We start from the raw sequence: 144,179 nt of genomic DNA on the forward strand, positions 1-144,179 counted from the left end.
AGAGCTAGTTTAAAAAAGATAGAGAGGGGCTTGAGTAAAATAAGTATAGGGTGACCATTTCAATGGAACGTCGTATAAAGGGCTATATTAAAAGGTTTTTTGATTTTTGATCACCGTAGCATTATTTTTTTGTAACCCTTCCGAACGTGAAATATTTGTGTTTATTTACATTTAACCTTTTATTAATTGTTTGTAAGACTTTAACTCATGTATCTTTATTTAAGTCGCGATTAAAATACATTAAGTTATTTTTGAAATCGGGAATTTTTTAATTGTGAAGATACCCCATGATTTGTTCTTTAACACAATGTGGATAGTGGATTTTGCATGATGGTTTAATTGATGTTCTGACAAAAAGACGGGTACGTCTCAAAACCGGTAGAAAAGTTGATAAGTGGTTATACACAAATATTTAATAATATTAACCAAACTTTTATTTCTTATTATTGGTTTTACTTTTTTTTATAAGAATTAATTATATTTAGTAAAAAAAATATACAAATATTAGTAAAACATAAAAATTTAATGGTTGATTTTCATAAAAACAATAGATTTTCAAGTTTCTTATATTGTCCATTGTTCAAATAAGTTAAAAAAAATTTTTTTCTTCCAAATTTAAGATAAACGATTTCAGATGGTACATTATTGAAAACTCAATGTTTGTATTAATGCTTTATACTTACGAAGATTACATTTCTATATGTAAGTAACTTCTCTCAAGTCGAGGTGAAGATAGAGTGAAGATACGTTTCAGTCATGTAATTATAGCAATATATGAATACAATACAGTCATTAGATTAGTTCTACTCGGGTTGGAATGGTGAATGGATGCACTTACCCTCTTCAGGCGCCATGCCTGTGACGTCATCATTGCACTTAAGCAAATGCAACTATCGGCGGTTATTTAATACAATTGAAATACATTTATCTCTTAAACAACTCATTGAAAATACAAAGATGGTTGTTAAAATAAGCCCGTTTTTTTTCAAATGTAGAGAAAAAGAGAATACAATAAAAAAATAATACAAAAAATCAGTTAATAATGAATTTTATTCATTATTTTACAACAAATTGGTCAATAATTCACCGCATCTTCATAGTAGACTGCGCAAATATCACGAGCAGTGTTCCCTCAATTGTACTCAAACGAAGGAGGTGTCAAAAATGCTAACTTTCGTCTACTTGACATTCCATTTTAAAGGCTTGTCATCTGATAAAATAATAAATTATATTGACAGGTGCCGTGGCGCAGTTGGTAAGACGGCCAACTGTGAAACTGGCGTCGCGGGTTCGATTCCCGCCAGTTGCAAGAAAGAAATCCAAGAAAGGTTTTTTTCTCAATTGGTCTGGGTGTTGTGGTGTATTTTTCATTACCTCCTTCCATATCCCCTCTAGCCCACCTGCTGACAATCATCGAAGTAGATGCTTAGCGGGTTATTAAAAAAAATAATATATATATAAATATATATATGAATATATATAAATACATGTAACGTAAAAGCAAACACAATATCATGCGGAGCAGAAAATTTTGTTTTTAAATCGAAATTATCGATTTTAGCAGAAAATTTCTAATTTTCGTGATAAATCGCGCGGGGCGCCTGCGCGCGGGCATTTGGCCGGCGGCGTTGCGTCCGCGCTGTAAACGCAAACATTGCACTGTGGCCATGCAGATACAAAATAAACTGCTCAATGTAACTGATTAAGAAAACAATAATTCTCTAGTATTTTTTAAAAGTCTCTAGGTTCTTATAATAAGGGATAGAAAATGGGCATAGGAAAGGCGTCAATTAAAATAACAAGTTATTATTATTTGCTTGAGTCGGGTAGTAGAGGGTGGGGGGGAGAAGATCGGTTGAAATGATCTGGGCCACCCTTACAAGTGGGATGTGGGTCAGGTAATGTTTACATTTGTGAGCTGGGCCGCGATTGCGAACGGCTATCTTCATCGGTATATACTGAGACGGTATTTATTTATCGAAACAAACAGTCGACAATGATATTATATTAACATTGAAAAAAATACAGTTTAAAGACAGACCAGCAAAGTTTCTAAATAATAATCATACATATTATTTAATTGTGTTACAACAAAAGGGTGTGTTTATGTGTATTTGTATGAGAGTAAGTGTAGATGAGTGTCTATACTTACTGTAAACTAATTTTTATTATTTGTTTTTATTAATAATCTGCTAAAACGTTAAAACGTATAAGTATATGTAAATGTTTATTTTTTTTTGTTTAAATTATTTACAAGTAAAATATTTACAATTTGCTTTTTAAATCAATTACTTTTCTTATATCCATATATATTTTTTTAAACTATGTAAAGTTTCACTTTTTATTTTGCATAGCAGTATGCTTTTTATTGTTACTACATGTATACAAAAAAGCGTTGTTTATCTTTAAAATTTTTACTTACTATGTTTGTACTTACCTGTATATTTTTTGTAAATGCCCCTTGGGCGTATGGTAAAATTAAATAAATAAATAAATGTGGATTAGTGCAGGAGAAAATGTTCAGGTGTGTAAGTGTGAGCATCATTAAATAGTTAGTGGGATCGTATCGTAGCCAGAAATCAGGAGTCTTAATTTATTTTAAAATAAATTAAGGGGCATGTTAAATATATCAATAGATGAAAAAAAAGCATTAAAGTTAGAGCAAGAACGATAGAGAAAAGAGTGTTGTGCATAGTTAGTGCTACAGACTGGCAGATGGAACAAACACTTATTTCTTGTCACGCAAAAAGGGACATTGAGATTAATTTTGGAGAGTAGATTAAAAGAGTCTCCTTCATTATTTAATAATTTATGTAAATATCATAATTCAGATACAGTGCGTCCATTTTCAAGGGTAAAAAATCCATTTTGTATGTATGTGCAAAAGTGTATATATTTGTATAAAAATTTCAAATATCTTTGTCGGTAATCGGTAATTGAACATGTTTAGAAAAAAAATTGTAAAGATATTTTATTTTTAATGCAGAAAACTTAATTTCACTTTGTAGATAAAATTGAAGATAAATTTTAACTCCCCATCAGAATACGTACCCTGGTGTCAATGTCCTTATCAGATAGCATGTAAATCGATGTATATAACGATAAGTGTCGATACGTTATGTTTTGAAAATATATTTAAGTATTTATAAAGATTAACATATTACAACAGAAATGAAGAACGAAATATGGAACTCTAGGGCTTATCTACCACTCTACCCACTGCGTATCATTCACCATTCTTCTTTTCATTTGTTGTGTCCTCTTGTTTTCTTCATTTGTAAAAAAAAAACAGACCATCACACCGATACTTCTGACTTTAAACATTTAAAAAAATATTTATTTTATTTAAATCATACAATTTTTTTGTACTCCTAGGAGTTCCAACAAACTAATTTGGGACAGAATAATATTGACATAAAGGTATGGTCATAATACTCATATCGTAACAAGTAATAATATTTACACATAAAACTGAAATAAGATAGCTAGAAAGTATAAAATACAAAAAAATTAAAACAATTCGTAATAAAAATTAACATAAAACATTTAAGATTTTTGTAAGAAAGAAATATCTGAGGAAAAAGGAGAACTTATCGTACCTCCTCAAATAGTATTTTTTTAAATAAATATAGAATTTTTTTGGAGTTTTATAGGACTCCGGTAGCCTGTTGTACTCGCTACAAGCAAGGTACTGCAGAGACCTTAGACCATACCTTGTCGTGCGTGATCCAGGTACGTGAATGTTTTGACTCTGTCGCGTATTATACTGATGGACGTCTCGACTAAAGGTATAACCAATATTAGTGAAAGTCTTTATTTACACCTTTAAGCGCCGTTTTTGCAATCTCATAATACGGTATGACCAAAAATGGGAGAATGTCAGTAAGTTTGTAAATGTCTTTGACATGCGTTTCCATTGGTATACCGTATACGTTTCTTATAGCTCTATTTTGTATTACTTGTATTTTTTATACACACTTTTTTTTGGCAAATCATGTATACCAAATGAGAGTGTATCATTGAAAAGTACACTGTACGGCGTAGTGAGATCGGAAGAACTCCCCTAAACCTATGCATTATACCCACATCATACCAGTGATTGAAGAGATTTTAGATTTAACATAATCAAAGTGGTGAATCCACGAGAGCTGTGAATCAATGTAGATTCCCAAATATTTTGTCACGTCAGACTTTTCAAGATAATCATTTACAAAAGTCCATCTTCAAGTGTTTGTTGGATTTGGTCATGCCATGTCTTTCTCAGTCTTCGTTTATTTCTGCATTCATCAACATTCGCATTGTAAATATTTTTAGCCGTTCTTTCGTCGTCCATTCGCTTTACGTGTCTAAACCAACGAAGAGCTCCTTTCTTGATTTTGTCGATAATGCTTACCCCCGCCTTGCATAATGTACGAATCTCAACATTTGTGAATCTATCGTGCATAGTTTTACCCCACTTTTGCCCGAGAGATCGCATTTCGGCCGCCTTCTTTCATCCCTGTTGTTCCTACTTCGCTCCCATACATCACGGTTGGAACCAGGAATCGATTGTGAACGGCTAATTTTGCGTCTTGCGACAAACATTTATTTGCCAAGGTTGATTTATGTGCATCGCTCACTGTGGTACCGGCACTCACCCTCCTTTCAATATCATTCTCAGTCATTCCACCTCTAGTAAACATATTTTATAGATAGACAAATTCCTCTACCTGTTTTAGTATAACCCCATTCACAGTGATTTCATATTTAGTCATTCTTTAATTTCTTTCAAAAACCATCATATTATATTTATCAAAATGTATCAGCAAATCGCTTACCTTGCATATATCGTAGACCTTTGTTACCAAGGATTGCAGTTTTCTTTGGTTATTAGCAAGAAACACGGCATCTTCAGCATACAAAAGAAAATTGACAGTTAAATCAGTCATTAACTAACTTCCAATATGTAAATCAGAACAAAAAAAATCTCCCCAATTGAATGATTACGCAACTTAAATATCACTTTAATACACAATATCAACATTAATCTGTCTACATTCATTGGTGAGAACGTTCCTATGTTTGAGTTCGTCTCACGCCAACTTCACTCTACAAAGTTGATGGTCCAAATACCACTACAGATCATCCTCACACATCTCAGATCTTGTCACTTCTGACGTCATTCCAAACTTCTTAAAATAATTTATAGTGGCTTATTTTCCATTCAATGGAGTAGTTTTTTTCCTAATAGCTAAGAATTATAAACGTATTATTATAATGAAAAGCCGATTATTTACATTTAAATCATTTTATAATAAATGAATTCAGAAAAATGTAGTAAAAGAATAGTTTTTTTCTTAATACCTGATAATTACCTGATAATCCTTTGCCAAGAAAAGTAGCATAGATGATTGGCCTCGAGAGGGAAGACTACACTTACGGAGAAATGTAGTCAATGTTAAAAATATCAAGTCTACAAAAACGGAGAAATAACATTGACTCCATATTTATGTTTAATTTTTACTGAATGGCTTAATTGATGTACCATCGTTGCTGGAACAAGTGGCATTCAATGTTCCGATCCGCCGGTTGCGAAATAATAATGTGCTGTTCCTTGATCAACACAGCACAAACTATGGCTTGCATGCACCAATGTTCCGATTGTGTCGTATTGTAAACTCGGGACAAAATTTGGACTTTTTGGTGTAGGTCTTTATAGATTTAAAAATTAACTAAGATGGACCGGATATTGTCTTAAGGTAGTCATTTTCATTTTTTTATCTAAGTTTTAATTTTATTAAGTTTTATTTTATTTTATTAGTGCCTGTATTTATTATAAGAAATTTTATTGACCATCGTAAGAACGGACTACATAAGTCCGTCAAATAAATAAATAATCATTTACTTATTTTTATTATAAAACGCCTATTATTTAAATTAATAACTATTTAAAATGAAATAATTCGTAAAAATGGGAATAAGATAACATTAAGTTGACAATTGGAAAATCTCTCTGTTTTGAATTCAAGGACCTCAGATTGTTCGTTTAGAATTATTTTTAAACTAATCTCCCATTTATTTTTCTTTGAATATTATTTTATTTCATTAGTTATCATTATTTTTATTATATTTGAGATGGCTTACTGCCTTTTAACGTACACAATAAAATACCTACGGCATTGGTACACGTTATGACAACATTTAAATAAAACAGATTTCATTAAAAATTATCATCATCATTCCTTTCCCGCATCTAATGGTGCACAGGGCACTGCATTGGTACACCAATTGCAACGTATCTTGATAGTTTTTTTGATACATTAATATTTCTTATTAACCGTGTCAGGAGTCGAACCTGAGACCTCTCGCACGGCAGGCAGACGCGCTGACCGTTACACCACGAGGCCGATATATATATTTTTTTACACATTATATAAACCAAATACAACTGGTGAAAAAAATTTAAACGGAAAAAAAAATAAAGATAAGATCAGTCTAAAGCTTCAGGTACCAGTCCAGGGAGAGTGAAATATTACAGTTTAAAAACCATAGAAATAAATGCGTTACGGCCCTGCCAGGATTTAAATTCGGTACCTCATGAATGGTAGTTGAACGCGTTAAACACTACACAACGAGGTGAACTTATATCCACTGTATTCTCATTTTCAATATTTTCACCTGAGAGCAGTCATCGAGTTAACAGTCGTCCAGATTCCATTTCACACACGTAACTTTATTCTTCATCTGCCTAGACGCGGAGCGCACGGTGACGTCTTATTACTGGGTTATTTCGTAAAAATGTTGCATGTAATGTAAACATTTTACATTTATATTTGAATCAGTTCATCTAGTTATGCTGTAAAACGAGCGCGAGTTCCGCCGCCTCTGCACTCGGCATTATGCAACAGACGTCTCTCTTGACCAGTCAGATACACCTTATGTTAGTACTGGCGAGTTGGTTGGCGAACAGCGTCGCGACGGACGCACTACGCCGCGACGCTTTCTCCCACACGCCTCGCACTTCCGGCACCACGGTACCGCGGCACCGCGGCACGTGACCGCTTGCGGCGGAATAGAACCTAAAAGTTACAGTGACATATCTAGTGACTGATTCAAGTGAATGTTGATTTCAAATCCATGATTTTTGTGTTTGAAGTTTGGTTTTGAATTGTGATTTGTGTAAAGTTTTAATTATATTTACTTCTGTGTTTTTCGCAAGGTTATTTTTTTAAGTTATTCTCGAATTTTTTTGAATTATTCGTTAGTCCAATACGAATCTTATTTTTTTTTCTAAATAAAACGTATTTCGCTTAGTTCCAAAAATATGTAAAAATAAACCACTTAATTTTTTTTTTTTAAATAAACCTCGGCATACATCATTTTCTAACTAGAGCGCGTAATTTTTATTTATAAACATTAGTTTAAGTTTATTATTTGAAAATACTAAATAAAGCAACGTTTCATTGAAAAAAAATCAATTGAATAAAGTTGTTACATATAAATCGCTAAACAATTCAAAATAAACGAAAACCAACCTAAAAGATTTTATAGTATATACAGATAAATAACTTTACTTGTATAGCAAACGATGTCCTACCTTATGGAAAATTTTATTTTACTTTAGTTACTATATAGTTTATCTCGAGCAAACTCATTTTAAAATAAAATAAATAAGGAGATATACAATTGGGTTACTTCAAGGAGTTTTTATTTACCACTCCATTTTAACTGTACCATGAAAATATAAGGAATATAATAAACCAGAAATCACGTTTGCAGATCACTTTTAACATATTTTTACTATGTATATTATCATCATTCTACGTACGCTCCCTAGTTGGAGCATATGGTGCCCACAAATAGCCTCCCAAGTCAGTTTGGCGTCCCGTAGTTCTGAGATGAATTGCCGACAAACAGCTAGCAGCGGACGTCCAAGATGTCAAAAATCTGATGCCTTGCAAAGTAAGCAAACGTGGTTAAGGCTCCTAGGAGGCATCCGCAGTATATGGCTCAGCCAACCGTATCGCCTCCGCTTGATTACAGTTGTCACCGGAGTTTGCTGCGTCCGTTCTTCAATAACTTAATTCCTTACAAAGTCGATCCACCGCATACCCAAGATTCTTTTGAGACAGTATTTTGCTGTTTTGGGCCCCAGTGAGGTGCCACGATTAGCATCCATAGACAATAATAGGTATTATGCAGGCGTTATAAAGGCTGCATTTGGTTTTGCTGAGTAAATATTCAATCTCTGGACAGCCTTCATACTGTTAAATGTGTTACCTGCTACTCTTAGTTGCACTAATTTTTTTTTTAAGCTGGTATTTTCTGTAACATATTTACGCAGGTATTTGAAACTTTTAACCCTTTCGAAGATTTGTTTTGACAGAGTCAGGGAATTTTGAGCATCAAGACACTAAGTGTAACACAATACGTGGGTTTTTATGATATTGATTTTAAAACATTTGTATACAGAAAACACATGAATAATTTAATTGTGGCCACGTAGAACGGCAATTATTATGCAAACAAATAATTCGCGTTATGATACCTTGGTTATCGAGAACTCATAGACCAAAGGTTCAAATTCCACTCTACCACAACTCGATTTTCATTTTTACAGTACAAATTATTAACGACTTTTAGGAAATAGTCTGAAAATTTAAATATTTGATTAAATAATAAGAACTAAAGTATTTTTCTATATAAAAAAAACAAATACTTCTTAAAACGTAAATTCGCAATAGTTTCTTTTGTGAAATATGCAGTTTCATTAAAATTTGAGCTTTGTCGAAAAGTTTTTGTCAAACTGCCTTTAAAAAAAACAATTACGTATACCCTACTACGTGTAAACAATTCAATTGCTGGTCGTTCATTTTTAAACATTTTTGTTTGAACGGATTTAATACTCGTATATTCAATTATGATCATTTTCTTGGTATCAAATAATTCAAATTACAGAAAAACCTCGTACAAACAGTCTGACGGAATCTCCTCTTTTAATTGCATGACCAGAATTGTGCCAAAGACTCTTTAAAAAAATTGTCTAATGTCCAGTACCTTCATAAATTGAAACAATGTGGGTATGTGTATATTTACATATATGAGGGTAGTACTTGCAAACCCGGCAAAATCTAAAATCTAAAAAAAGTGAGATATTAATTGAAACTCATTCAGAATACAATTTTTTACAATAATTATAACATTGTCAGTTAAAAATATGGCTTTATTTGTAAGCATTTGACTTTTAAATTATCGGGTTTGTTGCAAACATGGCAACCTCTACTTGAGTATTGTAAAGTTGGAATGTCTGAAATTTAATTTATTATTTTACTATCGTTTCTTCAGATAATCATACTTATGTCATCATTGCTTACGTATAAAATATTTACTGATTATAATTAAAAAAATAAGTTTAAACAAAAAAGTTGAAGTTAAGTATTGTATCAGTTTTTAGTGATTTGCTTAAAATAAAGAAAGATAGATTTTGCCGGGTTTGCAAATAGTACCCTCATATGTATGTATATATGCATGTATATGTGTGTTTTTACGTGTGTATGTATGTGTGTATGTGTATGAATGTTTATGTGCACACGTGTGTGTGTATATGTATATGGAGATATATAAATAAATAAACATATATATTAGTCTACCTTAGCACGGAACTTCCGACTAGGCATTACTTTATAGTATTTATAATAAAAAAATAATTAAAAATTATAAAAAATAAAAATAAGGGAAAGTGGGGAGACATTGAAACATTACTGTTAGTATTGATTTAAAAACATAATTTACAAATTAAACATTTAGTGCTACCGAAACCTCAACGAAAGTAAACAATTAAATAAATTCATATTTCATTACGTCAACTAATTAAAAGTAGTTAAGATAGTTGATTGCTGTGCAAATACTAAATAGTATGGCATATACAACACGCATTGTCTGACGACTGTAGTCCACGCGTGTTGCGTAATATACTTCTGATTTAGATTACACCCGACTATAATTAGATTATGTTGTCTTAACATAAGATAAAATATCAATTGTTCGTTTGACAACGGTCAATGCAACTAAAATAATACACTACTAAAACAAAGCTAAGCGATATATATTTCTGTATTTTTTATTATTTACACGTAAATTTAATGAACGTATTTATTAAGTATAGAGACACAGCTTAAAGTAACAACCAGTTGTAGTTTTGTGAACTTTCCCCCTAGAGAGTGATTAATTTAAATATTTTTGTTTGTATTTTAAGATAGCGGATAAATGACAGCAGTAATAGAAAACGATGGAAAAATAGTTAAGAATGATAGTGGAATTTAAACGAGATGAAAGGAATATTTTGAGGCGGTGTAGAAAACGCACACAGGAAATAAAGCCAGTGTACCACCTTCTCAAGTAAACATAAATGCAGATGACGATGCGAAAGAGATAAGTATGGAAGAAATTAAAAATGCTGCTAAGTATATGAAGAATGGGAAAGCGCAAGGTTATGATAACATTGCCACAGAATTTATAAAGGCGGGTGGAGAAATAATTTGTGTATGGCGACATAAGCCTTTTAACCTACGTTTAGAGGAGGAATACACTCCCCGTGATTGGAGGAGAGCTGTTGTTATGCCTCTATACAAGAAAAAAAGCTCTAGGGTGGATTGCGGAAACTATAGACCTTTCAGCCTTTTGACCGCTGTTGGTAAGATATGTGGCAAAATACTGATTGTGAGAGTAAGAAAAGTGACTAAATATAGAGTGCGGGATGTCCAAAGTGGATTTGCAAATGAAAGAGGATGTATCGATCAAATGTTTGCTCTGCAAAGTATGCGCATTAGTCGATCTGCAAAAGACATTTGATAGATTTGATAGAGAGAAATTATGGAAGGTTTTATCGGAGTATGGAGTGAGTATGGCGTTCTATTCTTTCTACCTACCCCAACGGAGAAACAGCGTTATGATTTTTGTTATTGTTGTGTATTTTTATTTTTTTAATGCGGCGACATTTTGCTTCATACAATGGGCACGCTGATGATTACACGTCAAGTTGTGCATCAAACCGCTTCAAAAACGGAAATAATATTCAGGAATTTAGTCAATCCATCCTAATTATGTGTTTTGGGTAATGCTGAAAGTCACAATAATGTTCTAAATGAAAATCATCGGGTTTAATTTCACGTGCTCATATTTTTTGACGTTAAATCATCACTGTGGCCATATATGAAGCAAAAGTAAGTCGCATGAAAAAAAAAAATATCCTCAAATCAACCACTCTCTAGACGTCTAGAGGATAGAGAAGATTCATAATTGCACCCCAGAGCAGCGATTGCATTAGAAAGCCAAAAACGTCATATCTTCACCATGACGGTATAGTTGAAGATAAATTCTCCCGAACGATTACGAGGATATACTACCGATTTCTCAAATTAATTTTGATTACCTCTTCATGTTTTGGGTAGGTACATCGATATGTAACAAGGGGAAGCGTACGCCACGGTACACATATCTACACATTTAAGTACGACGTACCTTCATTATGATATCATCGTTAAAGATAAATTCTCGAGAACGATTACGAAGATACACTTTCGACTTCCCATCTTCAAGTTTGGAGGTAAATATATCGGTATGAAAAGACGCACGAAGGGTCTAGTACCTCACGGTTCACATATCTACCCATTTAATGTGTCGAAATTTTTGTTTTTTTTTTAAATAAGTAAATTTTGAAGTCGAATTAAACTCTGACACAAATGTCAGTTTTAGAAAACGAACGGGAAGATGCTCGGATTATGTGGCTATAGTATGTCCTATTTATATGTAAGAGTTTTTAGCCGGATAAACGTTGTCACTATAAAAAAAATACAAATATCATTTTTTTTTTCAAACTAATAAACCGCTAAGCCTCTATTTTGAGGCTTGTCCGCAGGTGGGATAGAGGGGATATGGAAGGAGGTAATAAAAAATTCACCACAACACCCAGACCAATTGAGAAAAAAAAAATCTTGGATTTTTTTCTTGCAACTGACGGGAATCGAACCCGCGACGCCAGTTTCACAGTTGGCCGTCTAACCAACTTAACTAAATAACAACGACATCTGAATATTGTCTTTCTTAATGTACGTATCAAGACGTTAACAAAACCGGCTTTGTAATAGCTCGGTTGATACTCGTAAATACAGACGATCGTTAAGCATACCGTCTTGGTAATTGTTAAAAGTCATATTAAAATAATGTTCAAGCGAGAATTTTTGGCTTGAATTCGATTTATTGGAGTTGAAGATCGCTTTGAAGTGGCCTTTTAAAAATATAAATGAGAACTCTATTAATTTTTAACTAAGTAAGGAACGCGAACTAAATTTTCGCTGTCATTCATTGTTTGGATTCAATCATGTTGTAATGTCGAGATGACAAGTCGGTAGAACATACCGAGGTAGATAGAGAATGTACAGAAGTTAAATATTCCGTCTCGGTATATACTGACGAATATAACCTTTGTAATGGCGGCCCAGAGTGGCAATAACAAACGATATAATAATCGGTTAACATCGAGACGGATTGAATTGAATCGATATTGGTCAATATTAAAATGTGTATATTTGTATGAAAGTTGGAAGTATTTTTATCAGTAACCTATAATTGAACATAATAAATTTAATTTTTTGTTTTATTTTATTTCATTGGAAAGCCATTAGACTCATTATTATCAATTTGAATATATAAGATACAATTATATTATGAATACATATCATAAAGTCCAATTAGAGGCTTCCACATAATATTGTTATTGTAAATGTTGTAACATAAAAATTATAAATAACGTAAAATAACTAATCATACAAAACTTATAATAATACTGAAAATGTAAATGTAATACATATAATTAAAATATATCTACCTTTGAATATTGGTCACACAGTTGCACATAATAATATATAATACAACTAGAGTTGACCATACTGTGTACATTTAATTGTGTGCCGACATATAGAACTGCACATAACCTGATTTAAGGCGCGACATCATAACTTGATTTTTTTGGAAATTTCATTTTTAAAGGAAGTTAAAGATATGTTATTAATATCAATACAATTTAATTTCTGATTACACATATTGCAGATTCTATTTACTAATAAATTTTGAAAATATTAAGTGGAACATTTAGAAATTTTAAATAGAGATTGGTTTCTGGTCTGCGTTGCTGGGATTCTAAAATAAATAAGTGATAGAATCTTAAAGCGATTTATCATGTCATTTAAAGTTTTATACATAAAATGGCGTCAAACATATTCCCGCGAGTTTGAAGAGTTCGGAGTTTAGGTAAGTTTGTAGATTCGTCTGAACCTGTATTCGGAGTCAACCGTCAAAAATTGCAATACCATATAAATCTTGATTGCATAGATTCAATTCAGTAAATGTATTGAGGGCTCCAAGCGGGAGATGCGAATTCTAATTGAATTCGAACATATGTAAAGTAAAAGATTTAAAAGTGCGCGCATGATAGAATTTTCTCCCTATACGAAAGAGGAAACCTAACATTTGGTATGATTTTTTCACAATTGAATTGACATGTGCCTCAAACGTTAACTTATAGTCAAGAACAACCCCGAGATCCCGCATTTCATTAACTTTAGTAAGTGCTTGATAGTCAAGGCGATAATTATACATGATTTTATAGTTGTTCCTTGAAAATGTGAGCACAGAGCATTTTTTAATATTCAATTTTAGTAAGTTTTGTTTACGATATAGATTTAATCTATCAAGATTTTCTTAGAGTTTATAGTTTTATATTTTCATGTCAGCAGCAAAAAGTAAAGAATCAGCAAATTTAAAGCACTTACCAATGTCATTGATAAAAATCATAAATAGTTATTGCCCCAAGTGCGACCCCTGTGAAACGCCTGAGGATAGGTTTAATGTAATGTAATTATCAAAATAAAACATTTACTTAAATACACGATTAAAAAAATAAAATTTAAAAATTTAAAAGTAAAATAAAAATGGCATAATCTCATTTACATAATCACATTGTTTTAATTGACAAACTCAATAAAGAAGTGTTGTATTGGTGTGTACATATAAGGCGAATGGACAGCGAAAGAAAGGCTAAAAAGATTTACGATGCTAATGTTGATGGACGCAGAAAAGGGGAAGATCGAAAAAGATATAGCATGTCTAAATTCAACAAATACTCAAAGAGGAACCCATTATACTTCGGAATGATCGTCGTGCTAGCATGACAAAGTGTATAAATGTAAAGGAAGTGAGGTCTGTATGCAAAGGTCGGAATAATCGTCGTGCACGCATGAAATGATGTATGAATGGAGAGAAAACAGGTAGTGGTTAAAGCGCTTGGCTAACACACGGAAGGTTCCGGGTGAGAACACAAAAAATAAATGTGATTTTTTCTCAAGCCTGGGTTTTCTGTACTATAAATCACCACTTTAATTGGGCCTCCTGGCCTGTTATGGTGCAAATAAAAAAATACAGAGTGGCGTGGGTGGCGTTCTATCTTCTCTGCCTAACTCCACGGGAAAACGGCGTGATGTTTCTTATACATCAAAATTTGTAATTGAAATAAATTTAATGTGCCACATAGCCGCAACGAAAAATTGAAAACGAGATCATTGGTCTACTTTCATTTCTATACAAGTTTTCTGATAACTCCATTTACATTTTAGTAAATTACTAACTATAATACATAAAATATTATTCAACGGTTATTTCAATTCTGTTTTTTCTCGAATCTTAATCGTTAGAGCTCTAAAAATAAGCGTTCTCGAGAAATGTCATTTTACTTCTCGGATGTGCCAAAATAGATATTTCTAATGGAGAACTATTTTTAAAATGAGTTATGAGAATGGATGTTAATTTTTTTGTTCGTGAAGAACATAGGATATTTAACATACGACTAATCGCGAATGAGTGACATTTATGGCTATATAAATAGTCAAGACGAAGATTCTCAATCGGACGAAAGAATACGGACCAAAAGATTATATCGTTACAGATTCTATGCATTTTACCAAACATGTGCAAATGAGGAAATTCGGCGGTTATGAAATTTGTTTTATTTAAATTTTTGAAACGTAAATTTTATGTATTGTATTACCAGCGCTATGATTTCAAAAGTTTTGTAATATTGAAATTACTCCGCGTGCGACGTCACAAGTTCTCCTCGGTGAGTTCTGCTGATCGGTGAATTGGCTTCTCGTAAACAGGACATCTATCACAACATTCATTATCATTGGTTGGTTCGGAAGAACTACTGACGTCTTTCAAAGTAGTTCGTTTTTATAAATATCATTAAAATTATTTTTTTCGTACGTTTTCAAGACACTTCGCTGTACATTTTTTTTAAATAAATTTTCCGTAGCACTGTACTTCCTTAGTATTCCTCGGACCGCGCTTCTTCTACATTCATACATCTTTTCATGCCCCACGCCGATTATTACTTCTCTTAACATGTCAATTTTGTAGTCAAGTATTTGTTATATTTGATCGTGCCATGCCTTCTCGGTCTTCCTCGTTTCCTGCATCCACCGACACTCATATCGCAGATTCTTTAAGCCGTTCTTTCGCTGTCCATTTGCTCTACATGTCCAAACCAACGCAACACTTTTATGTTTATTTTGTACATTACGGTGGGCACCAGAACTCCACTGTGAACTGCTAGTTTTGCCTCCTGCGACAAACATTTGTTTACCAAGGTAGATTTCAGAGCAACGTTCACCCTATTCCCGGCACTCACCCTTCTTTCGATATTTCTCTCTCCGTCTTTCTGTCCCTAGTAAACACACTTCCTGCAAATATAATTTTATGCTTTAAGGTCCTTAGTAAAATCAGTTCAGAAAGGGCATTTGCCTATATGAGAACCAATTGAAATTTTAGACATTTTGATATTGCTGGCTTACCAAATTTTTCATTTAATTAGCCTTTTCTTAGAAAAAACTAATTTTGTGATGGTTTTTTGTGCCGTTCTGTCGCATTAATATATATATATAAATGTATTTGTTATTTTACCATTTATATATTACTTTTTTGCATTAAAAATAATGTTTCCTCACTAGGGTGTCCCGTACCGAGGGAGACAATTTATACAATTTTGAAATATGCCTTCTTAAACATATAAATATAATGCAAACACATAAAATGTACAAACAAAAATAGTATACTTGTTTGACCTGATCCACTCTTGAATCCATGGGCATCCAACCACCATAATCCATTTTTAAATAGCAAATTTAAAATGTCAGAATAAAATTATTGTCCTTATGAACAATGGAAGGGGGTTGTACACTTTAATGGAAAAGTTGACCAATCCTTTTTGACCAAAAAATGTGTTTATTTTCGGTTGCTTTTGCAGCATCAGGGTGTAATACCTAGTGACTCAAGTAAATGTTTTTGGTGTCATGAGAGGTATTAAATAATTTTTGTATGCATACATAAGTAAAACTTTTACTTGTATTTGTTTTGTTGTCATGACATCAAGTTTTTCGTATATGTCGAGGGAGCTTGTTCTGACAGGGACTTTAAGGATAATTTTTATTAAAGCTTTTTGTGCGAAGATTAGATGTTAGAGTAACGTGTTATTTGCACATTCGCAAACTGACAGACATACTCCGTAATTGCAGGAGACTGCTGCGAAATATTGCATATATTTAGAAACTATTAAGCGTGTTGTTCAGATGCCTTTTGAGATATTTGTATGTTTTATTTTTGCTATTATTTAATTATGTACGTGCTTCCACTTTCCATTATGTTGTATCCCAACTCAACACAGGACCTTTGGCCTCATAGAGTTTGGGATACGTTATTACTGTATTTTTTTGTAATATGTGTGTATTTTTTAATAAATAATATATATATATATTTTTAAAGAAATTCTTCTAAGCTGTACTGTTTAAAATTCGAAAATCTATTTTTTGAGTTTATTCTTAATATGTTCGATTTAATTTTTGCATTTAATTTTTTTATCCATGTAAGTACCGAAATATTTCAACATATCTGCTCTGTCTAACGACATACAATTGCATTAAATATTTTGAATTTGATTATTGCAATTGTAATTACGAGCTTCCTTGAGACAGAAGTACAGTATTGTCAGCAAACTTACCATAGAGCCCTTTACTGATAAATTGTAAAGATCATCATATAGATAAGGAACAATACAAGTCCAAGGAGGCTCCCTTGAGGGACACCAAATGAAAAATTAGTTCGATTGCTAGATTTATTATAAACTTTTACTTCTTGTTTTAAATGCAATTTTTGCCTGAATAAAAAATTAACAGTTATTTCAACAAAATTAGAGATCCTCGGAAGAAATATAGATGTGCAGGATTTAGGGTGTGGTAGTGATCTTGCCGCAGTTGGTTATGGATAGAAGAAATTAGGTTGTAGTTCCGAGGTGTATTTTATTTCATGTTGAATAATTTTTTTATTTTTTTATTTATTTATTTTATTTATTTGGATAACCAACAGCTATATTATATCATATTTATATAACAAAACAAATAACAAATAAGCCAATTACAGGTTTTCACAAGTAGCATCACAGTAAGTTAAAAAAGATTCTCGAACATAAAATGAATAGTAATTAAATGTAAATTTAAAAGAAAAGAAAAAAATACTACGAGTTATTTTGAAAGCAAACGCCGCACGTTATTAAGATTATTTTCAAATAAATCTATGTTAAATGATTTATTTAGTACATTAAAATTATTAAAAGTTCGCCATAAATATGAATTTTGCCTATAATTAGATGAAACAAGAGGTATGTGAAGAAGAGGGTTATTTCTTAAAACTTTGGAAGGAACATTGATAGAAAGTTTGCAAAGTAGTTCAGGACAGTCAATTGAACCAGAGGCAATTTTAAGTAAATAAACTATATCCGCTATTTCACGACGTTTTTGCAGAGGCAGTAGATGATGTTTTTTACATATATGAATATACTGGTCAGATTTAAACTCAAGTTTCAACCGGAAACACATGAACTTTACGATTTTTTTTTGAATATTTTCAATGCGTGATATCTGCACATTGTACATAGGATTCCATATTTGTGATGCATATTCTAAGTTGCTTCGCACTAATGTACAGTAAAGGATTTTAAGTGTCTTTGCCATAGTGAACGACGTAGAGCTACGCATAAGAAAGCCAAGCGCACGCGATGACTTTTTTATGATGCTGTCAACATGGGCGTCAAAAAGTAATTTACTATCATGGAAGACACCTAGATCCTTTACACATAATGAGCGTTGGAGGTTTTGACCCTTAAGCACATAGTTAGTACGTAAAAATTTTACTTTGCGACTAAATGTAATAACTGAACACTTAGAAGGATTAAGGTCCAAGCAGTTGGAGTTGCAGTAACCCTCTAGACGGTCGAGATCTGACTGCAGATCAAAGACGTCGGCTGGGGTCTTGATTGTTGCAAAAATTTTCATGTCGTCAGCAAAACAAAGCAAACGCGAAGAGGAAGCATTTATCAATGTCGTTAACAAAAATTATGAAGAGCAAAGGTCCCAGAAGAGACCCTTGAGGCACCCCGCTGGGGACCCGTACCCAACTAGAAATAAAATTATTAACCACTACCGCTTGCGACCTGTTGTCTATATAAGATGAAAACCATCTGAAGAGGTCACCTCTAATACCGATTTTAGTTAATTTTTTTAATAGTAATTTGTGATCGATTCGGTCGAAGCATTTACTGTAATCGGTGTAAATAACGTCTACCTGATGACCACCGTCCATTGAATCAGTAAGGTAATCATTAAGTAAGATTAAATTTGAAACGGTAGATCTCCTTTTTAGAAAGCCATGTTGAGATGGACTCAGTGAGTTTTTAATGGCGGAATATAGTTGGTTATAGATTATTCTTTCAAATACTTTAGACACTATACACAGTTTAGAAATTGGTCTATAATTGGCAATATCGGTTTTAGGCCCTTTCTTGTGGACTGGTGTTATAAAAGCGGATTTCCAAATATGTGGGATTGTGCATTCTTTGAGAGATCTTTTGAATAGCAAAGTGATTGGTACACATATAGTACTAGCAGAATTTATGAGAAAACATGCGGGAAGGTGATCAGGTCCAGCTGATTTTGATGTATCTAGCTTTAAGAGTAGATTTTTTACATAGTCTATGGTAATCACTATGGAATTAATATCTGAGGTATACACATGAGACGAGGTAGATGAGGGATTAGTGGAATTTCTCGATTGGATACTAGCTGGATTTAGAAAAGTGGAGTGAAAATATTCAGAAAATGCGTTGCAAATTTCAATACCATAATACATGACACTTTATTGTGGAACGCGAGTGTCACGGCGATAAAGAATTAAACTGGCTGAACTTGAACTGCATGCTGGAACTGAGTGACTGCGTTAAGCTGACTTGTTGGGCTGACTGACCGGGCTGGCTAAGCGTGACCACGCCCTATGGTATCTTTATAGGCCATGTTCCTTTGTTCTTTATATCTCCATGGTAGGACCGATGTTAATGTTCTGCAGGACGTTGCTCTCGTTGTTATGTGCAATATTGTTAGACTTGCAGATTGCGTTCTATTGGATTCAATATAAAATGAAGACTCGCTTCATCGGTCGTCGATCTATATTTCAGGTGAAATCGTTGCACATCTGTGTGTCCCCCAGATGTCTTGATATTTACAGTGCATATTATCTGTCATGTGATGCATTATTATATTATGTACCTGACAAAAATATTTAACTTATTTTTTATTACATTCGATATGACATATGGCGGTTAATTTTCCGAATCTTTGTAATACAGTTCTGAATTTCATTTATACATTATCTCGTATGACTTTTTATTTCTTTCTCAAAATTTTTTTCCATTTTTTGATATTTGTTTATGACTTTTAACTCGTTTTTTAAACATTGAACAAAAATACAAATTATTTGAAGTTCTCAAATATTTGAATGGGTGTTTGGGAAGCTGCGATCAAAGAGATATAGGAAGCTTTATACACGCGGGCATTTTAGTAAATCTCTCAAGCCAATCGTTATAAAAACGATGAAATTTTATACTGTTTATTAAGAATAATATTTGTACGTAAGCAAGCTTTAAAATTTTATAAAAATAAATTTTGCCTATCCAAATGTTTTTTTTTCAATATGTTTGTAAATAAACAGATACTCATGAAAAATAGTTTTACGGGATCTTAAAAACTGAAAAAAGTATTTTATTCACAATATTTTGAGTTTGTCCAAATTTTTTAGACAAGGACTGGATTTAACCGCCCTTGAGAGTTAATCATGTTGACATATATTTAATTTATTTGATACACACACTACACAATTGTATTAAACCATTTCTTTTTAATGTTTCTATATTTTAGAATATTCCGTGTTAAATCGGGACTCTTCTATACTAAAATCGATACATTTATAAATATTATGACACATCAATATTTAAAATACTTAATAAAAATTTATACATATCAATATATATAATACAAATAAGTTATTTAATAATATGTATGTAGCAAAGTTAAGATCATGTATCTCAAATGTTAATTTATTTATTTAATAATTATGTTTTTCAATTTAGTATTTAAATATAAAATAAATAAAAAATAGCAATAAACATTAAAATAAAATATTAAAACTAGTACATTTTTATAGTATATGGTACAATATATAATTTAATAAACACATTTATAAATTATTTTATGTTTCGATCAGCATTAGTAAAAATATATATTTACAAATTATTAAGCATCACTATTAAGTTTATCGAATGATAACATACATATATACATAGAAGGATTATAAACATAGAAGGATGATATACATAGAAAGATGATATACATATATAATATTGCAACAGAAATAGAGAACGTTTTAAAGAGGGGAATAGGAGTCTAGGCATTTAAAGGGCCTGTCATTGGCTGGTTTAAGTGGCCACTTTATACATTGTGTAATATTCACAATTCTGTCTATGTTTGATTATTAAGTTTCCTTCAATTCTTCCGCCTGTTAAAATTTTGATGATAATGAGTCGAAATCTTTATTGATGCCGGTGAGATTTATCTGACTGAATTATGTGGACTATTTTATAATTAAAACATCTAAACAAACTAAAAATATTATCATAAAACAAACTGGATCAAGAAGATGTTGAAAAATATTTTCAAGCGTTACCGAGAAGTATGAGTATGAAGGTGATAAATTGTTAACCGCAAAGGGGAAATAATTCTAGGTGTCTAAGAACGTAATCAACCGAGGCCCAAAGGGCCGATTAACTAAAGCCCGTAGAGCCGATGAAACGAGACACGAAGGGCCGATTACATGAATCCAAAAAGGCCGAATTTTCAGTTTTCTGCTAGTACTTAAATAAATATTGATGATAGTCAAAATAAATCACCAGTGTTATTGTAAATATCGAGATCCGAAACATACTCGTAGATAAAGAATTTCAGTAAAACTAATGTAAATATTTCAGTTGAATTTCAATGATATTGAAGCCCACGCAGCCTCCACCGAGCGTGACTATTAAGGGAAGGATAGGTTTCATTTTTCAAATGGCTTTGAGGGTTTTTGAGGCGGAATAAACTTAATATCCGGTGGCGGGACCTTCCACTGAATTTCAGCGCTACAAAAACAACCCCCGGCTGGGGCGCCCATAAACTTGCCGTTTAAAACCAGAGACCTTAAAGCATTAACACACAATTATTTGAAAGAAAACAGAGTAAAAGAATATTTTAACCAGTCTGTTGCTCCGCGGTAGTGTATCGGAATCACGGATGAGAGGCCCAAGGTTTGAAACCCGCTCTACTAAAGCACGATTTATAATATATTCTACTTGTAAACAAGGAAAATAGACAAAAATAATTGGATAAATCTTTTTTTGAACAAATGCGTACTAATAAAACACTTCTTTTGTCATAATATAATACCTTAAGAGCACTTAAACAATTTATGAAACAGAATAAATTAACAGATTAATAAATTAATTATAATTTCGTATAAAATTGTAAGATTCTATATAATTCCTTAGAATATGTCTATGTACTTATCATTTTCTCAAACTTCATGGTTTGAGAAGGTAGAAAAAATTGCCTTAAGGCAATATGCTCACTTTTATATGCATAAATACCGTATATGTAAATAAAGTGTTAAAATAAATAAATAAATATAAGCTGAACTGAAAACAAGGAAACACGTAAATTGTTAAATAATTGTGAAAACTAGTGGTTTTACCCAATTTAGTCAATTTTGATTAATATTTTGTTCGCCTGCAATAAATAAATAAATATTTATTAATAATAAATAGATCCAGTTAGTTGTTAATAATCCTGTAAATGCTCAGAGTATTAATACGCCAAGCTATAGAGGAGCCCAAACGTAGGAAAACCATTATATGACTATTAGATCTTAAGTTAGCTACAGTTTGCAGCAAAACAATTGGCCGGACTCAGGTCAAAAATTGCCAAATGAATATCAATTTGCATTGTAAATACTTTTAAATATGTACTTGTGTATTTATTACTGCAGGGTTATTTCAATTTGTTTTTCCGTAATTCGCCTATATTTATTTTATGAAACTGAAAATACATGTGTGTGTTTATTTATTTTATTCACAATATACTTATGTTACATTTATTGAGACATAAATCCCAACTCCACGAAACCAAAGTCCTGTGTTGAGTTTGTTTGTTTGTCTGTCACATCTCCGAAACGGCGAGTCGAGCGGCCCGAAATCTAGACATGTCATTTTAGATGCGATTTCAAGGTTAACGTTGCAATTTTCAAGTAAAATTTGAATCGACTTCTACTCGATAAAGATTTGAACTTTATATGGATGCCTAGTGCGGCCCCGACATATTGTTCGTAATCAGTTGTCTTTATCAACAGTTAACATACTTCCAAATGAAAGAGATGAGAAAAAACATTATCTGAAGTAAATATGTTGATATAAGGAAAGTTTTTTAGCAAAATAATACACGTGTCAGGACAATAAATGCTAAAAATCAATGTTACTCATGGGAAAATACTCGAAATCAATTACCTGTGAAAACTGACTCCTTTAACACCTTTGACGCTCCTACTGCTGCAACCAAACATACTGCCACCACCATAGTCGGTTTTTATTTATTATAACGTAAATATCCAAATTATTTTCAAACAAAGCCAAACACAGCGACAAAAGCATCCGATAGAAGCGTTATGCCTATGTTGTCAAACAAAACAATATGGCCGCCAATTTGTTGCTAACCAACATCGCTTGCGTTCTATGAAACATCTCTTTGACTCTTTTAAAAATATTTCAAATGTACTGTATTAACTATTATTTTCAGTAGAAACATCGCCCTATATTCTGGGTAATACGTTTTGTATTATTCAATATATTATAAACAAATAATTTTTTAATTTTCCAATACCACACTATGAAAATATTTTAATGAGTTCATTGCAAAAACTCTACCCTTCTCCTCCAGTTATATAATCTTAAAGTGCAGACGATTCAATTAACTTTTATATAAATATATTGTGTTCTTAAATATCATATATTGTGTTGTATAACATTATTTTATTGCCCTCTTTTGTATTAACGATATGGCTTTCTTTTGTTCAGTCTCTTCATACAAATTGTGATTGGCTAAACCTGTATATTGAACAAATTAATAAATTATGAAAGGAAAAAATTGTGTTCCAAAACTGATCGGTAAAGAGAACAAAAATTCAATTTAAAATATGGTCTATGTTTACCATATTATATTTTATACAGTAGTATTTCTTACAAAATATTTTTTTTTACATCGAAAAAATATGGTTATAAAAAATTACCGCAACACTACAAAACTTGTATGATATTTAAATTGAGAAAAAGTTAATACTGATATTAACATTGTAAATGTATTTTTGGGGTTCATGTGAATATTGAGAAACTCTGCAAGAAAACATAATACGAAGGTTCTAGAATTAAAACATCTGTGTGTATAAAATAATAAACAATGTTAATGTTTTGAGATTCCTCAGTATGTTTACGACTTTCTAATAATTCTAAACTTCGCGAGGAAATTGCGGTCATATATACATCTGTGTGGGAAGTTGACACACACATACACAATTGGAATATTTTGTTATTAAATTCAAATTAATGTAAAGGCGATAAAATTGTAACAGTTAACACATTTCTACAATAAATTCAAGAAATAATGATGAGTTTTCAATAATAGATGTCACTAGTCACTTTTATGCTTCTATTCTCCTTAGTAAACGAGCAAGCGTGGAATGTAATATTCAGACCTAGCATATTAAGAGAATAAAAAAATGTAACTACCTATTGACCGAGTAATAAATGTTATTGAGCGTGTAAAGTGATCATTTAACCCAGCTGATGACAAATAATTATCTCTGTAAATGCCTGGACTATAATATTCTCAAAAGTTGTTTACTTTAGCTATTTAAGTCTTATTTTACTAAATGAATAAATAAAGTAAGTGGAAATAAATCATTGTAGAGTAATATTTGGCATGTACACTCCATGCTTGATAGGCCAGGTGCAATTCCTGGTAGGATCGATGTGAAATATTTGTTTTGAATGTGGTTCTACATGTAAAAAATGATTTTCGGATTTCAAAATGCTGTGACGTAGTCACTAGACGCAGATAGGGAAATGGTGTAACCTGTATTGGTGATCAATCACACATTAAATATTTAAAATGCAAATATCTACAAAGCATTAACACCTCGTGCGTACGTTATAAATTTTTGCAGCCAACCGGCTGGGTGGTGAAGTTAGGGCGAGTTTTGTAGCTTTAACGAAAAAATTCCGCCTTAAAAATGGCTTAACCATAAATTTATGACATCTGTTTATCCCCATTTTTTATGTATTAAACACCTATATATTTTCTTTGGTTAAGCTATTAACGTCACGGATATTTACGTCATATTTTATACCAGAATCGGTTTTTAATCGTGCATAAACATAATGGTTAAAGAATACTTTAATAATTTTGAAGATACTTGTTACACATATTTATTTATTTTGCACAAGATTGACAAATATTTTAACGAATATGGAGAAGTAAATGTCAAAGTCTAAGGATTTCTATTGTTTTCTACATATTATTTGTTGGTTGAGGTGATTACTTTATTATTTTTTTGTTTAATAATTACCTTGTTAGTGATATATATTAATATGTTTTACAAACCATCAAAACACTCCACTGCTCTCTAGTTTGTTCTATTTAGAATATGGTTCTGGAATGAGCCTTTATTCTACAGAACTCATATCAACCATATTGAATTTTTCCATCACCATTTTTCAAAAAAATTGGCTTAGTTGCTCGGATTGCAAAGGGGTAATTATTTCTATATTGAAATAAAGCAATTTCAATCTGTCTTCATTAGAGAAACGTAGAACGGAGATAGACCTTATACGCATTGATGAAATGCTTAATGCGATGTCCCATCTCTGTTGCAATCAATATTTTTACGTATTCCCAACAGTGTCACCAAAAGTAAAAAAATAGTTATATTTTAAAAAGCTTATACGAGCACTTTTAATTTGTATGCCCAAATATCCACAATGAATAGATTAGTTCATGCGTCGCATAACCTAGAGTTCTTTGCGATAGATTTTCCAGCTTTTCATAGATTTCTCCGTCACTAATACAGTGTAACGACTTTTTACTGTTACTGTTTTTACTTATTTGTTTTTGCTTCATATATTTAGGTATATTCTGTTTGTTCAGTTTTGTACACATATTTTTCTTCGTTGTAAATATCTTAAGCCATAAATGTTGTAAATAATATTAAATAACTGGTACAAAATAATACAATAAAATGGTTTATATAAATTTGGTAGTAAAAAAAAATCGTTGGTTAAAAACAGAAAATGAGAAAAATATGGCCAAAATAGCTATCATCTTGAAATAATAAAAAGCAATTAATAAACCGATAGCAGCCAAATAAACTATCGTATATTGAAAACATCAACTTTTCAGGCGAGCTGATTAAATATGTTTTGTACTAGGTGTACTTAGGTAGTTACAATAAATTCTAAAGTTATAAATTTGAATTTTGGATAATACTTATAAAAAAAATTGTATTTTCGAATTCCATTTGAAAATTATGTATGCAATCAACACTTTTTGAGATTTTAGTTTTACATTTTTTTACGAAGAACCCATATCGGTTCAAAGGCCGTATTAGTATTTACCGTTTTTTACTTGTAATCGGCATTTATTAAAATAACCGTATGTATAACTTATAATATATTGATTTGTTTTTTAAACGAACTAAATGATCGTATGTGTTACATGTCATATTTTTTTTAATGAAAAAACAACGTACGTACTTGTTTTATAATAACAATTAATGTCGTATTGATCTACGTGTCGAGAACTTAAATTAAGATTTTTTTGTATCACACCATTTTTACTTCTTGAATACTTATTTCTGGACGATCTATTCATTTTTAACGCTATAACATTTGTATGTGTGTAAAGCAAACGAAACCCGTTCACATGACAACGTGCGTTCTGACGGCGTAATAAATTGTAACTGATACATAAGATAGGCGGCGCTATGTTCACTTACATTCAACACAGTCGTTTGTGGACACAATTGCCATAGTTAACGGTGCATGTTCGCAAAACATACGATTTTTATACGAAAAAAATCTTCGTTTTTAGATATATTAAAAATTTAAATAAAAGGATTCAAAGCTATTGTAATTATCTACAGGTTACTATTTTTTTTTAAATATATTTTGTGGGATACAATAGTATACGTAACTGCAATTCATATGTAGGTATTGACGCGATTTTCTGATAAAGCAATACAAACAAAAAGTCCTAGTCTAGTCTTATTTTCGTAAACCGGGGATTCTAGTGTTGTACTATAATTTTAGATAAATGCAATTTCGACAAACATCAAAATAATATTTGTCATAGCAGTTAATCACCGATGTAAATGGATTACACACAAGTTCAAAATAACGCGAAGACATCGCATAAGTCTTTGTGAGATGTGCCAAAATACTTGGCACAATTCTGCTATAACACTAAACGTATACGTAGATATACTTCGAAGCAAACTATATATAATTCACGTATTTACTAGTATTGGGGAGTCTAGACGTACTGAAGACACACACAACTATACACCTATATTTTAACCATTTCTATAAATATTCATAACTCAATGAAATTTTAAATTATCAACACGTGCATATTTAAATAGACTGAATTTTAAATAAATTGATATGGCCCACAGCTGTTAAAATAAATGAATTCGGAGATTTAAACCCTTTATTATTTTTTCAAAATTTAAGATTGAGATGTCATTTGATGAAAGACATTTCGAATAATTAATTGCTCCCAGAATACCTTCGAAATTTTATCTAATATTTTAATCAGAGAAAAGATATTTATGTCTGTTGAAATATTTGAATTAGTCTTGTCATTTTTTGATACTAAAAATACTCACTTATGTATAAATAGTATGAATGGCCTGTTTGTTTTTATTTAAATTAAATAAAATCAACGTTCTAAGTATTAGGGTCCGACTTTTAAAACTAGAGTAGGTACCAACGTGTATTTTAAATCAAAAACATAATTATATTTAACATGTTGCAGCAGAGATAGAGAACATTTTATAAAAGGAAATATGGAAGTCAAGGCATTTGCAGGCCCTATGGCATCAAATGCTCTCTCAGCAGAAGTGAGAGGCTATGAAAGTGAAGTGATGTTTCGGAAAAAATTTAAAACCCACTTGTTCCCTAAATCCTTTGAATAAATCCGTAGCATGTCATAACAAAATAAATTGTTTTAATTAAATTACAAAAATAAAAGCTTCAATTACAATTATATAAATAATCACTTTGTAAAGCGCCCTTGAGGTATAATATTGCGAGAAGGCGCTATGTAAGTTTTATATAATAATAATCATTAATCAGTTATTCGTAAAAACATATATGAATTATTTCGTAATGTGCGCTAAAAGTGTATCACAAAAAGGTACTCTTATATCCCGATTACCACAATACAAATTACGTTTATTTTATAAAATACGTAAATGTTATTTTGGGTAAGCAGATACTTTAGCCACTAAATAATATGTTGGGAGTTTTAATGATAAAGCGGTGAATTCTCATTTCAATTTTCGCAATAATTATTTAGCGTACAATGGAAAAGCCGAAATAAAACCGTAGAACATAATTCGCTAATTTGCATTCAAAAAGCGCGAACGTGAATGAAAGCTCTCCTTTGTTCGTGGAATATCATTTTATAAAAAAACCTTTTTGTACGTTTACCAAAATAATAGCCCGAAGTACGAATTTGATGCGTTTCCGCGGTGAATAAAACATTCAAATAGGTTAATTAAAAAAAAAAATTCTAAACAACAAATCGAGAAATTATTCAGTTCAGTACCAAAAAAATCCAAAAAAGTAAAGAGAGAGACCAGATACCATTGCAGGAGTCTGCTGCGAGATATTGCATATATTTATATATGGTACTATTTAGCGTGTTATCCAGACGTTTCTTGAAATTTAGGTTGATGTATTTTTTTTTTTTGTATTTTTTAGTAACATGCACGCTTACACTTTCTATTTTGTTGTATCCCAACTCAACACAGGGCTCTTGGTCTCATAGAGTTAGGGATACGTTATTATTTTTTTGTAATATGTGAAGGTGAATGGGTCATTCACATCGTGGTTTAACATTTCTAAAGGAGTCAAACAGGGATGTGTAATGTCACTATGGTTCTTCAACACATACATCGATAACTGTATGAAAGAACCGAAAGATTTAAAAATGGAAGCAAAAATGAGTAGTATAACTGTTAACTGTCTTCTGTATGCGGATGATGCCGTGCTTCTTGCTAGCAGCAAAGGAGACCTGCAATTCTTGGTAACAAAAGTCTACAATGTATGCAAGAAAAGCGATTTACTTATGAATGTTGATAAATCGAAAGTGATCGTTTTTGAAAGGGATGCAAATATAACTCAATGTGAGATCAGTGTGAATTAAGATATTCTGAATCAGGTAAAAGAATTTGTGATGGAAAGACCGAGAAAGATATTGAAAGGAAGGTGAGTGCTGGGAACAGGGTGAACGGTGCACTGAAATCTTCTTTGGAAAGCAAACGTTTATCGCAGGAGGCTAAACTAGCAGTTCACAACGGAGTTCTAGTGCCAACTCTAATGTGTAGGAGCGAAGTATGGAATTGGAAAAAATGATGATAAAAGTAGGTTAAATGCTATCAAAATGCGATCCCTTGGGTGAATGTGTAGCAAAACGATGTATGATAGGTGCACAAATGTCGAGATCCGTGAACTGTGTAAGGCTAAGATATGCATTATCGACAGAATCAAGAAAGAGGTGCTGCGCTGGTTTGGACATGTAGAGAGAATGGACAACGACAGAACGGCTAAAAGGATCTACGATGCGAATGTAGATGGATGCAGAAAACGAGGAAGGCCGAGGCGGCTTCCGTGGTGTAGTGGTCAAGACGCTTGACTCACGCACGGAAGGTTCCGGGTTCGATTCCGGCGAAAACACAAAAAAAAAATTGTGATTTTTCTCAAGCCTGGTTATTCAGTAATGTAATTCACCGCTGTAATTGGGCCTCCTCGCCTGTTGTGGTGCAAAAAAAAAAATTAAAAAAGACATGGCACGAGCAAGTCCATCAAATTCTTGAAGATGGAGTTGTCAAAAGTAGGAATAGTCGGCGTGCGTGCAAGAGAAGATGTATGGATGTAGAGGAAGCGAGGTCTGTATGCCAAGATAGCGTGATATGGCGTTCTATCCTCTCTGCCTACCCCTACGGGGAAACGGCGTGATGTTTTGTTTGTTTGTTGTTGTCTTTATATTTATAAACAAATAAAGCATGGTATTATTATGATCTGTTTACAAAAGAGTGAAGAAGGTAAAAAATATACAAATTAGCAAAATTAAAATAAAAGAACACGTATTGGGCACTGTCTGTTCTAATAAGATATTAAATGCAAATAATCTAATGCAAACCAATTTTTTTTTATTGAACACCTGAAAGACAGTTTATTTAATGAAAAAAATCAGATAGCTAAAACGTAAAACACATCTTATTAAGTCACCTGAAATTATAGAAAAAAAAAATGAAAATTCAAAAACAAAACTAGTTACTAAAAACTATTACAAAACTATTTATTTTATGAAGAAAATATGGTTATTACATTTTTTTTATAAGAAAATTAAAGCTAGGACAAAAAAAAATACTACCTCAAGACTGAATCTGGTATATTATAGTGATTGTTTAAATCTAGAAAGACTTACACAAAAAAAGTCAAAATCTTGTCTCGAGTTTTCAATGCGACACAATCGGGACATTGGTGCATGCGAGCCATAGTTTGTGCTGATCGAAGAATATTATATTATAATTAAAATATGGACAATGTCAGACTACGGTACACAAACCTGACTTAAGAGGAAGCACAGTGTTAGGAGGCTCTTTGTGGACACCAGATGCTCCAACTGGGGAGCGGACTTGATGATGCTGATGTAGCTATCTAGTCGAAAAAACTCTTTCAGGGGTGATATTCCAAACGCTCTCGCGGTCGTAAAAACACATTTATCTCGCGGCTTTTGTATGTAAATACACGAGATAAAAGTGTTTTCTGCGTTTGCGAGAACGGTTCAGAATAGCACCGCAGGGGTTTTTGTTTCACGATAAAATATTCTTGAAAAGTTTAGTTAACAAAAAATATGTATCATAAAAACTTTTACCTAAAGAAAATATTATATAAAATGCGTAAAAATACTTCATGTGGTTGGTAAATTGATTGTTTTCAAGAATAAAAATTTGAAACAAGATATTTTAAAATCTGATTTTCATTTACCACAACAAATTAGTATTGAAATTTATTGAAATGAAATTCAAACCATTAGTTTTTTCATCTTCTAAATGTATTTTATCCGCCAAAGAATTCCCGAGAGAATTAATGCTAAACAATCAGAAAAATACAAAAAAGTATACATACAAAAATTCTTACTATTTAATTAACAGAGAGTTTTAAAACCTAAAATAAATAAGCAATGCTGAATATTTATTACACGTTAATTTAACCATTTGTCGAGATTTACATATTTCGCACAAAGCAAAATGATAAATTACAGTAAACTAATTGAGAATTTCATGGAAATTAAAAACAGGATTCAAATCATTGTAGTATTCACAAATGGAAGATATTTAAATTTGTTACAACAGAGAGGGAAAACATTTTTGAGATGGGAATATGGGAGTCTAGGAATTTAACAATGTTTCGAGTATGTCCAAATGTTTGCCGACTGGCTAGATTTTCTGGTTCGGCCGGATGAATCTCACCCACATGATAAAGTTTTCACCACTTTTACTTCACAAAAGTCAACAGATGGAAGAGTTGAGGAAATGTAGATGTTCAAACATAGGCAGAATAGTGAATGTTACACAATGTGTAAAGTGATCACTTAAATCAGCTAATGACAGGTCATCAAGTCTTGTAAATGCCTAGACTCCCATATTCCCATCTCAAAAATGTTTTCCCTCTCCTTTGCGACAAATTTAAAAATAAACAACTTCTTAGGGAGAAAATTCAGCCAGTCTGCAAGCATTTGGACATACTCAAAACATGGTAGATATTTAAATTATTTGTCTTTTAATTGACATAAACGAAGAAAAAAACAAGTCACTAACGACCAGTTGTAGTTGCACCAAAAAATATAACTAAAATAATAATTATGTATCTATGGACACCAAGTGGTGCATAGGACACTGCATTAGTATTCCAAATGCAGTGTATTTCAGTGCGGTGTTATTACTAATAGATGGATGAATACAGTTTTTTGGAAATAAAACCAGAATACTCGACGAGTGTTTTTGTTTAGATGGCAACTTCTCAGTAGCAAATCTTAACAGTAGTAGTTGACGCATTCGCCTACTATGTTTAAGATCCTGGGTTCGGTTTCTAGCAAAAAAACATGGTATATTGATTTTACAAGTGGTTCTACACTGCAATATTTCACTGTTCCTGGACTGGCATCTGAAGCGCAAGACTGATCACCATATATTCTATTTAAAAAACTTTAACTAGATACGCTTTTTTAGGAGTTTTTATCAGTTTCCTATGCACCACTGGGTGCACATAGGGAAATTATGATGATGAAGGGCCAGTTGTATAAAACCAAAATAAGTTAAAAAAATTATTGTATGCCAAGTGGTGCATTTCACGGAAAAAGTAAATTAAATCGAGCTTTAAATAATTATAACAATAAATACTTGTAGTATAAGTTGACAACCACTGGGATCAGCGATCGCAAACATGCGATGACTTTGATATTACATAGAGTCTTGTTCATTTTATGTCATGCGTGACGTCTTCTAGTGATTTCAGTATCCGCAATTATTATCTACTACTCGTAACAACCCATTTTCCTATTTTGACAAAAAAAAAAAAAAAAAATTTGAACTTTAACGACTAGATGTTTTGTGGTGCAGCTGAACTTAATTGATTGGACTTCTGTGTAGGTACTTTAACAGGCTTATTAAGGAAAGGAATATAAAAATCCAGACGTTTGTAGGGTTATGAGCCCTCATCCATTGTTTATTATGAATCTCTACTTTCCCTTATGATTATATTACCTTTATTGAGATGACTGATGTATAAAATATTTGTTTTTCATTAGCAGTTAATATGCTTTTAACTAAAATAAATGAATTGAAATTAAGTAGACGTTAAAGGAAAATATATTAAATGCTTGAATAATGTATAAAAAATTGTAGATTCAAAGAATTGACATAACTTCAGTACCGATTTCAAGATGTGATAATCGTAAAAGTTCGTGAGTGGTCGTGAATAAATAGATATGTGGAGGTTTCTTGTCACGCAACCATAGGATACTACTTCTACCATGTGATGGGAATCCCATGAGATGTTAAGCTGGTTTGTATGTATACATTTAACATTACCCCATAAAAAAAATTATAGAAAATTTGTTCATGTAATATCTCAATAACTCACTTTGAACCCAGAAACTATGTCTAGAAATATCATCCGTTTTTTTAAAGCATGATAAAACTTTGAATTATTGGCTTAGAATATGTTTGTTTTGAAAAGGATGTTCAAAAAAATTATGTCCTTTGCGATTAACAGTTGCGTGAAGTAGCTGGCAGTAAATTGAGGACATTGAGCTTAAAAAAGAGACTGCGGGCCGTAATCGGCTAACTTCGACTTTGTAGAGCGTCGTCTCTATCGCACGGGTCCGATATGTGTATAAATGTAAATGACAAAGACGATGCTCTACGAAACTGAAGTTAGCCAATTAGGCAAGCAGTCTCTTTTTTAAGTCCGATGTCCTTGATTTACTGCCGTCTACCATGGCGTATTTCCAAATTCAGGCGGTATTTTCTAAATAGTGGTTGTTGTATTGACTTGCAATATCTCAAGCGTTATTGTCCAAGGATTGTTTTCATAATTCGTGGATTTAGCGTATTTCTGTTAGAAAAAAAATATTCAATGATATTAAAACACATGATCGTTGAGGTCAATTAACAGGATCATTTCTGAAATGTTGTCGCCAAACTTTTTTGATTGATCAGACACTGATTTTGAAAAGAAACTGCCACAATTCGAAAGCGTGGTTCGAGTGCAAGGCATTCCATTCTCAAGACTGATCAACCAATTTTCGAAGTAATAGGCCATCAAAATACGCTGGGTTTTTTATGCACCAGGAGGTGTGTATAAAGGTATGATGATGATGGTAATTATTTTTATGTTTATGCCTAAAAGTCAAATACCGTAAATCACAGTAACGCAAAAGAACACTTTATTATCAATCACTTATTTGTTAAAATTCGTATTGATTTAATTTTTGCGTTATCTTACCCCACAATGTTTAAAATATATTTAAATTATACAAAAAAAAATTGCCAAATCCTTTCAATAATAATTCACATTTGTTTTTTTATTTTCCCCTGTGCAAACGGCAAAAATTACAATTCATCGCTTTACAGTTAACTAATCTTTGAAACGTTGGTCAGATCGCACGTGTGTTTCTTGTTATTTGGTCGCTTATTTCCAGCAATAACCACAGACATCCAGATTTCATGCATTTGATTTTATTTGCATTCCCCTTCCCAGCTCCTTGCCATACCTCCACTTCACCACCACTAATGGATTGCTTGACTTAAAATTAGCGATATCAACGTGTAGCGGCGGGAAGAGCGCGATGCTATGTAGAATCCTTTCGCAAAAGTATTTTATGAAAAAATCTATGAATTTTGCAGAAAACTCAAAATATTATGAAATAATTTTATAAACACTACTATGACAATCACAATGACATTTTTAAAATTCGTATTTAAATAATTTTTGCTGGGGTATTCCTGATACCTCGCTCAGGAACATCCGGATTTTTTCTCGCTTAAGTTCAGAAAGTGTACCTTATATTTATTTTCATTTCGTGAATTTCACTTTTCGTAAAGACACATATCATTTTGAAAAAAAAAAACGTCTCAACAGAGTCGAAGGAACTATTAGGGAATATGGATATCTTGCCATCGTAGGGCTTATGACCTGACATTGGCTGGTTTATGACATTGAACATTGCGCACTGTGTGTTTTAACACTCATCAATTTGCCTAATGTTTCTGATTTCTAAATCCACATACATTTTCAGAAGTTGTTTATCTATATACATACGTAAAGCAGACGTCTTTTCACACTATTAGATGCTTTTTCTTAGGTGACATCTGTTTTCATTTTGATCGGCCTCAATAATTTATTGGTTTTTTTATCAACTGCTTCCCTGTCGATCAAATGGATCATAAATCTCTTGCTAGTAAATAATTTAACAAATGTTTATTATTCTATAATAAAACTGGTAATATTTACAAATTGATTCGGCAATATTTTGCTGAGAAAATAAACATTTACACACATTTTAAACCACCCCGACTATCGTAAAACATATTTACTGTAAATTTAACATTCTACGGGTATTTATAGAAAATAAACAATGCCACATGTGATTCACCACTAGTATTTTGGGTTAATATCTTGTTTGAGATATAAAGATAAATAAATAAAACCTTATCATAACACTTCGGTACATTAATCGGCATATTTAAAAAGGGAAAAATCGGACCCAAGCATATTCAATTTTAAACGAAATGCAGATACTTTATAAGTCATATATCGTGAGCATACAACAAAAACTGACCAAGTCAGAATAGGTGTTTTTAAAAATTAAGGATACTTTAGATTTTAAGTTTATTTTTCTTTATATAAATATCACAATGCACTAGCAGTGTATTATGTAAATATGTAAGTGTCTTAATTATGTCAATATTTCCTGTAGTAGATGTTCTTAGACAGACTAGATCAATACACAATTTTTATTTTTGTAAATTTTTTTTTAAATATTTCTTGACTGGATTTCCTTCCGGGGAGTTATAAATATTTAAATTTGTTGCAGCAGAGGGAAAACATTTTTGAGGAAGGAATATGGAAGTCTGGGCATTTATTTATTTATATATTTATTTTTTTGGTTAGTAAATGATGAAATATAATCAATTCGTAATGAAAAAAAAAATTATTATTGTTATCAAAAACATTTTTCACTTTGTGGTATGACTATAAATTTGTATAAACCATAAATAATCAATTAAATTTAACTTCGAGTCCTTTTTTAAAACTATTCCCGTTATGATTTATTTTATCTTCTTTCTGTCTCTTTCTTTCAATTCTCTGTCTCTTTCATACAATATTTTATTATATAAATAGCAACGCGTGTAATTAAAAGTTAGTTAAATTCCTGACGATGAGGTAGTAACCTCGAAACCGGTCGAAGTGTAGTTTAAAAAAAAATTGAGTGGTTTATACAAATTTATAAACAAATAAGTGTAAAAAAAAATGCTTGCTTGTATGAGTGAATCCGAAGAAAGACTTGTAGTCTTTAAAACGGATTCGGGTATGTCGTGGATGCTTTCAATGTTGACTTATGTGAAGAAAAAGTCGTCAGCTCTATTAAATTTTAATGTTAAATGCTTAGTTGGGAGGAAATTCTTAAAGTTAAGGTTGTTGATGATGATGATACCCATTTTACTAATTTTGATCTTGGATTTGTTTCACGGAATCAACCATATTTAGTTTACTCTAATACAATTGTCTTACCAAACATCATTTTACATAAAATATTGCATTTTAATTCCGTCATTCTTTATCCGCTAGTAACATGCTCAATGAGGAAGTTCAGTGGTTTTTATTTGTCAATAGACTATAATCAATTTTTAAAAATTGTATCGTATTACCAGCAATATGAGTATTATTTTTTTAAGTTTTGTATTTCTTGAATTACTCCCCATGTGACGTCAGAGGTTTTCTTCCGCTTAATCTCGGTCAGTTCTGCCGATTGGTCCGTTCACGGTAAATAAACGACATATTTTTCACAGCTCTCTTATCATTGGTTAGTGACGTCGTTCAAATTATTTTTACTAAAATATTTTTGATTTTTATGAAGATCTATGAAATACTGTCTAGTAAAAAATAATTTTTGCTAATTTTTAAATTTGTAATTTTGAATTACCGCGAAAACGGTCATTCCATTGGCCACGCCCCTAATACGTCACGATTCATGATGATTAATTCCTGGCCATTTAAATTTGTTTAGAACAATATCCCGAATCTTGACGTTACAACAACCAAGGCGAAACACGTATCGTTTTTTATTGCAACGTATTTTTATTAAATTTACTTTTAACATTAATGTATGAAAACATTTTTCCACAATATCCATATTGATTTTGAATATACAATTAAATATTTTAAATTCATTTCATATATTTTTATGGGTATTCGTGGTATTAATATTTCCCTATTATGACAGAAAACGTTTTGGATGGGAAAACGTGTAACTGACAAATACAGGGTTATTTAGCCACGTACAGGGCTTGTGGTTCATTACTGACTCTTTTAAATAATCACTTTTGTCATCATCAATACCTTTCCACACCAAATGTTGCATAAGGCACCGGATAAATACACCAACTGCAGCTTATCTTAATAATTTTTTCTACTCCAAAGCAAAATGATCAGTCTAAAATATCCATATTGTTTTTTTTTTTTAAAGCAATAACCCGCTAAGCCTTTATTTTGAGGCTTGTCAGCAGGTGGGATAGAAGAAATATGAAAGAAGGTAATGAAAAATACACCACAACGCCCAGACCAATCGAGAAAAAAATCTTTCTTTAAATTTTTTTCTAGCAACTGGCGGGAATCGAACCCGCGACGCCAGTTTCACGGTTGGCCGTCTAACCAACTGCGCCACGGCGCCTGTCTGTATTGAAAATACAATTAATTATTCTTAATCCATTTGATATATTTTTAGTGGTGTTTGTAGTATGTGATATTTCCCTATTTTTACCGCGCACAAGAAAACATTTTTTGTATCCAATTTACCGTACGACCGAAATTCCTCATACCATAAAGATGTGTATGATAAAATGATTCTTCATAAAAATTCACTACGTTACATTTAAAAAGTGCTACATATATTTTTACTACATCCCTTCTATGAAAACCATTTTCTTTTTCTAAATATGTCTTTTTTATTTCAGAATGACGACATAGCAGACCAGACAGAGCGGCTGGGGGGAGAAATGGCAGCCGTCAACTCTGTAAGTTAAAATTCATTTACTCACCTACCCGTTTAAACATTCCAACTTAAACAACCTGCATACTGACTCAACCAACACTCCTCTTTTTTCTCATCTCTTCCCTTTTTGAATTTTTATTTTTTCATTTTATTCAGGAAACATACAGTACAATTACAAAATATGTATACCGCCAGAGACACAATATTTCAATTTCGTTGATGTATAAATCTGTAAACGAATTATCAGTTAGGGATCTACTTTGGAACAACTTAATCACTCCGAGTAAAAACGCAAGTTGGTACACGATAACAACACCAGGTTTACTAGTAAGGAAGGGCTAGCTGTTCCTAGATATTGCAATAAATATGGCAAGAGGACATTGCAATACAGTATACCTAAAATATTTAACATGTTACGAAACAATATTAAAAATGCTGAGTTAAATACAGGAGTGAGACGTATGCTCAAATTATGGTTAATCGAAAAATGTTATTGTATTAGTAATAGTTTTTAATTTTTAATAATGTAATAAAATATTTGTTTTTTCAAGTAAAATCATTATTATCAATGTAGGTTAAATATGAATAATAGAAGCAATTTATAAGAACCTGCTGACGCGTTGTATGTGTACAACTAAGCTGGACTTTAATTAAAGACTATTTGGTAAATATTTTTGAAAAATAAATAAAAAAATATAAAAAATACATAGTTTTAGACTCTACAAAATTTTACTTTATTCTAATGGACTGGCGAAGTTTCTATATTATTTATTTCCGTGTTGTCCAGATGCCCTTTGAAATATATGTATTTAATTATGAACGTTCTTCCACTTTCCATTCTGTTGTGTCCCAACTCAACTCAGGGCCCTTGGCCTCATGGAGTTTAGGATACGTCATTATTATATTTTTTGTATGTATTTGTATGAATAAACAAAAAAACATAAATAGTACATGCATAAGGTTGAAAAACGCTGATATAACGCATTTGAAAAAAAATGGAATGGGATTTTGGTTGAAATAAGCTATTTTTTAATGGTCCACCATATAAACATAATAATTATTTGTATAACCTAATCCTCACCTTGAATATTTTAAACTTTCTTTCAAATTTTATAGTCCTTCGCAAGAATACGCTTTTGGAAGCGTATTCTAGCGTATTTTATTTATTTATTTGAAGGAAACTGCAGCCATCACAATAATATTTCAAAATAATAGGCCAATTGTAGTTTTTTATGTTCCATTAGTTAAAATAATGTAAAAAATATGTTGGGCCACTTCATATCACTCCCCTTGTTAAAAAATATAAAAAGTTTTTGAAAACTTATTTTTCTTTTCTTCTTTAGACTTGTTCTCTCCACTGCTGGATAAAGCCCTCTTCCCAACGTCTCCACTCCTTCCTATCACCCGCTTTTACCATTGCATCCGTACTCTATAAGTCCCATCTTTTTGTGACGTTCGAACTCTTCTTTTGCTGCCCATGGTCTCCACTTTAATATTCTGGGTGTCCATCTGCTATCGTTTTGCCTCGCCGAGTGTCTTGCCCGCTGCCATTTTAATTTTGCCGCACGATCCGTGATATCTACGACTCCAGTTCGGCTCCTTATTACGCCATTTCTTATTCTGTCTCTTAGACATACATCGAGCATCTGTCTTTCCGTGAATCATTGCGCGTATTATAGTTTCAGGCAACTTTTCTGTATAACAGATTGCTTGTCGTTAACTACGGTTTTAAAACATCTTATCGCAAACACATTTACAGGTATACGTGGTAAAAAAGATGTATAAAATATTATCATTAACAGAACTGAAACGATATTTTGTTAAATGTATGTAATCCGTTGGGGTTTATAAAATAAACTTTAAAATAAAAAAAGTCTCGACAAATTTATTTTAAAACAAGAGAAAATGAATATCATAATGTGAAAGTACATCAATAAATTATATATAGTGTGTTGAAACAAGTAAGATTTAATTTTAATTATTGCATGAAATGTAGACTCCAGCATTTTCCTAGTGGTTGTTTTGAGTATTTTTTTTTTAATAAAGAAACAATTTTATTTACAAGCTTTCGGTAAATCTCTTTGTCCCTATTTGAATAAAGGTTTATTGAGATAAGACCAATAAAATAACATAATATGAATACTGGCATAGATACGTTTTAGTAGGTTTAAGCTATCATTTTAAAACAAAAAATATGTGTTTGGGTTCTTTTTGTATCCCAAAAAATCAAGAAATTTCGATTAGTTAGTATTTTCTAAACCTTCGAAATCGTATGATTGATGCAATATTTGTGAAGAAATATGGCCGGGCCTGTAATTTCCCCCGAGATTCCAAATTTATTAACTTGTGTTTGTAATGTGTATTGGTTAGGGGTTGGAGGGAATATCCCTATATTATAACTTGAAAAATATTTTTCCTTTTTTGATAGATTGGATTTATTTGAGAATTGATGTAAAACTTTCGAAAGCGTATTTTTAGATTCATGAAGGCATACAAAAGCGAATCAACTTTATGTAAAAAATAATACATGTTCTCACAAACAGATAAATAACTATAGGGAACGTACAGCTAACCACCGCATACCTCACACCGTATCTGATTGCTTAAGTCTCTTTGGCGGTGTCCAGAAAACAAAAAAATTAACTGAATATATATATATTCTACCCGTAACTTAAATCGTTTTATTTTTGCTGAAATGTTTTTTCGGGATTGTAGTTCCATGGTCGTGTTGCGGACTCACATATTAGAGTCTTAGGTTTATTCCGAAGCGTTATCGTTCAAAAATATTTGAGATGTTTTGGAATGACTCGAGTGCTCGAAATTAATGAGCACTTTCAATTTTGTAACACCAGAAAATCAACCCTGAGTAGCGCTTGTTAACGTCACTAAACGGAAACATTCTCGTTTTTAATTTCTTCATAAATGTCTTATAAAACAATTTGATTTATTTAGATTGTTACTTTTTATTTAGGTGGATAATACGCCGGGTATTTACGAATGTGCGTCTAGGACTAGAAAACCTATTGCCTTGTAAAGGTAAGCGTGGTTAAGGCTGAGAGACGAATACGCAGTATGTGGCTAATTAGATAGAATTAATAAGAACTAATTGACCGAATAGATGCTGCTAGTTCAGATCTGGGACTCTCAATAAATATAAGCAAAACTAAGCTTATGATCCTTATTACGCAACTTAGAAAAAGTCTACAATTTCATTTATCTAGGTTCTCTCATCAGCTATATCGGTGGGTGTGAAGATGAAATACGGCGACGTGTTGGTATTGCCAAAAGTGCTATGAGTCGGCTGGTGAAGATCTGAAAGAATCGCAAAATAACCATTAACACCAAAAAGAGAATGGTGAAGGCCTTGGTTTTCTCAGTGTTCATGTACGGTGTGGAGTGTTGGGCATTTAAAGAATCTGGAAAAAAAAATCGAAGCTTTCGAAATGTGGTGTTGGCGGCGAATGCTGCGGATTCCGTGGACAGCCAGACGTACGAATGCATCTATTCTCCTGGAACTGGACATAGAAGAAAAACTAATATCTATGTACGAGAAAAGAATCCTGAAGTTTTTTGGGCATATTTCCAGGGAAAACTCTGATGATTTGGAGAAAACTCTTCTCCTTGGAAGTGTCAAAAGGGCAAGGTCGCGTGGACGTCAACCGACAAGATGGAGCGGCACAGTCACTGAATTATCAGAATCATCACTGATTAATGCCTATAGAAGAGCACAAAACCGTTCCAGATGGAGGGAGACTGTCCACAGACAAGCCATGCCTGGAGTCAGGCATAACCACCATCCTCAGACATGAGGCACGGATTGAAGAAAGGTTCAGCTAAACTAATCGCCTTCGCTTGGTGACAGTCACAACCAACATTTTGATAGTTGACCGTGAATTGTTTATTTAGCGCATGCAGATGTAAATAGTACAGAAATTATTCAGCTCACAACCCCACTAGTAATAAACGACTAACTTAACGAGGCTTCCGCTGTCTCTTCTAAGAATTTGACCACAATAGGCTGCATGATTTCCTGTTGTTGAATTTTCCCGGGAAACATGCATCTTTTGAAATACGTTTGCGCGGAACTTGTTCAATAGAAAGCAAACATCCGTTTGCAATAGAAATAGCATCTTGTGTGTTTTTTAAAAACTGATTTGAAAAATAAAATTCACCTCCCTATTCGTATTATGTATTATGCTTTGTATTGTGAGTGGTCTTATAGAAAATTTATCCCCAGCAGGATGTTTTCAAGAGATGTAAGAGAAGAAAAATATGCTGACCGGAAGGTGAACGCGGGCAACAAAATGAATGGCGCAATAAGCACAACCATTTCTAACAAAAATATTTCAATCGAAGCAAGACTGGGAGTGCACATGTGCACATGTGCACAATGAAGTTTGAGTTTCAGTACTTATGTATAGAAGTAGTGCATAAATGACATAATACACAATGGAAAAACGGGAAAAAAGTCAATTTATGCGGAAGACTTTGGACTCTTATATGAAAACAAGAACGACACCGAAATAACTAAAACCGTCACCAAAGACATACAAAAACTATAAAAATAGACAAACATAAAATATATAACACCAAATGTCAAAAAAAGCTTCACATTAAAACACAAAAAAGACCCTTAACGTGAACATAAAAATAAACAACGAAACTCTCAAAGAACTAGAACACGTGACATATCTAGGACTCATCATGGACAGACAACTAAAATGGACTTGGCACATAGATGAACACACCAAAGTAATGGCAACATTACATAGTCTCTTCTACAAAAATGAAAGACCTCATACCAAAAAAGGAAAAAGATCATGATGTACAAAGCTTATGTTAATACAGCAAATTAAGTTGCATGATCGCCTTCTGGGGAACCGGTAACAAGACAGACATATCAAGGATACAAAGACAACAAAATAAAAAAATTAAACTAACCTACAACTTACTCCACCCGACCCTCTACGACTGAACTGTACGAAAAAACACAGAAGTTTGACACAAATTACTTGGCTATAATTAAGACGATGAAAATTGTTTGGAAAAAAGGATTTGAAAAAATTGAAGAAAAAAGAAAAAAAAAAAATAGGGGAATGATGAAAGTATGCCGTTGAAATGTCATATCTTGGATGAAGGTGTTAGAATCAATGTATGACAGGGTTATAAATGACTAAAAACTACTATGAAGATAGAACAACGGGGAGTGTAGTACCAAAACTGTTTAACTACCTAGTGAAAATCCAGAGGAAAAAGACTAAAATATATTTTTTGAAATCATCAAAAACTTCTTTAAAAGAACAAGTGAATCTTAAATGTGTCCATAAATATTTTTTTTTCAACTCTTTTTTTTAAAGCCAACATCACACGTTGTTATGATAATTTAGTAATATTTGTTTTATGCTTTAATTTAATCTATTGAAAGTTTGACATAAATATGATTTTGCTAATAATTACATGAAACAAGAGGAGTATGAAGAAGATGATAATTTCTAAGAACTTTTGGAAGAAAATTAACGATCTTGGATAATTAAGATCTTGGATAATAATTACATGAAACAAGAGGAGTATGAAGAAGAGGATAATTTCTAAGAACTTTTGGAAGAAAATTAACGATCTTGGATAGTAATTTAGAGCAGTCAATGGAACCAGAATTTAGCTTCAACCAGAAACACATGCATGTATGTTTCGTTTGTATATTTTCAATGTGTGATATTTGCACATTGAACATGTAAATATTTGCATCATATTCGAAGTTGCTTCGCACAAATGTACAGTAAAGTATTTTGAGTGTCTTTACCACGGTAAGCGATGCCAACGTAGACGTTAAATCCAGTTCAAGTCTAGAAAAAAAATTATAGACTCTATTATCTATTTATTTTAGTTTTATTTTGAATCTAAACGTAGGGCACATCTTAACATAATCTTATGTGTGCTTTAATAATAATAATATACATAAGTTGTTTAACGCTAACGCTTACGGATATTTATTAACCTTCAGTTTGAATTCAAATGTTTTTTCCCATATCGTAATATTTTTTTAAATAAAAATGAAAATTGTGTTTTCGCCCTTTTTTAAATGGGGGTCTAATTTTAACATTTTCTTGAGTGTTGTGATTATGTTCATTTTGGCTTTGATAATTTTTTTTACAAAATTCTGCGTGCAAAACGAATTAATAATATCATAAACAAATATCACCGTATTGAAAAATATTATTTGCTTATATGTTAGTACTTCCTTTCAAAATAGTTCTTACTGCTTTATTAGTTAAAAAATCTCTGGGTGAATTTATAACATTGTAAATTATACATTTATACCATAAGTTTTGTATTACTCGTCAATGAGAATAGCGCTCTCCCGAAGCTATAGTTGTGTTTTTTTTCAAATGGTAAACGTAACACAAATAACGTAGTCTTTATTTTAGTGCCGATTTAATTAATAAAATAAAATGTTTGTTCAATCCTGATAAATATCAAATGTTACTGAAAATTTCGATCGGCGAAACGTTCCGTGTAATCAAAAGTGACATGGTTTCTTCTGCAACAATTTTTGATTGTATCTTTTTATTGATTCCGTAAAAGTACCGACTTTTTTTCGTGCTCAGAGTTTATTTAAAAAATATCGTTTGAAATATTGGGAACTCAAGTCTGTCTGAGTTTGCGGTGGCAGACTGGAAGTTGCGTTCTAAGTTTTGTAAGCCGTGGTTAATTCGACTTAGTACTCGGTCTCAAGTCATAATTTCACGCGAGATTTCCCACCAGGATACTCCCGCCAGTGTTTGTGGTTCTGTTAATATGTTCATTATTCTTTGACATGTCGAAGTTTCTAGGATTAACACCCACTTTCTCGTCTCGAGCCACTTCGCTGCGTAAATATTACGAAATACTTGATACTTTCGGTTGTCTTCCTATCGCCCGTTAAACTTTAAGTCGTTAAGCTGTCGACTTAACTACCGTTACAATAATCTCCTTTTAATCTATTTTAATCGTTAAGTTTAAGATAAGGTGCCCTTTGAATATTCGACAAACGTGTAGTAAAAGTATCACGATAACATTGAAATTCGATCTTTGACGTCTCAAAAGGTAAAGCCACCCCATCGTATCAAAAATAGCTAATTAGAAAAAAAAACTAAGCGTAGAATAAAAGTTATTTGAAAATCAAATAAGAAAATTTTATCAAAAATAATTTGTAGTGTAATTTTTTCTTTGTAATTTTTTTAATTAAAAAATGGTAGCGTCAGAGCCCAAAACCGCAAAGTCTCTTCTGTACAAAGCGTTCTGCGACCAAAAATATTGGTCTAGTCCTTTTTAATGCATGCGAAAGGCTATAGAACAACGTACGACAATTTGAAAGTACAGTTTTAAAAGAAGTACTTCAGATTTGAACAAAAACTTTTATTTTTAAGTTCGTAGTTCAACGGAAAATGTATGTGAGAAGATACTGTTAATTTTTTAATAAATCGGTACATATTTGGCTAAGTTACATGTCATGTTAGCACGGGTCATCCCCTAATAGGCATTACTTTATAATTATTGATTGATTTGGTGTTTATTTTGTAGAACTCCATATTTAAACTTATAATTAGAAATCAAACAATGATTTGAGTCTACTGAACACTTTATTTTATTTTTACAAATATAAATATATAAAAATAAAAACTTAGTGACAATTGTTTCGCCTTATTAGGGTATTTTCAAACGAATGTCAAGATTATTTGGATTGAATGTCCTTATATAGTTATATAATTCAAGGTACTTAAGCAGAAAATAAAAACAATCCTATGAACCATAGCATGTACATTAATCATAATTGAGGGAAAAACCAATGGTTAAGGGTGAAGCTAAGTGTTTAATAGGTAATGGGGAATTTAGGTATTTATATTTGAATTTCGGGGAAAATATAAAAAAGTAAGTATTTATTGACATACAAGTATGTATTGTAAAACAATTAATGAAGCTTTGTAGTTTTGTAAATTTAGATAATTGTTGTCGAAAAAATATCAATAATATTATAATAGGTTGATGTTCATTTTAATTTTAAAACATGATTGAAATATTTTGAGGAAATTTATATAAACATAAATGTATTATTATACAATATTTCTATTAAATTCTTAAAAATAGAGCGAAAATAAGGCGATACAATTGTCACGAAGTTTTTATTTTTATATGTTTATATTTGTAAAAATAAAAGAAAGTGTTCAGTAGACTCAAATCAGTGTTTGAATTTAATCATAAGATTATTTTATAATTTATATTGGAAAAAGAATCAAACAACCTTTCTATATAGCCCATTACATGCCCCTCCCTTTATCCCCAACCTCTTTTTTCAACTGTTTCTCCTACAAAATCAAGCATTTTCATAAACCACAATCAGGGCATATAAGAGTTACCTACTAAAAGCATGTAAAAAATCTACGTCAAAAAATAAATTACGGAAAATTTAAGGATAAATGAAAGAAAAGTTTCTTGACATAATAAACATTAACTGTATTTTAAAAATAGGGATGTATGTTAAATATGTGCCTGTGTTTATACATTTATAAATTTTGTGTTTTTGTTTAATATTTTTTAATGTCAAACTTTCTCAATTTTTAAAATTGTTTAATTTTTTATTTATTTTTATTATTTTGTTTTGCATTTTTTGTTTCCTTTTTTTATGTTATTTTGTAAACTTGCCAAACACAAGAGCCAGACTCTTTTTTGGGAAGTTCAACCTTAAGTGTTCCATTTTTTTACTGAATGTATTGTTTATTAATGCTAATAAAGTCTTTTATTGATTTTTTTTTTTTTTTTAAACAAAAAAAAAAGGTGTTTTCAAATCGGCATCTTAGTTTGATCGGTGTCCACAGGTACGTCTTAAAACCGATAGGCATAGAAAAGTCGGTAAGTGGTTATATTTAAATATTAATAAAAAAAATATTTTTAACATTTAAAAATTTTTTACTAAAAAAAATGAAATTAATCAAATTTCCGTTAAACAAAAAATATGATTATTGTAAATCAGAAGTGTTTGATATTATAAGTGAACTAAACAATCCCGCTTTTAAATAAAACAATGAATCATAATAATACTTATTTTTAAAATATGTATTCTCATAGTAGGCTAAGTACCGCGTGGGTTGTCGAAGTTATCTAAATGTATTCATTATGATGAAGTGTGTGTTGAGCAATAAAGAAGATTCCTCATTATTTATATCTTCATAAAGTAACATCAAAGAGTTGATTCACAATGCATAATACAGTGTTAGTAATGAAAAATTTTAATAAACACATTGGGGTGGCGTTTATAAACTTGCGTGGGTTTTATTTGACTGAATCGTTGATCTGTGTCAATTTTTGCGGGGTGAGAAAAGGTGCGTTTGCGCGGTAATGGCAGATGCGGACCAGAACGGTTTACGGCCAAGCAAACAACAGCCGATGAAAATCCTACCTTTGGGAAGTCAGGAAGGGAATCAGGGACATGAATCCGAATGCTATCTCCAAGTTCTTGCCTCTGGGTAGTGTTTCCCTTTTTCAGTGAACACAGTACTTTCACTATTGTTATTCGGGAAATATAAAGATGAATGTGGCAGCGCGGCGGTCAAAAAGTGAAAAAGTGTGTGGATGCGGGCAGATGATTAAAGGACGATCTAATGCGGGCAGATAAAATTATGAGCATGCGGTAGTTGACAATACAAATTATCAAGAAGAAAAAAAATAATTGTTGATGTTGGTTGCTATGGAGATGGAAAATTGTTCTCATAGCAACCGTAGCTACCTATAACCATAGAAACGAGGAAAACAAACAAAAATTGGAAGTTGAGAGATTGCAGGATACCCAAATACTTGCAGACCGGCTGGATTTCCCCCCTAGGGAGTTGTTGATATTACAATTTGTTGCAGAGAGGAAAAATATTTTTGAGAAGGGAGTATGGAAGTCTAGGCATTTACAAGGCTGATGCCCTATGATTGGCTGGTTTAAGTGGCCACTTTACACACTGTATAATATTCACCACCCAGCTGTTTTCGCATTCTGCATAATGTTTTCCCTCTCTCTTGCAACAAATTTCAATGCAAATATCGCCCCAGAGGAAAAATCCAGCCAGTCTACAAGCATTTAAACAAACTCAAAACATTGTTGAATTAACTACCTGGTAAAAAAGGAAGCATAAAAATTGTAAAATTGATTTCAGGCGTTGCCTAGTAGGTGAATTGGTTCAGCCGGATGAATCTCACCCACATGATAAAGGTTTCAGCTCTTTTACATTACAAAAGTCAACAGATGGAAAATTTGAAGAAACGTGGATGTTCAAACGTGGACAGAATGGGGAATGTTACACAGTGTGTGAAGTGGCTACTCAAACCAGCCAATGACAGGTCATAAGCCCTGTAAATACCAAGACTTCCATACTACCTTCTAAAAATTGTTTTCCTTCTCTTTTGTAACAAATTTAAACACATCTTCGTTAAATAATTTAAATGGATTTGATTTGAAACCTTCATGAAGATATTTTAATTATTTGATTTAGTAGTTTTTTGTAAATTGAATGTTTGTCTTTGTTCGTACTTTCTATTTTTTATTGACGTTTCTAATAATTTAAGTTCAGGTAAAAGTATTCATAAGTATTGCCTTTTTATTTTAAACTTTTTTAGAAAAAATATCCAAAGTTGCATGAAAAAAATATTAATACCTTTACCAACTTAATTTATTGCGTAATAAACAAAATAAAAAAAAACAAAAATACGTGAAAAAACCATATTGCTCCAGACACTCGTTGTTAAATACTTTGCATATGTTGTTTAATTTTAAATATTTCACATTTGGCAGCATTTTTAGCTAACAGTAAATAACAGTCAGCCTCGTGGTGTTGTGATCAACGCAAAGGTTTACCATGCAAAAGATCTCAAGTTCCATTCCCGAGATTGTAGAAATTGAAAATTTACTAAAAAAGGTGTTTTTACACTAGAATATTTCAAAGTTCCTGGACCGGCATCTGACGCGTAAGAATTATCATCTTACCTTCATGTAACATAAAAATGATCAATATAAATTGCTCTATGTAGAACTTCTCGCTACTACCCGAAGTCCTGTTATAAGTCCTGTCAGATATACAGATCTGGTGGCTTCCAAAAAGAATTTCAAAGTTTAAAAAAAGTTTTGTAATCATTTTGGCGAATTAATCATGTCCAATTGACTTAATCCCAGTCAGTGAAGAATTCACTTTCTCTTTTCTCATTCCAATGAAGTGCATATTTCGTACTTTTGGATTACCTTCTTTTGGCATAAAGATGCTAGGGCTACCAGATTACAGAGAGCTCTTCTGCGCCGCTTTTTTCGTTCGGCAGCGAGCATCTTTTCCTTGCATATGAGCACCACCAAGGAGACTTATGTTCTCAGATGCGGTATATAGTGGGCATGTTGTAGCTGCTATGGGTACCAATGCAGTGCCCTATGCATCATTAGGTGCAAAAACAGAATAATGATGATGTAAATAACAATGATAGAAAATCGGAATTCAATTCAAGTGAAGCGAGATTCAGATCCTCGGACCTGTGATCGTCAGTCCGCGACTTTTCCACTGGACCACGTCTCGGTTCGTATGATAGATCTTCATTCGTATATCGTAAATCTAATCCAGTGTCCAGTGAGCGGAGACCGGCCGACAGCGACCAACCATCCCACTATTGCGTGTTGGCAGATTGACAATAGTATGGCATATGTACTTCTCTGCTGATGCACATTCCGATGGAAACGCTGTTGCTCCACAGTGTCCAACTTCCTGTAACTAAACTTTGGATCGAGATAACACATCCAGAACATCATCGTCGATTCATGTTCGCTCCCCGGTTGGAGCATATGGTGTCCACGAGCGGCTTCCAGGCCTCCTTGTCGGTTGACAGTTTCCGGACACCCTCCCGAATCAGGTTTGCGTCCCGTAAATCTTACGAACTATCAACGAACAATAATTGAGGATTGCAGACCTGGCAAAATCCATTTTTCTTCATTTTGAGCAAATCACAAAAAACAGATACAATAATAGCTTCAACTTTTTTTTGTTTCAAATTTTTATTACCACCTGTCATTTTATATAAAACTAGTAATGAAATAATCATGGTTTTGTCAAGAAACAATAATGAAATAAAGAATTAATGCTGGTAAATATTAGTATACAACAACTTACAGAATGTTTATGTCTACCAGTTTTGAGACCTACCCATCTCATCGCCAGAACACGCACTACACCAACATGCAAATACTGAAATACACTTTCACCTTTCCAATCACCGTAGTATACATAGTATTTACGAAAAAACATATAAATTACATGTACAGCTAAAGGGGATGCAAACACCACTATGTCCGAAAATGAACTAAACTTAGGTGAAAAATATTCAGTGTTATGTTGGTGAATGGGCGGAGGTTGGGGTTTTGGAAAGGGAGGGGCTAGATGATTGAAAGACTCACACGATTATTTGATTGTTAAATCAAAGACTGGTATTTTATTGGGGAAACATTAACAGAACACTGAATATTATCTCTCTCTGATTTCAGTACATGTTCATACATGGTGGTGTTTGCATCCCCTTTAACTCTGCATGTAGTTTATGTATTTACATGATTATGGTAAATGCGAAAGTGTATTTTTTTCTGTATTGGCATGTTGGTGTAGTGAGTGTCCTGGCGAAGAGACATTCATCGCTCATCCAAACTTAGTCACCTAAGCACTTCGGTCTACTGAAGTGAAAGGTGCCCACCCACACGACGTGGACGCGCTGAATGAGAATTACTCCTGAGAGAATTAGAACTGAGATAGTGACTCAGTCGATCGGGAGTGACTCAGAGTCAGGTAAATGATCTCGTTTAGGTATGAAAGGCAAATGTATGCCAAAAAATCATCGCCCGAAACCAAGGGCAACTCAATAAATATAATAATAATAAAAAATTAAAAAAATGGCGAAATCTTTATCTTGTCATGCACAACAGACAAAAACAAGTTAATATTTAATTTAAAGGCAAAGAATAGTAAACACCCGCCATACTAATATTTCACGTATTATTTGTACAGTAAATACGTATCTGATATTTCGCGTGAAGTTTTCCCTTCAGCGTTAATCTAGAGTAACAGTATTGATTGATGATCCTCTTCTGTCACTTTGCCAAAACACTTAAAGTGATCATTTTTATCAATAATTATTGACACGTCAGTACACTACAGAGTTTCAGGCAACTTAATCGGCCGGATCCGCACACCAAATTTATTTGTGTTAAATGCAATGATAAGTTGGGGACAGTTGCACCGAAATTCATTGCATTAAAAATGGATAAAACAACTTGAAGTTTGAAACTAAGTTCTTGTAGCACAGCTTTCAAACAGTTTAATCAATTGCCAATAATCAAATTACAATAATAGAGTACAAATTTCGAAACATATAAACATTATGTGTGATTTTAAACGATGTTTATTTCTAGAAGTAGTTTAAATAAATAATAAAGCTTTATACACGGTTTTTCAGAGCCAGACTAAAAAGTCATTAAAAAAAAAAAAGAATATATGATCTCAAAATGTAGTAAACCTTACATTTCTCGGACAAGTAGTCCCTCCATAAACCTCTACTACTAAGCTTTGCTCCATTTTAAGATAATAAAAAAAAACATTTATTTATTTTTTAATAATGATATTTGGGAAAAATTTATCAAGATATTTTTTAAAGCTTACCGTGAGGAATGTTCCTCTGAAGTTTCGCGATCTGGCCCTGAAAAACCGTGTATAATTTAATTACGTACTTCAAATAATTTGTAAAGTTTGAAAATTCATTAATATTTGCCTTTAAGTAAATAATAAAAAATATATAACATGGAAAATCATAAAGTTAGTGCTTCAAATATTAATGAATTAATATTGCCTCAGTTGATCCAGAAAATGTTTATTTTTTATGTTTTCAGGTTTGCAACTCATTTATTCTATTTTGGTGAAAATTGTCTTTTGACCGTTAAAACATATTAAAATTTTAGAAAACATATAAACACCAAAGTCCGTATTATTTCTGGACCTATAACCATAGTTCTAGCTGGCAGTCATGAATATTTTAGCCAAGCGCAAAGTTTTATTCTCCATTAGTGGTATATTTCTCGTTGCAATATTCCTAGTCATCAAAACTGATTTATCACTGTACCTTAAAGAAAATTGGTAGCAATTAATTGCACTAGTCCTATTTGTGTTTTAATGAATGTTCGAATTGATTGTAATACTTCGATAGGTCAGTGTTTAAATATTGCAGTTAATTGAATATTGTACGGAGGAGTTGTGCCAAGATCTCCGGTTTGGTATAGAGTAATACTTGGCTTGGTGGCCAAATTACGTCTCTACTTGTCTGTTCTTCGTGTGACTCACTTTAGACAACTTTTAATGTCTTATCGCATGTTGGAGAGTAGGATTATGTTGTTTTTGCTCTCAGAACGTGCAGATTATTCTTTTTCTTCTGAAAATATAAATAATGGAGTCTATAAATACTAATACAGCGTGTGGGCTATGGATTTAGAGACAAATGTAAACAAAGTATTTTAATGTTAAAAAAACATTAACGTTACGGATTAAATCATCTTTAAAATTATCACAGCAGAATACTAAAAAACACGGTCTTAATTCGTCCGGTTTAAATTTTCCACTATAAATAAAACTAATGTTTTTTTAAAATGGTAAACGTCATTCTGTCATAAACAAAACCCGCGTTCAAAATTTGTAGGAATTTTACGTACTCTCATCTTCCCGAGTCAGATTTGCGTCCCGTAGTTCTGACATGAACTGCCTACGAACAATCAGCAGTGGACGTTCAGGACGTCGAAAATCTCATGCCTTGTAAAGTAGGTAAGCGTGATTAAGACTCTCAGGAGGCATGGCCAATCCAACAATATCGGCTCTGTTTGATGAGAGATGTCATCACCGGAGTTAACTGCGTTCTTTCTCTTATTACTTCATTCCTTACGAAATCCAACCACCGCACACCCAAAATTCTTCCAAGACGTATATTCTCGAAAGTCAGAATTTTGTTGTTTTAGGCCCTAGTGAGGTGCCACGATTCAACAGCATTAACCTACTTTAAGTATGAAATTTGTTGCTCTAACTAAACAATATATTAGGCTATTAATTTTCTAACTAAAAAAATAAATGGTTTTACGTAGTGATCAAAATAACAATAAAAATGCAGATAAAAAAACCGTCCAATAAGCCAAACCATCAGTCGATAATAATAAGACAAGATATTCGAATTGTCCCCGTCATCTCAAAAGGAACTTAAATTAGAACCGTCCAGTGCAAAAGCGAACGAACTCAGCTTTATCAACTAAATTCACGCCCAGTACATGAAAAAATCATAAAACCATAATAAAATATATTGAAAGAGTTTGAGATTAGAAAATAGTGCAAAATAATTTTATTTTTGGGAAAAACAAATTGAATAATATTAAATGGACAACTATAATGAATCGGGTTGTGGTCCCGTGGCTAGTGTTGCGGACTCGCGGATCAGAGGTCCTAGGTTCGAACCCAACTCTTTTTATAATTATAATTAACTTGTTGAAAATGCCACCAAAAATCAAAATATTTGGGTAAATACTTAGAACGAAAATATTACATTTGTTTTAAAAAAAAAAACTTTTTATATTCAGCAACCAATAAGCATGGCAATGACCAGTCTCGGAGATGTCGCGAAAGCGATGAAACCGGTCACTGGATATTCAAAATTTGTGGATTAAAGTATCACTCGTGTTTTATTTATATGACAATAAGCATGGATTTTTCAACATAAATAAATAACAAATTACAACAGGGATGGAGAACACCTTAAATAAGGAAATATGGAAGTCTAGGCATTTACAGGGCTTATGACCTGTCATAGGCTGGTTTAAGTGGCCACTTTACACACTGTATAACATTCACCATTTTGCCTAAAATGGAAGAATTGAAGAAATTTGGATGTTCAAACATAGTAAAAATGGTGAATGTTACACAGTGTGTAAAGTGGCCACTTAAACCAGCCGATGACAGGTCATAAGCCCTGTAAATGCCTAGACTTCCATATTCCCTTATTTAAGGTGTTCTCCATCCCCGTTGTAATTTGTTAATCTTAATGACTCCCGGGGGGGTGAAATCCAGTCTTTTGTCTACGAACATTTGGACAAACTCAAATATTGTAATAAATAAAAAATGTACAACAAAAGTCCCTCTCCATTAAAAAGTGTTGCTATTAAACAATATTCAGTGTTCAGGGCAGATACATATGTTTGCGGTAAAGTGGTTAGGGCGTTTGCTTACCATACAAGAGTTCTCGGGTTCGATTCCTGATATAAATTATGTGAAATATTTATTTGACAAGTTTAGACTGGAACCTTTCATAGTGTTTAATAATTGATCAAGTTACGCTGCAATTGATCATTTTTGAGGGCCCAGGACACGTATATGTATATTATTATGTCGATGTTTTAGTAAATTTGAGAGCCTAAAGGCCAAAGGTATGGAAAATGTTCTGTTTTCATATTTTCTTATTCTTCCTATTCGAAAAAAGAGCTTGGATTCATTTGTTTTTTTAAGTACAAAACGTGCTTTGATTGTTGTGGAATATTTGTAGATCTTTTCTCAGCAGAGGAGGCCATAAAGAAAGCGTCGCGGTTTCGTAATGAAATTCGGTCATTCCTTCAGCCGTTTGTGATTAAATTAGGATCGCTTTATTTTACGATGCCGAATTATTTTTTATGCGCGCTGTTTTATTCCTTTGTTTTTGTATCACCGGCTAATTCGTTTCCAGGTTTTTCCAGGAACACGGATTGTCGCAGAAAGAACCAGGTTTGATTGAAACCCAATTACCAAACAGACGATAAAACTTCAAACACGGGACAAAGAGATGTCTTTTATCGTCCTTTGATAGCGAACGTTGGAAACAAGATGCTAATATTCATGGCACGGCATAAATAAACTTGTTTTCTTATTAATAAATTGCAACAGAGACGGAGAACATTTTAGATAAATAAAAAATATGGATGTTTATTTGCAGGCCTTATGACCACCTGTCCAGCTGACATAGCCGGTTTAAAATGCCACTTTACACACTGTGTGACATTCAATTGACTATTTGCGAAAAAAATCAATCGGACGAATCTCTTTACCACAATAAAGGTTTCAGCTCAATAACTTCACTAAAATCGACAGATTAAAGAATTAAAGAAATACGGATATCTAAACATAGGCGGAATTGTGATTGTTATACAGTGAGTAAAGTGGCCAATTAATAACCCCAAAGCCCTGTAATTGCCTAGACTTCCATATTTATTTATTCAAAATGGACAAACCATAAAGAAACAAATGTAAACAAACTGAAATATTTTACTTATATATTTGAGCTTCTAAATGGTATTGATGATTACCAAAAAATGTAATTAAAAATAAAAAAAATAAAAAATCTTATTTCAATAGGCTTTTTTAGTATAGGAAACCAATTTTTTTCTTCCTACAATGTTTGCCAAAAAGAAATTTAACATTACAAATATTTCGTGATGAGATGAAGCACGAAATGTAAAATAGCAAATCCAAAAGTGTCACTATTAAAAAATATTACTTAAATCTTTTTGATAGTGATAGTTATTAATATAATTTATATGATGATGTACAGTGCTGTGTTTTATGTTTCTTATATTATGTTTTCTTACTATTTTGGATGTATTAATTACGTAAGATATTATGTATTGTCACAAAAAAAAAATTCTCTTGGTGGACTGTCCCAAACAAGTTTTTGTAAATATCTTCTGGGAGTATTATGTGTTTTATTAATAAAAAAATTTTTTAAAAAATAAGTAAACAAATCGCGTTTTCCTAATTTGTTGAAACGCATAGGGATTTTCTTGTAAGAAAGTAATCTGGAAGCATAGGCATTTTCAAAGCTTTAAACCTGTAGTTGGCTGGTTTGAGTGGCCACCTTACAAACTGTGTAACATTCACCATTCTGCCCATGTTTAAACATCCAAATTTCATCCTCATCCTTAACTCTTCCATCTGCTGACTTTTATGAAGTAAAAGAGCTGAACCAATTCTCCTGCTAGGCAACGCCGGAAAACAATTTTTCATTTTTTATGATTAACGATGTTTTGAATATGTCTAAATGGAAGAGTTGATGAAATTCGAATGTTTAAACATGTCCAGCATGGTAAATGTTACACAGTATGTAAAGTGGCCACTTAAACAAACCAATGGATCATGGGGTCTACCACAAACACTGAATTTGGGCTAAGAAATTTCAGATTTCTGGGCCCAAAAGTATTCAATATGTTACTCAAACATTGCAAAACCTTAAAATTAATAAATTTGTAAAAAACTGTTTACTGGGTTTAGGTTGAGAAAAATCGGAAAATTTACTAAAAAACATTCTTAAATGATAAATGCAATAATTTAATATTGTATATCTAATTGCATAGTTTTTTAACTAACTCCTGTTATTGTTTTTTTGCATAAATATGTCTGCCTTAAAACAAGTTATACCGAGTTAGGCAAAAAAACTAGACAAAATCTATTACCTAGAACATGCGGTAGATAATGAAATAGTTTTTGTTTTATTAATGAATAGAGATATTATTGTTATTAATAATGACAGGTAATAAGCCCCGTAAATGCCCATTCCAGATTACCTAATCAAAAATGTTTTTCCTCTCTGTTGCAACAAATTTAGTCTGTACACATTTGGGCACACTCAAAACATTGTTCAATAATATTTTCTAAAGTGCATTGTATTTAGCGCGCAGTCAAATATGGGCCACTCATAGAATTAAGAATAGTCCAGAAACCGCATACGCACATCAAACAAAAGGCAACTCAACTACTCCTAATTGAGTAGGTTTACGTTTTGACCCATTAGATTCTTTGTAGACGTCGCTCAGTACGCAGCTCCTGATTAAAATTTAACTATGCCGTGTTGTGTCCTTTTAAAGTGTAAAAATACTGCTAAGATCTTGAAGAAACAAGATGCAATCACATTTCATGTGTAAATATTAAATAAATGTGTTTGTCACAAATGAATTACTTAAAAACTGAATTATTTTTCCATCAGTCAGATTGTCGAAGAAACAAAATGGAAATTTCGTTAATGTTGCCAGGGTAGTAAAAAAATCACCTTACTTTGCTCATGTAATAAGAGAAATAATGAAAATTGAACCTCGGATAAAACAACGCCATGGTGGACATTTGGCCAACATTATCTTTAAAACATAAAATATTATTTAACATAATATAAAAATATCCGTTTTTTGTAAAATAAAATTTCTTTTTTATTCAAGTTCAAAGTTCATTAATTCAATAACTCTTATTAAATGACCCTCTACTCTGTTGTGTCAATCAATGTTTCTAAGTGCACAATAAAATTTGAGAAAAATTAACAATTTTTTTTTTTCCCATATATTTGTGTTATGGTCATATTCTTCGCGATCTGGCAATATTACTCGGTGACTTCAAGTATGCGCGCGGCGGAAGTGTGTCTAAGTGGGGGAGTTATTGGACACAGTCCGATGTATTCAAATATGATTCTACGCTTCTTCTGGACTATTCTTAATTCTATGGGGCCACTGCAATTATTGCGAGTTTTAAAGACCATAAAATGCTACAACTTATTTACAAACGGACATTTATCTTTCCCCGCTTCCAGTACCGGTATTGGCATCAGACGGTGGCGGTGCGCGGTGGCGGTGTCAACGTAATTAATATAATATAATAAAGGATAATAACATGTCCGCATCGCAGACGAGATATAAATACGCGCCGCAGTCATTAGGTCACTCGGATTCGAAAACTAGATCATTGAGACGAAAAGCTTAATCGGATTTCTCCGAGGTTTGCCAACGTCCGACGATAAAAAAGACTACCGACTGCCAAAAATGATGGCGGCAAAATGCTTTATTACCTTAGAAACTAATTAACTACACAATACACGATGCGGCTGTTTGTCGGACCGGAGAACAATGTAACGCAAGATGGCGGACGCTCGAAAGAAAAGGAATGTCAAAAAATGTTGTCATTCGGAAATAAAACGTCCCTCGTGTCCGCGTTCTATTGGCCGAGAGCGTGGCAGCTTTAAGTGATGCCCGACAGGTGTCGCCAGTGGCACACAAATAAATACATCTGACAGTTGTTTTTCTAGTATTCTAGTGTTATTATTATACGGCGCTATGTAAATGTCCGATGCTGGAACAAAGCGCCATATTGACGCCCTGTCTCTGTATCAATCGGAATAAAATATTTTATTTGAAAGTAAAATAACGAAAAATTACGTTTAATTTTAGTCGGACGTGTATTAAAAAAAGTGACTCGCTAACGAGAATAAATACGAGTAAATACATAATTATGAAATAAGATGAAAATAAATTAACAATTTGAAACAGTTTTTCGGAAAAAAAGTGAAAAAAATTTTTGTTTAGTTTTTTCACCACAAATAATAAAAATCCAATTATGATAATGAATTTCAGAAAAAAAATATAGTAAAATGAAATCACAATGTACAATCGTAATTTGAACCCGGAACAGGCAAGCGTTTGGCCGTTTTCTCACCATAGTAAATATTCATCCGGCCCGATAAAATAATATAGGGAAGATTGACATTTACCCCATTACATCTTGGCCACCACATACCGCACACCGCATCTGAGGACATGAGGCTCCTTGGCAGTGACCACATAGACGGAAAAGTTGCTAGTTGCCGAACAAGAAAAGCTGCCTGAAGGAGCTTTCTGTAATTTGGTAGCCTTAGCATCTATCTGCTGAATGAAGATAATTCAGAAGTACATAATATGCACTCCATTGGATTAAGAAAATAGTAAAGTAAATTCTCCTCTGACTGGGATTAAATTAATTGGACATGATCAATTCGCCGAAATGATTACAAAACTTTTTTACAGTTTCGAAATTATTTTTGAAGGCCACCAGATCTGTGTATTTGACATGTCCTATAACAGAGCAACGGATAGTAGCGAAAAGCCACACGTGATTATCATAGAGAGAGGGGAGGGACAAGAAAACGGGATGTTTTTAAACGATTAATTAGGATATCCGCATCAGCACAGCCGTTGTTTTATATTGTATGTAGAGTTTCTGAAAGCGATAATACAACGGATATTTAAAACTATTATTAGTAAGATGACGAACACAGTAACCTATAAAATTTCCACCCAACGACATGACTAGACAATCTGTGACGCAAGTCGCACCCCCATGTTGTGGAACATGAAAATGGCGGCCACCTTGTTGTGCCTTATGCGTCTTCAAACAAATTTGGCGAAATTGCTTTTGTTTTACTGCGCAATGAAACGTTTCATAAATGTTTTGCATACAAAGAGAGAGCACCTTCTTGCAAGCGAAGAATTTAGCGCCCTGTTAAAATGCTCATAAATATAGGGGCTTGTCTTCATGTTCCCCATTCTCAAACTGGGGCGAAACTTTTCGTTTGAAACCTTTTTTGTTATTTTTTATATTTATTGATTTTTTTTTTAAATAAAGGCCATCACGGTACTCACACAGATGTAAAACTTGTATATAGAGTGTCACTTTTCTGTTTAAATTGTATTTTATTCAATTGATTATTTATTTCCATTATTATTATTCATTGTCATTTTTTTAAAGCTTTATTTATTGTGTATACAGACAATTGGTAGAATTCCATAAAATAATTTGGTAAGGTATCCAAAAAAAAACACTTTTATTGGATTTAATTCTACTTTTATTTTTTTAAATATATGTGACGCGTTTTTTTTTTTGTAAGGATATTATCAAACCAACTTAAATATTTACAAAGTATCCTTATATACTAATAGTAATTACTGTTTAATGATATAGGTGTATAATAGTGCTAATTGTTTATGGGGGTTTTTGGCAAATATTGATAATTTTTATATAAACCAAGAAGAGTAAACTAATAAAGAATCAATTACGATATACTGAGTATATTTCATTAGATACATTATGGGTATATTGAGAAAGCCTACATTATTTAATAAAGAATATTTGTAGGAGCGCAGCTTTTAAATTAATATAATAATTAGATTTTAATATTGATTTCATTAACAAAGGTTTAATTTGAAAAATAGTCTAATCTCTACATTTGTGTTTTATTGAATTAAAAATAGAAAGAGTTTAATATTTATTTTATATAACTTTTTAAAAGATTGAGTTTTTCTACTGACATTTCTTGGTGGAACTGCATTTTTATTTTAACAATAAAAATACGTGTACAGTTTTATTTTTTATTCCACTTTTATTTATGAATTTTTGCCAGTGACCGTGTTTCCTCGTGACCAACATCGTCAGACCAGTCTGTCGAGATCAGTAAAAATTTATAAATGAAAGTGGAATAAAATTATGTACGGATTTTTATTGTTATAATTATATGACTTTCATGTTTTATGAATGAGACAATGTTACATTATCGTATATATATATAAAGTTTTTTTACATAACTAAAATATATGTTCAATGTCAACTAAGGTAGAATTGAACGAAGTTATGCAGAAAGCAGCCAGCCATAGAAAAGTAAAACTAAGATAATTACACATTAGTGAGAAGAGTGAATAATCAAATTTACTCAACAGTTGGAATGTTTTTAACTTTGACAAATGATTAACAATGAATACATAAGTTTTTTTGGGATACCAAACGAGAATCTTATTATGTATTTGAACAGTGTTAATGAGTATCGTAAGATTTTTCTAGTTTTGTGGGTGTTTTCTGTAAATTGAAAAATGCCATTTTTGAGATCGGCACTATTTTCAGAAGGTGATTTTTACAGTTTTTTGTATGAAAGCAGTCTGGCTGTTTTTAGCAGAACATATAATTGACCTTACTGCACCTGATAACACCAACATTTCATTTTTTCAAAATTGTGGACTGGCTGCTTTTTGCATAACTACTTTCAATTACATTCAGATTTTATAAAATTATTTGTTCATATGTTATAGTTTAAATAAAATTAATTGGGAATGTTATTTTTTGATTTATTGTTTTTTTCATGTATTCCTGTTCAAACAATCAAATTTTGCTTGAAGCGTTAGAAATCAAAATAACACGCACCGTTTCGGAAATAACACAGAATTTGTCGGAAAAAATGACAAAAATTCGGACCCAAAGAATGTACTACGTAACTGCTAGTCACGAAACACATTATTATTTGTCGGATAGCATCTTAAATATCAAAAATATATTTCAATATTTCGAAGATAATTAACATAAATTCATTCCAATCATTTTTTTTTTTGTTTATTTTTCCTTACATATATTATTTACATACAAATAAAATTACAAAAATACACTTTAGAAAAATACATCCTAAAATGAAGCTAAAATAATGGCTTCTTTTGTTTCAATTTAAAGTGGAATCACAATTTAAAAAACGCAATACGTAAATATGTAAGATACATTTACATAATATAGTATATTATAAAATTGTATTTTTAACTTTTTCACACAAAACACGGGATTAATTTAATTTTATTCTCTGTTGCATTTTATTTTTATTAATAGCGGTGTATAATATTTTTCTCTCTGTTCTTTAGAAGTTTCATCGGACTCGGCTCTAATTAATTAAGGCTTTACGATTCGTTGGACTATTCTGAAAAAATACAAAGCTAAAGAAACCGCGCAGATCGCTAACGTGGGTGGTTTCAAAAGGAAATTAACCAAACTGCCACAAACAGAATATATTTATGATGTGTTCCTGAATACTTTTAATTAATCAGAGGTTATCAACAAATTCAGACTTATTATAATTATGTGTATTTTGACTATCAACTTTGTTATTTCTTTCTGAAGCAATTGATATATCAACAACTATTTTCACATAGACGAAGGGTATATGAAAAACTTGGTTTATTTAGAACATATTCATTCATTTATTTATTCATTTATCTACATAAACGGCAAATCTGCCTTTTACAAAAATTTATAATACTAACATATTTGGCTTAATATTTTTTATTTGTGGGTTTAAGTAATATTTTTTCACACTGTGTTACATTTATGATTCTGAGTATGTTCAGAAATGCAAATTTCTTCCATTTATTTAGTATAAAACGTGAATTTCAGTATGAACTTAAATTACTTTTAATGAACACATTGATATTATGAATAATGAATTTCTAAAACTCTTAGGTTTTGTAATTTTAAACACTCTATTGCTCACTTGTTCGTCCTCTTTTAGAATATGCCTTTACGATCTGGTTATCCCTTTACGGAGGCCGGATGAATTATATTGAATCGGTGCAATATTGTCTGATAAGAAAAGTAGCACGGATGAGATTGGCCTCAAGAGGGGAGACTACACATAGGGGAAATGGAGTCAATGTTAAAAATGTCAAGTCTCCAAAAACCTTCAAATAACATGGACTCCATATTCATGTCTTATTTACTAAATGCCTTAATTGGTGTATTTTTAAACAAGTGGCATTCAATGTTCCGGTTTGCTGGTTGCAAAATAATAATATGCGGTTCCTTGATCAGCACAGCACAAACTATGTCTTGCACGAACCAATGTTCCGAGTGTGTCGCATTGTAAACTCGAGAAAATATCTTGACTTTTTTGGTGTAAGTCTTTTGAGATTTATCTTTAATTTATGAATAAGTACTTATCTATATGCAGCATTCATGGAGGAAGATTCAAATATATGGTTTATAGTAAAAATAAAAAAACATATATTTTAAAATTGTAAAAATAACTCAACGAAATATGAATTCACGACATCGATTAGATATTTTATCATTATTTAGAATGATTACTTTGACAGCGCAATATCAAAAACGGAATCAACCAGTGACCGAACGAAACAAGATTATTATAAGAAACTGAATTTCGGCTTTTGATCTTGATTTTTCAAAACCGAAACTTATTTGAATAAGTTAAAAGTAACTTAAAAATTCCCAAAATCGGGCGTTTTGATAGTTAAACTTTAGTACAAACCATATTAAAATAGAAAATTAATATACAAATTAGTAATTTTTAGTTAAATTATTTAGAATGATTACTTTTATGACTTGCTGGATTTCCTCCCTAGGGAGTTGTTCATATTTAAATTTGTTTCAACTGAGAGGAAAGAAGGAAATCCAGCCAGTCTGCAAGCATTTGGACATACTTAAACTTTGTTGAATTAACCACCTGGTAAAAGGAGAAGTATAAAAATTGGAAAATTGTTTTCTGGCGTTGCCTAGTAGGTGATTTGGTTCATCCGGATGAATCTCACCCACATAATAAAGCTTTCAGCTCTTCTACTTCACAAAAGTCAACAGATAGAAGAGTTGAGGAAATGTGGATGTTCAAACATAGGCAGAATGGTGAATGTTACACAGTGTGTAAAGTGGCCACATAAACCAGCCAATGACAGGCCATAAGCTCTGTAAATGCCTAGACTCCCATATTCCCGCTGTTTTCGCTCTCTGTTGACACAATTTTAAATATGTTATGTTCTGTTCTAGTGCCAACCCTAATCAGTGTATGGGAGCGAGGTATGAAATTGGAAAAAATAAATAAAAGTAGGTTGTATGCTGTCGAAATGCGATCTCTCAGGCAAAAATGTGGTAAAACAATGTATTATAGGTGCACACATATCGAGATCCGTGAACTATGTAAAGCTGAGACATGCATTTGCGACAGAATCAAGAAAGGGGTGCTGCGTTAGTTTGGACATCGAGGGCGAATGACGGCAAAAGAATGGCCAAATGGATCTATGATGTGAATGTTAGCGGATGCAAAAAATGAGGAAGACTGAAGATGACATGGCACGATCAAGTCCATCAAATACTTGAAGATAGCCGTGTCGAGAGTAGGAATAATCGGCGTGCGTACATGAGAAGATTTATGAATGTAGAGAAAGACAGAATGATGTGGCGTTCTTTCCTCTCTACCTTCCCCCACGGGGAAACGGCGTGTTGGTTTGTTTGTTGTTTGATGTGTGTTTTGATAGTCAAAACTTTACAATGTGATTAAGATTCAATTCTTAATTATACCTCGATAAGAAGCACGTGTAATTTTGAAATCAGCCAGTAAATAATACTGAAATTATGGTTAAAATAATTTTTATTTGTATTCTGATCATAATGAATAATCACAAAGTTAGAACTTCGAACATTTTAAAAACATGTTTATATTGAGTGTTTTTTTGCGGGTAGGTTGTATTAGATTCATATCTGAATATTCTAAATTGGGGTGTGGTCCCGTGGCTAATATTGCGCTTCGAACCCCAGCCTCTACCCTAAGTTGATTTCTATTTTTTTAATGAATATGTTTTTTGTTTGTATTTGAAACTAACCATAGAGGCAAATAAGGCAAAGAAAATTAAATGGAAATTTTTCAAAGAGTCCTAAGTCAAAATTTATGAATTTAAAGGTAAGAATGCCATTATAATCACAAGTAGCGCGAAAATTTGTTGACTAACTTTCATTAAATTCGATACTAAAAGGCTTTAAAATTTCAAATATTTACTTAAAATGCACTCATCGAGAATTTTGATGTTGGCAAGTTATCAAAATGTATTATATTGATCTAATTGCATGACTCGAGTTGAAAATCATTTTGATTTGTCATTAAAAAAGTAAAAAATACTTGATCTGATAAAAACGTACCATACACAGGAAGGTACTGTTCTTTTTCTAGAAAAATCTTTTGCGTCTAAAAACCCTTTGAAAATTCACTCTTTAATTATGTCTCGCGTCTTCACAGCGCTCCTCTTGGCTAGACTAGCTTCTAAAATAGAAGTCCTTAGTGGTCTTTCTTTTTTTTGTATTCACTGTACCAGAGCCCTCCAGCATCAACTTCTAACCTCACCTTGATAAATCCCCACAGAGAACATCTCCTTTTATTCCACAGCTTTATAAACCAATCAAATGTTTTTTTCCACTTACATTAAATGTACAAATTCTACGAATTTTACGAGTAAGTGTACCTACTTTTTAAACCCAACTGTTAAGTCTTTTGTAAGCTTCGCAACCAATTTCTCTACAGAAATCCCCTTTCTACGACCACGAGTTTTTGGTAAAGCTCACTTAGACCTGCGGCGCGTTTTCAAATCTGTAGTCATCTGTTCAAAATATCATAACATAGTAACAAAACATTGTGTATGTATTTGCTTCCCACGTGCGAAACGGGATATTACACCCACTCTGACAGGAAAATCTACTGGGAGAATTATATCTGACTAATGGCGCACGTGAAGGGTGAATAATTATTGTTTTTTATATTCATGTTGACAAAAAGTGTCTATACGTCTTAGGCAATAATAAAAACTCAAAGTAGTATTTGTCGGCCGTATTGTGTAGTGGTCAGCGCGTCTGCCTACCATACAAGAGGTACCTTTACAGATTATTACAATTATTTTACAAAAATGATCTATTTTTTTTTTCATACTCTGTTGTTGATAAACATATATTTTACATCTTTTGAAAAGTTTGAAGAGTCTTTTGTTTAGTTTTGTTTGGTAATTTATTGTATATTTTAGTCCCTGATTATTAGTCTCGATTGTCTTTGTATCGTTTTGGAATGTTGTAGACGATATTGTTCTCATATTTTTATATTATTTCCATGTTTTTTTACTTTTTAAAAAAGTTTTAGTTCTGTGTCTGCAATGATATCAGGACTACTACGACTACTAATTCAACAACCATCACGCCATTTCCCCATAGGGGTAGGCAGAGAGAATGAACCGCCACACACGTCTATCCTAGCATAGATTCCTAGCTTCTTCCACATTCATACATCTTGTCATACACGCCCTTCGTTTCTGTCTGCTTTTGACATGACCAGACTTAAGATTTTGGTTTATCTGATCATGCCACGTCTTCCTCGGTCGTCATCGTCTCACGTTACCGTTCATTTTCGCCATATAAACTTGTTTTACCATTTTTTCGTCGTCCATTTGTTCTACGTGACGAAACCGTCTCAGAGACCCTTTCTTAATCTTATCAATTATACTTGACTGAGATTCACACTCTCGCCTGATTTCATCATTCGTAACCCTGTCATACATTGGTTTTCCACACATTCGCCACAGAGATCGCATTTCGACCGCGTTCACTCGGCTTTCAGCCTTCTTCTACCAGTTCCATGTTTCACATCCATAAGTGTTGGGAATAAAACTCCTCTGTGCACTGCCAGTTTAGCTTCGATTGACATATTCTTATTAGCAATTACTGTGCTCAGTGCTCCGTTCATTTTGTTGCCCGCATGCACTTTTCTTTTAACATCTTTTTCTACACTTCCATCTCTTGATATCAGGAGTTAACTTAAAAATAAAATTTAAAGATTTTAGTTGAAAAAGTTGATTTACATGAATTGTTTAGTTTTTAAGTTGATGTTAGATAAGGGAGCTCATATTCTAGATTCAATATTTTATTTAACTGTCGCAGTAGTCTGTATATGTAATTTTGGTTACCTGTTCCCCGCAGTTGTTGCATACAACATGTTTGAGATTTGACCTAGGCTTTATAAATAATATTTCTTTCCGTTTTTGAAACTAAATTTTTGATTTTCGGAAAAACGCTTGATTCCCGATATGGTTGATATAATACTTATTTTAGAAAAAAGTGTTTTTTACATTAGAATATTTCATAGTCCCTGGACTGGCACCCGAAGCGTAAGACTAATCATCTTACCTACGTGTAACAAAATAATATTAAGATACGCTGTGATTGGTGTAACAACGCAGTGCTCTATGCATCACTGGGTGCGGAGAGGGAATGATGATGAAGAAGCGTCAGCCTCGGGTTTAATTGGATGTCAACTCCGTCGAATATGCTACAAAACTGAATTAAATACGTTTCGAAGTTCGCATTTATACATTCTCATTTGTTATTTTGATCATTTGCACGATATGATTAAAAATAATAAGCTGGTATGATTTCACCATTTTATAAATGTCGTTCTTGAAATTCACGCAGTAAAAAAAAAGAACATTGTATTTATTTTTTATGCTTTATTAAGTTAGTTTTCTAACATCTTAAGAACTAATATAAACTTTCAATAATATTACAATTTTTTTAACAAAATTTCTTAAAAACATATATTTTTCAAATTAATTTGAAATATTTTGATTTTTTTTATTTCCTTTATTTCTTCAGTTAACTCATTGTACAGCTTCGATCCCTTGTACAATGAGTTTTGAGATTCTGTTTTTCTCCTATTGGTAATCTTATCTTTTTTTCATACGTAGAAAATCATAATAATGAAAATATTTAATGATTTATTGCCCAATATAAAAGACTCAAAATGTAAAACAAATTTTTAAATAAAAATAACTGCACATATTAATATTTGCACATACAAAGATTTTTTTGAAAAATATATGTAAATAAAAAAACGTAGTACTTTATATAATTGGTACATATATTTTTATTTTTATGTATTTCATCGCTTTATATTTGTTTTATTATATATTTTACTATATTATTTATGTTTAAGTAACATGTATTCTCAGCACATATATAAATATTTTATATTTGTATAATAAGGATTTTATATTTTTTACATATGATTAGCTAGGCATTTATAATTAAGTAGTTTTAGTTTTTCTTTTTTATGTTACTGTTTTTTTAGTATAGGACTACTTATGCTCTTAAGATAGAAAATCTCCATCTTAGAACAGGCTGTGCCATGTTAGATGGAGACGATCAGAACAGAAAACACTCCGTTTTCGTTTTACATTAATTGGTTTTATATAGATTCCCTGTTATTACGTATGAATATTATTTTTTGCAATAAATTTATAAATAAATTACAATATTTGAGTTTGTCCAAATGTAAGTATAAATAAAAAATAAATGACTAATAAAATAAATAAGCACAATAAGTGCTAGAAATAAATCCTTTTCTACGGTGTTTCTGATAAAAACACGCTTAAAAATTCATATAACTAAAATATAAATGAGTTCTTCTACTAAAATTTCGTGGTGAGCCGCATTTCAATTATAATAATAAAAATGCACGTATGGTTTAATTCTACTTTTATTTATAATTTTCACCACTGATCGGGCTTCGTTGATACTAGCATCGTCAGACTGATGACATAATTCGTATTAATTAACATAGTATATGAAGAACGTTTAAGAGAAGGTAATATAGAAGTCTAGGCATGTACAGGGCTTATGACCTGTCATTGCTGGTTTAAGTTGGCCACTTTACACACTGTGTAACATTTACCATTCTGCCATATTTGAGCATCTATGTTCCTATAATTCTTTCATCTGTTGATGTTTGTGAAGTTAAAGAGCTGAAACCGTTATTTATGCGCGTGAGATTCATCTAATCGAATTATTTCACCTACATACTAGGCAACGCCTGAATTTTTTTTTTCAATTTCTATAATTTTTCATAGACCAGGTGAATTTATGAACAATATTTTGAGTTTGTCCAAATTTTTGCGGACAAGGACTGGATTCAACTTCTTGGAGAGCTGTTAATATTAACATATTACAATTATCTTCCCAATAAATTATTTCGCCTAAAATACGCCTGATTTACTTATTAATTTACTATATTTTCATGGATCGGTTGGTTCGCCTAGACTTCAATACTCTACCTTTCTCTCAAAAGTTCTTCATCTCTGTTTTAATATTTTCTTATAAATAACTCCCCAGGGGGTGAAATTCAGTCCTCGAGTACAAAAATTTGGACAAACTCAAAACATTGTTGAAGAAATTTAAGAGTTATCGCATGGCAGAACGTACATACAAAGAACACAACATTTTATTACTTTCTACAGAAAGGCTTATCTAGTTATTCAAATCTATGTTTCATACGAAGTTTTTATAATTTTAGAAGATAGCGTACGCTTTGCAAAAATATTACCAACATGTCAGATAGTCACTTTTCCAAAAAAATTGATGTCACCAAAAATGAATAATAATAAAATGAAAAAAAAAAACCATTTACCATGATTCCCCTTTCCTTACCCTTTCTTTACCCAATGGTGCATAGGGCACTGTATTGGTACAAGAAATACAGCAAATTTTGATCGCCTGCTTAGTAGAGGAGATCAGTACCACCCTTCCGGAGCCAGTTCTGAAACAATTTTAAAAAAACATTTTCATATATCGCGATTTAAATTGAAATTGACTCTACCGCTTTCATTGCTCCTTTCACTGTGAGTTTGGCAAACTATTCAAAGGATATTTTCCGGATATTGTTATTCATTATCATGACCATATCGCAAACACGAATAGAAGCTAAAACTGTATTTATATATATCACAATAGCCTATGTCTATTATAGTAATAAAATAACACAAGGTTAGATTAACATCATCTTTTTTTTTTATTTCCTTACTCCGGCGCCCTTGATTTGAATAATCAAAAGCTGAATCCCATAATCTTGCATGCCCAATATGAAATATTACTAATGATTATGATAAAATGATAAATAAACTAAGCCCAAGCTTTCGCCTAAGTAGGCATCTTCAAAACTGATGAATTGTTTACAACATTTACAGCTTTTATACAATTCTTAACATATTTTGGAGATAAGATCAAATAAGTATTTTAACAGGGGACAGAAAACATAAATACTTACAACTATTTTGCTAAATAGTTTATTTATGGGAGTTTTCGGACCGAAATTGTGATTAAGTTTTTATTATTTTAAATGTGGGAAAAAACACAAGAACAAAGCGCTCGTTGGTCAAAATAATAAAAAGTAAAACTAAACCAAGAAGTTTAATTTATAAGTTTATTTATCATTTTATCATAATCATAAACTATGGAGTTTTATTAAGAAATATTAACAAAAAACATCAATAAAATATTACTGTTAAAAATCAATATTTGATGTCCGCCCTGCCAAAAATCGAACCCAGGACACCAATAATGGAAAGCGAAGACGCTGTGGCGGGTCGACAACGACGGCACGAGCCGAACATTGCCGAACGCCGACGTAGAGCGTACGAACGGGCCAAACCGGCTTCGAGAATACTACCGGATTCCGACCTCACCGCACGCGTCTTCGAGGCACAAAATTACCGCCAATTTAGATTTACCAACTTCATTTTATTTTGCCTAATATAGTTATTAGAATCCTTCTTTCAATGTGTTAGCTTCAGTAGTTTAGTTTCGTGAATAAATCTTTGTGTAAAACGTAAGTACCCTGTTTTACTTGCTCTCATTCTGTGCACCCACATAACTTTGTACATCACAAAATTAGGCCACCAACTAGGTGTCGACATAAAAGTGGTATACCCCGACGTTTGAACACGAAAACACAACATTAAACAATCAATCACGGTGACCCCATTCAAATTCCATAAAAATTGCGCAAAATTTCAGACAGAAATATCTTCGCTTGACAAAATTGTACAACAATTACTTTTTTTCGGTCGGTACATGAAAAATTTAAAATTTCATTTTTAATTTGATTGCACTTTTAATTTATTTGTAATTAATCAAGGTTAATCTATTTCAAGGTTAACTTATTGTAAGGTTAATTAATTTAGTATAATAGAATTATATTATAATAATTATAATATATAATAGAATTAGATTTTTCAAAGACCGAGCGAATCGAGTGAATTTTTCTGTCGGTAACAATCTTCAATGTAAATGTAACTAATGTAAATGTAATTAATGTAACTAGTGAATTGATTAAACTGTGATTAATTTCTTAACAATATTACTCGGCCGGGATTAATTCAAACAGGTGATTCATAATTTAACTAAAATTATTATAAACAAACATAATATAATACGTTCGAGCGACGCGCTCACCAAAAATCGCACGCCGAGTAATACATTCCTACAACACATATAAATTTTATTTTTTTTTATTTTTCTTGAGTCGAACACACAAACAATTCACACGAACATTTACATAGGGTGCCAGATTGAGTAGAGGTACTTACAGGGTACCGGAACATAATTATTTTTGACAAATATTATATGGCGAGACAAGCGTGACGTAGGCATCCGAAAGTTTTCTCCTTGTGAACGCACTGCGGGAGTAAGTTTTTTTTTTACCAGCGAAATCTATCGGAAATATTTTTCAGCTGGCGCAGTCGTTCACAATACTTGCAATTTGTAAAATTTTATTTTTGTAAACAACTTGAAACTATCAAACAAACAGATATTCGGGCGGCTAAGCCGACGAATGTTTAACTTAGTACGTGGACATTAGTATCCATACTTTTTTTCTATATACATTATATCGTGTGACTGTACTATATATGTTTATATTTTTAACCTAGGCTATGCATGTTATTATGTGTTACAGATTTGAAGTTTTACCATAAACATTTTTAAACTTGATATATTGTACAACGGACAATCAAAAGGAATATTAATATTGAGGGGACCACTCAGGCTTGGAGAATACAAATACCTAATAGTTGGAAAATGTGTTCCGCCGTATGGTAAAATAATTATTTAAATTTTCTGTTTTTAATTTTCTTTTCTATAACTTGCACAGTACATACATAACAAATAGTGACTCTGACATTTAAAAAATAAATATTTTTGTTTGAAATTTAAATTTAAATTTAAATTTAAATCTAATAATTTAAACTTAACTTTTTAATACAACTACACTCATTATTGAATACTTTTATTTCAATATTTTAACTTATACTGTAATCATTATTACATACATTTTTCTGAATTTTTTTTTTAAAAACGAATATTTTTAAACTGTAAACAATGGCTAACAAGGACAACACTGACTTGACAAATATCAACACAGCAAACAACATGTTCCACACGGATAGGATTAGCGTTAAACTACCACAGCTATGGGTGAACAACATCGAACTTTGGTTTAAACAGATAGAAGCACAATTCGAGTTGGCAAACATAGTTTCAGAAGACGCACGTTATAGTCACTTAGTGTCAAAACTTGAACAAGCGCACATAGAACAAGTTTCAGATATTTTACTCATGGAACCGAACCGAGCAAAATATACGAGGCTGAAGGAAGCTATAATCCAACGCATGGGCTGTCCACAGGACAGAAGGAGAGAAAAACTGTTTTCTTCCTTACAGCTTGGGGATCGAAACCCATCCAGCCTACTTAGAGAGATGCGGACGCTAGCAATAGGTTTACAAATAGACGAAACGACGTTGCAATACTTGTGGATACAACAACTGCCCAAGACGATCCAAGCGCATTTAGCCATAAGCGAAGATGACTGGGATAGGCAAGCGACGATAGCAGATCGCCTAATACAGGTGTACACACAGGATAATGTAGCGGTAGTAGGTACCAACAATAAAAATAACATTTGTAGTTTAGAACAGTCCGTACAAGCTCTAACCCATAAGGTAGAGAGTTTATTTCACACAATCAACAAACAGCATAGTCACAACAACAATAACAATAGATTCAAACACACAACAAGTAACAGCAGTAACAATTTCAATAACAACAAATACAACAACAATTTCAACAAAACAAGCTATAGGGCCAACGGAAATAACAAGAAAACTATTCTTTGTTACTTCCACACAAAATTTGGCGATCAAGCTAAGAAATGCGTCACACCATGTGAATTTAAACCGCATCTAGCTTCAAAAAACTAGATGGTCGAATCATAGCGGAGGCGGCTGATTCAACCAACACAACACGTCTCTTTGTTAAAGATCGTGATACCGGTGTGTCATACCTCGTTGACTCCGGATCGGAAATATCATTAATTCCTAGATCTTTACACAAACGCCATGGAGAAAAGTCTAAGCTAATTCTCTATGCAGCGAACGGGACTACGATCCAGAATTTCGGAGTTACCACGGTAACACTGAATCTGGGATGTAAACAAATGTTTACATGGAAGTTTATAATAGCGGATACGACACGCCCTATTATAGGAGCAGATTTTCTCCACAACTTCCACCTGTTAGTAGATGTTAGGAACAAACGGTTAGTAGACAATACAAACGGCAAGATAGTCAGAGCATTTGACATCTCCACAAACAACAACATAACATGTTCCATATCATTAACAGACAAAACCAACATTTACCACTCACTCATATTGAAGTATCCACAACTAGTAGATATCAATAAACCATACGCAGGGCTGGATAAACACAACACAATCCACCATATAGATACCCGTGGCAAACCCGTTATGTGTAAGACTCGTCGGCTGTCCCCAGAACTACTGAGGCAGGCGAAGCAAGAGTTCGATCACATGGTGGCTCAAGGTATTTGTAGACCCTCCAAGAGCGAGTGGGCCTCTCCATTGCATATGGTGAAGAAGAGCGATGGTACTTATCGCCCTTGTGGCGATTACCGTAGCTTAAACGCACAGACGGTACCTGATCGTTATTCCTTGCCACATATCCACGATATATGCAATGACTTATTTAACTGTAAAATTTTTTCCAAAATTGACTTACAACGAGCATATCACCAAATTCCAATTAATGAAACTGACATTAAAAAGACAGCTATAACCACACCATTCGGGTTATTTGAATTTGTAAGAATGCCATTCGGACTATCATGCGCTGCACAAACATTCCAACGGCACATCAACGAAGTCACAAGAGGTCTAGAAGGAGTACACGCATATATCGACGATATATTGATCGCTTCACCAGACGAAGAAACACATGTGGAACACTTAAAAGCTTTGTTCCAGCGACTTCAAGATCATGGAATGGTGGTAAACCCATCTAAATGCGAGTTTGCCAAGAAAACACTGTTATTTCTTGGTTATGAAATTTCGGCTGAAGGCATCGGACCCTCGCCAACAAAAGTGGAAGCCATCACGAACCTCAACAAGCCAGAAACCATTAAGCAGTTGAGAAGATTCTTGGCCATGGGAAACTTCTACCGAAGATTCATACCACGAGCAGCACACAAATTGATACGACTACACGATTACCTCAAGGGAGCAAAAAAGAATGACAACAGAAAAGTAGAGTGGAACGAAGTCACTACACACGATTTCGAAGAGGTCAAGAACTCGCTGATCAACGCCACTAAGCTTAGCTACCCAGAGGAAAGCAGCAAGATGTCAGTGTGGACAGACGCCTCAGATTACGCAATCGGAGGCGTGCTACAACAAACCACAGACGGCATCAACTACAAACCGATAAGTTTCTTCTCAAAAAAGTTGAACAAGGCTCAGTGTTCATATAGTACGTACGACAGGGAACTACTAGCCATTTTTGAGACTGTAAGGTACTTTCAACATTATCTGGAGGGCAGAGAATTCTGTATATACACGGACCATAAACCACTACAATTCGTGTTTAGAAGGAAAAGTCACGACAAAGAAAGCCCCAGACAACTCAGATATCTAGACTACATCTCACAGTTCAGCACGGACATCAAATACATAAAAGGAGAAGACAACGTCGTCGCCGATACCTTATCAAGAATCGACATGATCGAACAAGAGGCAAACATATCGTTCGAAAAGATCCATAAAGAACAAAGGCAGGACAACGAACTACTCGCACTCTTGGACGACAAGAACACTGCTCTGAACCTGATCAAAACCAACATGCAGGGACAAGAAATCGTCTTCGATCTCAACAAAGGCAACATGCGACCGTACATCCCAAAAACGCTACAGAGATCTTTCTTCAACCAAGTGCATAACCTCAACCATGCAGGAGCCGACGCCACGACCAAGACCATCAGTCAAAGAGGCGTCTGGAAAAATATGAAAGCAGACTGCGCAGCTTGGACGAAGGCCTGCATACCCTGTCAGAAGAGCAAAGTCAACAAACACACGAGGACACCGATCATCAAGATCGACATGCCGAGACAGAAATTCTGCGTGGTCCATGTCGACCTCATCGGACCTTTTCCACCATCAGAGGGACTGAGGTACTGCCTCACATGTATCGACCGATACACTCGATGGGCGGAAGTAATCCCTATCGCAGATATCCAGACCCACACAATCATCAGAGCCATCTGGGACAACTGGATTGCGAGATACGGCGTACCGGAGAAAATTATAACTGATCAGGGTAGGCAATTCATGTCTACGGACTTTAACTTGTTTTGTTCCAGATCAGGCATAGCACACTCCAACACGACGCCTTACCATCCACAAAGTAATGGCATGATCGAGCGATTTCATAGAACGCTGAAGACGGCCATTAAAGCTCACCACCCTGTTCCGTGGACAAAATCGATCAGCACCATACTACTCGGACTGAGGGCCACACTGCGCACGAATGCAGAGCACTCAGTAGCAGAGATGCTGTATGGGTGCAAACTAAAGTTACCAGCAGACATCCTGGAGCAGACGAACGACTACATTGACCCGGACTCCTACACTAGGCAACTGGTAAAGTTCATGCAAAACGTCAAACCAAGGCCAGTCGAGCACCACAATAAAGGTAACGTTTTCATCCACCCGGAACTAAAGAGAGCCACACACTTGTTTCTGAGGGACGACAGAGTGTACAAACCCCTGATGCCGAACTACAAGGGGCCCTACAAGGTCATCACCAGGGCGGAAAAGACGGTAACACTGGACGTGGATGGCGAACATAAAAAGGTTTCGCTGGACAGGTGCAAGCCGGCGTTCCAGACAGCGGAAGAACGAGCCAGTCCAGCAGAAACGGAAACACCAACAGAACAACCGGCATACACAACGCGTAGCGGCAGGAGGGTGATACAGCGTCAGTTTTGAAAAACAGATTTCAAAACTTGGAAGGGGGCTGTGTGGCGGGTCGACAACGACGGCACGAGCCGAACATTGCCGAACGCCGACGTAGAGCGTACGAACGGGCCAAACCGGCTTCGAGAATACTACCGGATTCCGACCTCACCGCACGCGTCTTCGAGGCACAAAATTACCGCCAATTTAGATTTACCAACTTCATTTTATTTTGCCTAATATAGTTATTAGAATCCTTCTTTCAATGTGTTAGCTTCAGTAGTTTAGTTTCGTGAATAAATCTTTGTGTAAAACGTAAGTACCCTGTTTTACTTGCTCTCATTCTGTGCACCCACATAACTTTGTACATCACAAAATTAGGCCACCAACTAGGTGTCGACATAACGCCAACCGACTTCGACTGAACCAAAGACTTTTTTTGATTTCCTTATATAGATTTTTTACTTGAGAGCATTTATCAAGTTAAAAGCACTTGTCCGGGGTTTAGGTTTTATTTTACGCAGTAAACTGTATTCTTTGTTTGCATGGACGCAAATATAACAATACAAAATAATGACAATACTAGTGTAGAAAAAACGGTTTCAGCATCACCGACTTACCAATAAATACTTCGCCGAACTCGCCTTAGAGTGATAATAATAATCTAATAGAGTCGCCTATGAAAAAAACATTTTTGTGAATCTTGATCACGAAGTTAGCTACATAAAACAGTAATTTAACGGTCCGTAGGTACTTGGATTGAGAATTGCTAGCGCTAAGCAAAACCGTCCATTATACGTTTGTTGTTAAACTTAAACTAAATTAATAACAAACCAACAATCTGGAACGTTTTTGTTCTATGCAAAAGAGTTTAAGGGCTTTTCTAGATAGTTATAACTCCGAGGAACTCGCAAATAGCAAAATAAACCAGCTGTTGACCGTTATTGTACCATATTTAAAAATGAAGGACATAAAATTGTCAAAAAAGTAACGTGCTTTAAATTTTCTGTTTTTATGACATGTTTACGTTATTAACTTGCTAGATGGTTCATCAAATACTACGCATTTATGAAAAATTTAACTCTACAATGCCCAATGTAGACGATCTGCTATATACCGATAATCGGTGTATATAAGTGATTTCAAGCATGTTCATCACTCGGCGACTAGTTTATTATATTGTATACATATTCTCTCTCTCTCTCTCTCTCTCTCTCTCTCTCTCTCTCTCTGATGGCGCTACAGCCCATATCGAGCTTTGGCCTCCTGCAACTTTCGCCTCCAACTCTGTCGGTCCTCAGCCGCCATCTTGCAATTTGCCACCTGGAGAAACTGCGCTGCATCCTTTCTCAGTTCATCCTCCCATCTCAACCTGGGTATTCTCACTGATCTCCGTCCTCCCGGGTGTCCGCTCATTAATCTTTTAGGGACACATGAGTCAGACATTCGCTGTACTTGTCCGGCCCATCTTAATCTAAGCAACTTCATATGTACCGAGATGCTCGGGGCCTGGTATATATTGTACAGTTTTTGTTTTACCAAACGCGCCACTAATTATTCTCTCTCACTGGTCCGCAGATTCTTCTGAGTACTTTTCGTTCAAAAGTGTCCAGCATTTTAGTCATCTTTATTGTCAGTGTCTCACAATTATTTGCCAGTACAGTGCGTATAATTGTTTTGTACATGGTCATTTTGTTTTTTTTGTGGACGCTACGTGATTTGAACACTGGCAGCAAAATAAAGTATGTTTTGTTGGCTGCTGTGATTCTTTTTCTGATTCCTGCAGGATTGTATATCTTTGCCGCCACAAAACCGGAACCTAACCAGCTAAGGGAAAGAAAAACCCCTGACCTCCAGTAGGGGGTTGGGCTAGGGGCTAATAACCCCTCCCTGTAGAAAACAACCTATTGCGAAACCTAATACAGAGCCTCGGACAAATTCTGAACTTAGGAAAGGACCCGGCAAGAAACAATGTTTACATCCTAGTCATTATAATTTATTTTTAAAAGTCGCCACCAGGATAAATTTTTTGGATAAAATTTGAAGCAAAAAGTCGATTGCACGTATTCTGCCAAAAGTATAATTTAGTTAAAAATCAAGAGATGATTTCTTTGAGTTTTTTTAAAGATTCGAAGTTATATTTGCTTCCGCAACTTCCATCATTGTATAGAAAGATGTTCATAACAGTCGTTATTTCTTGTTTACCTTACATTTTCGTATTTTTAAACCTTTAAATACCCGATGTAGCATATTGTACACAACATGAACTAAAATATAAAATTAAAATTAATAAAAATGTTTTTTTTTACATTATTTTATGTAGGAAGTATTTGGATAAAAATACATACATAAAAATATGTTTTTAGTTAGAATTTGAAAAATTGAGCATTGAAGTGTGAACGTGGCAAACACTAGACCACAGTACTACAATTAAATGTAATATGTACGTATATGATTATGAAGACCTTCTGTCTCTTGGATAAACCTCGTCATGTGTCATTGTTTCCCGGAATACTTCGGGCTGCCAATGTCAGCTTTTTTCTGGGCCAACCACACATGTACGTACACACGTCCGCATTCGCACATATACAGACGAGACCTACTTTTAAAACCGTGTTAAGATTTTTTATGAACTTTCTGACGCAAGAGATTAGAAAAATTTGTGGAAAGGAAACATTCTAGTAATAAACCAAATACTCTTGATCTTTCAAAATACGAGTAAATTAGATGATAGCGTATTTCAAATCACGATATTTTCCCTTAGGGGTAGGCAGAGAAGATGAAACTCCATACGCGTCTACCTTGACATATATTTCATGCATTTCGTCATACATGTCCTTCGGTTGTATCAGCTTTTGACATTATTACGCTAAAAAATTAGTTTTTTTCTGATTGTTCTAAATCTAAATCTAGTGGAAAGACGAGCTATGTAGGGCAGTGGTTGGCGCGTTAGTCTACCACGGTTGAGGTTCCGGGTTTGGTTTCTGGATAAACCAAGATTTTTATTTGCAACTTTATTTCCTCGGTTGAATGCAAACAGAAGGCAGTGTCGAAAATGCTAAGCTTTTGCTAGTGGAATATTAAACTTTGTCATCGTGCTTCGTCTGAATTCGTATGAAAAAGAGGCGTAATCTTCGGGTCTAAAAGTAGTTATATCTAAAGTATCTAAAAAAATTAAATGTTTTTTTTTTAATTAAAAATAACATAGAAAATTATTGTTGTCAAAGGTTCATTTACTTATTAAATTTTTTGAACTCATAATTTTAAAATAACGGCGTTTTAACAGCAAAATCGTATAAATTAAAAAAAATTATTGAACGAAGTGCAGAAATGCAGAAAGCTGCCAGTTCACAATTTGGAAAAATTAGATATTGGTGTTATCGGGTGTTGCAAGGTAAATTTTATGTTCAGCCAAAAACAGTCATGTCAGTTTTTCTACAAAAAACTGAATTAATCACCTTCCGAAAATAGTGCTGATCACAAAAACGGCATTTCTTAATTCGCAGAAAGCACTCTGACGCTGATGGGAAGATCAATGCCTCCAGAAATCTACTTCTCTTAACTAAATTAAAGTGGATAAATACATTAGTATTTAAATTTAAAAAAATAGTTAAAAAAACAATATATGAAAAAGAAAACATATGTTTTTTTTACAGAATGTCACCATATACTCATACATTCAAAGTTTAAAGGAGGTATCATTCAGTTTGGATCTTATTTTTTTTGCAAAATGCATATTTTAGGTTGTGTGGTCAGTCAAATTTTAAAAAGTTACCGAAAATCCTTTAACCCATAGTAAAATTATTTTTGTAGTTACTATAAAAAAGGTGATTCTTTTCAATAATGAACCCTACTAAAAATATTGAATAATATGATCAATACATATTGATACAACGCAAATCAGAGTTTTACTAGGGGTGGATCTGTTCTGCAAAATGCACATCTTTGGTTGTGTGGTAAGCCCGGCCTTAAAAATCATTGAAACTGGTCAAATATATACATAACTGAATTTTTGTATTAAAAATACGATGCATGCATTATTTATCATTTATCAAAGTAAAAAAACATTCCAACTATTGTGTCATGTTGATTATTCATTCTTTTCACATAACTGTTTTTATCTCAGTTTCACTTTTCGAGGGCTGGCTGCTTTCAGCATAACTGTATTTAATTATTTTTCGTTTATAAAGTGATAAAAGAGACATGGATTTTTCATAGGATTTTTTTATTTTTATTTAATTTATTTTGTTCATTAACGCCCAAGGGGCATTAAAAAAAATTCAAATCAAACTGTACAGAAAAACTTATTAGATAAGTTGTTATAAAAAAAGATACACAATGTAAAAAAGAAATTAAGGTAAACAAGAAAAAACAGTGAGTTTACGAACAAAAAATGCAAAGACATTAATTATTAAAAAGAGTTTTGTAAAGTAAATAAAGTGTTACGGTAAGCAAGAAAGAAAATTTAACAAGCAAACATATTATTGCGAAAAAAAATAAAATAATAATAAATAAAGAGTATATTTGCCAATACTTAAATGCAATAGAATATTATAGCAAATTAAAACACGTAAACGGTAGTAAAAATAAGCAAGTAAGTAACAGAAAATGGTAAAACTTTTTTTTTTAAGAAATCTTTGCGTCCTAAATATTTCAATTTTTGAGACAATTTCCAACGAGTTGTAAATTACTCACTATTAGGAAATGGCAATAGAGTTGGGGTAGAGTGGGATTCGAACCTTAGACCTTCGATTCGTGAGTCCGCATCTCAAATATCAAATCAAATAATTTGATAAAAAGTAAAAAAAATATTTTAACAGGTAAATCAAATAAACTAGATATTCAAACAATTACAAAAGGAAAACCTAAAACTAGAAGAAAAAATAAATAAAAAGAAAACGTATTCATACGAGTACATGGCGAGTTATTTATATTAATCCATTATAAGTGCATTATACCTAAATGTTTTCGTTAAAAGAGTGGGAAATAACTATATCACATCCAATGTCCAAACAGATGAAGAAAAAATATATTTTCTTTCCTTCCTCGAGATGTCAACGTTTAAATTACTTTTCTAAAATAAACACTGAAATTAAAACTTGCTGTCCAAGTGGAGAGAATGAAATCTAATCTAAATTAAGCAGCATAAGAAATAGAAGTTGCGAAAGATCGCGTTTTTTCTTAAGAGATAATAAAAATTGTACGGAAAAATTAAAACATTTTTTGAAAAAAGAAGCTTATAACGCATTTAAAGAAAACATAATTTTCAAAATATTACAACAGAGATTAAGAACATTTTAGACAAGATTGAATAGAAGTCTAGGCATCTACAGGGCTTATGACTTGTCATTGGCTGGTATAAGTGGCCACTTTACACACAGTGAAACAGTCCCTGGACTGGCGTCTGTGGCGTAATACTAATTATATTTTCTTCTTGTAACAAAAAAATGATCAAGAGACTCTGCGATTGGGAGTCACAATGTAATGCTCTATGCACTAATAGATGTGGAAAGTGAATGATGATGAGTCATTTAGTTACATTATCTATCATGAAAAATAACAATGTCAGTGCTTCAAATATTAATTTGATTATTAAATAAAAAAAATAAAAAATAGAATTAATTTAAATTATATAAAAAAAATAAAGGTGTATATAAATTAAATATAGACTTAAATAAATATTGTTTAAAACTGTCTGAACATTTTGTAAATTATCTCTGTATGTTAAGTCTTCTTTGTTTATTCTTACATGTCAAAATTAAAAAAAATAGTATATTGTTCAGTGTCCTCCCGGTAACTCCAGTGAGGTTACATTATTTATATTACTAGTCTTTGTTTATAGTAGAAAAAAATAAAATAAAATGAATGAATACATGTTTTAATTCAAAGTAGGGATTAACTGTTTTGAATTCTGGCTAAAATAATAAGATTGTTGTCTCAAAGTTTTAATAAGGATTTTAAAAGCACCAAAAAAATCATGGAAACAGTCAAATCTCCCTATTTTCATCTCTAAACCATTTTCGTCCCACACTGTGTTAATGGCGAAGAGATCAGCGAAAAGCCGGAAGAATATCTCAGAGAATTTCAAGTTGTGTGACAAATCGACTAATGAGATGAAGGAATTATCGGGAATTATGAAAATCTAAGTTATTTGCAGGTCTAATCACCTTTCATTTACTGGTTTAAGTGATCGCTTTAGACACCGTAAGAGATTTACTATTCTGCTTAATGTTTGTGATTTCCATATCCACACAATATTTGTAATATTAACTGTTTTGTCAACAAATCAACAAATGGAAGAATCGAATACAAATGAATAAATGTTAAAACATGAGCAAAATTGAAAATTGACTAAAAATCAGCATGTGAGAAGTAAAACATTCTGTTAATGCCGAAACTTCCAAATATCCTTCTTTAAGATGTTCTACATTTCTTTTGTTATTTGTCGACATGTAAAAGTTTAAAATATTTTTTATATCCCAGTCAATGGTTTACTAAATGAATTTTGTTTGCTATTGTAGTGTTTACGCGATAGTAAAATAACAGTCATAATAACAAATATAAACCGAGCTACTATATGTGTCACATCTTCAAATGTCTTTAAATTAAAATGTTTTGAATGAAAAAAAGACTTATTATTATTACTGTTACTTATTAGTATTTATCTTTAGATAGATATTTATGTTTTTTTAAGTACTAAATTTTGACAATTATCTTTTTTTGACCAGTCTATTTTTTGGTTGGCTGGAAGGTATTGCTTTTAGCAATAAGTCTGCCAAAATATTTTTATTATTATTATTATGGATAACTTATAAAGCGCCATTTTCGTAACAAAATACCTCAAGGGCGCTTTACATAGTGATTATTTTTAATTTGTAATTTAATTAAAATAATTTATTTTGTTGTCACATGCTACGGATTTATTCAAACGATTTAGACAACAAGTGGGTTTTAAGTTTTTTCCGAAACATCACCTTACTTTCACAGCCTCGCACCTCTGCTGGGAGAGCATTCCATGCCATAGGGCCTGCGACTGCAAATGCGCGTTCACTAAATTTAGTGCGCTGTTTGCGTAGAGGTATAATAACTTTTACTCTCGCCGTAGACGTAGCGGATCTAAGCGTAAGACGCCTGTCAGCTAGTTCATCTAGAATGCATAGTTCCCTTAGATATTCCGGAGCAGAGTTGTGCAGTGACTTATACATAAGCCAACAGAGTTTGTATTCGACCCTCTGTGGAGAACGTAGCCAGTGTAGTTCCCGAAGTAGTGGAGTGATATGACTGAACTTAGAGATTCCGAAAATAAGTCTCGCTGCGGCATTCAGTTCAGATTGTAGGCGAGTCATTTTTTTCATTGGTAGACCTGCATAGATACCATTACAATAATCTTAGTATTTTTAAAAGTACTTATTCTTTGTACTTGAAGTTTTAAATAAATAAAAAAATACCAGTACAATTCTATACCTCAGAGGCAGACGGATGCAAATTCAAACGTCAAATGTTCAACAAAAGCCTCAAGAATCTACTTTCTTTAAGTGATTTCTAATCATTTAAAGCATTAATTTGTATTTTCAGTATCTTAACACATTGGTTATTTCATAATAAGACTTACATTGCTTCAAATTCAACGGGATACGAAAACTGAAATGTTATTTTATCAACTTCTGGATTTGCACCCGTCTGCCTCCAAAGTACAGATTTTTTTAAAATTTGTTCAATTACAGATTTTTAAAAATATGTTTATTAAATAATGTACGTCCTTAGTAAAATAACACTTTTATAAAGAGTCGATGTAAAATAAACTGATCAAAAACAACATTAAACTATGTAGCAAAGACAAACGAGAATAATGAAATAATGGTAAACAGTATATTTAAGAACACGATCAACATATTAGACATCGAGCTAAGCCTACCAATCCTTTTTCATCCCACACTCTGTTAACGGCGCCGGCGACGAGATCTACAAAAAGCGAAAAGATCCAACGCAAGTATTCGAACTGACGACGAATTGAGTAATCTACACATTCTGGACATTGGGGCATACAAACAAAAGTTGCTCTTGGAAGTTTTGATAAATATCAGATTTTGACTACTAGTGACACGGTTGAAAACATGATAATAAATTGATCGCTGGGACATCACTTATAGCATTAAAATGCACATTCTAAAAATGTATGTAAGGTCCATCCGTTCTTCGTTTCTCTAATGAAGACAGATAAAGAGATTGCTTTGTTTCAAAATCGGAATAGTTACAAAACAAACAAACAAACCACCACGCCGTTTCTCTCTAAGGGTAGACAAAGAGAATAGAACTCCATATCACTATGTCTTTGTGTACAGATCTCGCTTCCTCTACCTACCTACCCTTACAGAGAATTCCATCGACATTCGCATTGTTAATCCATTTAGCTCATTTGCTCTACATTTCCAAACCAACGCAGCACTTCTTTCTTGATTCTCAAATACATAAAGGAAATATTGTATAAACAATGTGTACTTATAAATATATTAAAAGAGAGGTGAAGAAAAATTGATAGAAGTCTTGGCATTTACAAGATTTGTTACCTGTCATTGACTGGTTAAAGTTTTTTTTTGATTGAAAATATATAAGGAGTTAGTATAGAAATATCAAATATTAAAATTAATAGTCCTCCAATAAAAGTATTTATAATTTTCTCAATCTAAACGGTTTGGGTAGGTAGGAATAAATTGCCTTAAGGCAAAATATCCGCCCTTATATGTTTGTATATTGTATACGTGTATAAAGTGTCAAATAAATAAATAGTAATTAAAAATACAATATGAGATATTCAAAATGTTTGCCTAATTAAACCTACTATAGTATAATAAATAAAGTTTCAATCATAAAATAAATAAAACAACTTTGTTTTTAATCACTAATTTTTTAACAATATATAGTTTTTCCAATTTTCGTAGTTAAGGACCGGATTCGCTCCCTGGGGAGCTGTTAATATTAACATATTTTAACAAAGATAAAGGACATTTGAGAGAAGGTAATATAGAAGGAGAAGGTGACAATGACACGTCATAAGCCCTGTAGATGCCTTGACTTCTTTATTACCTTACCTTAAATGTTCTTCATCTCTGTTATAATATGTTAAAACTCATTTTCATTTTATTTTCTATCGACCGGTTTCAAAACTATACAAGCTTCTTTACCAAGGTATGCTTAACTTATGAATTCTATCATCTTTTATTTTATCAATATTTACTAAATATTATGCTGCGTATTGAGCTTATATTTTAAGTATTTTTATCTTGTGAACATTTTAGAGAAGATAATAATGAAGTCTAGGCATAAACAGGGCTGATGACCTGTAATTGGCTGGTTAAAGTGATCACTTTACACACTGTGTAATATATACCATTCCGTCCATATTTAAACATCTATATTCCTTCAATTCTTTATCTGTTAATGTTTGTGAAGTTTAAGTGCTAAAACCTTTATTTATGCTGCTGAGATTCATCTCATTAAATTTTTTCACCTACAAACTAGGCAACGCCGGAAAGTTTCATTTTTTCAGTTTCTTGGACTCTAATTTTTCTTAGCCTAATATTAGAGTTTCTTTTAGTTTTTCCAATTTAGATTAAATCCTTGTCATTACAATTTAATTGCTATATGCCAGTCTAATTATACTAATAGACTCTGCCTTAGTGATGTTTTATAAATTTTCCTGTATTAATAATTGGGCAGAATGCAGGTTTAATATTTGATGGTAGGGAATCTGATAATTGTTTTAGTACTTGGAGAATTCATATCCCTCTTTTCCACAATGCAATAAGGTGCATATTATGTACTGGCTTACCTTCATTAAGCACAAAGATGCCAAAGCTACCAGATTACGCAGAGCTCTTCCAAGCAGCTTTTTTCGTTCGGCAACGAGCAAATTTCGCATGTATGTGGGTACCAGCCAATGAGACCTACGTTAAGTTGTACTTGTACTTCTATTACTTCGAAAAAGCTTTCGACCAAGTGGATCACATCATTCTTATGAGAAAACTTTAAAACTTGGGTGTAAAAGGAGACGTTCACAGATGGATCATATCTTATCTCAGCAATAGAAGCCAAGCTGTTGTTCTTGGTGGTTTTCGATCTGAGTTTGCTGATATTTCCTCCGGAGTAGCCCAGGGATCTCATTTGGGACCATTGTTTTACAACGCGTATCTCTATGATATTTATGTTGTATTTATGAACGCAAGGTTTTTGATGTACGCAGATGATAAAAAAATAAACTTCAAAGTTAAGAATCCCCTTGACTGTCTTAAACTGCAAGATGATCTAAACCGTTTGACAGAATACTATTTAAAAAATCGTATTAACGTCAATGTATCAAAGTGTTTGCTTATTTCTTTTTCGCGAGGTCGACATCCTATCCCATATCATTATATTTTAGAAAACCAACCTGTTCAAAGAGTTGATACCGTACGCGATCTGGGTGTTATTCTTGATAGCAAACTTACATTTGAGAATCACTTCGATGACATACTGACCCGTGCACATAGAAACCTTGGTTTTGTACTTCGTACATGTCAGGTATTTAAAGATATCGCGTGTATAAAAATGGTCTACTTTGCTCATGTTCGCAGTTTGCTCGAGTATGTCTCTTCTGTTTGGTCTCCACAATATGTCACACATAAAGAAAAGTTCGAGAAAATTCAATGGACATTTTTTAGACATCTTAACTGGAGATGCAGGTATACCGATCACAATTATATGTCTTCCTGCAAAAAACACCACTTGCTTACTTTAGAAGATCGCCGTCTACTGTTGGACATGGGGGTGCTTCATGACATACTTAGTGGACGCCTTGATAGTCCGGCTCTTTTGTCGGAGTAATCATTAAATGTCCCCGGCTACCGCACCCGTAACACGTCGAGCTCTCTATTTCATCTGCCAGCAGTTCGTACGAACTATGCCCAGATCTCTCCACTTATACGTTTTGTTAGTGAATATAATTTGAACTTTCCCCTTATTGATCCATTTGATTGTAAAAAAATAACATTTAAAATGTGCGTCTTAAAACATACTTTTTTGTCTTATACGTAGTTTCAATAATAAGTCTTATTTTATCTTATCTTATTTTATTTCATTTTATTATATTTTATCTATAATTCTTAATATTTTAAATATATTTGTATTTTCGACACTTGACACTTGTGCAATATTTACACACATGTCCACCCTCATTCCAATATAACACCCACTCACCCATCCTCTCCCTCACTTACGAGTGTGATTACACAAACACACTAGTATGTATTGTACGTGTATTTAATGTATTTTTGTGGATATCTGTCATTGGTTTTATTCTCTGTATATTTTATTTGTTGTATTTTTGTTACATGTATTACTGTTGATATCCCCAATAAATAAAATAATTTTAAAAAAATGACCTGATTTAAATATTTTTACTGGTATGATGGATTAAATTTATAAGCCTGTCATTTTATTAGTATTATAAATAAAATGACCATTCCTTGCCTGTATTTATGTAAGTGCCTCCGCTTGTAATGCATATAATGACATAATAAGACTAGGCGCCGTGACGCTTCTTCTCGTTTCTGGCGTCGGCGCCGCAGGATCCGGTGCTCCTCACTTCGTTTACCATAAATCATGTTTAATGTTCCACAGGCTCTATACTGAGCAGGATCTACACTACTCACAGACTTATCGTAAAGGCCCTCCCTTCAACAAAATTAATTAACTTCATATTCCCTCAACCGTAAAGCAATGCTGAAAAAATTCTAAGAATTTGTGTGTTATAAAAAATCCTCGTGCAAGAAAATTGAGGCAACTTTAGCGTTTTCATGATCCCTTATTGTTTTAAAGTTAAATCAAAATGCTACAACTTTCGGTCAAAGAGAATTAGCCTACTACTCGGTTAAAGTGTACAATCTACTTTCATTGTCCATAAAGGCAATTAGTAAGTACCCTTAATATAAAATTGCTATTAAGAAATGGATGGTGGAGGTGGGTTGCGCACGGATCGATGAGTGGATCAAGCCAAATAGGTAAAAATTTGTTTCCTGATTACGAAATTTTTTCTGCAAGTTTATATGGACTTGTTATGTTTTTTATGATTACGGTCATAATAAGGTTAATTAGATTAATTACGTTTTTATTTTCTTATTATGTTAAATAACTAATATAAGGCATGTTTCATTACACTTATTGTAAAATGTTTCTCTTGGCACGGGACACCCAAGTAAGGACATTATTCTGTATAAAAAAAATATTCGTAATTGTTAAAGTATAAATAAACAATAAAAAAAATATTTGTAATTAATTGAACGACGCTGACGTTTAAAATAATATAGTTTAAAGTTATTTTTTCAAATACATTTTCGAGAAAGTTGGACAATTCTCTTAATTTTTACCGCGTGTAAGAAAACATTTTAAAATCCAATTTTCCGTAATAATGTAATGTATGGATAATTGGAGCTACTGAGCGCATGGACGGTTGAAATTCTAGACCCCATTTACTAAATTTAGATATTTGATAGTTGATAAAATTTACATAATATGATTGTTAACATCACAAAAAGTCTTGCAGCTTCAAAACGCATCGACAGATGGAATTTCAACAACATAAGAATGATTTTAAAAAGTTAATAATAAAAAATAATTTTAAAAAACGCAATAATAATACATTGAGCAAAGAACTAGTAAGTATGGCAATTAAGTGAACATGTAACAGCACAAAAAGTAAAATATAAAAAACTAAACAAAGATAGCATTTCTTAACAAAAGAAGCGGATATATTCCTTGGTACCTACACTCTACACTACGCCCACAGATGCGTTTCTACTATCATCTCCCAAGGAACAGCCAAATGTGAACCAAGTGTTTTTACAGTTATTTACTAGGAAAAGGACAATAGATCCTGTTTACTGCACACCGAACCTGTTGTTAACCTTAATAATTTAATTTTGTTTGTTATTACTTATTATTATTACTTTACATTGATTAAAATGTCAGATAAACTTGTGTATTACTTTTGATATTCGAGTAATTTTACGTGATACAGGAAAAAAGGTATCATTTGTATTTTAAAATGAACATAGATAGGTAGCACTTTATCATAAAGAAATTGTTTTATAATAAATAGTTAAATTTCGGCACTTGATCTTTACAAATAAACACTTTTTTAAACAGTTTTAGCAGAAGCACAGTTATAAAATCACTAGAGTTTGTGGTGTTTGAATATATTTCGGTTAGGTTAGGTTAGAACAAAGCGTTGAATATAATAATGTTTATAAAACAATGCTTTTAATTAATTATCTCACTCTTTGTTTATAACGTGTCCACACCTTAGCGACTTAACTCAATGTTCATAACAATTTAACACATATTTGTGTATTTTAAACTAAAGTTGCAGAGAGGAACTATATTTCACACCCAGCCCGCTCGGAGGTTGGGTGTGAAATATAATTCCATTGAACATTCTCTTACAATGCTTAATTAAAAAGAAAAGAAGAACATTTTATTGCAAAGAATACAAAATATAAGTTAACTGTGCTAAGAATTCAACGAAAAGAACAAAAAAAAAGTCACTTATTTAAACGTAAAATGATATTTGATTTAAGTTATTTTTTGTCAATTTCTGGTGGAATCCCATTGTAATGAAGTAATAACTTACTGCCAAAAGATGCTTTTGGAGGGTAAAAGCGCTAATTGTATTTTAAATTTGTGACTTAAATATAAACATAAATTATTACATTAGTAAAATGATATATGTAGCAACGAGGAAAATAAACTATGTATATTCACTAATTTTCCACACTTTTCTTTGATCAACATATATCGTGTTCCATGTTTTTCGAGAATCTAGTCCAAAATTTTCCTTTGATTGTCTTGATTTCAGCGTTGACTTTATTCCTGTGGTCTTATATTAACGATATTTGTCTGGTGATTGATTAGTTTTGTATTGAAGATAACTTTGTTTTGTCTCTTTAGTTAGGATTTCTACTATTTGAAAACATTTAAATATTTATTTTTTATTTTTATACGAGCAAAGCCAGTTTCAATAGTTATATGGAAAAGCATAACAAAATTGAAAAAAAAGAACATAAAACTACGTAGCAAAGGCAAACAAGGGCAGTAAAATAATGGTAAACAACGTATTCATAAACACGAACAACATATAAAATTTCGAGCTTACCCATGCCGATCCATCTTTATCTCAAACTGTGTGAATGGCAAAAAGATCTACGAAAAGCCAAAAGATTTCATTACAAGTTGTGCTAAGAATTCAATTATCTACACATTCTGTAACTTATTCGTTTCGTAAATTCATTCGTATCATATGAGAAACGAGAATGAAATACGACTTTGATTGCGTTATAGTGAAATGGCTATATGACGAACGAATGAACCAACGAAACGAAATTGTGACAGGATAAGACTGCTGGACATTGGGGCATAAAAACAAAAGTTAGTCTTACAAGATTTGATAAATAGCAGATTTTGACTTCTGGTGACACGGTTGAGAACATGAAAATAAATTGATTGCAACAGAGATGGGACATCACATAATTTAGCATGAAGTATTTTAAAAATGCAAATATTTTATATGTATTTAAAAAAAAATTATTTCAAACATGAAACAAACAGTCAAAATAATTTTGAAAGAAAGGATTTCTTCTTACGGTTTTCCAACACACCCCGTTCGTAAGAATAAATAAAATAAAATATCTTATATGTACATGTATATTTATACATACCTGAGAAAAACACCGCTGACATAAAACTCCCCCGCCCCGGAGCAAGGTAATTGACAGTTGCTCGAAATATTATTTTTGTGCGGGAAAATGCCTTTCTTTCCGTTTTCCCGACATCCCTTTAAGCGCAAAGTGTAGCTTTATTCTCGTATTATTTCACTCGAAAGGAAATGCTTCCATTTTGACAATTTATTTCCTCGAGTGTATTTTAATATGAAACATTTTGTTTGTCGTACGGAATTAAGTTTTCATCTTTTTATTCCGAGGAATAACCATAATGATGATCTAAGTACTTGGAAGGTAATGGATTCACACTTTTTACTGTGGTACGGAATTTTTTTCTGAAGTGTAACGTCTTGGGTTTGTGTTTTGCATCCGCGGAAATTAACAGATTATCTGTGAGCGGAAAGATGAAGAGGACAATGTAATTAAAAACTTGAAAAGATTTTCACAGGAAACTCATTCTTAAAAAAATACTGCAAACAAATATCTGCTAAAAATATTCTTATTTATGATTTATAAAACGAAGAGGCAAATAAAACAAATATTTTACGGATATCATGACGGTAAATTCAAATGTGAAAATTGATAAAGGAAGAAATATGGATGTTCAAGCATTGAAAGAATAATGTAAATTCATTGGCTGGTTTTAGTCAGTTTAGACGGTTCGAGAAATTGTTATTGTTGTAGAGAAACAGATTATAAGATTCAAAATGTTATATTCAAGATTTTTTCCGTATCTTGAACATTTTTTTGTCTGTTACGGCATTTTCAATTTTTGCCGACGATTTATATAAATGTTTTACCTAAAGATCTAAATAAGTATCGGTTTTTTTCAAAATTTAATTTATAAATTGATCATTGCATTTTATTTAACGTCTTTAAATTTATTTGAGAAAGAAACCTAAAAATAAAAAAACCAAATAATTTTAGTCGTTACCTAGAAGGTGAAATAAGTCAGTCACATCTCAGTCACACTAATAAAGGTTTCGTCTGTTTACGAAATTCAACACTCAACTTAAACAGATAGGTAAATGTTCAGTGAGTAATGTAGTCACTAAAACCAGCAAATAACAGGTCTTAAGCCCTTCATGCCCGGTATGAACTTAACTAATATTTTGTAACATCATTTCCCAACGAAGAGATGAATTGCTGCTAACCCTTGGTGTTGGAATTGTTAAATGTAGTACCTACCTACTAACAATCCTTTCTCTGTGCTTTGATTAAACTGATGTAGATAAAAACCTTTAAATAAGTGGTGATACTTGAATGATTATAGAATATCTCTTAGACTTAAATGAAGTCCGTCGGAGTTAAGAAATTTAAAAATAATGATAATAGTCGAATTTGATGATATCGAATTTAAAAAATTAGTTATCACATCAGTAAATATAGTTTTTTCTATTTTACTATTTGCGTTAGCAATTTGGTTATGAGGATGAATAAAAATATTTTACAATGGCCCTCTATAAATGACAGTAGCGAAGTTACATTAAATAACCAAAAGTACCAGATTTAAAACTGAAGGGAAAATATATATTCCTTATATGAAAACTTCTTTTGCCCAAAGGCATCCAATTTTTGTAGGCCCCCGTGTATACAATATGCTCCCACAAGATATATTATGCTTAGCTGGAAATAAATTTAAAATTGGTACAAAAGAGCGGATTTTAAAAATGGGAAGGAGCCGATTGGAGCAGCTACTAAAAGTTTTTGTGTGATATTATTTTATTGTAGGTGTTTAGTTTTTTAAAATTTTAGTTTACAAATTTATTACTTTCTATCAGTTTAAACAAATTAATTAGTTTTTTTTTTGTCTGATTTTTTTTTCAGTTTCATAAATTTTTCCAGTTACATCTTTGACAGTTTTGATTTTTTTCATTTTTATATTTTTTGTAAGATTATCATATTTTTATGTATCATTCAATTTTGTATTCATTATCTTTAGACATCACTAGTAAAATTATGCTGTATTTTAAATATTTTTTTAAAAATGCTGTCTACCTCAGAACGGGTATTTGTTATACCTAGTGTGAAAAGGCAGTGCCCAATCTGTTTGCCTATACTTTAATTTTGGTTATTTGTATTTTTCAACCTTCTTTGCTGTTTGGCAAAAAAATCATAATAATACTATGCTTTACAATAAACGCCGATTTATACACTGAACTAAACAGAACTGAAACTGATATAAAGTAGGTACCTCGGTATCTGCTTAAACTTAATACCCACAAAACAAAGAATAAACAATTTTAAAATACAGAATTGTTATTGCAAATGTCGAAAAAATAAAATAAAATCGCGATATTTATATGAAATTGATTTGATCCGAATATTTAAAGCTCTTATTATGTAAATAAATATAAGTTTTCATATATTATCTTTATCTCTAGAACAATACATAAGTCGAATAAGTTTCCTTTATATCTTTTTGTTGTAAAAAATATATTATCAAGGTTTTGGGTTTTTCTTCATAATGCATATTATTATTACGATTTTTGTTTTATTTCAAATTGTTATTTGAATTTGAAAGTTGTTTAAGGTTTATCTGTTTTTTCTGCCTTGTCAGTAATATTGTTTTGCTCCCATTTAACATTTGTAAATATTGTTTGTTTCTGGTTAGTATTACCAGGAATGGTTAGCTATAACAATTTATTTTTTTAAACCTGTTGTTTAAACCACTTTCGGTACAAGAGTTGCTGTATTCAATGCTGTATCTTCAAATTTTTCCATGAAGAAATTTGCTATCACTGGGGAAAGTGGAGAACCCATGGCCACTCTTTCTATTTGTTCATAAATTTCACCTTGAAATGTAAAATAGCCACTTTTAAGGCAATGTTCAAACATATCGCACATGTATTTTTCATATATTTCACTCAGAAAAGCCATCGAGTCTCCCATTGGTCTCCATTCAACATGGTTCCCAGCACTACATATGACAAAAACGAATAGATATGTGCCTACTGCCGGCTGCGACACAGTACAAATTACTAGTACATAAACATAATTATTCTTTCCTACAAAACTAGAAATGTGCCTACTGCTGACTGTGACACGGTACAAATTACTAGTACATAAACACATACATTTCTTTATAAAACACACAGTTTTCCCTGAAGATGGCTCCTGCAATGGTAGCCGAAACGTCGGATCAAATCCAACATACACGGTATCGCCCGAAAAAGGTACATAATATTGTCCTAAACTAGTTTTTTTTCTAACTTAAAGGAGTTTTATATCTTGTTCATATATTTTATATATTATTGATAATAAAAATATACTTTTAACATAAGAAATCCAACAATTATTTGAGTCTACTGATTACTTTATTTTATTTTTACAAATTTGAAAACGAAAATTTCGTGACAACTGTTTCGCCTTGCTAGGGCATTTTTAAACAAATATGAAGATTCTTCGTAGTATTTTAATCATGTATTAAAATTAAAAAGAACACCAACCTTTTATAATATTATTGATACTTTTTCCAGAACAATTATCTAAAGACATAAAACTATAAAACTTCATTTATTATCTCACAATACAAACATGTTTGTCAATAAATACTTACTTTGTTTTAAATTTTTCCGAAACTCAAATATAATTACCTAAATTCCTTATAACCTATTAAACACTTAGCCTTGCCTTTAACTATGTACATGCTATAGTTTATAAAATATTTTTTATTTTTGAATGAAGTACCTTGAATTGTATAACTATAAGGACATTCAATCAATATAATCTTCACATAAGTTTAAAAATGCTCTAAAAAGGCGAGACAATTGTCACGAAATTTTTGTTTTTATATTTGTAAAAATAAAATTAAGTGTTCAGTTGACATAAATCAGTGTTTGATTTCTTATATTATAAGTAAAGATATGGAGTTCTACAAAATAAACACCAAATCAATCAATAATAAAAAATAACTATTTGATGTAGTGAATTTTAAAGATATGTTACAAAGAGATTTAAAAAACAACTCTATGGTTTGCCTTAAATTGTGCTCCTTACGCAACACGAATCTCCGTTTTGAAATTATAACCGCGTGAATTCGAAGTGTTTAAATAAATAATTGCCCATTAGTTTAATTCGGAAACAAAACTAAATCTACCGTCGGCCATTTTCGCGGCCATAAAGACCTCCCTTGCGCGGGAAACACTCAGATTATTTTCCACTTTACGTGTGGACAAGAATAAGAAAAACACAACAATGAGATTACTGCCTGGAACTGCGCCAAATGCCAGAATTTTGAAAATATTTTTGGTATCAATGCGTCCCCAACTTTTGGTACTATTTGTACGTAAGTACATCGGTGACCACCACTACAGCGCGAAGATCAACCTCACTCCCGAATTTCAAGCTAAAATAGAGAACAAATTAATCGAATATAAAATTATTAAAATATTAAAATCGGGTCGTGGTCCTGTGGCTAGTGTCTCGGACTCACAGATCAAAGACAATTTTAGGTCCTCTATTATTTTTAATATACTTAAACGAACTATGTGATTTAAAAGTAGACGGAGAAATATTGTCCTATGCTGATGACACTGCTATTATAGTATATAATAAAACATGGGAGTTAACATTTAGTGATGCTACAAAAAGTATAACAATAGTTAATAACTGGTTGGAAAATAATTTGCTTAGTTTAAATCAAGAAAAAACCATGTATTTGCCCTTTCAAATCTCTAATAAGACTGGCCCTTCACAAAATTTGTCAATTAAAATACACGATTTAAATTGTAATATAGATATCTGTAATAAGTGTTACAAAATTAGCTCAGGTGAAAGTTATAAATATCTGGGTATCCACATAGATTATAGGCTAAAATGGGAAACACATATAGCTAAATTAACAGACAAAATCAGATATTTATCTTACGTTTTCCAAAGATTGAAAAATATTTTAACTTATGAAAAATTAAAAATGCTGTATTACGCTCTAATTCAGTCTTCTGTTACATACGGCATAATTGGATGGGGTGGAGTTTTGGACGCACATAGTCGCCCTGTAGAAATCGCACAGAAGAGTATAGTTAAGATAATGTACAAAAAGCATAGACTATTTCCTAGTAACGAATTGTACATAGAGAGCGGACTCCTTAATTTAAAAAAGATATATTTATTACAATGCTTAAAATATGTACACAAAAATAGGGAATTGTTTGGCAATAATTTAAATAGGACTAGTAGCAGATCAGAAAGTGTACTGTCGGTTCCAGGATGCAGAACTAAGTTCGCACAGAGACACTCTTTCCATGTTGGTCCAAGATCTTTTAATCTCCTACCCAAGGAAATACAAAATATAGAATCCCTTCCAAAGTTTAAAGCGGCTTTGAGGACTTGGATCAGCATGGAAAATACAGATATACACCTATTGTGAAAGAGTCGTACAACAGCATATTCTAAACTTTGATGTCTTAATTACATTGTTTATGTCATTTTCCTGTTATTTCTGTATGATTTTTAATGGCATTGTCATATTTGTGTTTGTATACCAAAAAATTCACCAAAAACAATAAAAAAGGAATGGCCCACGCTCAGACGTTTAAGTCTTTGTGGGCATTTTTTCCAAATGTAAGGCTATGTTTATTTTTAGAATATGTATTTTTTCTCTTTTTCTCTTCTAATGTTTAATATGTAATTTAATATGTAATTTAATATGTTTAATATGTAAAATATGTAATTTAATACATGCATAATATGTAACAGTATGGAAAAAAAAACAAAAAAAAAAAAAAAAAGGTCTGTGGTTCGAATCTCACTCTACCTCAACTTGATTCTCATTTTCTAATAGTGAGTTATTGGCAACTCGTTGAAAATGGCCCTAAAAATCGTAAATTATAAGAACGCAAACATTTCTTTTTAAAAAATATATATAAATATAAATATCATCATCGTTATCAGTGGCGTAGACAAAGAGACCCGTGTGTGTGATACAGTGATAGAATATTTCGATCAATTAACAAATAACAATAAAATGCTCTTTATACTTCGCATAAAAAAAAAATTAAGCAAGTATATGATAAGGGGTTATCTAACAGCAGCTAAATAACTCTTTCAGCAATCTAAACCATTAAATATAACTTACTTTTTCAACTAGAATTTTTGTCTACAATTCCATCAGCCACTGATGGAATTGCAGACGAAGAACTCAAACTTGAAAAAAATTAAAGTATACGTGGACACAATACGAGAATATTGGAACAATATCATATACAACATTCTAAAACTAGACAAAGAGTCTAGTTTAATAAATATGTACAAAATACACGTACCAAAAATAATGTTGTGTAATAAACCAGGGACTAAAATTAAACAATCAACTACCAGACAAAACTAAATAAAAGACTCAGATAGCCTATAATAGCGGGTATCACCCTTAGTTCTACCCGACCGAGTTTTTCCAAGGTATACTTGAATACAAAAGTTTGGAGACTAGAAGAAATGTGTATTTGACTACACATTTTTATCGATTGTTGCGCGATATGATCGATAATTCTGAGATTATGATCAGCATTGGTTTGTATGTTCCTGATAATTACCTAAAACAGCGTCAGTATAGATGGTTTCATATTCCAATATACATGACCAACTTGCCTATGGTTATGCCTGTTGGAAGGGCTACCGCTATGCGGAACAACATTGCTCTGTTCCATGTATCCGAAGGGGTTTTCCGGAGCAGGATTATCCTACTACTTTGATATGAGTCTCTTTCATGTACTTTTTTCTTTTTTATAATATATCCGTTTTGAATATATGTTTGTTATATATGTGTTATACATAAAATAAATTAATTGAATTGAATTGAATTTACAAAGGATGTAAATAATACGAATATGAATTTTAAAAAAGAAAAAAACTATTGCATTCGATCAAGAATGTAGGGGAAGCGATATCTGTATGCAAAGACAGAGTGATATGACGTTCTATTTTCTTTGCCTGCTTTTTTATTATTTTTATTTATTGATCTTTTTGTACATATTGTTATTTGTACATCGGCGGGTTTATTGCCAAATTGCAATTTCTTCCAACCAACAAATAAAATAATAGTATTTTTTTTTGTAATTCAAGTTATAAAACATATTCAACAGAAAATAGAGATTAAAAAGCTAATAATATGTAAACATAGAAATAAACGTATTTGTTTGTAAATTACCTTAAATCAATACTATTACTCAATGGAAAAAAGGAAAAAAGAGGAAAGAGGAAAGGAGGAGAGATTAAGGAAGAGAAAGGAGATGTTTCTTCAGACGTGATTTAAACAGAGATACTGTAGTAACATCTTTGATGGTGGATGGGATGGAAAACGGTACAATAATTTGTTTTTTTTTATCTGTGTAATAAAAGAGCATTTTAACATTACTATGGAGCGGATAAAGTCATGTAAAACAAAAGTAAATGTAAGACAAATTTATTTTACAGCCTTTACCTTCTAGTTGTTCCCTACCCATTAGATTAAACTGTACCTTCCCACCTCACACAAAACTTAAGGTGACATTCTAATCTGATAGGCAGATGATTACTTGAAGGTGACAACAGCAGAATGTACTTTCTTCACCTTGAGATTTGTCTCTGGATACGGAAATTAATCCCCATCCCTCACGGTTCATCCCTTTCTAAAACGGAGTAAACCAGATACGTTTTGACTGGTATATATAATATGCGTTAGAATTTTCAATAGTCTGAACTGGAACTCGAAACATTAGACCGATCATCTTACATTCGCGTAACAAAAATGCTCAAGATACTCTGCAATTGGTGTACCAATGCACTACTTGATGCGGAAAGGGAAATAATGTTGATAACGATATTATATTTAATGTTTTAACCGTAGTGTATTCATCCTCATCCAAAATCACACATTTTCCCTGTTCATAAATATAATACTCGCCCGCGATTAAACAATTGTGCAGTAACGCCAAAAACTAGGACAGCATTCTTTCAGAGGTGCTGTTTATTCTTGGGCCCTAAACTGTATAACAGCATCAATCCGGAATAGAAAAGCTTAGGTCATGGAATTAAGAATAGTCCAGAAGGAGCGTAGAATCATATTTGAATACATCGGATTGTTTCCAATAATTCCCTCGCTATTCCCTACTTTCACCGCGCGCATTCGTGAGGTCGCAGCGTAATGTTGCTTAATGGGGGAAAAAAATCATAACACAAATGCAAGGTACACAAAAAACAATCTGTTAATTTCTCTAAACTTTTATTGTGCACGCGAAAATATCAATTCACACAACAGAATAGATAAGCAAAGGGTCATTTGGTAAGAGTAATTGAATTAATGAACTTTAAACGTAAATATAAAACAGATTTTATTTTACATAAAACGGATATTTTTATATCATGTTGAATAATATTTGATATTTTATTTTTATTTAAATCTTAAAATAGGGCACACATATCATACATATTGTTATGCGTGTTCTAATAATAACATTGCAAATATATTTAATTTATAAATTGTTTATCACATATGTCTTGACCATTATTTTAAATTTTGATATGTTTTTTTCTTCATAAATATTTTTTTCCATTTCGTAATACTTTTTAATTGCTTTAAATAAAATTGATTTTGTGACTTTGCCTTTTTTCTAAATGGAAGTCTAATTTTGTTTTTTTCTCTAGTATTGTGATTGTGTTCATGCTGGTTCCGATCAATTTTGTTCCAAAATTCTGTTTTTTTATTAGAGTTTATAATTTTATGAACAAATATCATTGTATTGTAAAATATTCTTTGTTTATATGTTAATAATTTCATTTCATTTACCATCGACTTTACCCTCGTATATCTGTTTTTTTTCAAAATGATTCTAAAGGCTTTATTTTGTAATACAGTTAGTTTATCTATGTTTTCTTTGTTTGATAAAAATAAAATGCTACTACAGTAGTTAACGTGTGGTTCAATAATTGCTTTGTAAATAGTTTTGCAGGAGTCCTTATCAATAAATCTTCTGATCCTTCCCAAAATTGATATTTTTTTGCAATCTTATTTATATTTTGAAGATAATGTCGGTCAAATTTCCACAACAGAGTTGTTTAATCCGAGATCCAACTTTCATTAATTCTCTCATTAGATGAGTAAAGTAGGGTAAACAAATTTACTACCCTGGCAACACTAACGAAATTTCCATTTTGTTTCTTCGGCAATCTGACGGATGGAAAAATAATTCAATTTTTAAGTAATGCATTTGTTATATACACATTAATTTACTAATTACACATGAAATGTGATTGCATCCTGTTTCTTTAAGATCCTAGCAGTATTTATACACTTTAAAAGAACACAACACGGCATAGTTGAATTCAAATCAGGAGTTGCGTACTGAGCAACGTCTACAAAGAAACTAATGGGTCAAAACGTAAACCTACTCATTCATGAGTAGTTGAGTCGTCTTCTGTTTGATGTGCGTATGCGGTTTCTGGACTATTCTTAATTCTATGGCTAAGGTATAAAACAGCTTTTAAAAAAAAATGGTTACTGTATGTTGGTAGGCAGCGTTGTCGTCAAACTTCATATGCCATAAATGCGTACAGTAGAATACCAGAATGAATACAAAAACAATATGCATATCTGTATCTTGTTTTTAAATTTAGGTGATTTACCTATGTCGGTTGGAAGAATGAATTTATTTTTATCTTTTGCCATATTTTATTTTTAAATTAAACACGTCTAATATACATACAGCGCTGATGAAAATCAGTCTATATGACTTGTTTAGCAGTGCCGATGTACTAAATATAAAGTATGTAAATATTATTGTTAGGTTTTTTAAATATGTTAACATTGTACCTTTTAAAATTGTCTTTTTGATAAATGTCTCGTATCTTATAAGTCAACTTAGATTGTAAGTACAAGATTGTTAAAGTATATTTTTCTGTAATGTGTTTTAAATAAATAAATATTAATAAATAAAAAAATCAAAAGACTTTTCTCTTAATACGAAAAAATGGTACAAGGCTGGATACGCCTCTTACAATCGGTTTTGTTCCTTCAATCTACTATTACAAAGGAAACCTTCAATCCGACTTATTTTTATAATAACTTAACCCTGGGCAAATATTTATTTCATACAAAATCTCTGAAAGTGAAGGCGGTAAAGGTATTTTCATATTTGCGTTTCATACAGTCACGACTAATCACCTTCTATGACACACACATACATATATTTATGTACATATACGTCATGTGGCCACATTCACGTATATTTATCTATTTCAATTATCCGACAAAAAATGAAAAACAAATATTAGCAAAGTTACGAAATTCATATTTATATAATACATATTAGCTTTTACTCGCAGTTTTAGCTTACGTGGTAGTAGGGAGAAATTATTTAGGTAATAGTTAATTATTTGTGTTGTTTATCAATAAGGGTTTTAGTTTTTCAATGAGAATTTTCCAAACATATTACAACCGAGATGGAGAACATTTTAGAGAAGGGAATATGGAAGTCTAGGCATTTACAGAGCTTATGACCTGTCTTTGGGTGGGTAAAGTGGCCACTTTACACACTGTGTAACATTTACCGATTTGTCTATGTTTGAGCATCCATATTTCTTCAATTCTTCCATCAGTTGATTTTAATGAAGTTAAAGAGCTGAAAACTTTATTGTTGTGAAAACATTTATTTGATTTAATTATTTGACATAGTAAGAAATGCCTGAAAACAATTTTGAATTTTTAAACGTCTTAGACCAGTTGGTTTTATTACAATATTTTGAGATTGTCCAATGTAGACAAAATACTGGATTCCACCCCCTAGGCAGTCATTAAGATTAACAAATTACAACGGAAATAGAGAACATTTTTTAAAAGGTAATATGGAAGTCTAGGCATTTACAGAGCTTATGATCTGTCGTTGGCTGGTTTAAGTGGCCACTTTACACACTGTGTAACATTCACCATTTTACCTATGTTTGAAGATCCGTATTTCTTCAATTTTCTCCACCTCTGTTTTAATTTGTTAATCGTTATGACTCCCTAGGGGGTAAAATCCAGTCTTTTGTATACAAACATTTGGACAATCTCCAAATATTGCACACCCCTTTTCGACAATTTTTCAATCAAAGTCAAATGTTTCTTGAATACGAGACATTTAATTTATTTTCTGCATAACGACTTTTCGTTTTCAATTATGTAAATCTTAAGTGATATCTCAAATAGGTAGATGTCTTAAAGCATTATTAATTTTCAGGTCAATATCAAAGAAAGAAATGTGGGTTGAAAAAAATTATATTTGTATTTTTTTCTTTTAAAGAACGTCTCAAATCTTTCATATCAAATCATCTCAAAATAATTCGTATCTTAATTCTAGTGTCAAAATATTTATAAAAAATGCGTTACAAACTGAAAAAATCACTTTAATAAATACAGGAAAAGAATGCCGCACAATCTCCACTTGACTGCCATAAATTAACCACAGGACATTTTACACCTTTTACTTAGGAAAGATTTATTGCGGAAGCGCAGAATCATAACATGCTCGTATTTAAATACGAGAAATTCAATTAAAATTTTAATCGGCCGAAATAAAATATTTAAGATGTTTTTCTCCAAATCATACAATATAATTAAACATTGCAGTCGATTTCAAACACAATTAATTTCTAAAATATTTAAATTCTACTTTTATTTTTTTTAAATATATGTGACGCGTTTCGTCTTCAATCTTAGTTATGTAATAAAACCTATATTTAGGCACTACATTATTGTTTACTTATTTATTTATTATTACTAACGGCCGTAGCCAATTTGTACAAAATTAAAGCCAAATACAAAGTTACATAATATAAATAAAACATAGTTAATTATTATGGTTAAACTCAGTAAAAGTAATGAACAGTAAAAAAAGAATAAAAAATTTACAGTATAAGTGTGACGTATAGAAGAAAAGTAGTAAAAAAGATTTGCATTTTAGGTTTGTATACAGCTATATTTTTAAACAGTAATTATTGTAAGTATATAAGGATACTTCGAAAATATTTAAGTCGATTTGAAAATTCTTAACAAGACGAAAAGCCTCACATGTATTAAAAAACAAAAAAAGTAGAATTAAATCTAATAAAACTGTTTTATTTTGGATACCTTACCAATTTTTTTTTTGTGAAATTCTAACAATATTTGCATACACAATAAACACTTAATTTTAATAAATTAATTAGTATAGTTTCGAAAATATGCATTTCAAATTACCACCCTTTTAGAAAAAAAAGACTTATTTACTAGCTCAACATGGAGTATTTAGTAAACATGGATAAAATAAAATAAGATATAATTAATTAGTTACGTAAACCTTGGCGTAGAAGCTTGTTTGCTTTGAAACCGGTAGGTGGAAAAAAAACAAAAAAATTTGGTTAAAAACAAAGTTGTTTTATTTATTTTATTATTTTATATTTTTATAAATTGTTATTTAAATATCAATAATTCAATTTATGTTTAAATAACATGTATGTAAACTAGGCTTAGGACGTTAATAATAAAAAAATAACGGAAATATAAAACCAGTTTCAAAAGCACGTACCTATAACTTTTAACTAACTATTTTGGTGATTAAAGATTTTTTTTTTTTCAAATTCAGTTCTTTAACGTTGATAAATATCAAATGGTTGTTGCAATAAGGAGTCAAAACCAGGCACTCAAACCTTAAAGTGTTCAACTGCACCTAAATAAGAAAAAAAGACGCTAAATTATTGTATTCATTTATAGTATTTTGAAACAATATTTGAGTATGTAACTCTGCAAGATACTCGGAAAAAAGATGTTAATAAATTGATTTTTCCACCAATCTGAAACTATACAAGGTTAACTCCAATTCGGATAAAATAAGATAATTAGATTGAAAATCGCTGTCTTTCGCTTGGCGTCCACAATGGAATTTATAGGACAGTGGTACGGAAGGCTTCTTTCTCCTTCATCCCCCTCTACACCCCCGTCTCGTCTCGCGTGAAATTTCCTCTCTCATTATTGCCTTTCATTCCCTCGGACCGACATCCCTTTCACGAGACGTTCTTTGTTTCACTCCCGTTCATATTGCGAATGTTTTTGCCCTTTTACAATAATTCTCTCATAAAAAATCTCTGAATAGGCTTTTCTTAGCCCAACTTTGGTATTTTTGGGTCTCTTCCAAATCTTTAGGAAAAAAGTTTATTTTTATGTTAAATACGCGATTTTAAAAACTACCTCGCAGTAAGCCCTTAAATTTAAAACGACGTTAACGCCAAAATACCGCAACGGAAAAGCCATAATTCTTAACGGATCCTAATATTATACAATACGCGATGAATACTTTTAAGGACTTATAAGGCGGGGGTTATAATAAATTACCCAACACATTATTGTACCCTTATAGCGATTTTTATTTATGCTTTCAAGACTGAGCTACGTTATTAATTTATTTTATTTACCCCTTAAAACTTTACGTTTGAATTGAAGATAAAATAAAAGTTTTACTTTTATCGTTAATAGTTAGTATTCAAATTTTTATCAGGTTACAGTTACACCTTACAGTTTAACGTTCATTTCTATAAAGTATTTGAGTTTTCAGGAATAAAATAACTAGTTAATTTTGTTTTTCTTTGAACATTTTTTATTTTAAACTATTTTAAACAATTGGCAAACGAGATTCTTAGACAAGACTTAAACTATACACCGCTTTAACCGAAGAAACAAAAATTAAGAAAAAACTTTTGCCCTTGAAGCAAAATAACATTTGTAATAGATGTACATAATAAATTGTGTAAAACTGTGGCTAGTGTCTCGGACTCACAGATCAAAGGTCCGTGGTTTGAATTCCACTCTACCCTTACTTGATTCCCATTTTCTAATACCTAGTGAGTTATTTACAACTCGTTGAAAATGGGCCTTAAAATGAAATATTTGGGTAAATCATAAGAACGCAAATATTTGTACAAAAAAAAACATGGGTATAAAAAGAAAAAGAAAAATAACACAAAAAATTAAATATACATGTTTGTTTATCAGCATACAAAATATATAAAAAAGTCGGTATATATGAATATAAAATGAGTTAACATCGGATCGTTAGCAGAAGTCGTTAATATTGGTTTCCATTGTCCTCTTCGCTCTACCAGATTAAATTCCTTTTTTTTATATACCAACTTGAAAAAACAATTATACCACGAATTCATTCATTAGACGTACCTGTAGAAATTATAATGGACTCAGTATTGATGTAGACATTTTTAACTGCACGTTGCATTTGTGCAGAAAATTTCTTCATGGAGGTGATTATTTGGGATAGTTGCTGAATGTACATCTTGAGTGGTTTGTGCTATGTATATGTGCCGCATGTAATGTATGTGTTTGTGTATGTTTTATATGTGCGTTCATATGTGTGTGCGTGGATGGCTCGGAGTGTGCATTCGGTATTTTTATTTATTACCAATGATAACCTCCATGGAAAACGCTAATGTTAACAATTATTATTTTTTCACTTGAGTTTCTTATTTATTTAATTTTTTGTCACATTTAGTGTTTTTTTTTTTTTTTTTTTTTTTGTAGTTGCAAATTATTTGTACCTTGCTTTTGTTATGTGCAAGGTTTTATCGAATACATTTATCTTTAAATTATATTCCGTTGACTTCAAAATTTTTCACCGTAGACTTACAATAATAAAAATAAAGCAGAATCAGAATAAACAGAATAATTCTAGAAATATTACATTAACAAATAATAAAAAATAAAAAAAAAAAAGTAAAAGTTGGACACAAAAAAAACAAAAGGAGCTAGATACCACCATTGAATAACTTAGCCTGCTTGATCGTCCCTGTAATGAATCGAACGGTCTCTCTTCGTGTATCATTACAGTTCAGGAGCTCAGCTAGGTTATTAGTCGCAGCAATCCGAGTGTTTATTTTGCATTCAAGCTCCCACCTCGGCCTATCAAACATTGGACAGTATACAAGAAGATGTTCCACAGTCTGCTCAGTGATGCCATCACATGGACAGCAACTATCGTCTCGCAGCCCAAAGCGATGCAGATATTCCCTCATGCATCCATGTCCCGAGAGAGCCTGAGTTAATTCATATGTAGGCGTTTCATGCTTCCAAAATGTTTTGGCCTCGTCTGTGCTTCTCATTTAGTGTTGAAATCTTCTGCATAATTTATGAAAACTTAATAGGTCTTTTTGTGTTAGAAAATTGTTGTTTAAATACTTTTTATGCACGGCTGTATGTTTTCTGAATAAAATAAAATAAAATAAATAAATAAGCAGCTTTTACAAATAATTCGTTAATCATTGCTATGGAACATATTAAAATATTTATAAAGAGATGATTTGAATTCACAGAGACTCGAGTTAAATATGTCGATATAAGAGGTACATTCGTTTCCTGATCTGTGTATATGCAATTTTATTTGAAGTCTTATGAAGCGAATACCGACTCAATTAATAATATTGCGAATTATTATTAAAATATAAAATAATAAAAAAATATTATGGTAGTAAGAACACTTTAGACAAAGAAATGTTATGTTGATAAAAAAGGTTTATTATTAGAAAAAAAACCTTCAATTCTCGCAATAAAACTGTTGACGTAGAACTGAAAGCATTAAGGTCGTTATCGTTTAACATTTTGCTTTTATACAAAAAGTTGGCTCAAAAGCAGAAGTGGAATTATCAAGGTAGAATAATTTCGCTACAAAAATAATTTCCTTTTTATTATATATTTCAAGTAATATTCGTTTACAACCATTCCTAGCTGAGTAAAACTAACATGCCTACATTTAACCGTAAAACTGTAATTATACGGCGTGAGATGATAAAATTCAACAAACGCTTGAAATTGGGTAGAATAATGAATGTTGAACCAAAATCTGAAATTGTGAAATTTGGCGTTCTATCTACTTTTACTACTCACACGTTAAGAAGGCAGAATGGTCGGTTATTTCTCTTGTTAACAGGTGAAAGTTACTTATCGATTCGATGAGAATTATTTACTTAAACACTTTATATACATATAGAGTGGCGGGGAAATTGCCTTAAGGCAATTTCTCCCTACCTATCTTAACTGTTTAATTTGAGAAAATCAGTGGCATATGAACATGTTGTCAGTATATGAGGTCAATGAGGCATCATATTTGTTTTAGATGTTTTTACAATATATGTAAGTAATATTAATCATCATCATTCCCTTTCCGCACCTAATGATGCATGGGACACTGCATTGGTACACCAATCACAGCGTATCTTGATCATTTTTTATTACATAAAGGTAAGATGATGGGTTTCACGCTTCAGGTACCAGTCCAGGGACTATATAACTAAACACCCTTTTAAATGAATATTTTATATCAACCATGTCGGGAATCGATCTCGAGACCTCTTGCATGGTAGACAAACGCGCTGACCATTACACCACGAGACCGAGAACAACATATTGTTGGCATGTTATAAATTAACATATTACAACATAGACGAAGAAGGGAGTTTGGAAGTATAGGCATTTAAAGAGCCCGTAAATGGCTGGTAAAAGTAGCCATTTCGCTCATTTTTCCCAGTTTTTGACTATATTTGATTACCTACTGTCGGCTTCGTGGTGTACTAGTCAGCGCGTTTGCCAACTATACAAGAGGTATCGGGTTCGATTCCCGATATAGTTGACAGGAAATATTTACTTTAAAAAAAGGGGTTTTTACACTAGAATATTTTCATAGTAACTGGACCGGCACCCGAACCGTAAGACTGATCATCTTACCACCAAGCAACAAGATGTGCCGCGATTGGTGTACCGATGCCGTGCCCTATGCAGCGTTACGTGCTGCAAAAAGGGAATGATGATGATGATATTTCTTTAATTCTTCGAGATAACGCATGTTAATATTTTTTTTACCATTCAGGCAGATGAATTGCACCAATACATTATTAAAGGCTTCTGCTTTATAACAGCAGAAAAATCAATCCACGGAAGAATTGAAAAAAGATTATTAAAAATATTGTATAAAAATAATATTTAAGAATAAGAATATAAAATAATTTCGTTTGAAAATGTTTAAACTTAAGCAGAATGGCAAATGTTACACATTGTGTAAAGTGGTCACTGAAACCGGGCATTAACAGCCATGGGAATGCCTAGAATTACATATTCCCTTATTAAACATATTCTTCATCTCTGTTAAAATATGTTTTTTTTGTTTGAAATATGTATATCTCCCTAGAGAGGGAAATCCAGCCCTCAAAATAAAAACCCGTTCTTATGATAAGTATAAATTAATATAAGTTTGGGGACATTTTTATCAAGCTGTAAATTAGTAGCATTAATTGAATAGGAATTCTACTCGTTAGGTTTTTTAATATTTTCTTTACCTATATATATAATTCGTCTTTACGTGTGATGTCACTGCGCTCATCCGACAATGATTTGATGAAAATGGAAATACAAAAAAATGTAAGGATCTGTGTTTAAAAAAAAAATGTTTTTGATTGTTCACAAACAACATTTGCTTTTTATGGATCCCAATCAGATTTTTTCCTTAAATTCATTTTAATTCCTTCCTATTTATTTCTTTTAACTGGATTTTCACTAATGCTAAAGTAATATAAACTAATATTCAACTCATTTGAAAATCGTATTCTTGAATAAAGTGCACCCCTGTTGGCGAGAAGAGTGGAGTTTAACATTTGCGAAAAAATTCCATATTTAAAAAATATTTATCTTATGTTTTTTAATTCAACCATAAACAAGTACCTAAGTACCTACTTAACTTCAATATTTGAATAAAAATAATTTTTGGTTTCGGAATTCAATCACAACCAAGCACCTCTAGGTGCTTATCAATGAAAATACTTTTTTCAAGATAATAGCAGGCAAGCTAACGTTTGGGCAGGACAACGTCTGTCAAGTCCGGTAATTTTTTTATATATATCACCCGTCGATAGCAAGAGAGCTCTCCCTAAAGTATAGTTTTGTTCTTCTCAGTGAAAAAAAACTGGTTTCATTAATGACAAAGTTCATATTTTTGTTTATAATTTAAGTTGTAAATAACTCATCGTGGGAGAACTTGGTAAGTCTTAAACCTCTTATTTGCGAGCTCACATCACCACCACGGAACGATTACTTGGACATAAATCACCTGATTACTTAAAATAAATTTTGCCTTTAATTTTCTTAAATCCACAAAAAAATAAATTGACAGAGGGAAAATACAATGAAATGTTACCCATTTGAATGGTTTTTATTTTGGATGTTTAGCAAGATACCAAGAATATGGAACTAATATTGATGTTGTAGAAGAAAATGAGACTCTCATATGAGACGTCCTTTCCGATTGATGTGTCAAGCAAATGGACGCTCGCCCCCAAATGGATGACAATATTTCCTCTTAAGTTCACGCGTCCTCAACGAATGGCGCAAGAAACGCAAAACTACTTTACATATTTTAGATAGTATAAATATTGCCGAGATTCTGCTTTAAATTCATTTTAGGGTATAAGAACCGTTAGTTTTTAAGTATTGCTATGTTTATACTAAACATTGATAGTTTTTCTGATACTCCAACAGTATTTTTGGTTAAATAAAATCGTATGGATTATATAAACAGAACGCTTTATAGAATACCCTGCCAAAATAATAAATTAATAGTTATGCAGTATCTACGACGATATAAAAAACGTTTTTCTTGTGTGGGAACAAGATTAAGATATTCTTTATATATAAAAGTCAATATTCTTTTGTGTGTCATCGATTAAATGAATAACTACTGAACCGATTTCGTGCGGTTTTCAACAAATGATAGATCTATGTTTGTAAGTGAAAATTCTTGATGGAAGTTCATTGTAATTTATTATATAAATTAAACACGAGTGATACTTTAATCCACAAATTTGGAATATCCAGTGACCGGTTTCATAACTTTCGCGACATCAAAAGAGCAGAGTTTGACATTTGCATAAAGAGTTTTATATTTGAAAATGAATAATTTTCTGTTTTGGAAAGCAAACATAAACAAATACTTATGTACCTACTTAAATTCAATATTATTTTAAGATTTGGAATTTAATCATAAATAAGTGTTAAGATTTCTACTTATCAATAAAAAGTTACACCATCTTTTTTCGTGACAGCGAAACGTCAATTTTGTCTATTTTAGTTAGGCATAAAAGGTCCGAAAAGTAGTTGTCTTTTTTGCATAGCATTGGGGTGGCATATTCAAGACAGTAACAGGAAAACAATGTTCAAATACCTATTTATCAAAATTACCTGTCACCGCATAACCCCACAATTGATGTAATCCGAAACACAAAAATAATATTGATCATGAACATATCTAATTTTGACTAAATACAATAATTGAGATCAAACATGCGATTTTGTTTATTAAATATATATAAAAGAGTATGAACTCAAATCTAGCAATAGCAAAGCATTGCCGGGTTCAGTTCGTATATTATTAACTAATTTAAAAAATCGTTAAAGGCTCTCCATTTCTCAATTCTCGATGAGAGCACAAAAATTAAATGAGATTTTTGACAAGCTTGAGTGTTTTCTGCTGTAATTCATCACTCTGAGTGGGCTTCTTGACCTTTTGTGGTGCAAAAAAAATATTTTGATCAGTCTCATACTTCAGATGCCAGTCCAGGAAGAATTAAGTATTTCAGTGTAGAATGCGTCTCAGCCAGGCCCACCATCGCATCCTCGATAGCTTGTTTTATGAGGGCGCTGCGTCTTTACTCGGACTTCGATGTTCGTAAGGAAATCGAGCCACCTTATAAAGTGCTCTTAATTGATTAATATTTTAGCCACTACTAAAAATATAACGACAAAACTATTAGTAATATTCATGTTAACCTTAAGGTTAGTCTCAAGTAACCGCAGAGTGACTCGATATACTTTTTTTACACGGTATTTAAAAGTGTCAGGATTCGTTGTCTATGCCCGCAGTTTTAAATGGACCGATTTGAGGGCACGCTACACGTCACTCACCTTTTTCTGCCTCCGACACATTCAAATCCACTTCATAGTAATTACCGTTTAATTTGTGAAGCCACTGTATTTTCACGTGTTTAATAAACCAAAATTGTAAGTAACTTCAAATCTGATTTATATTTAAAGCATTAACTTTGTGGCCAAATATTTTACTAAATGTTATCAAATATGTATACAACTACTTGCCAACTTTTTTATGTAGACCGGTTTTGAGACGTACCCGTCTCTTCGTCAGGGCAGTGTCACCAAACCCGTGTTCCTTTGATCAATAATTAAACAACCTTTCACTATAGCCCGTTATTCGATGTTCTATTGTAATGAGAAAATCATGCGATTTTGCCATTTTAAAACAAATGTTTTTTATTAATCACGCAATAACAAAAAAAAAACAAAACATAAATTTCATAAAAACATTAATTTTTAAAGGTATTTATTTAAAAAGATATACTTAATGTAACTAAAATATAATTACTTTTAGACCGGCAGATTACGCCATTTCAAATTTAGACTAAACTTGGTTTTCTGGGTTCTCATATGAAGACTAAGTATTGAACTAATTTTTTTAAAAAAAATTTTAAAGATAATAAATTGAACATGAAAGTGGCCGAAGCAAAGTCTTATTTTTTGTTTTTAAAAAGAAATACAAGCATTTTAAACCGGTGCCGATAAGGGCAGATATCAAGGTAATAAAAACGTAAATAAGATATTGTTAGAAATGGTCCCTTCTCTCTTTTTTTAACTATTTCTCCCGCAACACAAAATGTTTTCATAACCTCATCAGTGCATGTAAAGATTGCTTAATTAAATGCGTGTCGTGATGGTTTGATAATTTTGTGCAACGACTATGGTGAAGATGTATAGTAGGTTTTGCATGCTGGCTTAATTGGTGACCAGACGAAGAGACGGGAACGACTCGAAACCTGTAAACAAAGAAAAGTCGGTGAGTGGTCATATACAAATATTTAGTAACATTTAATATCTTCAAATCTTTTATTTTTGAGGTAACACTTGTTAAATCCATTTGATGATATTTTTGCGTTAATTTTAAACCGTTTAAAAGTAGTAGGGTAGATAATATTTCTTTACACACCCATTTAATAGTATTGGCATAACTCAAGAGTTGAATAAAAAAACATTTTATTTTGACTGAGTATCGATGAATAATTTTTTTTTTTAAAGTTACAGTTTTAAAAAAGGTTGCGACTTCCTGTTCAAAGGGTAACATAATGTTATATTTACTCCCATAAAGAGAAGAGTCCGCTTTTGGCAATAAAAGCTAATGGAAAACATATTTATTTTCAATGAGCCTATTTATATCACAGGACGGAACACTTTTTGTGATCTTTCCTCCACCAACAAAAACCCCTTTCACAGGGAGAGTGATTTAGTAATATTCCAGAGTTCTAGTAAATTGAATTGCTGCACAAGAGAAAATAACAACATTATACAGGATGAGATATTTCTTGAGGTCGGTTTTCAATCGTTCATTAAAATTTGTAATAAGTGTAATTGGCAGCGTATTACGTTAAAAAAACATTATTAATTGAATATATTTCAATAAAATAACTTTGTATTTTATATTTTTTAATGTATGTAATTATTATTTTAATTCTCACCAGGAAAGGAGAATATTTTGCAACATTTTATTTCTGCAGGTAGATTGAATATACTTAGAAAACATTTGGATTCCCTGAAAGTGATATTGTTGTTCTGTTTGAAACCATTTGGTGTAATATTTTGGGCAACATCGTGTGTAGGGTAGTCTAAATTTGATCATTCGTGCTACAATATCGGAGCAGAGAACACTTTTTTCAAATTGATTAATAGTCATTTATATTTGATTAACGTTTTATGCGGGAGTCCGGCGTGATTTTGTCCACATTTGTGAATTTACTTTTCTATATAATTTGGATTCAATTTCCTTCTGGAAATTAATGTATTATCACTAATTTATTTGTCGTGAATTATACTTTCAAAATAAATAAAATAAATTTATTTTGCAAATCCTAGTGCAGTTGGAAAACATTAGAAATCGTTTTTTCTTAATACGGTTGAGTAATTCAGTACGAAGAGAATAGTAAAATGTTTATGTATACTATGACAAAAAAACAAGATTAGACGTTGATAAGCAGGTGTAATAGATTTAAATTCATTGTACTCACGTCTACATTGACGTTTCCATTCTTGAGTGATTACATTGCTTTGGCCTGGCGATTTCGGATCTTTCTCAATAGAATTTTTGAACTACCTTCTTCCTTACGCTTTGAACAAGTGACGCGGTTTCCAACATTTTTATTGCCAGATTACGGGTCGATATTTGTCCACACGACAAAATACACTGTCGGAAACGTAAGTATTTGCGCGGTGCTCAAAAACGGGGCAAGATGAAATATATACGTTACAATGTTTTACTTTATTCTTTCAAGAATACTACATATTAACTTATGTTAGAAATTATAAATATAAACACACTTACCGACTTTTTCTGTCTACTATTTTCGAAACGTACCCATCTCTTTGTCAGGACCCTCACTACATTAGAATAACAAATAGTATTTATGAAAAAATACATTCAGAGTTAAGGGGGATGCAAACACAACCGTGTCCGAATATGGACTAAAAAAAAAAGGTTTGTAATATTCAGTGGTGCGTTGGAAAATGAAAAGGGATAGATAGTTGAAAAGATAAGGGGCTAAGAGGTTGAAATTTACAATATTGGTTAGTCATTAAATAAAAAAGTGTGCTGTTTTTAATCGATGTTTGATTATTAATTAGGAGGATATTATTTTTCGAAGCTTTTTTAATATGAAACACCTCCGTGTTATTTAATTTATGCCCTTTTTATCATTTCAATGTTAAGTTTTAACTCCTGTATCCTTGGGCTGAGATGATTGGCAAACTCTGAAAAAATATTTTTAATGATCTTAAAATTAATGATCGGGTTGTGGTCCCGTAGCTAGTGTCTCGGACTCACGGCTCAAAGGTCCGTGGTTTAAATCCCACTCTGCCCCAGCTTGATCACATTTTCTAATAGTGGCTTATTTACAACTCGTTGAAAATGGCCCCCAAAATTAAATATTTGGGTAAATCATAAAAACGCAAATATTTATTGAAAATAATAAGTAAACTAAATTGCTCATGTGTTCTTTAAAGCGAATTTCGAAGCTATCTGACGTCATCCCAATAAACCTTAGTTTGACCAGAATGTAAATGCTTTAAACATAAATCATATTACCAATAATACGCATATTAATTATTGAACAAAATGTATACTTACATTTTGCTTTACCGAAATTCAAATGGCCTCATTTAAAAAATATATATACAAAAATATTGATTTTCATAATTTTTAATTAATGTCGCAAAAACTGTGCAACACATCATGCCATGATGCCTAAAATCCCCTGACTCAGTCACATCAAGCCATCGGGTAAAGAAATTCAAATACCTGGGAGTATACGTTACGGAAAATAGCAGTTTTCAAAATAACTAAAACTGCGGCTAGGAATAGCAGGTGCCACATTCAATAGTATGAAGGCTGTCGGAAAATCAGATATTTACTCAGTAAAAACTAAATGCCGCGTACACAACGCCTGCATAACACCTATTCTCCTCTACGGATGCGAATCATAAATTGAAAATGATGACACTTCACTAGCTAGGGCTCAAACAGCAAAATTGTGAGTTTTGAAAATAGGTGTCTCAGAAGAATCTTGGGTGTGCGGTGGTTTGACTTTGTAAGGAATGATGTAATAGGATTACGGACGCGCAAATTCCAGTGACAGCTGTCATCAAGCGTAGGCGATACGGTCGGCTTGGCCGTGTGCTGCGAATGCCTCCCGAGAGCCTTACTACGCTTGCCTACTTTACAAGGCGTCGGGTTCTCGAACTCCTGGACGTCCACCGCTTACCGTTCGTCGGCAGTTCGTGTCAGAACTACGGGACGCAAACCTGACTTAAGAGGATGTACAGGAGCTGGCAGCCGATAAGGATGCTTAGAAGATCTTCTTGGGCACCATACGCTCCAACTAAGGACCGTACGCGGAATGGTGATGATGTACATAGTAAAAATATGCTTCAAGTAATCTGCAAACGTGATTTCTGGTTTAGTATATTTCTTATGTTTTCGCGACACAGTTGAAATGGAGTTGTAAATAAAAACTCTTTGAAGTAACTCAATTGTATACCTCTTTCTATATTTTATTATTTTCTATTTTAAAATGAGCTTTGCTCGAGATTTACTAAACGGTAACTTAAATAATATAAAATTTCCTATAAGTTAGGTTATCGCTTGATTTTTGGCTAGTTTTTGTTTATTTAGAATTGTAAAGCGAATTATACCTTATTCAACTGATTTGAGGATTATCGTGGACACCATATGGTCCAACAAGGGAACGGACAATGAATGATGACGTAATCGTTTCTTTTAAGACAAAAATGTATCTTTGTGAATTTTGTAAATACATAATTCATTTTTAAAAACTGTTGCACTCGACGACTTTGAATACATATTTATTTTATAAAACAAACGTTTCAGAATCTGTTACTTAGATTATTCAGGGCTAAGAGGGTTGAAATATTTGTTTACAAAAATATACATGTAAATACATTATGTTCCTAATTCACAAACATGCCGACGCAAACAGATTCCTTAATAAATTGTAATAAACGTCACAGATTATTTATAGAGCCGAGGAAAATCCTACTCGGAGACAAAAACAAACAAAAAATGCAAATTGTAAAAGCTCCCTTAGAAACACATACCATTCCAAACCATCGTTTCTCTATTTCTGATAAATTATCATCGACTTTTTTCACACATATTTTTTGGCGGAAAAACTCCGAACTCTAACGGGGAAAGTATTCCCTCCCTCGCCATTTCCACCCACTAAATTCAACCCTCTGTAACCCATTTCTGCCCGACGAATTCACCCCCTAAACCCATGGGAGCGAATGGCTGAAAAACTAAATATATTCTATTTTCTTTATTATGCAGATCGTTTCTTTGTACTTTTACTGAATATTCATGATTGAAGTGGGTCGTGAGTGTGTTAACTTGATTATTTTCATTAAATTATCAACTTCAGTGGCTGGAATTTTGCTAAATTAATCACAATATTTTGTTAATTTAGAAATAACATTGATGTTTAATTATAAATTAACGTATAACAACGGAGATCAATATAGTTTTAGAGAAATTAACATAAAAGTCTAGGCATCTACAGGGCTTATGACCTTTCACTGGCTGGTTTACGTGGCCACTTTACACACTGTGCAAGATGTATAAATTTATTTATTCAGTTAATATACTTCTTGGACCTGGTGGACTTATAAAAATGTTTTAAGTTCGTAAAAAAAATTGTAGACAAGAACATGATCCAACCCCCAGGGAGCTGTTTATTTACTATGTTAATAAATATCTTATGTTAATTACGTCCTCACATATTTTTTACAACTGCGGGATTAAATTTAAAATGTCACACAACTACTCAAACTTTTTTTAGAAAGGAGAAACGTTTTTACAAGAAAAAAATGACAGCTCTCTAGGGGATTAAATCCAGTCTTTGTGTACAAAAATTTTGAAATACTAGATTACCATAAAAAAACTCCTAATATAAATGTTGTCAAAAAATAATTAACTATCACAAAACAAAACCCTTAAGCCTCATTTTTTTCAATTTATAAAAAGATTTTTTGAAATACAAAATTTTATGATTTCAAAAATTGTAAATATAATAATGCCAAAAGCGTTTGTTCTGTGTCCGGATGGGTAAGAAATACAGCTATGCGTTAAAAATGTTTGTTTTGAAAAAACATAAATGCAGTGCCTTATGTATCATTGGGTGCTGATAGGAAAATAACGATAATAATTTCGGCAATTATAAAACATTTTCGTTATTTAACTATATATTATATATATAAAACGCAATGTTTGTATGTGTGTCCTTGATGGGCTGAATAACTACTAGACCGATTTACGTGCGGTTTTCAGCGAAATGTAGATCTTTGCCATGGGCGTATTTAAAGCTATTAAAATCTTCAATTTATTAAGTAGAAAACTTACAACGAAACGTCGATTTTGTTTATTCTAAAAAAAAGTCTGACATGGAGTTGTATTTTTCGCACAGTATCGGGGAAGCATCTGCAAAACAGTGTCAGAAAAACAATGTTCAAATTATTATTTATCAAAATTCCCTGTCTTGGCAATTTATGCTAACCGAAACACAAAAATTAAAATGTAGACGTACATCTCTAATTTGGACTAAATAAAATACAATGATTGATATCAAACCTTCGATTCTGTTAATTTAGTCTATGTAAAAGTGTGCACTCAAATTTAGCAATGGCAAAGCCTTGCCGGGTTCAGCTCGTTTTTAATAAAGGAACAAAACTTCTTACTTTAAAAGTGCAATATTGCATAACTATTATGTAGGTATCAACTTGTACCAGAAACATTTTAAGATATTTAAAGTTTGTCCAATTGTTTGTAGACAAATGGTTAGATTTCAAAAATAACAACATAGATTGAGAAGGAAATATGGCAGTCTAAGCATTAACACGACCAATAACCTTTCATTGGCTAGTTTTAGTGGCCACTCAACACAGTGTAACTTTCACCAATTTATTTACCTTTAAACATCCACATTTCTTCCACCTGTTGATTTTAATTTTTAGTGTTACTTCACAAAAATCAACAAATAGAAAAATTAGGGAGATATGGATGTTCAAACATTGGCAGAATGGTAAGTGTTGAAAAGTGGCCACTTAAACTTGCCATTAACAGCTTATAAGACCTGTAAATGCAAAGATCTTCCTATTTCCTTCCCTAAAATGTACTCCATCTGTGTTGTTTTTGATAATCTTCGTTATTCCTTGGTTTAAGTGATCACTTTACACACCGTATGAGATTAACTTTTCTGCCTAATGTTTGTGATTTCCATATCTACACAATATTTGCAACATTTACCGTTTTGTCAACAAATCAACAAATGGAAGAATCGAAGAAATTGTATTTTCAACATAGGCAAAATAGTGAAAGTTACTAAGTGTATATGGTAAATTCTCAAACCAGCCTATGAGAGATCATAAACCCTGTAAATGCTCAAAATTTCATTTATCCTTCTGTAAGATGTTCGACATCTGTTTTGTTATTTGTTGACAAGTAAAAGTTAAAAATATTCCTTGTATCGTAGCCAATGACTTACTGAATGTAATTTTTATCCTTTGCTATTTTAGTGTTCATGTGATCAGAAAATAACAGTCAAAATAATAACTATATACCAAGTCACAATATTTAATGGCGGAATCATCTTCAATTGTCTATCAAATAAAATTTTCTGAATGAAAAATTGAATACGCGTACATTTTTTTTAAACGTGTTCAATTACAGGCTTTTTAAACAATATTTATTAAAAAGTGTATGTGCTTAGTCAAATACAATATATTTTTAAAGAAACGATGTAAAAGACACCGATCAAAAATAACATAAAACCACGTAGCGAAGACAAACAAGGGCAATAAAATAATTGTATTCAATTTGTTCAATACCACTATAAACATATTAGACTTCGAGCTAAGCCATGCCAATCCTTTTTCATATCACACTGTGTTAACGCGCGAAGAGATCAACATAAAGATTCAACCCAAAGTATAAGAACTGACGATGAATTGACTAATCTACACATTCTGGACATTGGGATATAAAAGTTGCTCTCAGAAGGTTTGATAAATAGACAATGTTGACTTCTGGTGACACGGTTGGGAACATGAAAAAAAATTGATTGCAACAGAGATGGGACATTATTTATATCATTAAGTATTTTTTAAATACATTAAAGGTCCAATCGACGAAGATACGTCAAATTTTTATACTAGTTAATGCATTATCGCTTAAAATAAGTTTTGTTTTTAAGACAATCAAAGATCTGTTTTGTTTTTCAGAAAAAATGTTGTAGATTTAGTTATACATTTTAAATATATTTATGTAGCTAATGATATTATTTTCTTTCTTTCAGGTAAGTACCTACTACCCAAACACAAATACTGCCTTTATGATACACGACATTAAAACAGTAAGTCCACCACAAGGGTTAAAAAAAGCCAAATATAAGTAAGTAGTTCGGGGTGTAATTACCGACGAATAGAAGGCGGTGGATATTCAGGACGACGAGAACCAAATGCCTTGGGAAATAAGCAAGGTTGATCAAAGCTCTCCGTAGCTCATCACAAATAACTATCGACGTGCTTAAAAACATGCTAAGCATTTGAGCGATCACAATGGACAATAATGAACATGCTTAAGTTATCGCATTCATAAGTCAACACGTGTGTAATCTCTAAGTCAACGCTCGTTGCGGTTTGTTTTTTATTTTTCTCGTAAATAGTTTCTCGTAAACAGTTCACTGGTGAAAAATCGGCGTTTACTATAAAAAAATAATACAATATATTGCATTTGCAAAATAGTAAGGAGTATCCGATACAAAAAAGTGAAAATTAAATTACAATCACTGTGGCGACAGCTTTTTGTGAGATTTGGCTTGCCAACCACCGGCTAAATGCAATAAATAGCACGATAAATACTAAATAAATAAAAATAGCAGTTTTGGAATATTTTCCATATTTACACCGGCGAAATACAAATATGTGATTGCGTAGCAGGATTATACGTCACGAAACGTAAATATTTTGACATTTAATACTAGGTGTTCACGGATGTTGCATTGTGATTGCAAATACGATAAACAACCATGGTGAGAAATTGTTGTCACGTCGATAGTTATTTGTGATTGAGCTACTGAAGCCATCTATGGCTCAGTCAACTATATCACCTCCGCTTGCCGATGACTATCACCGGATATGATAAAATTTAAAAACATAATTGACGAGACGTTGTAGAATCTAGGCATAAGGGACCACCTATTATTAAATCAGTTAACGATAGGTCATAAGTCATGTACACGCCTAGGCCATCTCGGCTGCAGTATTTTAAAATCTCTATACAATTAATTTGGAGTAAACTTTTGTCATCATTCCCTTTCAGCGCTTAATTGTGCATATGACACTGTATTGGCACACCAATTGCAGCGTATCTTACAGCGCGTTTGCTTACCAAGCAAGAGGTCTTGGGTTCGATTCCCGACATATTTGATGTGTAATATTAGTTGAAGGGTGTTTTCATAGAATAATATTTCATAGTTCTTGTACCGGTATTTGAAGCGAAGGACTGATCATTTTACCTTCATGTAACAAATATGATCAAGATAGTCCACTTTTAGTGAACCGATGCAGAGCCCTATGCACCATTTGGTGTGGAAAGGGAATGATAAATATTTCATAATTGAACTAAAAATTCAAACACTTTGCTAACTTTGCTAATCCTAACTGTTTTTTAAATTACTGAGCGAATTCTGAGCTACAGCATGGTTCCTTATTAGAGGTATAATTCAAAAATATATCCATAACTATTCTATAATTTGACGAAACCTAAATAAATCTAAAACGCACAAGTCCTTATTTAGAATGTTATTTTGTCGAAGTTCCTGTATAAAAAAGGCTGCAAAAAATAAATTGGCTACAAATAATTTGTTTTTCAGGCAAATCTTATATGCATTCAATATTGTAGATATGTTTGTCGTAGTTTTATTAAAGAAACTAGGTTAAATAAAGGTTCTACACCTTGAAAATAAAACTTTGAAATAAGACATCTTAAAAATCAAAAAGGCTATAAATAGCTAAAAAAAAAACATATGATCGTAGAGATAAGGTTTTATATGGTCAACTCCTGTTTGATTTTCTGAAAACAAGTGCAAATGATAAAAGTACAACCACTTTCACCTTTCTTCGATATTATCACAGACACAAAATAGTTTTTGTCATAAATACATAATTGATAAAAAAGATAAGAAAGATCAGAAACCTAAAGAATTTACAAAAATCAAAAGTGTTTCAAAACGGTGTTTTCATTTTATTTATTTTACAGAAACAAACAGTCTACAATGATATAATAACATAAACAAGATACAGTTTAATGACAGATAGCGAAGTTTCTAAATAACAATTATAAATATCAAATTGAGGTACAACAAAAGGGTGTTTTTATGTGTATTTGTATGAGAGAAAGTGTAGAGGTGTGTTGTGTGTATTTGTGTGAGATTAAGTGTTCAGGTGTGTGTAAGTGTGAGCATCATTAAAAAGCAAATGGGATCGTATCGCAGCCAGAAAAAATGAGTCTTAATTTATTTTTAAATAAATTAAGGGGCGAGTTAAATATATCAATTGACGAAATAAAGCATTATAGTTGGAGCAAGAACGATAGAGGAAAGAGTGTTGTGCATAGTTAGTGCTACAGATTAGCAGATGGAATAAATACTTATTTCTTGTCACATTAAGATTAATTTTGGAGAGAAGTTAAAAGAGTCTACTTTATTATTTATAGAAATAGCATAATTCAGATAAAGTGCGTCTATTTTCAAGGGTAAGAAATCCATTTTGTTTAGCAGATTGGCTATAAGTGCAAAGCGTTTTATTGTTTTTATAATCTAGGTATTTAAAAAATTATCGTTTAGTTTTAACAACAAAATGAATAATAACAAAGTGAGTGCTTTCAATATGAATTTTATAAAACATTTAAATTTATTTAGTAGCGCTTGGAATTCATCATACACGAGTTAACTGAGGGAAAAATGAAAAACTTAAATAAAATATATAATGGTATATTTTATTTCTCATAGTCTAAAAAAGATATTTTCTTGTACGGCTGGAAGAGGTTAACCTATTTTCATGGACCGAATTCTCCCCCATTCATCCCTTTTCCCCTCTCTCTCTACCCTCCCACACCCCACGCTACAACAACAATGTTGGACCGGAAGTTCCCTAGTTCCGTTCACGAATCTCGCGAGAAAGGAGGCAATAGATCTAACAAAAGGTTTCGTTTCTATGCCAGGATCATGGCTGCATGTACAAATGTTGTGTTGAGAAGATTCTTAGAGTATTATGGTTTTCCTACCCCACTCTGTATTCTATAAATAAATACACTCTTTTCGATCGCGTAATTCCATCTAAAGAAGCTTTAGAGGAATGTATCATAGTCACGCAGTTTTGCGTTTTCCTAACAACAATCAATTATTACAGGCAACAATAACGTTGAAAGAGTTTTATTATTATTTTATTTAATACTGATATCAATAGTATTACATAGACTTTAAAATAGTTTAAAAGAAAAACATAAAATAAAACCAATAAACAGAAGATATCCACAAATACAAAACAAAAATGATTATAGAAAGGGTGTCCGTGTATTAAATGTGAATAAGTATAAATTGATTATTGTTAAAGTAGAGTATGAGTATTTTTAAATAAATATAAAATTGTGTAGTGAAGAGATCATGATTTATTTATTATTTTTTATTTATTTAATACTTCACTAAAATATATTAAATAATTGAATTTGCAATGTATTCCTCACCGGGAAAACCTATGCCGAGGAAGATGTTTTACAATTTTATTTTAGTTTTTTTTTTTATAATAACCCACCAAGCTTCTATTTTGAGGCTTGTCAGCAGGTGAGAAAGAGAGGACAAGGAAGGTTAACACGAAAAATACACCGCAACACCCAGACCAATTGAAAAAAAATCTTATTTGGATTTATTTTCTTGCAACTGGCGGGAATCGATCCCGCGACGCCAGTTTCACAGTTGGCCGTCCAACCAACTGCGCCACAAAGCCTGTCTGTGTGATATAATATATATATATATCTGTACCTCAGAGGCAGACGGATGCAAATCCAAAGGTCAAATGTTCAACAATGGCCCAAAGAATCTACTTTCTCTAAGTGATTTTTAATAATTCAGAACATTAATTTGTATTTTCAGTATCTTAATACATTGGTTCTTTCATTATAAGACTTGCATTTCTTCAAAATCAATGGACATAATAATAAACTATATACAAAAATCGAAATGTCAAGGACTATTAAACATTCTGGTGTGAAAACACGCTTTTAAATAAATATTTCATATCAACCACGTCGGGAATCGAACCCGAAACCTCGTGCATGGTAGGCAAACGCTCTGACCATTACACCATGAGGCTGGCATCTTCGAGAAACTTCACCGTATAATTAAATAAAACAACAAGAAATAATTTTTAATCCAATTTCCCGTTGCACTTAACTTCCTCATATATTTTGTTCCTTTCAAAAATAAAAATATTTTATAAAATAAAATATTTTTCCTTTTGGTGGTCATTTTTAAAGTTGGAAAAAAAACACACAACGTATTTTAATTTTTTTTTCTTTCATTATAATATAATCGATTGAGTATGTTAATTGACATTTCATCGTAGAACTACATTTTGATTATATATATTTTTTTTTATAGTTTTATTCTAATTTCTGACGATGTCGGTGGCGTCAAAACCAGGTCACTGATAAAAGTTATAAATTAAAGTGGAATTAAACTATTTAGTATTTTTATTACTATAATAAATATCGTCCTGTAAAATGCCCACTGGACGTATATGTATATGAATAAATAAATAATACTACATGCCGAATACTGCATGCGTAAAACTCAGTAGGTCTTGATTATTTTAATATTTGAAAAAGAACCAACGCTCCAATTAGCTTATTCGGTAGAAATAGCATGTACGTATTACTAGCTAATATACCTAGGTACAAATAAACTCAGGCCCGAATAGCCAGCCGTAGCGCGTTGTTGCCCGGAGGGCATTTTTGTATAGGTACTACGCGCACTGGCACGAAATGATCGCATCGAGCGGCGATACCACCGCGGTGATACGTCACACGCCCCGCAGCGTCTTGCAGCGGCCGCCCACCGCAACGCCGCCAGCCGCGGCATTCCTCCGAGTCGGTGTCCGCAATAAACACATTTGATTCAGTCGTCTAAAATGTTTGCAGTATATTTAGTGGCCCGTGGCACGCGTCCAACGCGCCCGGCGCGGCGTGCACGCGCGACGGTGACGCGTCCGCTGATGTATATGATTCACTAATGTCACAGCGGCGGACGGCGCGGCGAAGCGGCGCGGCGGCGAGACCTTGAACCGAATGGACGAGGAATTTCAGACTTGACGCTGCTGTCATTTAAAATAAAATATTTTTCTCAAATTTGAAATCTCCAATTCCATTGGCGAACGCTTTTTGGAAGCGACAGTGTCGAACTGTGAAACTTGCTTTTGTATTTTTTCAGAGTAATCCGTGGTATTACGATCAACATAAGTGTAATGGCGAGTAAATTGTATTAATGTTTCTGATGACTACCTTAGACATAGGCAGTTTAAGCTGTTTTATCTTCCCACTTGCAGAACCAACCTGCCGATGGTAATGCCAGTAGAAAGAGCAATGTCTTTACTCAACCGTATTTCTTCGGATATCGACATCTTTCATATTAGTTTAAAAAAGTTCAGGGAGGACAGCATCATTTTTCTTTAATTCCTTGGTATTTTTATTTTACCATCTACAAACATTTAAATGTAAGTATTATTTTTTTCGTGTTAATATAACGAAATATTTTTGTAATGTACGTATACGTATATAAAACTTTTTTTTTTAAAATTTAAAATAAAAAAATAAATAAAAACATAATTAGTTTTTATTTTTGAAAATTAGTTTACCATCGCAATTAGGTATATTGCGTTAATTAAATGAAAAGTTATGATTTGTCTGGTTGGATAGAATATACAGATCTGAGTGTGAAATTGAACTAGAATCCTAGACAAGTACCTTTGACTCGACGGTAACACCCGGGTGAAAATCTTGAATAAGGAAATCAAGTAGGGATAAGTCCACCTCGTAGTGTAGTAATTGACGCGTTTGTCTACCATGCTCGAGGTCTTGAATTCGGTTACTGGTAAGGTGAACATTTAATATCAGTGAAAAAGGTAATTCTATACCGCAATATTCCATGTTCCTGGACAGGCACCCGAGGCGTAAGGCTGATCACCGAACCTTCATGTAACAGCTGATCAATATCCTCTGCATTTAGTATACCAATGCAGTGCCATTTGCACCATAAGGTGCGGACAGGGATATGATGATAATGGGTTGTAATTACTGTCATACAGTAAAAAGACACGTTATTCCTATTCTAGCTACATCTAAGATATACCAAATATTGCGTTGATCTCAACAGTTTAAAAAAATTAGTTGCGTTCTTACGATTTACACAAATATTTCAATTTTACTGGCTATTTTGACGAGTTATAGATAACTCACTGTTATAAAATGAGAAAGAAGTTGTGGTAGGGCGTAGTTTGAACCTCGGACCTTTGAACCATGAGTCCACGACACTAGCCACGGGACCACAACTTGGTCGAAATAAAAAAGGTAGCAAAATACGGTACACATGCAACATTGATGTGACAAAGAGATTTACCTATTTCCTTAGTTTGTATTTATTTATGTGTAACTCATTACCAAAGATATGACTCTTGCTGGCAGTTGGAAGTGTAATTGTATGATATATAGTTGTAAAAAATCTACATAAAAAATATCACTAATAATCCATTTATTCAATAAATTGGATCGAATTGACAAAATAAAAAATAAGCCTTTATGTTTTTTTTTTTTGATATTCCAGTATAAAATCCCCCTTTGAACTAATATTTCACAACCACCGTGCCAGGAATTGAACTTTAGACCTTAATCATTTTAAGGAAAAGAGCCAAACACTACACTACATTGCGGACTTCCTGCATTCGATTTAATTTACAGGATTTTTGAATAACTTAGTTTTTCTGACTTTTATATTTTTTTGACACTGCGCACAGCGAAGATTATTTTATTTTTAAAACTGTTACTGAATGGTAAAATTTTCACTTTCATCAATTATAATAGAGCCTTTTTCCTTTTTAAGTATTTATTTTATCCTACCTGAACTTATTGACGAAATCCATCGTTCTTATTTGTAAAGCATTTCATTTAAAGCATATTTAACAAGAATAGCATACCCTATCTCCATTGAAAGTCTCTTTATAGAGAAGCCTGGTGACCTTTACAGGTGACCTGTTCCCGGCGGCTCCAAGGAGAAGGAGGAGAAAAGAGGTGCAAGAGGTCAAAAGAAAACCTTCTTTTATGATACTTTCATGGGGTTGTATACCGAGACGTCTCTGCGATGAAACTCAACATTTGTAAGGCCGAATACAGACTCTTGTTAAAAAATCTGTCGATGTTTGAAAAAGATTTGAAAAAAATATGTAACAGTGTCTTCTGAAAGTTTTTCTGTCGCAAATGATTTCAAAGGGTAAATTTAAGCGTATATATGTATAGAAGGTATAAACATACTAATGTTGGATAGCAATGTTAGAGACGCTCCTTCTTTATTTACGTTTAAATCAGGATTGAAATGTCACAATCTAAATGTTTGAATTGTTCCTTTCTCGTTTTTCTTTCTTTTCCATCCCCTTTCTACTATTCATAATATAATGTAAACTTTTAGTTCATTTTTGTTTTAAATTTTGCATAAACTGATAAGTTATGAATGTTTATACACTAGTAATTTTCTCAAACCGAACGGCTTGGGTAGGTAAGAAAAAATAGCCTTAAGGCAATATGCCCGCCTTTATAAGTATGTAAAGTGATAAATAAATAAATAATAAATATATTACTATTTACTCTATTTTGGGTTGGCTATGAAAACATATTTTATTTAATGGTTTCTATATTTTCAAAATCATTGTTTGTAAAATTGTTATTATAATTTATATGTAACGTAATATATTTATTTAGATAAAAAAACTTAAACAACTATTCACAACAACGAATATTATGATCAATTTGTAAAAAAAATGTTTCAACTACTACATTACGAGTTATTACATTCAGACGCATTATTTCTTAATTTAGTAAAAGAAAATAACCGCTATTAATTGTGATTTTTTTATTATTGGCTAAAAAAAAACATTATGTAAAAAATATACTGACAATATCTTTGAATGTTAGTGTAGGACACCCATGCACATGCCAAAAAAATGCTTACACTTAAGACAATAGTTTAATTTATGCTAAATATAATAAACGTAAAAGATAAGAAATTAAAAATATGTATCGAATAAAAAAAATAATAAATCAATAAAATTAATTAAACATCTGCTTCTCTCAATGTTTGTACGACTTTTTTTATTTAATTTACGTACATTTTCATAAAAAAATTAAGCCAAGGTAAATGTATTATAATATTGCTCGCATATTTAAGGTATTGTAGCAAAGAAATACGATATTTACAAAATAACCAAAATTATTTCTTTATGTAACTAAACACAATGCCAAAAAAAGAAGAAAAAAAGCGTACCAGTAAAAAACAAATTCGTATCATTCCACTAGTAAAAAAATAAAATATTTCAATTATAAATAAACAATAAAAAAATAAAAAAAATTTTTTGTTGTTCTTTCGGTTTTAAAAAATATTTTCGCCAGTTAATCCATATGAAGTAACCCCAGATAAGCCTTCCCTCCTTTTTTCTTTCAAACGAGAGAAATAATTACAATATCAAAGTATACAAAAAATATATGTAAATTAACACCAATCTTCGAAGAAATCCAATAATAATGTATGGTCTTGATTGACTTGAACGACACACTACTGCAAATTATTTTCCTTTTTTTTATATTTATTCTTAACTTGCACAGCGAGCATCGTAAGTTTTGTTTCTTGCAGAAATGAAATGATTTTAAATGAAATTTTAATTTCGATTAAAAATGACTACGTTATCAAATGTGAAACAAAAAAGTGTTTTTAAGAAAAACAATTATGTGAAATAGGTGCGAAGGTTTTCACGGTCACTGTTATCAATATTATGTATCTTTTTTGGGTGATACCGTGTATGTTGGATTTGATCCGACGATTTGAAGATGGCTCCTGCAATGGTAGCCGAAACGTCGGATCAAATCCAACATACACGGTATCACCCAAAAAAGATACATAATATTAACAATTATGTGGTTTGCTAATTATTTTTATGTTTCAGACGGCCTAAACTGTTTTTTTTTTATTATTGTGATGTTACGGTTTTTTAACGTATTTTTCCTCGTAAAAACTTGGTGGTTTTTTTACGTTCTTATTGTATTTATACGTGATAGGGCAGTAAGTTTGCTGTATATGGCTTCTGCGAATAATGTGAACCTATTTTTCTGTACATATTGGCAGTTTAGCAGCTTTTTCTTTCTATTCGTGTTTCAGTTATTCTTCGTTGTATTAACAGTCATCATTACGATTTAATATTTTTTTTTATTCCAGTAAAATGGCTATATAGTGCAGAGCCAATTTTACCATATAAACATAAACATAGATATAAACATGAAACAAAATTTTATATTTGTAGCACTTATGGTGGTCTTAGCATATCCCGCCATCGCTCGAACAACGGTGAATGGATCTACCTTGCAATGGCTTGGAGAAGCTCGTTATTAGAGCTTTTCAGGCGTTTCCATAGGCTCCAGGCCTTTTGGCGAAGTAGGGCAGCGAAGGTGTTTATCTACCCAGCTGTAAACATTTCGAAGGCACTGCAGTATCTAGGCAGTTTGAATAATTGTCGGTATGGATTTTTATACGTGATCCTTAATTTATTCCATGCTGCTTACGTATAATTGTTCCATAGTTCCGCTGTATACATGAACGTCAAATACGAAGTAAATATGATTTCCTTCATTTTATTACTTCACTGAAAGAAGCGTCTTGCTAGCATAGAGGCCCTGAGATTGATGGCTCTTCTCTGTCTCTCTATGTCCTGATCATCTTTACAATCATCAGTCAGTAGGTGCCCTAGATACTTGACTTTTGCAGTTACCGTTAAACTGTTGTTGTTCAGAAACACAGGTGGTGATGGATGCACGAATTCAGAAAATGACAGAATGATTTGTGTTTAAATATAAGTACGGTAGATTTTTTGGCATTGTATATCATATTGTGGTCAATTGTATATTTTTCGCTTAAATCGAGCAACAATCTCATACTATTAATAGATGGAGTCAATAATACCATATCATCTGCATAACTAATATTACTAGCTCAGACGCCGTTAACATGGCATCCGGTTTTGGTTGAATTAAGGAACACGGTAAGGTCACCCATATATATATCAAAAAGTGCCGGAGGCAGACAACCTCCTTAGTCGGACTCCACATTTCAAATAAAAGGGCGAAGATGTAGCATCTCCCCATTTTACAATATTTTCCGTTGTGTGTGCCAGGCTGCCAGAGTATTAATAATACAAGATAGAATTCCTCTTTTCTCCATTTTGAATGAGTGAAACAACCCCTTAAGACAACAATTGTCAAAAAAAAATACACACAAAAATGGTGAACATATTATTTATTATTATTTTGTTTGTACGTCAGGACATTCAAGTGTTGTTTTACAATAATTCCACAAATTGAACTAATGCGCAGTTTTTTGCTACGACTTTGTTATTTGAGTCACTTGGTTTGAATACATTAATTGTTAAAAATCTAAAAATGCAAACAAATTCTTATATATACGAGGGTTTCATTGATTTTTACTAATAAATATAATATTATGTAAATGTTATGTAAATATATATAATAAATGTTATGTATTGTAACAAGTTATGTTCCCTACCAAAAAAATCTTAAATTATTGCTGGAATACAAAAGTAAAACAAATATTTATATTCTTAACTAATTGGTAAATGACAAAATACAACAATTAATTTATTCAACCATTAATTTTGTGATTAACTGATAATTTTAAAAATCACATTATTTCGATAAGCATGAAAATTGCTTTTAGAAGACGAATGCTTCTGATTAAAGGCGAAAAATAAACGAAACTAAATATATTAATTGTAACCAAAGTTTTACACTTTATTACAATTAAAATTATATAACACAATACTAGATCTGCTCCTGTGTCAGACATCTGTAGATATATACTTTTACACTTTATTACAATTAAAATTATATAACACACTACTAGATCTGCTCCTGTGTCAGACATCTGTAGATATATACTCGTAAATTGAAATTTAGCGATTTTATTCAAAATAATCACGTAATAAAATAACTGACTAAGTTCATAAGTTTGTAAACTTTGATTGCAAGTAATATAAAATAAAGAAAAAGTTGCTGTTTAACATGTTTTAGTCCAATGACACGCTCTAGAGCGGTCCTATGAAGTCCATGTCAAACAGAGCCTTAACTAAAATCAATAAGGCTTCGACGGCGTGAAAACTGAAAACATCCCCCTACAAACATTTCTCCTGAAACATCTCCCGTAGGGTGGTCACGTAGGGTCGTTAGCCCAAGTGTTATTTGGTGAAATAATAAAAATGTGTTAGAGAGATTTTGTGATGTGATGTCGGTCCAAGGCGCAATTTCTTTTTAATTCAATAGGCTTGCTTTAAGTAAAAAGCGGACGGACTTTTTCAAGTGACAAAAAAATCTAGACATGTTTTGACAATTGAAAAAAAAATTACGTGTTTTTTAAGACTAGTGTCTTTCTTTAGTTTCAAATGTTCATTTTCAATGATTAAAAACTGATTTATCATTTATGCTTGATAGGTATGAGAAAGTTGAATACTTTTTTTTGTCTTATTCAAAGTAATTTGTTTGATGTGAAACAGATCACGCGAATCGGTTAACTAAATATAATTAAATATTTGTAAATAATTACTTACCGACTTTTCTATGTCTTCCGGTTTCGAGACGTAGCCGTCTCTTAGTCAGGACACCAATTAAACCAACATTCAAAACCTACTAAACACCTTCACCATAGTTGTTGCACAAAAATATAAAACCAACACGCCATGCTTTTTATTGGCAACCCTTACATGATCTGATTAGGTCGCAGAAAAAGTTTGATATGTCGGAGAAATAGTGAAGAATAAGGGAGAGGCGTCAGTTTAATAATTATAGACCATTTAAATTTATTTAAAATTGTCAATTCAATATGGAATTGCCCTGAACTATTATCTCTTATCAACTTCAGGGTGCCGGGAAGAATGACTTGACAGATGCCACCGTTTTGTAGCAACGATTCACGGACAGTGTATTTATTTATTTATTTATTTTATTTTCTTTTATTTAGGAAACATACAGTACAGTTGCAATTTTTTACACAATAAGTCTTAACTCTAATGGACCAGTGAAGTTTCCATATTATAAAGCAATTATATGTAAGATTAATTATGAAAGTATAAAAAAGAGAAGGAAAAAAAAACATAAATGAAAATTGCTAAAAAATTAAAATGTAAGTAAAAAAAGATATTTTAAAGTTTGTAGTTAGTAGTGAGTATTTACAAATGGAAATAATATTAAAAATGATGAAAATTTGTAAGAGTAATTAAAAGTTAAGAATTGAAATAAAGGATGAAAAACATGCTCAGATGTAAAAATGAAATAAAATAGTAATAAAATTTAAAAAAAAGGAAAAACATAAATAAACACAAACATATTTTAAGGGATACTTGTAATGCCGTATTGAACAGACTTCATGAACTCGGCAATAGTTATTCCCCCGTATCTGGTATATTTAGTGTAGGTCATTGTTCCTATAGAACAAACATTTGAACTTTTTCAAAGATGGTGAATGGTAATTATATTTATTTATGCATTTCATAACGTATACAATTTTTGGTTCACTTTGAAACAATACTTATGATTTTTTTGTTATATTACTTTAAAATATTTTATTATTTTATTTATTTTTTACATTTATTCTTGAATTGTTTAAATTTTCTCCTGAATATGTTGTAACATTTTAAGGTAAATTTTTTTGATATAAATCCTGTATAATTTTTAGGTTTATTTTTTTTTACAAATCTTGGGGTAAAGGAAATTTATGTTTTTAAAAAAATATATATTTACTCAGCCAAATATGTTAGTAGTATACATTTTTGTAAAAGGCAGATTGGCCGTTTACGTTAGTAAAATAAAAGAAATACATTTATAAAAAAGGTAAAATATATTATGTATGTTGGTTAAATTTGTGTCCTGGCAAAGAGACGAGTACGTCTCAAAACTGGTAGACATATATAAGTCGGTAAGTGGTTTATGCGCAGAAGCAAATATGCGCTTCTACAGCTGATCATGATGGGGAAGATCGAGGGAAAGCGTGGAGTTAGAAGGCGACAGATGTCCTGGCTGAGGAACATCCGCGACCGGACGGGAGTTCGCGGGGTTGAGGCGCTGTTCCAGTTGGCACAGGACCGGAATGCCTACTCTAGAGTGATCGCCAACGTCGGAGAGACCTGATATGGCACCGACAGAAGAAGTGGTTATATACAAATAATTAATAACATTTAGTAAAAATTTTCACCATAGAGGCAATGCTTTTAATATAAGTAACATTAATTATTTAATCGAGCCTTATTTTTAATGTTTTTGTTCAGTATTGAAAAAAGAGGGATCATTTTGATTTTTCCGCTAAAAACTAGATAGATTAGTATGTCAGTTCTTAGGAATCCTTCTTGAAAGCCTTAAAAGGATCTATTTCTCTTCCATGTACAAACGTATGTTCTGATGTCTGCGTGCGTGCTATCTCCAGTGACGAGATGTTGTAAATCTTTTCCAGTTAATAAATACTTTGCGGTGGATACATACATAAAATATTTGATGCTGTGCAAAATTCACTGGTCATTAAAATGATTAATTACATAAACATTAAAATAAATCGTGTTACAAAATAATTTATGAATAAGAAATGCGTGCTTAGGAAATAAAAACGGATTTCAAAATAAAATAATTTATGAACGGAGACGTATTTGATATATTATTTCAGTCAAATCATATAATATATTTATAATCTCGAAGAAAAGTATTGTAAGAGTAATTTTACTATTCGGCGGCTCATTAAAAAATATGCAGGTTAATAATTTACCGGAGTTCAATATATAAGGGCTTAATTAAAAAACACAAAATTACTCATTGGAATGTTTCCATTATTACATTACATGCACTTCATTACATATTAGAACATTATCTGAGTAAAAAAAAGATTTTGTCATATCAATCTAGATGGCATGTTAAATATAAATTAGTACAAGGTTAGGAAGTTGGAACTCCGAGGGAATTAATTGTTCTATATTTATATGAATTTATACAATAGAAGCTGTTCAAACATAGTTATGTTAATTTAACAATTATTCAAATTTGTTGCAACAGAGAGGGAAAATATTTTTGAGAAGGGAATATAAGAGTCTAGGCATTTACAGGGCTTATGACCTATCATTGGCTGGAGGTTACTTTACATACTGTGTAACATTTAACATTCCGCTTTTGTTTGAAAATCCACAAATTTGGAATATCCAGTGACTAGTTTCATCACTTTCCCGACATCTTCGATACTGGTATTAAGGAATTCAATTCATGCAAAACAGTGGTAAGGATAGAGGATTCAAAATTTTTCAAAAGTAAATTTAATTCAATAATTTTAGTCTTTAGGATCATAAACAAAGTGTTTTTGGTTAACTTATGGGTTATAAATCAAATGAAGTTTTAATTTCGAAGTTAATAGATTAAAAAATAAGCCCGGCGTTGGTAACTTAATGAACAACTAACACACGTGCATTCCCCATTACTATAATAATAATAAGAATGTTTGGATAATTTATATAGCGTCATTTTTGTGAAAATCACCTCAAGGGCGCTGTACAATAAATAAATATCCCAACACGTCTTGCTGCTACAGAGCGCATGGACGTTTGGGATTCTACTAATATACTATACTAATTGTTATAATTTTATTTTATCCATTGCTTTTCATAAAAAAAAATATTGATAAAAATAAAACTCACGAAGGATGGGACGTTTAAAAATATTATATTTACAATACTTAAACTCATTAAAATATCATTATATCAACTCATTAGTTAAACCAAAACACTTTGGTAATGATCCTTGGGACAAAAATAATTTACTTTCATATAATTTTGAATCATCCTTACTTACCTTTGTTCTGTAAAAATACATAGAATTCCTCAATAAAGATACCAGTCTCGAAATGTCGCGAAAGGGATGAAACCGGTCACTTGATATTACAATTTTGTGGATTAAAGTATCACGTCTTTTATTTCTATAATAAATTACTATGAGCTTTTATCAAGAATTTTCACTTACAAACTTAAATGTAATAATTCTTAACCGTTAAAATGAATACCCTGTGTAATAGGCGACCGCGTCAAAAGCTTGTAGTCATATTTTATTTTTTGCTTTCCTTATTCTCGGCATTTTGGATTCCTTCGGAGCAAAACCCCACATTCGGAGTAAGGCTCCTAGGAAATTGCAGATATCGATAAAATTTCTAACTTCGCATGTTCCGCTCTATGTGTAGAAAGAGGTAGGGAGAGAGGCTGTAGGCGTGACAGATCCGGAAGTAGGTCTTACCTTCCTGGTGAGAAGTAAACCCAATACTTCCGCCGGATGTGGCGGATAAATTACAGCAAGCGATCAGAGCCGATCCGCAGCCGAGGACAGTTAACATGGATTTCAAATTAAGCTCGCGCCAGGAAAATACTATAATATTATGTCGTCAGTTATTTGTTCAGGAAACAGATAACTAAGATGGAATAGAGTCCTATTAGATCACCATTTGTATTATAGAATCATGTCTGGCGATCGTTTATTTTCTTTTGATTTAAAAAAATCGAGGATAGTGTAACAAAATTCAATGAGATTTTTATTTATTTTAAAAATACAGAAATTTTCGTAAATATCCTGTTCACTTAAATAAAGTTAAATTAAAAATACCTGTAAATAGAAAAAAATATTAAACGTAGTTAAGCAAACAGCAGCCAGCTTTAGAAAATTGAAAGAGAGATAATAGCTCTTTCGTGAAAAGAAATTATAATGAAATTTACTCAACAGTTGGAAGATTTTTTATCTTGGCACATGAAAAATAATGCAAACATAATTGTTTTTACAATACAAAAATGAATTAAATTTTATGTTTTTTCAGTTTTAATGATTTTTAAGGTCCTGCTTATCCCACAACCTAATATGTGCATATTGCAGAAAAAAGCCAGCCCCTAGTAGTGATGTTGTTTCTGTTTTTTATTTTTTTAAATTACTCTTATGATTTACTACAATATTTAATTTTAGGGGCCATATTTAACAAGTTGGGAATAACTCACTCAAAACTTAATTCGTTTGTTATATACTACGTTAAAAAATAATTTTATAATCTGTTAAAAGAATTTTGGTTCCAAAACAGCAAGATCTAATAATTAATGATACCTCATTCAAACTTTGAATGTACGAGTTGACATTCTGTATTTAAAAATGTTTTTTTGTTACAGATGTTTTAAAATTAATCAATTTATTTAATTATTCTACTTACGTATTTATCCAGTTTAATTTATTCGAGAGAACTAGATTTCTGGAGGCATTGATTTTCCCATCAGCATCTATATCATAGGATTTTTTTAGTGCTGTGGGTGCTTTCTGCAAATTGAGAAATGCCGATTATGTGGCACTATTTTCACAGGGTGATAATTACAGTAAACGGCCGGGTTTTTTTTAACAAAACATCACCCAACCTTTAGAATACCTAGTGTCAATACGAACTATTGCCAGAATTCGTTTTTACACAGATCGTGTTCCACTTTTAACAGCTTTTTTAACCATATAATATCTTTTATTCAGGATTACAATTATTTGAAAATGGTGTATTGAAAACTTTTGAATAAAACTCCCGTTGGTCCCTTTTTCTCTTATATCACTCAAATTACATACATGAATATTATTATTATAAATCAAATTTCTCCTTTGAAATTTGTAGTACTACAAAAATCGCCTTAATGAAATTTTATCGACTTCCCTTGGTTTAAAATCTTCTCCTTATATTGCTTTTTCAATTTTAAAGATTACTTGCTATACTTGTTATTCCTTCTTTATTTTTTCTTTTTTCTCTGCTGCATTAGCATGTTTTTATACTTTTAAACTACTTTTAATTACTTATATTATATATGCAAATAAAATCAATATATTGCTGCTCTTACTATAATGTGTCATTAATTTTGAAGATGTTTTTTAAATTGATCTAAATTTATTGTCTTATATTTCACTAAAAGATTCTTCTCATCGTTTCTTTGAATCCTTTAAAATAAATATGTGTATATTTATGTTTTTCCTTTTTTAAAAAAATGTTATTACTGTTTTATTTTATTTTTACATCTGAGCATGTTTTTCATTCTTTATTTCAATTCTTAATTTTTAATTTGTCTTACAAATTTTCTTTATTTTTAATATTATTTCCATTTGTAAATACTCACTACAAACTACAAACTTTAAAATATCTTTTTTTCACTTAAATTTTAATTTTTAAACAACTTTCATTAATGTTTTTCATTTTCCTTCTCTTTTTTTATACTTTCATAATTAACCTCACATATAATTGCTTTATAATATGGAAACTTCACTGGTCCATTAGAATTAAGTCTAATTGGGTAAAATATTAAACTTTGTAACTGAAATGTATGTTTCCTGAATAAAAGAAAATAAATAAAATAGAATCGACCTTCCGACATCCGATATCTCAGTTTTTTCAAATTGTGGACTAGCTGTTTTCTGCATAACTTTGTTCAATTGATAGTTATAATAAACCATTTAGAATCAAGATTCATTGCAATTGGTGCACTAATGCAATTCATAAAGTAAATTAGGTCCTAGTACCATTCGATCCTGGTAAAGATTGAAAAATTAACATGTGCAGTTGTTTGTATATAATTTATTTACATTTGTAGGGTTCATAGTTCATAGTTGATGACACACACGTGTTAAATTAGTTCACCTGAAATAGACTAATGACCGACGATGCAATGTCATAATTTTCAATCGAATCCAATACATTCGTAAAATGCAACTCTATGAGTATTGCACATGAAAAAGGAGGGCATCGTTCTGCTGTACATTCACACCGTCCCTACCATGAAGAAATGAACTACAAAGGAACGTTGTCTATAAAGAGACCACAGGACGCCGTCAGCCCGTTCAGTTAGTCAGCCCAACAAGTTCAGTTTACGATACACAGTTCCAGCATGTAGTTCAAGTGCATTACTTCAGCTCCTCATCGCCGTAACACTCGCCTGACATAATTCATTATTTATTCGGCATGTAATAAATACGCATCAATCAGCAATCTCGTGTCTTCTCTGTCAATCTCTTACTGGGATAGGAGCTCCAATCAACCCTCAACTACTTATTCCTACACATATTTAAACGCTCAAGACGCTCGTAATAGAAGGTTGCTGCGTCCGTTCTCGACGAGCGAGCGTAACAAATACGATTTATTTACTTATCCTTTCCGCTTTAGAACAATTTACGCACTATCCCTTCCACTATTTAAATTTCTGCGGACGACATATTGTATGTAAAAAAAAACGTATTTCCTGAATAAAATCTTTGTTAGGTGTTAAAGTTTTCTTTGTTAAATACAGTTTCATTGAATCTTTTATTTGAGTAGGGTTACAAAATAACAACAATGTTACGCGTGAAATAGATTTCTTATTTACAGTTGAAGAGGCATTATTATTATACTCTACTAGATAGTAGGTACTTGTTAGTTCATGTAAACATATGATATAACGGATTTAATGGATTTAACGGATTTAACGGATGTAACGGATGTAACGGATGTAACGGATTTAACCTTAAGGAATAAATAAATGAAATAATTTAAGTTACTTACAATTTTTGGTTTATTACCTACAAAAATACAGTGATTACACAAATAATATTTTAGAGTGAATTTGAATACTGGTGAAGACAGAGAGGGGCGAGTGACGTGTTACGCGCCCTTATATAATCTACCCACTAATGTTAGAGACGCCTCTTCTTTATTTACTTTTAAGTCAAGATTGAAATGTCACTATCTAAATATTTGAATTGTTCTTTTATCCTTCTTCTTTCCCTCCCACTCCCTCTCCTCTCTTCATAGAATAGTGTTAATTTTTTTAATGTATTTTTATTTTGTTAATCTTTTTTGAATTTTTGTATAAAATTGTAAGATTCAATAATATGTCCATGTATTTATAATTTTCTCAAACTAAACGGTTTGGGTAGGTAGGAAGAAATAACCTTAAGACAATATGCCCGCCCTTATATGTTAATTTATTGTATATGTATATAAAGTGTCAAAAAAATAAATATAGGTCTATAGGGCACTGCGGCCATAGACAGCAAGACATCCTCGTCTCTCACTCTCTGGTCCCCACACAGCTTTGATATATGTTTAATGGAATGGTAACTTGATGATTATAGAGATGACATAAATTTTCCAAATTATACAAAAAAGCGTGTGATAATTTGGTTGACATTCAAACGACTAAGGTATATTTTCAGCACTTCTCATATTCTCGTTCTCCAGTGGGCGACTTGGTACAAAAAATACAAGTTTCATTAATAACACTGAAAGTTTATTATATTAAGCTCTTCTTATGCGTCATTATGTGAGGGTTACATCGTTGTGGATTTACGCAATACAAATATTATTATGGCAATTTAATGGACGGAAGTGAGCGTTTAAATTAGTAAATATTGCATTTATAATCTAAGTGTAAGGACGAATCAAGAATAGAGTCGTTTCTACTCGATGGCTATTCTCAGATGAGAATCCTGAATAGGAATATATTTTGTTAATATTTAAAGCATTAACTTTTTGGTCAAACATTTTACTAAATGTTATTAAATAAGAAATTACAAAAGGGATGGAGAACAGTTTAGAGAAGGTTATATGGAAGTCTAGGCAAATGCCTGTAAAAACAGAGCTTATGACCTGTTATTAGCTGGTTTAAGTGGCCAATTTACACACTGGGTAACATTCACCATTTTGCCTACGTTTGAACATCCATATTTCTTCAATTCTTCCATCTGTTGATTTAAGTGAGGTAGTTTAGGGGGTGAACAAAAGTTTGGACAAATTCAAAATTTTGTCGATTGATTTGGTCAACAATATTTTGAGTTTGTCCAAATTTTTGTAGACAAGGACTGGATTCAACTCCCTGGGGAGCTATTCATATAAACATATTACAACAGAGATGAAAAACATTTAAGATAAAGTAATATGGAAGTCTAGGCATCTACAGGGCTTATGACCTGTCAATGGCTGGTTTAAGTGGCCACTTTCACCATTTTTTTCATTTCACCAACATTCACCATTTTGCCCATATTTGCCTATATTCTGCCTATATCTGCCACTTAAACCAGCCATTGAAAGGTCATAAGCCCTGTAGATGCCCAGACTTCCATATTACCTTCTCTTAAATGTTCTTCATCTCTGTTGTAATATGTTGATTGATTTGGTGTTTATTTTGTGGAACTCCATATTTAAACTTAAAATATTAGAAATCAAACACCGATTTGAGTCTACTGACTACTTTATTTTATTTTTACAAATATATAAACAAAACTTTAGTGACAATTGTTTCGCCTTGTTAAGGCATTTTCAAACGAATGAAATTGGAATGAAATTTTTGTTTTCATATTTGTAAAAATAAAATAAAGTGTTCAGTAGACTCAAATCAGTGTTTGATTTTTAATATTATAAGTTCAAAATATTGTTATAATATATTTGTATTCGACTGCAATATAGCCTATTATACTATGTTCCATTGTAATGGTCACCCTTTACCTATTAAACTCACGCCCTTCCCTTCATCCCCTTCAGTTTTTAAACTGTTTCTCACAACATAAAATATTTTCATTACCTAATCAGTGCATCTAAGGGTTGCTTATTAAAATGCGTGTGGTGTTGATTTTATATTTTTGTGCAAAAACTATGGTAAAAGTGTACAGTGTCCTTTAAATTGGTGTCCTGACGAAGAGACGGGTACGTCTCGAAACCGGTAGATATGGAAAAGTGGTTATATACAAAGATTAAATAACATTAAGTAAGAACATTTACATCTTAAGTCCGCCTTGTAGTGTGGTGGTTTGCTGCGCCTACCATGCGAGTATTCAATTTAAAATGAACAAATAATTAACTGATGGAAGAATAGAAGAAATACGGATATTCAAAGATAGGTAGGATGATGAATGTAACAGTTTGTAAAATGCTCACTCAAATCCGCCAATTATAGATCATGTGCCCTGTAAATGCATGTATTAAATATTCTATATTCCCTTCACTAAAATTTTGAGTGATGGTCAGTTCCTTTACCTACCATGCAAGAGGTCTCGGGTTTGATTCCCGACACGAATGGTCGAACAATAAGGAGAGGTCTCAGCAAAATGTCCGTACTAGGTTTTTTCGGAGAATGAATTGTGTCATACTCAAAATCCGTACGACTTTTGCTCAGAGGCATCTCTCATTTATCGCACCGAAAGTGTTAGATGACTGGATTTTTCTAAGTGGGAAGAATTTGAATGGGAAACTCCTTGATGATTTTCCGAATGTTTGAGTTTACTGTTTACCATATTGATGTGCCATTTGTATTTTTTTTTAAAAAATGTTTCTGATCCTATATTTGTGATGATATATATACTCGTGTGTCTGTGTAAACTAATTGCTAGTCCCGTCTCAACACAGGACTTTTAGTCCCATGGAGTTGAGACTTACATATGTCTCGAATAATGTTCAATAAACTTATGTATGTAAATAAATAAATTAAATTATTGATATATTTATTTTATAGGGTGTTTTTACGCTAGAATGTTTCATAGTCCCTGGACTGGAATGATTATCTTAGCCGTTTAAAACACGCTGCGATTGGTGTACCAATGCACTGTCCTATGCATCATTAGGTGTGGAAAGGGAGTTATGATGATGATCACACCACGTGTCAGACAGAAACTATTTGTTTTGACCTAATTCCTTTCCCCGCACTGCTCACCTATCCATTAGCGTTATGTTATACTCCGGAAGTGGATATAATCCGCCGAACGACTCCCGCGTGCACCGGGAAAGTGCATCGTGTTGCAATAGAGATATTATTGAGCAGTCTAATTCACAGCTCTGCATAATTTTATGATAGCAATGAAAATGAAAACTCGTAAAATCACCATATTATTACAAAGACTTAGACCGACAAATTACTTATTGAAATTGAAGTATTCTGAAGTCAATATTCACATAGTACTAGCGGACCCGACAGACGTCCTGCTCGAACGTTGGCAAAAGACTTTTCATTGAGAAGTAGGTACCTAGGTACTTGTTTGTGATTAAATTCCAAAACTGAAAATTGGTAATATTTAAATATTGAATTTAGGTAGGTACCTAGGTACTTCTTTATAGTTGAATTCCAAAAAAATATTTTTTTATTTTTTATTTTTAAATATGGAATTCTTTTTGCAAACGTCTAACGTAGCAGCACTTTTTACTGTTTTGATCTAACAGCAATAACTATTATTTACTATCTTCAGCACGTTGGCGCTAATATAATCTTAAACTCAATTTTTAAGGTTTATAAATGATCTGTTGGGTGTTAACATACGTTGTGTACGTTTTCATTCGAATTTAAATATGAACATTGGAAGTAAAACAAAATGGTAAAGGTTATACGATATTGACTCTCTTCAATCCGTGCCTCATGTCTGAGAATGGTGATTACGCCTGACTCCAGGCATGGCTCGTCTGTGGACAGTCTCCCTCCATCTGGAACGGTCTTGTGCTCTTCTATAAGCATTCGTCAGTGATGATTCTGATAACTCAGTGACTGTACCGCTCCATCTTGTCGGTTGACGTCCACGCGACCTTGTCACTTCGACACTTACCAGGAGAATAGTTTTCTCCAAACTATCAGAATCTCCCCTGGAAAATGCCCAAAGAACTGCAGGATATTGATTAATTTGTGGCAAAATAATACGATATTGACTAATTTGTGGCAAAATAATGAAAGAGAATACATTATTGACTAATTGTAACTGAGGCAAAATTACAAATAGGATTAGTTATTTTACATTACGTATTATATTTATGCAATTATTATTTACGTTGCCAATATTAAAAGGACGCCTAATAAAATGTAATATTATAGATTTGTCAATTTCTGTAGGCTTTCTAATAAAATAAAATAAAATAAACTAAGTTTTACAATGAAACTTTTACGGATGTTTTCGAGAAAGGCGTTCTTATTTAATACCGAATACCGACCCTTTTAATTCTGTTTCATTACATTACAACAATTTAGTCGGTAATGTTTTCTCCTTTATTCCATGATTGAACGCAAATAGATGGGGTGTCGAAAATGCTCCCTTTCATCGACTTGATATTCGATTTTGAAGGCTTGTAATCAAATAAAATAATCTGTTTAATGCAAAAACAAATATAACACCTCGCAAAACAGAATTTTTTCTTTCGAATAACATATATTTTTTACCATTTTATTTTCCTTTTATTGCTCATTTTTTAAGTTTAAAAAGTGGATGTAACTGATATGAACACCTAATGCCTGGCAAATATTAAACATCCTTCTTATTTGCTTCAAAGAAATTATTAAAATTAATATTATTTTACCATTCATCTTTCACTCATCACGTACATAATATCATGTTTTCCACCTTTTCAGTGAAACACTTTTCTAGCTTTTATCATTTTCCCCACTCGTGTACGTATTATATTCTGCCTGTATAAACAACACTTTTTCAGTATATCTACAAGCCTACACAACAATAGAGACTAACTTCTTCAAAATTGTTAATTAGATACAATATTTTGAGTTTGCTCAAAAGTCTGTAGACAGAATTTCACCCCCTTGGGAGTAATCAAGATTGACAAATAACAACAGAGATAGATAATATATTGGATATGGAAATATGGAAACTAAGGCATTTACAGAGCTAACATAAGCTGATTTAATCCACCCGTTCATATGATGACCGGCGGTGCAAGTTGCTTTTAGTTAATTATGTCCCAGCAACTACTATAAATATTACCACAACTTTTTTGGTTATCATCTTTTAGTAAACCTAAAAACATAAGAAAAAAAATGTATCACATTTAGGCATTTCAGATAATTTAAAATAAAATATTAAATCCATTAGGATCTCTGAAAATGAAAATATATCGAGTACTCTCAGATAAACATATAAAACATTCATTTGAGAGAAAGAGATGTAATCTAATTATGTTTATTACTAGGCAAAACACATGTATAGTTTTAGTAAGATGAAAAGAGAATTATTAGTCGATAATTTCCTGAGAGAGGAAGGTTAGAGGGGGACTTGACATAGCAATAAGCTCGTCTCACTAACTTCACTACAGTCAACATTTGGAAAAATTAAAGAAATATTAATGTTCAAACATAGACAAGATGGTAAAGAGTGACCACTTAAAACAGCAAATATAAATGTGTAGTCTTCTCTATTTCCATATATATTTCCACTTCCTTCTGTTAAATGTTGTTCATCTCCGTTGAAATTTGATGATGTTGTTAATAAATAATGCTGACAAAATGTTGGATTAGATTCTAGAATAAGTTTGACATTGTATAATAATACTCGTACCTACCATCCTAAATATTATCATTTTCTAACCGGAAAGTATATTTTACCTGAAACCCGTATATTTTTCATTGGCTAATAAATGCGTCTACACATGTAATGTTATCTGATTTAACGTATTTATTTTCCATTCAAAAACATGCACAATATTTATTATATTGGACAACCTTCTTACAATTCGTTTTAAAGGACATTTATTTTTATCAAAAGCATTGTAGAAAACAACAGGGGCTGTAAATGAAATTGATTCCATATTTCACCGGCGTGACAAGATTTGGTTTTAAATGAACAGTCCAAGTGGAAGGAGGACTTGATTTAAAGATACATCTATCTAGTGATGTTTGTATCAAGCCAACGCTTTTGCTAATATGTTCTCTAATTAATTTTGATTGTAAGTCAACTCAGCACCAAACAAATCTGTGATTCAATAATCTCCGGGAATAGTTTCAGCATCAAGCTGAAAAGCGTTGTAAGTTGTTTGTAGTGTACGTTCTTCATTCAGAGTGTTATACTTAGTAAAACTGAAGAATTGAAGTAGCACTCGTATATACGGTGTATCGGGGCTAGACCGCGAATTTCCAAGTGTCAAGGGTCAAGTGTTCCGAACGCTTTTAGATTTTGTACAGTCGACGACATTTATTAGAAGTTTGATTAAATAATAGGACACGAGGAGTTATTCAAATTATCTATACGACAGCGGTTCCAATGAGAGTTTATTAAAATTGCCTAAAATTTCGCGGCCTGCTGGAACTGCCCTTGCAATACCTGGGGCTCAATCACAAATGACTATCGACGTGCTAAAAAACGCGCTAAGTATTTGAGCGATCACAACGAACAATTATGAACACGCTGAAGTTATCGCGGTCGCGTTGCAAAACGCCAAACGCCTTCAACAAATGTTTAGTTTAATAGCTTTCTCAATTTGATTCAAAACAAATAAATAGCATGATAAATTGTGAGCAAAAAAATAAAACTAAATTATTTTACTTACAGTTTAGGAATATTCTCCATATTTACACCGGTAAAATTCAAATATATGATTGATTATGCTTGCGAAACGTAAATATTTTGAATTTTGACATTTAATATTAGGTGTTGCCTAGCATCAAGTTGAAGTATGACAATATTGAAAAAATATAATAATCCCGATCGATAACTTTCCCGGATGTTTCATTGTGACCGCGCATACGATAAACAACCACGGTGAAAAATTGTTATCACGCCGCTAATTAGCACGTCGATAGTCATTTGTGATTGTGCTGCTGGCGGCAAAACTACGAAAAACACATAGTTGTATCCTGCTCTATGAACGCTACAAAAAGACAAGTCATGCATTTAAATCATCATAATATTATTTAAATGCGTCACGACTTTATTGAATTCATAGAGGAAGATAGAAAGATGTGTTTTAGTGGTCAAATAAAAAAAAAAATGATTTTTCAGCTACTTCGTTATGGCGCTTAATAATATATCCACTTTTCAGAATAGATTGTCTAAGAGTTTTGTCGAAATCGTTCTTTGAATTTTTCTGTTTCAACAAGCAAACTATCGCTTACTATTTACAGATTACAAAGTAAATATGCGTTCGCTGAATTTCGTTAGTCAACGCGGTTTCAATTCGCCATTTTGTCGCGCGATCCGTCCGCAAACACGGTTAGGAACGAGGGGGCCCCGTTCCACCATCTTTGTTTATTTAGCAATGCGATACATTCAGTACAATAATATTAGGGTACAGGAAACCTATTTGTATGCGGACGTTACGGACATCATGCAATTTAAATGCACAAAATGCTTAAATGCACAGCACACGAATGTCCCGTTACGTGACTTTCACAGGGCTCGTAATCATGTAGGAAAATATTTTGAATACCTACGTATTCATTTA

General features: G+C 32.2%; 1 long non-coding RNA gene across 1 annotated transcript; it reads left to right on the plus strand.

Annotated features, from left to right (window-relative positions):
• The first annotated feature begins 6,943 nt into the window (after positions 1 to 6,943).
• Positions 6,944 to 119,609, plus strand: LOC148274767 (uncharacterized). The gene is made up of 4 exons (XR_015824205.1): positions 6,944 to 7,198; positions 32,646 to 32,903; positions 37,573 to 37,632; positions 117,906 to 119,609. It is a non-coding gene; the product is annotated as an uncharacterized LOC148274767 (long non-coding RNA).
• The last annotated feature ends 24,570 nt before the right edge of the window (positions 119,610 to 144,179 follow it).

The sequence above is a fragment of the Micrasema longulum genome, unplaced genomic scaffold (genome assembly GCF_059751315.1).
Source record: "Micrasema longulum isolate JH-2025_06_02 unplaced genomic scaffold, ASM5975131v1 h1tg001588l, whole genome shotgun sequence".
NCBI lineage: Eukaryota > Metazoa > Arthropoda > Insecta > Trichoptera > Brachycentridae > Micrasema > Micrasema longulum.